The sequence below is a fragment of the Nyctereutes procyonoides genome, unplaced genomic scaffold (genome assembly GCF_905146905.1).
Source record: "Nyctereutes procyonoides isolate TBG_1078 unplaced genomic scaffold, NYPRO_anot_genome, whole genome shotgun sequence".
Lineage (NCBI taxonomy): Eukaryota > Metazoa > Chordata > Mammalia > Carnivora > Canidae > Nyctereutes > Nyctereutes procyonoides.
In genome coordinates this window covers 27,652,311-27,796,489 of record NW_026575146.1, presented here as the reverse complement: position 1 = coordinate 27,796,489, position 144,179 = coordinate 27,652,311, and the positions used below count along the sequence as shown (strand labels likewise).

Here is a 144,179-nt window from a genome sequence, read left to right as displayed (position 1 = left end):
AAAAGTGTACATTATTACTAGACAGGAAAGAGAAAGAAATGAGATAAATTGATGTTATTAGTTCCCAGGGGTTGGGTTGACCTTGTGGAAACTGAGGAACCATGGTGGACTTGTATGGTAGTAGCTGAAGTCAAAGGGGAACTGCAGCCCTTTTCAAAAGAGCTGACAAAAGCAAAGAGTGGAAAGAGAAATACTAGGGTTATTCTGTTTTTCCTGCTTACCAATATCTTGCCTCTCATTAGCTGGAAGTGAGTTGAAATTAAGCCAAGGAAATACCACCTGCAGTCAGTCTGGAGCACAAGAAGGATTTGAAGCCAACAGTGTTTTCATCTATAAGAAATAATGACATCAGGCCACATCATTGTGGCATCAGGCCATATCATTGTGGGCAGGAGTAGGGTTGGATTACTACTCTCACTATCAGCTTTTCTGAAATTGGATTAATCCTGATTTAGGAAGTGAAGAACTGGAAAGGCAAACTAGTGGAATACTACTCAGCAGTAGGGAATAAACTCCTGATACCTGCAGAAACATGGATGAAATCTCAAATATATTATGCTGAGTGAAAGATGGTAGACACAAAGAATATATACTGTTTGATTCCATTTATTTAAGATTCTAGAAAAAACAGAACAATAGTGATAGTAGATCAGGGTTTCCAATGGCTTGGATTTGGGGTAGTAAGGAAGAGGATTACTGCAAAGGGGTGCAAGGAAAATTTTTTATGGTGCTGAAAATATTCTATATCACAATTGTGATGATTATATAACTGCATATATTTTAAAAACTTAATAGCACATTTAAAATTGATGAGTTATATTTTATGTAAATTATGTAAATTATAACTCAGTAATCAAATCAAATAGTTGTACACATATATTCATATATATATATATTTTTTATAGGGGTTGATTGATTACTCAAACATGAAAACTCCAAATTTACTGTCATTTTCTGGTTTTACGAATTCAGCAGGTGGATTGCTATTATATGGGAGACTAATTCTCTAATTCATCATTTGATTATGTTAGAGAAATCAAGGCCCAATTTCTCTAAAATTACATTTAAAACTTTGATTCTAAGGGTAGATACTCACCTGAATGAGTAGATTTTCCACTTTTCATTAGCTTTTTATTACAGAAGCACAGTTAGAGTATATGGTTCATAGGGCAACATTAATGCTGTCAATACTAAAGCATTGACATTAAATACATTAATGATTAATTTTCTACAATATCTTAACAACAAGGCAAGTTAGAGGGAAAATGACTCTGTCAGGAACTCTGGATTCCGCTTGAAAGGCTCATTTTGGGAAATTATTTCCAGAATCAAGAAACTATATAACTCTATGACCTCCCACGGTGAGGAGGGGACTTGAAGTACTTTTGCCTAAAATAGCAAAGTTGGACTTCTAAATTATGGAAAATGACAAACACATTGGAAATCTGGAAGAAACTTCTTGGGAGATTAAAACAACATCACAAAGTGCAGTTCACAGAAGAGAGCTGATTAAACTCAATATCATTGTGAAAAAATGGGTGGTACAATTTGAAAACCTAATAATATCATGGACTGACTGGAATTTTTGGGAACACAACTTAATGGAATTTTGGCAAGACTGTTGGAAGAGTTGATTGCAATTTAATGTCATATGGAATTTACTTTCAAATACCAGTACTATAGATAAGATCCATAATGCTGGACAAAAACCTCTGTGACTAGACAAAATCATTGTAGGGAGAGATTTGAACTCCTGATGTGGGAGAGGCTCTCTTGTCAGAGGGGAAATTCTTATGCCTTTGGAGCTAAGCCTGGAGATGCAAGACTTAGGAGGGGGAGCTGCCTGAAATACAAAACAGGGCATAGTTATTGCTTCCTGTCTAATTGTCAGGACCACAAGATCTACTTATCTTCTTGGACATATTGAAGGCGCACAAAGACTGCTGGGGAGGAGGCCTGTTGACATCACACAGACTCTAATCTTGCCTCCGAAATAAATTCAAAGGAACTTTTCTATTTCTTAGAATTGGAGAATTGGTATGCAGATGTGTGCTAACCTTACTTTATTTATTTGGAATTGTTCTAATCTTTCAGGAATCTTCATGCTCTTCATAACTTGTCTCAGTTATAATGGGTAGAATTAGCAATTTGTATCGTAGAGTTTTAGCCGTTTAAAATACATCATTAAATGTATTAATAAATATGAAGGGTGAGCTTTATGCTTTAATAAAAATGCTCAGTAGTACATTTTTTAATTGTCCCCGAGTTTCCAGCATTATGAAAATATTTTCCAATGTCATTTTGGGTCTTAAAGCTGTACTTAATCAGGAGAGCTGGGTCTTTGCCAATGGAGTTTATAGAACTTTGTTATAACATTGGAGTGGTAATACAAATGGAGAGGTAACATGCCATTTCCCAGACTGTAATACAGAAACTTGAAAGGCATGAAATTTTATTATCTAGAAATATGTCTTTGGTTAATCAGACTGTAACTTCTCAGTGCCACGATAATAGAATTTTAAATCAGTAAGTTATTTATTACTCACAGTAGGTCTTATTGATTAGGGAAAACATTAGGAAACCTTACTCACTGGATTCTTATTTCAAAGGCTTTCTGCCATTGTATTGTGATTTTCAGTGTATTATATCTATCATATTCTATTTTCTTTGAACACAGAGATATTATAGAGGAGGCTGTTAGATTAAAAAGAGATATGAAACTTGGGAGGTATTGGGGGACTACCTATGCTGGGAAGCTGAGCAGATGTCCGGAATGCGTTTTAATCACTCAAGGCTCTTCAGATGTCAGTTGGCTTATGTTTCTGGACACTATCTGTCAGATCATGTTGAGCTATCTCAGTTTTATATTCCTGGGGATTGATTTCATTAATGAAGAACATGCCAGAACCCAGGGTTATCTGCAGTGAAAGATGACTTCTTCAGGCCTTGTGAGCTGAAAGATGGCTGGATGACTGTTTCTTCTAAAATGGAAGAAATTAAAGCTTGGGACCATGGTGTGAAGACTCTTAACAGCAAGCTGAAAAAACAACTGGACACACTTCAGAACTTGCTGGCAAGTGTTTACAATCAACTGGAACCATTTCAGGGTACATTAGGAAGAGGAGGAGGCCTGGACCGCCGCTGTGAGAACTTAGTGCACAGAGTTCTCATCTTACAACAAGTAAATGCCAAACATTCTCCTGCCTATAAGGAGAATGATATTGGGTCAAGTAAATGATTAGAGTAAAAGCTGTGTATTACAGAAATAACAAATAGGAGATGTGACTAGGAAGTAATATCATATTTTGATCTGGCTTGTGAACTTTATATTCAAACTTCTTACTGCTGTGTGTGTTTAAGGCAGTCAGACTTTAAATACTTATATTAGAATTTAATTTCTAAGTTATCACACAAAAGCAAGGCTCATGCAGATTCAAAATGGGAATTATGACTTACTTAAACAGACCTAGGGCCTGTAATATATTGCCTGGACTTCTGTTTAAATTAATTAGCGAGACTAGCTACAACATGGAATAATAATCCTCCCGCCCCAATGATGTACACACAGACACACACAGACACACACACATACACAAGGTAACTATGTGAAGTGATGGATATGTTAATTAATTTGATGGTGGTAATCCCATTTCAAGGTTCCCTGGTGTGAGAGACCAAGTCCAATTTGATTTCTTCCTAATTACTTCTCAGAGATTGTACTTGAATATTCATTGCAGAGTCTCTTACTGTTGACATACGTAAAATGGCCATCTTGGGCTTGGAATAGGCAAGCCTATGGAATTTCATGGAGGCCATTTGAATTACCTCCTTTCTGTTCCTCACAGAGATAGTTTAGACTTTCCACTGCTGCCCCCTTTCTGTTCTATCCTCTTTCTTCCCTACTCTATTTTCCTCCTGTTCAAAACAATACTGAAGATTAACAAGACTACTTCATAAGCTAAGGTCCAAGTGGTGTGGAAAACAAAGGCAAAAGGAATGTAGATAAAATTAAATTTCCTTATAATCCACAGACCTTTGACAAATACTGGAGACAGTCAGAGTAGGACATTCCTCCAGGAACTCCCAACTATTTTAAAGCTTTGCTAGAGGGAAAAACAACCTTAGCTTGACAATAGCTAGGTCTCCAGGATCCTGTTAGTTTTCTTTAACATATGAAAATCCTTTTGGACACATCCCTTGTCTTTACTTCCCCTATATCCACAGTATATAATCAATTGCTCCTCACAATCCCAGTGCAGCTCTTTCTGCCCACGGATCTGTCCCTGTGCTTTGATAAAAACACCTTTTTGCATCAAAAACATTTCAAGAATTTTTTCTTGATCATTGGCTCAAGGACACTACTTTGAACCACATCAACAAGTAAGAAGGAAATACGTTTCTCTCTTACTTCTTTCCTTCCCTCCTTCCTCCTCCCCCCTCTCTTCCTTCCCTTCTTTCCTCCCTCCTTCCTTCCCTCCTTCCTTCATTCCCCCCTCTTGCTTTTTTTTTTTTAAGAAATATTTTATTTACTTATCTGAGAGAGAGAGAAAGACACAGAGATAGCAAGAGAGAGCATGAGCAGGGAAGAGAGGGAAAAGCAGGCTCTCCACTGACCAGGGAGCCCAACATGGGACTCTATCCTGGGGCCTGGAGATCATGACCTGAGCTGAAGGCAGACACTTAACTGAGCCACCCAGTTGTCCTTTCTTTTGTCTTTTTTCAGGCACTTCTCTTTGAATAGTTGCTTGACTCCCACCCTTTCCCTAAACTGGGATGGGAGAAGGGAGGGAAAAAACAATAATCCTTCCCTACAGCTTCAACAATTTTACTCCTCTTTTTCTCTCCATCCCCACCCATGTAGGTAAAGGGAGGGACTTGGGGTGATTACAAAGGACAATAGTGGGATCAGCCACCTCTTAATAACCCCTGGAGGAAGGATCCCAATTAATTATAGTTCTCTTTAGGTTGGTTAGTATAGGGTATCTCTTTGTATCTAAGACATGGATCTTAGCCAATTCCAAGGCAACAGAAACATCCCATTTATCATGTTGCTGTACTTATAACCCAATTACTTTTATAATAAAGTTTTATATACACAAGGCATTGTAAGTATATCTGAGAGTGGTTATGCTTTTATGTTCACTTGTACTTCCATATTGTTAGTGAAAAAATGATTGTAAACTTTCAGAGATTATCCAGGGATGTGTTGTCTTTCTTTTTCTTTTTTTTTCTTTTTCTTTTTCTTTTTCATTTTCTTTTTCTTTTTTTTCTTTTTCTCTTTCTCTTTTCTTTTTCCTTCTTCCTTCCTTCCTTCCTTCCTTCCTTCCTTCCTCCTTCCTTTTCTTTTTTCTTTTCTTTTCTTTTCTTTTCTTTTCTTTTCTTTTCTTTCTTTTCTTTTCTTTCTTTTTTCTTTTTTAGAAGCTCTGACTTTTTTCTCCATCTGTCCACAGTCTCCTCCACATAGAACACTAATGGTTGTTAACCACATTCTCTGTGAAACTTTTGCTTTCATTGTTTTGAGGACCCAGATGTAATACCTTCCAAACTCTCTTTACATTTTCTCATTTACCCACCCTAATGAAAAACAGGTATCCCTTTATCCTCACTGTCATGGCTTAACCATTCTAGGCTAATTCCTGCAAACCGAAATTGCAGCAAGACCCTTGTTTGGCTCCGATACACATTGCATGTATTAACCAGACTAGTCTGGCTAATCTGATTTAAATGGAACTTCCATAAGGGTTTTTGCCTACTTTAAAACACTATCCTCTTTTAATATTTAACTCGTAGACAAACTACAACAGCACTTTCAAGGCCTCAATGGTGCTGTCTTACCCTACCTATCCAAACTTATTTTTTCAGCCATCAATGCACAAGTTTTGCTTCAGGCACACATATGTCTCAATGTCTCAGAAATATATACCTGGTCCTGCTTCTGTGGTTTAGCAGATACTTCCTTTCTCTTAATCAGAAAGCCTCCTAACTTCATTTGCCTGCCCAAATAGTGAGTTTTAAATATTATCCTTTTCCAGGAAATATTTCTGGAATGCTCTAGCTCATATAAAGTCTTTCTCCATTTCTATATATAGTAGGTAGACTTCATATTGTGTAATGTTTTGTTCAGTATGCCCCCTGCTATGTTTATTTCTCCTTGGATTCAGATATTTTGACTCACTAATACATGAATACTTATTAAAGTTGGTGACCATATCTTAGATTTCTTTGTATGCCCTAAAAGAGCTAGGATAGTGTTTGATGGATAAATGATATTTAAAATTATATGGTTAATAGGTAAATATATAGTGTAGCAGATTGAGCTCTAGGCCAGTCATCAGAATAGTGTTGTGGTCTTAGGAAATAATTGGTTAACTTCATCCTCCATCCTCTTGTCTGTAAAATAGGAAAGTAATGCCATGTCTGTGCACTTTGAAAGATTGTTAGGAGTTACAAATAGGAACAATTTGAAATCTGAAAATAATGCTTTACCTATTATTTTAGACATATTTAGGAAAGTCCATTTACTTTTACTTTAAGTTCAATGTAAAGAAAACTATAGAAATTGGATGGAAAGGAGATTTTTGGTTTTCACACTCAGAAGGACAAGTTGCTTACACATTTTCCAATGGAAAACTTTTTCAGATTTGTTTAGGGAAATAAATTAATTTCATCTGTTTAGTAGATCAGGGTGTTAAAGCACAGAAAACCTTTGTATCTGATATAAGACCAATGGCAGAACTAGAAATATAATACAAATCTTCTGATTCTTGGAGTCTGAACATCTCCGTAAGTATTCTGCATTGTTGTAGAATTAAGAAAGCAACTAAAATTGAAGAAAAATTAGTTGTGAAATGTGGGGTATTATACTTCATTAAATCCACAATATATGATTTTTTTCTGAATATAAAAATTGTCCTCTAGAGTTTTCCTTCTCATGATTTGAAGACAAAGAGAAGTTGATGAACAGTAAAAAAGGAATGTAGGATATTCAACCGTGATATTTCTCTATGGATTCTCATTTACCTGGCATTGTTCAAGAATGTCCCAAAGTCTGCATTTAGAGATCAACTTCCAATGCATCTTCTAGGTTTATGACTGTATGAAAATTAACTGAAACATTTGAAGGGAATTACGTAGTTTCTTCTCCAGTGAGTAATAATTCAACTTAAAATGTGGAGAGAAGTGCACACCCAGAACTGTGACTACATAAATTAGATCAAGTAGAATTGTTATTTGCTCAACATTCCTCCTTATTCTGTTGAGGCTTATGATGTAATTCTCTTTAGAGGAACAAACAAGTGCCGGCATCTCTATAGAGCATCATAGCAAAATGAAAAAGAATGCACTAAGTTTCACAACCTCTTCCATCATGGTAACTGTGACCTGGTTAGGCATTGTTGACTCCGTGTTTCCCCATTATGTAATTTTAAGAGCAACACCATAGTTCTTCCTACACTACCTCACCCAGAGAAAGCTGCCTTTATTTGGTATAAATAATTTAAGTACATTTTAATTCTAAATTAGTATTCTAGATTCTTCGATATGCTTACCTTTCCTTCCATGTTAAATAATATATTACTTTAGGGACTAATTCTGTGGCTTTTACTCAGGATATATAGTCACAAAAGTCGATTCTAAGCTATAAATTTGCTTTAGTCCCATCATTTTTCCAAATTTTAGTGCTATTTTCAGGTCAAGTTAATAATGAAAATTTATTAGAAGGTCACTGGAGGTGATTTTTCTTTAATGAGATTTGGAATTTAGTTTGCTAATCATAATTTCTGGATTAGTTTCCTAAATAGGTTCTTCCCAACACCTTTTTAAGAAGAATTTTTAAAATTTATTTTATTTTTTAAATAATAGCTGACATTTTTAGATTGAGGAAAGAAATTAGTAGACAGCTTTCTGAATAAATGACTTATTTATTTTTTCTATAGTTTGAGTATTTTAAAAAACAGATTATACTCATTAGAAAGTTAGTTAAAAACCACTTTCTACTTTGAAAAAAAATATAACTATGCCATATATAGGACACATTTAAATAATAATAGTTTCTAGATCTTTGGTAAATTTAATTTGATATGGATTTTCTCTTAACAGTTGACTATAATCTGATTTCATTCGGTCAACTTACATTTACTTACATTACTTACATTACTTACATTTACTGGGATGTAACAGGCACTTAAACCTCTAATGTTCACAGCAAGCCTTGAGATAAGTAGCATCTGCTGTGACAAATGGAGGGAGCAGAGTTTGGGGGTCCCTGAAAGCTGGTTGGGGAATCTTGCCTAAGACACTGACATACTGGTTGCATCACCTGGGACATGTTTTCTAATCATTCTGAATTTTAGACCCCTCATTTGTAGAGTAAGGATGATGACCTTACCAGAGACAGTTGTGAGTTTAAATCATGTTTTTAACGTGCTTGGCATAGAGGTAGATTTGTCATTACTGGTTCCCTTCAGTCTTTTGTAGCTGAGAAAACAGAGGTTCAGACTTGAACACCAGATGGGTTCTACATGTTCCCAGGTTTTGGTCTTCTAGCCTTCCTACATTCCAGGCTGATGTAAATTACCTTTTACCTTTCAGATTATAATTTCCTTTTCTTTTTTCTTTTTTCTTCAAAATCTATGAATGAGTACGACCTTGCTGTGATTGGGAGAGAGGAGTCAGCTAGGGGGCTTTCTCTGGGTCATATGGAATCCTTAGATAATAGAAGCAGCCTTCCTCATTTCTAAAGATGTGTATCCTTCATCCTATCCCTGACAACTGCTTCAGGAAAGCAGTTTCCTATGACTACAGGTAAATCAATCAATCAACCAATCAGTCTTTAAAGTGGTCTGGGAGAAAAGTTAGACTCACCCAGGAAACTGGGTGATATCCTGATACACCAGACTCTTATCTGAAGTTCCTTCTTCTGTCTTGCACATTGAAAAATTTTCATTTCCAGTTCTTTTTTTTTAAGATTTTATTTATTTATTCATGAGAGACACACACACACACAGAGGCAGAGGCACAGGCAGAAGGAGAAGCAGGCTCCATGCAGGGAGCCCGACGTGGGACTCCATCCCGGGTCTCCAGGATCATGCCCTGGGCTGAAGGCGGCACTAAACCTCTGAGCCCCCTGGGCTGCCCTATTTCCAGTTCTTTTGAATTTTGTGTCCCTGGCCTTCCTGAATTGAAGATTCAATTGTGTAGTGGCATAGTCTGCACACTCTCTTTGGAGCAGGTAGCTGTCCCTCCTGTGTACCACATTTCATATATATATATATATATATATATATATATATATATATATATATATAAAATGCTTTATCAAGACTATAGGTTACAGATATTCTTTGTATTTCATGTTTTACTTTTTCCCATCTATATCCAAGAAATGTCCATGTCCTGTAGTTTATTGCTTTAACTTAATGTTGCTTTTGTTCCCATCATTCTTTCTCTCTCTTCAACCACTGTCTGACTTAGGGTCTCATCATTTCTTTCATGGTGAAGATTAATTATTTCAGCATTTTCTATTGCAGTCTATTAATCTATGTGTATATTTTTAAGCCAGAACCATACTGTTTTAATTACTACCCCTCTATAATATAACTTAAAAATCTGGAATTATGATACCTCTAGGTTTTTTTTCTTTTCTTTTTTAAAAAGATTTTATTTATTTATTCATGATAGACACACACAGAGAGGCAGAGACATATGCAGAGGGAGAAGCAGGCTCCCCATGTTGGGAGCCCAATGCGGGACTCCATCCTGGAACCCCGGGATCATGCCCTGAGCTAAAGGCAGATGCTCAACCACTGAGCCACCTAGGCATCCCTATTTTTTCTTTTTCTTTTTCAAGATTGCTTTGACTATTCAGAATCTTTATGCTTCCATAAAATTTCAGAATTTTTTTTTCTAGTTCTATGAGAAAGTGTTGTTGGTATTTTGATAGATATTGCATTAAATCTGTAGATTGCTCTGAATAGTATATACATTTAACAATATTTTTTCTCAACTCATGGGCATGGAATGTCTTTCCATTTCTTTGGGCTGGCTTGAATTTCTTTAAGCAGTATTTTACAATTTTTGTAGTACAGGTCTTTCACGTTTTTGATTAAAATTTTTATTGTCTTTGGTGCAATTATAAATGGGCTTGTTTTCTTAATTTCCCTTTCTGTTGCTTCCTTATTAGTGTATAGGAGTGCAACCAGATTTCTATACATTGATTTTGTATCCTGCAAATTTACTGAATTTATTTATCAGTTCTAGTAGTTTGTTGGTGGAGTCTTTTGGATTTTCTGTATATAGTATCATGTCATCTGCAAAATATGACAGTTTTACTTCTTTCTTATCAACTTGGATACATTTTATTTCTTTATGCTAATTGCTGTGGCTAGGACTTCCAGGACTATGTTGAATAAAAGTGGTGAGAGTGGACATCCTTGTCTTATTCCTGATGTTACAGAGAAAACTCTCACTTTTCCCCATTGAGGATGATGTTAGTTGTGGGTTTGTCATAGATGCCCTTTATTATGTTGAAGTATATTCCTTCTAAACCTGCTTTGTTGAGGGTTTTCATCATGAATGGGTGTCGTATTTTAGCAAATGCGTTTTCTTCATCTGTTGAAATGATTGGAATGGTTTTTATCCTTTCTCTTATTGATGTGATATATCACGTTGATTGTTTTGTGAATACTGAACCATCCTTGCATCCCAGGAGTAAATTCCACTTGATTATGTTTTCTGTTTTGTTTTTTAAAATATATTGTTGGATTTGGTTTGCTAATATTTTATTGAGGATTTTTGCATCTATAGTCATGAGAAATATTGGCCTGTAGTTCTCTTTTTTTGTAATGTCTTTATCTGGTTTTGGTATCAGGGTGATATACTGGTTTCATAGAATTAATTTGAAAGGGGATGCTTGGGTGGCTCAGTTGGTTAAGCAGCTGCCTTCAGCTCAGGTCATAATCTCAGGGTCCTGGGATAGAGCCCCATATCAGGCTTCCTTGCTTAGCAGGGAGTCTGCTTCTCCTTCCCCCTCTGCCCCTACCCCTGCTCAGGCAATCTCTCTCTCTCAAATAAATAAATAATATCTTTTTTAAAAAAGGAATGAATTTGAAATTTTTCCTTCCCCATGTATTTTTTTGGAATAGTTCGAGAATAGGTATTAACTCTTCTTTAAATGTTTGGTAGTATTCACTTGTGTAGCCATCTGGTCCTGAACTTTTTTTTTTTGGGGGGGGGCAGTTTTTTTGATTAGATTCAATTTCATTGCTGGTAATTAGTCTGCTCAAATTTTCTATTTCTTCTTACTTTAGTTTGGGTAGATTGTATGTTTCTAGGAATTTATCTATTTCTTGTAAGTTGTCCAATTTGTTGGCATAGAGGTTTTCATAATATTCTGTTACAATCATTTATATTTTTGTAATGTTGGTTGTTATTTCTTCTTTTAAATTAGTGCTTTTGTTTACTTAGTTCTCCCCCTCTCTCTTTATTTTTAATGAGTCTTGCTAGAGGTTTATCAATTTTGTGATCTTTTCAAAGAAATAGCTCCTGGATTTATAGATCTGGTCTATCGCTCTTTTAGTTTCTATTTTCTTTTTTTTTAAAGATTTTATTTATTCATTCATGAGAGACACAGAAAGAGAGGTGGAGACATAGGCAGAGGGAGAAGCAGGCTCCCTGTAGGGAGTCCAATGTGGGACTTGGTTCCAGGACCCCAGGATCATGACCTGAACTGAAAGCAAACGCTCAACTACTGAGCCACTCAGGTGTCCCTATATTATTTATTTGTATTCTGATCTTTTCTTTAAATTTAAATTTTTTTTTAAAGATTTCTTAAAAAGATTTTATTTATTTATTCGTGAGACACACACACAGAGGCAGAGACACAGACAGAGGGAGAGGCAGACTCCTCTCAGGGAGCCCGATATGGGACTTGATCCCTGCATCTAGGATCATGCCCTGAGCCAAAGGCAGAGGCTCAATCGTTGAGCCACCCAGGCATCCCAAGATTTTTTTAAAAAATTCATTTGAGAGACAGAGAGAGCACAAGCAGCAGGAGAGGAGAGAGAGAAGTAGACTCTCCATTGAGCTGGGAGCCCAATGAAGGGTTCAATCCCAGGATCTGGAGATAATGACCTGAGCTGAAGGCAGACACTTAACCATCTGAGCCACGCAGGCACTGCTGCGCCCCTGCTCTGATCTGTATTATTTCCTTCCTTTTGCTGGCTTTAGGTTTTGTTTGTTCTTTCTCTAGGTCCTTTAGGTTATGTTGTTTATTTGAGATTTTCTTCCTTCTTGAGATAGGCCTGTATTGTTATAGATACAAAACTCATATAGATGCAAGACTCATTTATATACTACCTATAAGATACTCTTTTCAGACTGGATGACACCTGCAGATTGAAAATGAGGGTATGGAGAAACATTTATCATGCAAATGGGTGTCAAAAGAAAGGTGGAGCGGCAATGCTTATTTTGGACAAAATAGACTTGAAAATAAAGATTGTAACAAGAGGCAAAGAAGGGTACTATATAACAATAAAGGGGACAGTCCCACAAGAGGATATAACAACTGTAAGTATTTATGATGAACCCAACATGGAAGCAGCCAAATACATAAAATAATAACAAAGAAGAAATAATCAATGGTAATGCAATAATAGTAAGAGAATTTAGCACCCCACTTACATCAATGGATAGATCATCCAAACAGAAAATCAACAAGGAAATGGTCGCTTTGAATGACACACTAGACCAGATGGATTTAACAAACATATTTAGAACTTCTATCCTAAAAGCAGAATACAAATTATTTTCAGGTACATATTGAGCATTCTCCAGAATATATTACATATTAGGCTACAAAACAAGTCTCAACAAATTCAAAAGAATTAAAGTCATGCCATGCATGTTTTCTGACCACCACACTATGAAACTGGAAATCAACCACAAGAAAAAAATCTGGAAAGAGCACAAATAGGTTAAATAACATGCCACTAAATAATAAGTGGATCAACTAAGAAATCAAAGAAGAAATAAAATATTTTCTATTCCTTAATTTACTGTGTTTTTAAAAGTTTCTATGATTTTTTAAAAGTTTCTATAATTAACCACATATTTTTATTGCTGTTGTAAATGTCATTATTCATGTATATATGAAATTTATCTATTTTGCATATTTCTGAAATTAGTCACCATTATTGAACTGTTATTAGTTCTTAACTCTTCTAATAGTTTCTCGGTTGACTTACTATTTAGCAGCCCCAAAACATATCAAGTAATGGTTAACAACCATCTGTTAGTTCTGATTTTAACATTTCACTATAAGGATAATAGCTCTCATACTTATCATATAAGTATGATAGCTCTCATTTTTACATAAATATCATTACTTAAGCTACTTATTTGGCATGCTACTTCAGTGTCTACAAGAAATTGCTAATTATGCTGGAGAATGCTCATTCTTCCTGGTATGCTCTATCCTTATCTTTCTTTTAATAATGGCACATCTTAGTTGCAGCTGAGCACTTGGCTATCCAGCTAGAGGCCATGTTAGGGGCAAGTTTTGTCCAGTGTGATGGCAATAGAAGTGATGTCTTTACCTTCTGAATCATGTTATTACAAGGAAGCATTTTGCTTTCTATTCTCTTTCCCCTGTTGACTGAGACTGGGCAACAGGGTCTGTTGCCTCAGGTCCATAATGGAAGTCACTTCTGAGGATGAACCACTCTAAGCAGCTGACCTTTGTGTTCAAAGAGGCACACTTCACATCTTAATCTCTACTGCTCTTTCCTTTGCACCTTCTCTTCTCTGAAACTCCCCATTGTGATGATGTGGACTTGATTTATCACACATAATCCCTTCAGCAAATCTCTCCCCATATTTTCATAATACATCTCAAATCCAGCCACTTTTTAACATTTTTCTCTCTAGATTGAATTTGTCTGATATCTTTCTAAGTGTCTCTTATTTCTATTCTTATGGTTATATTATGTGCCCCACACAACAGAGTGCCTTTTTAAAAATGGAAATCAAATTATGTCACTTCTGCTTAAAACCCTCCAGTTGGCATTCTTTAACAGTTAAAATAAAATCCTGGCAAGAAAGTTCCTGAGAGATCTGGCCTCTGTCTTCTTCTCTGGCTACATAGCATATCCTTTTCTTGTACCCTAGTCCTGTTTATCAATATTGGCTTTCCTACTGTCACCAAGATACTCCATCCTCATTTTCACTCTGGGGATTTTATATTTGTTATTTGCGTGCAAAGTTCTTCTTTCAGATATTCTCTTAGCAAGCTCCTCTGCATCATCCAATTTTTTCTGAGAAGTTTTTTCTCACTTGCCTTCTAAAACAGCTGTTCCTTTATTTGACACTTTACTCTCATCCTGTCACACTTTTGATGATAGCATTTAGTATTACTTGAAACTATAGTATATTTCTTTTAATTAATATTAAGTACCATTCTCTTTCACTGTAATATGAATTAAATGATGGCATGGATGTTGTATTGCTTATCCTGTATCCCCAGAACTTAAAAAATACCTTAGTGAATGCTGCAAAAATATTTGTTTAGTAAAACATTATAAAACGCTAGTATTTCATGAAACTATCAATTTTGTATTTTATGTGTTGATACGATTAGTTTATTAACAGATTTGCTATTCATTTATTGCTAGACTAAACCCTTCTTTATCATGCTTCATTTAATTTGATGTTTGATAATTTTTCTTCTAGTATTTTTATTGATACAAATGAGACTAATCTATAGATTTTTTTTGTATTATCCCTGAAAGCTTTATGAAATGAACTGCAGCTTTTTACCTTTTCTTATGCCTCAGCATTTTCTGTGGAATAAATATTATCTCTTTCTTATAAATATGAAAGAAAACATCCCTGAAATTGTTAAAACCAAAAATAGTTACTTAAGTAATTGTTTTATGACTTTTAAAATCCTTTCATGATTAACCGAGCAGCCAGGTACTTGATTTCTTTTTTCATAACAATTCACTTTTTCCCTAAAAAAAATTAATTTCATTGGAAATTTCAAGTTTAATAGTAATGACATTTTATATAATTTTATGCTGGTTTTAATACCTATCTTCTTTAGTCTTACTCCTTTCTCATTCCCACTTATGTGTGTGTGTGTGTGTGTGTGTGTGTGTGTATGTGTGTTAGTTTAGATTAGTCAACAGTTACTCCTGTCTGGAAAAACCACAGTTTTTTCTCATATTACCTCTCTTCTTCATGTCCTTTATGACTCAGTTTAGATAGAACTTCCTTAGGGAGGTCATTTTGATTGCCTCAGTTCAGTGAGATTTCAACTGCATTCCACTATATCTTCCTGTATTGTTAATTTAACTATAAACAATTATTGAAAAAAAAGAAGCAAAATAAAACATAGTATCTATATCTATATAAATCCATATATATATGTATATATATCCATATATATGTAGATATGTGTGTATATATATATATATATATATATATAATATATAGTTTGGAAGAGACCTGTGTGGGATTTCTGGGGAGATGACAACTTTCTATTTCTTAATTTGGTGATGTTAGATGAATTGTTACTTAGTGATAATTTGTTGAAATGTACAACTATTTTCATATAGACTGAATATTGATGCTATATTTCACAATAACATTGTATTTAAAACTCAATATACCATTTTTATTTTTCTCATTTTTTCTGGTGAGAATATTACCACAGACCTAGCCACTGTCTAAAGATAGACATTTAAGCACTATTGCTGCAGTGATTTGAAGTTACAGAAATATTTTAAGTAAGAAAGTAACAATAAAATTTAAGAAGAATGAATCTAGAAGTGGAAAACCAGTTATGAAACTATTTCAATAGTTCCCTTGAGACATTGCTTCTGGAAAAGACAGAATCTTAGGGGCCAGATATAGTTTCATGTCTGATTCAGCCAAATCACAGACACAATATATCAGATAATGGTTTTTAAGGCATTTTATAACAGGTAATACAGAACAGTGATTCCTGAGAGATGGGAATCAAATGAGGTGAGGCCTGTACTTTCCCAAATTAACTCCTTGATAGTGAGTCCAAGCCCTGTGTAGGGAAGAAGAACTCAGGCAGAGCCCTGTAGACTCCTTAAGTTGACAAGATGGAGCTTGACCATTTGGGGGAGATCAAGGCAGGTAGAGTTCACAGGACAAGGGACTGGAGAGAAAGTAGCTGCACAGAGAGAGAACTCTGAAGATATGCAGAAAGTCACCCTCTGGTATTCAGCTGAGTACTAATTAGCTCGTGCATGTAAGGAAACTATCTGAACAATCCAAAAGGATTAGAGAGAACAATGCCTAATATTCATATAGGACCCAGAATAGTGCCTGTTTAACCTGCCAGAGTAGAAACTTTATCATATATGGGGCTCTGGGTAGAGCACCCAGGAGAGTTTTGATTTGTTAGTGGGATATAATTAGCCACAGACTAAAGGCAGCTTTATTCCTTCCCAACAAAGCTTAACAGCAAGACAATAGGATCTGTTTCTAAATATATGCATCACAGAAAAAATTTCAAGATGATTTATAATACCACAAAAATGTTTGGCACTCAATAAGGTAAGATTTGTAATGTCTGTCTAGCATCCAATCGAAAGCAGACATTCAAAGAAGCTGGAAAATATGACCCATATAAATAGGAAAAGAATCTATTAAAATATACCTAGAATCTAAGCAGATGTTAGAATTTGTAGACAAGTACATCAAAAGTTATAACTGTATTCTGTATGTTTAAAACGTTATGCAGACACATTAAAGCTTTAAAAAGATCCAAATCAAGCTTCCTCAAATGAAAACTACAATGTCTTAGATAAGAATACACTGGATGGGATTAATAGCAGATTAGATTTTTAAGAAAGAAAAATTAAGAGAAAATAAAATTTGAATACGTAACAACAAACTTTCTGGAAAGAGAAAAGGAAAAACATATTCAGAACATCAGGGATTAAAAGGACAACTTCAGGAGACCCACTATATGTGCAATTGGAGGCCTCAAAGGAGAAAAAAGAAAGTAGAAAAGAGAGAAAAAATATTTGAAGAAATAATGTCTGAAAATTTTCCAAGTTTTAAGAAAAACTATAAATCCACAGATCCAAGTATAGGAAACATGAATAAATGTATAGCAAGGCATACAACAATTAAAGTGCTAAACATCTGGGACACAGAGAAAGATTTTAAAAGAAACTGATGTAAAATGATACATTAGAGAGGAAAATAGGCAAATAGCAGAGGACATTTTTCTTCAAAAGAATGTAAGAAGACAATAGAACATCATTAAAGTACTAAGAGAAAGGGGGAAAAAACACCCTACAATTAGAATACTATACCAAATGAAAATATCTTTCAAAAAAGAAGGTGAAATGTTTCTTATACTTGTAAGATCTGAGAGAGTTTAACACCAGTAGACCCACACTAAGGATATGTTTTTAAAAGTTCTTCAGGTAGAAGGAAAATGATATCTCTTCTTTATTTATGTATTCTTTAATTTCTTTAATTGGTTTAATCACTTTAATTCTTTAATTTCTAGTCCATATCTTTCACATGTTTATAGCTGATTATTCATATATCTAATGCTGTTATAAATGATCCCTCTTTTAAACATTTTAGTTTCTGATTTTTCATTCCTAGTATATAGAAATATAATTGATTTATGTATATTGCTTATATCCTACAATCTTGCAGTAAACTGTGGGTATGGGGAATTACATTAACTAATTTTCAAATAGAACTAGAGTTTTTATTTTATTATTTTAAAAAGATTTATTTATTTATTGTTATTATTTTTATTTTAATCTTTTTTGTTATTATTTTTAAAGATTTTATTTATTTACCCATGAGAGAGATAGAGAGAGAGGCACAGACATAGGCAGCACGAGAAGCAGACTCCCCTGGGAGCCCGATGCGGGACACGATCCCAGGACCCCAGGATCATGACCTGAGCCAAAAGTAGATGCCCAACCACTGAGCCACCAGGTGTCCCTATTTATTTTAGAGAATGGGATGGAGGGGAGGGGCAGAGGAAGAGAGAATCTCAAGCAGGCCCCCAGGCTGAGCACAGAGCCCATCAAGGGCCTAAAATCTCAATGACCCTGAGATCATGATCTGAGCTGCAATCAAGAGCCAGCTACTTAACCAGCTGAGCCACTTAGGTGCCCTAGAACTAGAGCTTTTAAACTTTTTTGGTTGACATGGTTTTTGAAGTCATTGTCCCACAGTAATAATGGGCCAAAGAGTTAGGCTGGATCACAAAGTCTGATCTAAGGATGTCAGTGTCAGCTGAGGTTGCTTTAATTTAAGTTTTTATAAAATAAAAGATACAAACCACATGAAAGGTAGGCCAGATATCAAGGACAATGACACCCTAATGAAGTAAACTTCCTCACAAACTTACTTGTATGAGAAAGCAGTTCAGTGATCCCAGCAGCCAGTGTAGATAAAGAATCCATAACCATGAGTGATTCCTGTCTTTTATTCTGTTTTATCTTTGGGATTATCTGAGAGGGTACTATGTCAGTTCATGTCATGTCACCTGGTCCTAATGTCTACATCTGGGTTATCTTAATTGCTTCAGTACACTTATTTTCTCCTGTGGTCCACGTCTTGCTGGATCACTGAGTCTACCAGTCAAGGCCTAGCTATGACTTACTATATAATAAGCTGATGATCAGTATGTGCAAAGAGACTGGTATATCAGGCAAAGTTAAATAACATATCAGCAACATACATTTTCTTGAGGCATGAAAGAAGTATGTAAGTAATCACAAATAAAAAATGTTATATGCATGAAAATGATATAAGCGAAAGGAGAAAATGTTGGAAAAACTAGGTCATTTTTTCCTAATGATTGTTTTTAAATATTGAGAAGATGGCCACATGGGATAAAGAGTATTAATTAATTAATTTTGTTATATTCAAATGGCAAAACTAAGACTAATGGGCAATAATATTAAGAAAGGAAGCTTTAAAAAGCCAGTGTAAGGAAGAACAATTAGAGAACAATTAGAGCTATTCAAAAATAGAATAACCCATTTTTTAAGATAGTGAACTCCCTCTTATTGATAGTGTCAGACAGAGGTAGAAGAGACCTGTATCAGGGATACTTTCCGTAAGGTTTCTGAACTGGTGGCGTTGTGAAAAAGTGATTTCTACGTTTTTTGTTTTTGTTTTTTTCCCCAAAGATCCCTATTGAAATAGGTCACCAAAAATATTTTTAGAAAGGAGAAAACACTACCTTGGATACAGAAAACTTTAAATCTCTGTCAGACTAAAGAGGCATAAGGACTTTGTATCCAAACAAGCATTTTGAGATCTTAGCCCTGTCCATGAAATAAAATTTCCGTAGAACCCCATTTAATTAGAATATTAAGGATCAGGCTATTTTGTTTCTCTGAGAATAATGGAGATGTACTCCCTCTTCTTGTCCTTTCGTAGTATTCCAGAATGTTTGTCCAAAGAATAGCTGTTTACAAAAATTAGCATACTGCTTTTTTGTCCTTTGTCAATTAGCATCCCTAAGTGGCTAAAAGATTTTTCTAGGCTTCCAAAGGCCTCTCTAGCATTCATCAGAGTAACTCAAGCTGAATACATTTTTTTGCTTACACAAATTTGTTGCTAAGCAGAAAATTTGGTACATCTAATTATGTAATGCCACTTATCCTTCTCCCTAGGTAACGCCCCAATTTTCACCACGTTAGAGAGACCCAAACTCAGCCAAAGCATGCTTTGTGCTTCCTCCTGGATACTGGGCAACAGGGTTTCATCTATGGGATGAAAAAAAAAAAAAGGATTCCTTACCTCTGTCATAAGAACACTGAGCTTAAATAAAAGTTCTCTAAAAATAAGCAGTTTTTATAATGAAGCGTTTAATGGTTTAATGGAGCCAGTTTTTTTTAATAATAAATTTATTATTTATTGGTGTTCAATTTGCCAACATACAGAATAACACCCAGTGCTCATCCTGTCATGTGCCCGCCTCAGTGCCCGCCACACAGTCACCCCCACCCCCCTGCCCTCCTCCCCTTCCACCACCCCTAGTTCGTTTCCCAGAGTTAGGAGTCTTCCATGTTCTGTCTCCCTTTCTGATATTTCCCACCTATTTTTTCTCCTTTCCCCTTTATTCCCTTTCACTATTATTTATATTCCCCAAATGAATGAGACCATATATAATGGAGCCAGTTTTAAATGTCTTTATTTTAAAAAAACACGTAGTATATTTTCTGCTACTTTAGGGTGCTGATAAAACTTATATTCAAGACTTCAGAATACTTAGACATGGATCTCAAGATAACAAGATTTTTAAACTGCCACTATACCAACTTTGCTACAAATGTAGGTCCTTCATATTCTGTGACAAACTTAATAGAATAAATATTTATAATCTACTTAGGCATTCTATTTGATCTTGGGTCAGAAGAGTCACCTCCAGGTAGAGGTACTTCACCCATGAGAAGCTACTGGTCATTACTTAGCTCACCCCTGCCTTCTTACAGCATGATAATGATGGCATTACATACATTCTTCATCTCTTTCTGTTGGTGCTCTCATCTTTTTACTCAGCAGTCTGATTCTTAACCAGCCAATTGGATTAGAATGATCTTTTTACCTTCGTTACTGGTCATAACAGCAGTTTCTCATTTCTAACATGATCTTTTTTTGTGGAAGGATCTAGGTAAGTTTCTTTGAAACTTGAGCTGAGCTCAAGGTGAACTTTTCTCTTTTGAGAAAAGCTGAGATTTTCTCAGCTTCTTGAACCATATACTTAATATCTTCTTTCTAGATTAATGTTATTTTGTCTGTACTTTTCATGGCAGCATACATTTTAAGAATGCTATTAGGATTAATATCAAATTAATTTGCATGTCCATGGACTCAAGTTTGTCAACAAGTTCTTATTTGTGGTTATTGCCTTCTTAAATTTATAAATTTGAGAAAAACATTAGCGTAGTTAGCTTAGTAGGTGATACATATTTGTGTATATTAGGGGTGGTGGGGGGGTTGGTATTTTCGGCCTAATCATAGCAGTTATTACTTTGCCATCAACTCCAGTATCAGAGAAAATTAAGTAAGTATGACATCCAAGAGGAATAAATCCTTGATATTTTCAGATTTATAGTCATACAAACCAGAAAGGAATCTGTATGCTATAATAGAGACTGAAAGGAATTTGTAATCTAGTTTGAACTTACTGCCATTGAGAAAAATCCTGTAGGTATATCTGAATTCAGAGGATAAAGTTAGTGCCACCAAAAAGTTGAAGTCAGAGCTGTGTCTCCTCTCATTTGGCATGTCCAAAGACCTTTTTCCATTGGTTCCAGGATTGATGAATGTATACAAGGCAATTCCTTCACGAAACAAGTCAATTTATACTGGAGTGAATGTTGGAAAAGACTAATTTGCATGCAATGTGTCTAAATTTTGTGAAAGCAAAGTTACTCTTGTAGTTCCTGATGTCCTTTGGGTGCTTAACTTGACACTGGTCTGAGCTTGAACTTGTCAATCAAATGGTTGATCTTTGATTTGTCAAATCAAAGGATTTTGTCAAATCCTTCTCCACCAAAGTGGTCTCTTCAGGTTTAGACTTCACCTTGAAGATCCATCTTCAAAAGGGAACTTGGTGATATCAAAAAAGTGTCTTCCAACAACCAAATTATTATTTGACTCTTTACAGCAATATTCTTGTCTAAGTAATAAGAAATGGCAGGAAGAATTGGCTCTTTCCTGATTCAATCAATGTCTTATTAAATAAAGGACACTTTCTTTTCTATATGGAGAAAAAAGAAAAATTTTGGTATAACTCATAAGTAACAAGTAACATATATTGAGGCATAACTCAATATGTAAATAGAATAAATGATGCAAATTTTAAATTGTATTTAAAGAATTAGATATTCTTTTTCATGGTTCCTTTTTTAGCCTCCCAGTGTTTAATGTCATATAATTAAACAGTTTTTCAAGCTTTCTCTTCCTTATCCACATTTGGATTAATGAGGATAATTCAAGTCAATATTTACATTTGGATACTGATCTGGTTCTTTCCTATATACAGATCCAATATCTTAGTAATAAGAAATAAAGTGTTTAATGGAAACTCAGTTGAAGGTCATTTTGTCTTGTTCCGTTATAGCAGAACCACAAAATGCCACACTTGTTGAGATTTGACTTTCCGTATAATTTTCTACCCAATGATATAATTTCTTTATAATTTTCCTCCTTTCTGAGCCAGTTTCCTTATTAGCAAAATGTCTATTTGGCAGTAATATATTTGTCCTTTAAAAAATGTGGGAAAAAATCCACCCACATTTCAATTATCAGCAGATTTAGTACATAATGTATGTCAAATGGTGATGAGACTGCAGTTTTGGTCTTGTTTGACCCATCTACTATTTGTCCAACTAGGAGACCTCAGCAGGTGTGGGGAAATGTATTAGGTGTTGAAGGACATGCGGATAGAAAAAGGAAAAAATATCAAAAGCAAGGACAATGGGTGATAATCACTTAAATTCTTCATGGTGGTGATTTACTACATCCTGAAAGTTGGGCTCTTCAATTTTTTCCCTTTCTTTGTGGAAATTATGAGGAGAGAAAGACTGTAATATGCCAAAAGTATGTCAAAAAATGAGATGAAAACAGAAAGTAGTGAAACAAACTCATTTTATTTTCTATATGAAACGACAAAGGAAGAGGAGTCTTCCCATCTCCAAATGTCATCATCTGTTATTTCCCTTTGAGTGGTTTTTTTTCAAGGAAATCTAGATTTTTTTCCCCCTCTGGATTTCTTTGTAGCTATTAACATTATAGTTTAAATTTTTGATATTTACTAGGAATTATCAATGTCAACAAGATTTGAGTCAGAAATTATAGGCTGTAAACAATGAAATTATATGAGTAAAGGTATGAAAAATATAAAGCTTCACGCAAATGTGAATTATTCCATCTTCATCTAATATTAATGGTAATATTAAATATGTTTTGTCATTTACTTCAGTGTCATGATTTATTTTTTCATGTTAAGACTTTATAATTAAAGGAATTTCTAAGGTCTGATCCTCTTGCATTTACTAAATATTAAAATTACACTTTTTATTTTACTTTATTTATTTTTAAATATTTTATTTATTCATGAGAGACACACAGAGAGAGACAGAGACCTGGGCAGAGGGAGAATCAGGCTCCCTCAGGGGAGCCCGATGTGGATGGGACTCGATCCCAGGACCCCAGGATTATGTGCTGAGCCGAAGGCAGTCAATCATTGAGCCACCCAGGTGTCCCTAAAATTACACTTTTTTGGATGCAACTTTATTTACTCCTTAGCTGATGTAATGCTTAAACCTGAATTTTATTCACTGAGGTACAAGTGAGGAGAAAATGGAGATAAGGGATTTTTCTTCATGTTTAACTGGTTTTTGTACTGTTTTAAAATATACATGCTGCATTTCTGGCATTTAATAATTGCTACATAGCTTGATAACTATTTTTTACAGAAATATGGCCTATGTCTTTTCAAAGAAGATTGTGTTTTTGAAATATTATGAATATTTGAATCTTTAAAATATGATTACACATGAACAGAAATAATAATAAAATACAGAGAAGCAAAGACACAGTAATACAAAAATTACATTAAAAAAGAAAAATTACATTTAGTTTTAGATTATGTTCTATGTCTAGAGTTGAACAACATAATAAGTGATATTCTATGAACTAAAGTAATTCCAACAAAATAATGGGTGAGACAGAGTTTTGTCTCAAGATGTATTAGAAAGCAGCTTAATTTTCAATTTAGTGTCTTATTTATAATTTTTTGAGAAATGCTTAAATTAGTTGCCTTTGTCACCTTAATTGATATCAAACATTGGTTATTTGCTCTCTCATCTCATCTCATATCATACTGTGTTTCTTTGTGACTGGAAAAATGAACGAATGAGACATTATGATTTTTAAAACATGTAGTTTAGGAACTGAACAGCTGGCTAAATGTAGACAAATAAATACAGTTGAGGATAATGGCTCAATAAGAACCATTACAAAGAAAAGAAGTTATCACCTAGCAGGAAAAACTTAGATTATATAGTGAAGAGACCTGGTTTTACCCATGGATTTACTACTAATTATCTGTTTCTTTTTCAAATTAGCCTCTCTGAGTCTTAGTTTTCCTATCTACAAAATATGGCTTAGAATTTCCATTACTTCAAGTGTTTGCAAAAAGAGGTGATATATAAGCTACAATGCAACAATCATAACAAGAAGATAACCGTTTCCATAAAGAGCTGCACTGGATTGTTGAATGAATCAAGTTTAACAATATAGAGTTTTATAAGTTGTAAAGCACTAAACAAATACTACTTTTGACAACCAAAAATGTAACTGGAGAACGCAGAGAGGACACAAGGACTATAGGGTTAGAATGTAACCTCTGGTAAAGAGAATCATGACTTGTGAGCTACTATGAGAATGGTATGGTGAGAAAATGAGGGACTTGTTCAAATAAGACAGGGTTGGGTATAAATGGATACCATTTTGTAGGGTTAGTCCTTGGTTTATACTAGCATAATCATGTACCTTAAATATTGCAAATTGCTTGCATAAACTTGATTTAATTTAATTTGAGCAGTCTTTGCAAAGTGAGCACATTGTAACTTGAATGACAGGTGAAGAGATGGAGAGACCCAGTGGTTAAATGCCTTAGCCAAGGCTACAAAGCTAAGAGATGTCAGGGCTAGTATCAGATCCTGAGATTTTATCTCCAAAGGTGTGTGGTTTTACCACATTGTCAGTAATGGTTTGGATATTAGATGATAAAATAATGAATATGGAAAAAACTTGAAAATGTCTGGATGAAATATCTCTTTTTCTAATATATTATTTTCTGCCAAGAGAGCACTGAAGCCAGGAAACTCCGCCCACAGTGGGAATTAGAAAAGAAACCACTTGAATCACATCTCAAACATTCAGCCCAATGAAAGCAACCTTCAAGAACTGACAAGTAACCACAGTTTTGAGAGTCCATGCAAGTAAGCCAATAAATCATGGTATTTATTAAATGTCCCATTAAAATGACATTGAGATCTAGCTCTTTGCCTCAGTGACTCCAAAGTTGCCAAATTTAAGGATGATAAAGAGTGTAACAAATAGCAAAAAACCCAGAACACCTAGGAAGAACGGGAAAAGGGGTGGACTGTTCTTTCCCTGAAAAAACTGTTCTGTATTTACATTGTTAAATCCTATTAGGAAAACATGAAGAAAATTTTTAGATAAGGTCAGATTTCAAGTTTCCAATTTTAGGGATTATTTAATGCCATAAAATCATTTTTTAACAGAATAATTTGGATACCTTTGGAGAATGTTGTATGTGTTTTGACCTGCATATTAAAATACTTGTATTCAAGGGGCGCCTGAGTATTTCAGTCAGTTAAGCATCTGACTACTGGTTTCAGCTCAGGTCGTTGACCTCAGGGTTGTTAGACTGAGCCTTGCATTGAGCCCTGTATTCGGCTCTGCACTGAGCATGGAGCCTACTTGAGATTCTCTCTCTTCCTCTCCCTCTGCCCTCCCTTCTGCTCTCTCTCACTCTCTCAAAAATAAATTAAATTAAATTTGTATTCGAGAGGTTTAGATTTATTTCATACTTTATATATTTTCCCTTTTTCATGTTTTCTCAATCTGTAGATGTTCTTTGAATATTGATTTGCCATGTTTTAGTAACTATTAAGTACATTAATTTGTCACATTTGAAAAATTATATTTGATATTTATACAAAATAAGTCACTTATCTAGTATAGAAAATAACTAATTTCAGTTAAATAAGTTTTTGAAATAAATGATGATGACTAGAAGATGATCCAAGTCTGTAGGCTCTGCTTCTTATACTATCATTTGTCAGGGGAATCTCAATTAATGTTATTTGAATGATTAAAAAGTAGATGGGCATTATCTCTGAATCTTCGTTTTCTCTTATATAGAAGGAAGATAAGAATACCTATGATAGTGTTGTTTTTAATGAGGAAATTCATACATAATTCCTATATTAGTGCCTGGGATACAGCAGCTGCTTAAAAATGTTAGGGATTATATGAACATCAGTTTCTTCTCGCACATTGTTTTTATTTGTTTTCTTTTTGATTTATTTTAGGTGGAAATCTTTCTAGAATGCTAGTTATACTTTTCTTAAATTGAAAGTATCTAAAGTAATTTTGATGTAGAAGACTAAAGCATATGGTAATAACATTTATTGAATTTTACTATAAGACTCAGTCATTATTATTCTCTTTTTAAATATGGGGAAACAAAAGCCAGATAGAAAAAACAGCATCTGCAAAGCTATGTGGACATTAAATTGAGGAGCTGGGGTTTGAACCTAAGTATTTGGACCCCCTAATTCCTGTACTTAGATGTAATGCCATAATGCCATGATTATGAATTTCAAGTCTCATATTGCTTGTTTGTCCTACACTGAATATTCTAAATGGATGTATACTACTGTGTTTTTAGAAGTTCAGGCTATTCCTAATAATTTTTTGATCTTATGATTTTGTTGACTGGCTTCTTAAGTCATTTTTCCCTTCATAGTCCAGGAGAGTGCTTTCATTTCACTGAACTTATATTCTGTAGTTTGAAAAATCAAATAACCACATTTTTAAGGATTTTGATTAAAACAAAGGTAAATATGCCTGAGGAATTCTTCTCTCACTAAAAGGTATAATATTTAGGTCCTAAGTTTCTGAGAAAAACTAAATAATACAACAAATATTTATTAAGTGTTGGGCATTAGGTGGCATATAACAATGGGAGACCTTACTTCACATACCTTACAATTACATCATACAACATACAATATTATAAGCAGAAAAAAGCTACAAAGTGGATTGTATGTTTAAATCAAGGACTACTCCTTTTTGAGTGGAAGAGGAGACAATATAGAATTTATGAGCACATTTGGAATAGAGTCAATATCAGTAAATATATTTTTTAAAGATTTTATTTTATTCATGAGAGACACACAGAGAGAGGCAGAGACATAGGCAGAGGGAGGAGCAGGCTCCATGCAGGGGGATCGATGTGAGATTCAATCCCAGGACTCCAGGATCATGCCTTGAGCCAAAGGCAGAGGCTCAACCGCTGAGCCACCCAGGCATCCCAATATCAGTAAATATTCTTTAAGTTGAATTGAAGAGAGGAACTGGATTTTTTTTTACAATATCTTTAATGTCTTAATGAATATAAAGAGCAGAAAATAAAGGGTAGCAAATACATGGGTAAGATTTTAACATTAGGAAAGCTTATATTCTGAATAAATGTCTCTGAATAAGTATGTTTTAACTCAATTCTTGAGCTGGAAATATAGAATTAAAATGAGTTGTTTCTGTCTGTACCCCTCCCCCTTCCCCAACACCTGCCCCATTTCATGCTCTTCTGAAATTGACTAGTAGCTATTTCTGTAGTATTTATTAATGTGGCAGATTATATTTTCCAAAGATGACTGCAACACTATTTTCCATCACACATGCTCTTTAGCAGGGCAACAATGGACCATATTTCTGGGCAGCAGAAGGCAGATGGACATGAAGGGATGACTAAACGGAACAAAAGAAGCTATGGTCCAGAGCCCTCTATTGTCAGGGCTGCAAGGGAAGAAGAAGCTAATCTTCTAGTGAAAAACTTGGGGAGTGATGAATGGAGTTTAAATCAGAGCCTTTGAAGGTATTTTCCTGGAACTTTTCTTCTGGTCCTGCCCTTTCCACCTGCCCATGCCTATGTGCTAATGACTGAGTTGGGATTTACCCACATGCAAAAAATATAGCAAAGGTCTTTCTCTAGAGTAACTGAAATTTCCTCAGCAATTTTCTGAGGAACCACTGAAGTGGTCTGAGGTAGATTTTAGTGTCTAGGTTAAAACCCTGTTTATCTTAACATCTGGGAACCCTAACTTCCAGGCAGACTTCTCATCTGTACTCTAATTTGAAATGTGCTGTTGGACAGGCTCTGGCTAGTGACTGGAAAGCTCTTCCTTCCCTTTCAAAAATAGATGTATAAACTCAACAACAGAGGAAACCACCCACTTTGAATCATCAGTCCATTCATTGGTTATTAAAAATAGACATGTAGAGATAATTAGGCATGTGAGTAAAACCAGCAGCATGTAAGAGAAAGATCATAATTAACAAAACAAGACCCAGAGCAAGCAGAGATAATTTGGGGAACAAAAGAAAATATTAAAATCTATAATTACTATTTTTAGAGAAATTGCAAAGTTATATTTATATAACCAGGAGAATAATAAAAAAAGAGTGAATAGAGAAAACAGAAGGAGCTTGTGAAAATTAAAAAAGAAAGTGAAAGATTGCCAATATATGGTTTAATGAAGAGCTAGAAGACAAAATTGGTGAAGTCTTCCAATATATATAAAGAAAAAAAGTGAAAATATAAAAAAGAAAAAGATAAGAGAAATAGAGGATTACTCCAAAAAGTCCGGTGTCTGAACGTCTCACTAGATAGGAGTCCCAGAAGAGAACAAAAAATGTGAAAGGGAATAAATGATCCAAAAGTAATAAAATGAAATTTCCTGGAACTAAAGAAACAAAATGTGTTCTGACTGGAAATGCTTACCCTAGTCTGGCCAGGATATGTGAAAATTACATCATTATGAACTTTCCACACACAAAGAATAAACACAAGATTCCAAAATTTACCAGAGAGATGATGAGGAGAAAGAATGAGGAACCCTGCTTTGAATCAGTGGAGGTGTTGGAGTGATACTTGTAAAGTTCTGAGGGGAAAAGATTTTGAGTTTATGATTCTATGCTCAGCCAAAATTGTCAACTCAGTGTGAAAGCTAAATAGAAATATTTTCATACATGAAAGGATTGAGAAGGCTTACTCTCCATGCACTTTTTCTTGAGAAATTGTTTAAGATGTGACTCTAGTAAGGTGTGGGAGAAAACTATGAAAGTAGAAGATCTAAGATCCAAGAGGGAAGAACTTAGGAACCAGGGAAGGGGAAGTATTTGCATATAAGGTGGGCAGGCAATATAGATCCCAGCTAGTTCAGATTGGAGAAGGGCACTGGTGGGTTCAGGGATAGTCTGTCTCCAGAAAAAAAAAAGTGTCCATGCAATGTATTACCAGATTAAAAGAATGGAAAACTCTAGAATAGTGTAAAGACAGATTATTCTTTCACTAGGAGGGAAAAGACCTGAAACTCTGGGAGAAAAAAAAAAGTTGTATGAGTCTGTCATGGTTAAAATAAAAAGTAAACTAAAATGTGGAAGAGTATTAGAAAAGAAAATACCCTTGATTTTGATGCTAGCAACATTCCTCTCTGAGTATCACAGGGGTAAAGTACTGGACTTGTGAAGAAGTAGTATAATTCTAGTATGCTATTTGGTTTTGAAATTTAGATGATTTTACAGACATAGCAAAAAAGCAACACATATAGGTGTTCAACAATTAGAATAAGGTAATAGACAAACATACAGGCCATTTTTCACTCACCTTTACAACATCTATGTCTGGCACAATGACATGTTACGTGACAGAAGTCCAATATTTATTTATCAAACCGACTCTGAGCAACGGCATTATTTCCAAAATGGAAAAAAAATCAAATTTATCAAAAAAGGCTTTTTTGCTTAAACAAATTTTTATATAGAGAAAATCTTAAAGTGATCTTAAAACATAAGTAACATTACTTCAAATATAAGACATTTCAGTGATTTCTGGTTGCACTTAGAATAAGTTCTAAAACTTTTACACAAGACCGTGTATGACTGACCTTTTTTTCAATTCTTAGGTATAAGGTTTCATACCCCATTCTGAGCATTCCTTACCATTATTATTCATCCGCACCACTCTTCAACATTATCCTCTATTTCAGCTTGTTGTTTGTTACATTATTTATTCTACTCATCACAGGTGTCACAATTCTGCTTTTTTAAGCTGGTGTTTGGTTTTCAATTACTGTTAGAATATAAGTTCAAAAGGCAAAGATGATCTCTTGTCTTCACTGCTGTGTTCTTGCTCTTTGCTTATTCTGGCTCTCACATACTAGTTGATTCGCTAAATAAATGGTCTGGAGTCACCAGGTCCCTGTGTGACTTGGAAGGTAGGACAACATATATGGATAAAAAAACTGAATGGAATTCACCCAGTTATTGATCATTTAATCTTTCTAGAGGTTTCTAAGACAGATGATCATATTTGAGGCTGAAGGCTAAACATCGTACAAGTTTTAGTACATATGCAACTACATTCTCAGTGACACCTTGATGAGTGTCCTAACCATGTCTAAAATAACAACTTTGCTAAAGGTCATAGAATTTGAGGGGAGTCTGCTGTCTTTTGAAAAAAATTTCCAAATTAGGGCTGTCTTCTCTGTAAGACATACAAGGTGTAATACATTCAGCTTAGACAAGCTCAGGCCCATGAATATGTGGCTTGATTGTGACAGAGTATTGAGTAAGCGAGGTTTCTCACGTTTAAAAAGCCAAACAGATTATTCTGAATGATTTATAAAATTACTAAGGAAAGGTGTGTAGAGTTCTTATAGTTGAACTATGGCTGAACTTATTTTAATGAATATGAAAATCATCAGGCTGCTACTTTGACAATATATTTCTTTTTTTATTATACCAAAAATTACCAAGAAAGAGTTTTAAAGAGGTAACAACCATGATCTCACCAAGTATGATATCAAAACAAATAATTAATAAAACAATAAAATCTGTTACTGAGTATGTAAGAGATGCCAGGCACTGTGCTGAGCCATCAATATATGTGATTTCATTTAATTTTCCTAAAGAACCTTTGATCTCATCCCCATTATACAGATTATACCCATGTTCAGGTACATTAAATAACTTAACCAAAGTTACTAATTTAGTGACAGAGCCAGGCTTCAAGATTACAATGTTACAGCAATTTGGCAGTGTGGCAGGATACAAAATCAATGCCCAGAAGTCAGTGGCATTTCTATTCACTAACAATGAGACTGAAGAAAGAGAAATTAAGGAGTCAATCCCATTTACAATTGCACCCAAAAGCATAAGATACCTGGGAATAAACTTAACCAAAGAGGTAAAGGATCTATACCCTAAAAACTATAGAAATCTTCTGAAAGAAATTGAGGAAGACACCAAGAGATGGAAAAATATTCCATGCTCATGGATTGGCAGAATTAATATTGTGAAAATGTCAATGTTACCCAGGGCAATTTACACGTTTAATGCAATCCCTATCAAAATACCATGGACTTTCTTCAGAGAGTTAGAACAAATTATTTTAAGATTTGTGTGGAATCAGAAAAGACCCCGAATAGCCAGGGGAATTTTAAAAAAGAAAACCATAGCTGGGGGCATCACGATGCCAGATTTCAGGTTGTACTACAAAGCTGTGGTCATCAAGACAGTGTGGTACTGGCACAAAAACAGACACATAGATCAATGGAACAGAATAGAGAACCCAGAAGTGGACCCTCAACTTTATGGTCAACTAATATTTGATAAAGGAGGAAAGACTATCCACTGGAAGAAAGACAGTCTCTTCAATAAATGGTGCTGGGAAAATTGGACATCCACATGCAGAAGACTGAAACTAGACCACTCTCTTGCACCAGACACAAAGATAAACTCAAAATGGATGAAAGATCTAAATGTGAGACAAAATTCCATCAAAATCCTAGAGGAGAACACAGGCAACACCCTTTTTGAACTCGGCCACAGTAACTTCTTGCAAGATACATCCATGAAGGCAAAAGAAACAAAAGCAAAAATGAACTATTGGGATTCATCAAGATAAGAAACTTTTGCACAGCAAAGGATACAGTCAACAAAACTAAAAGACAACCTACAGAATGGGAGAAGATATTTGCAAATGACGTATCAGATAAAGGGCTAGTTTCCAAGATCTATAAAGAACTTATTAAAGTCAACAGCAAAGAAGAAAAAAATCCAATCATGAAATGGGCAAAAGACATGAACAGAAATCTCACAGAGGAAGACACAGACATGGCCAACAGGCTTGCCATCAGGAAAATACAAATCAAAACCACAATGAGATACCACCTCACACCAGTGAGAATGGGGAAAATTAACAAGGCAGGAAACCACAAATGTTGGAGAGGATGCGGAGAAAAGGGAACCCTCTTACACTGTTGGTGGGAATGTGAACTGGTGTAGCCACTCTGGAAAACTGTGTGGAGGTTCCTCAAAGAGTTAAAAATAGACCTGCCCTACTACCCAGCAATTGCACTGTTGGGGATTTACCCCAAAGATTCAGATGCAATGAAAAGCCAGGACACCTGCACCACGATGTTTCTATTAGCCATGTCCACAGTAGCCAAACTGTGGAAGGAGCCTCGGTGTCCATCGAAAGATGAATGGATAAAGAAGATGTGGTTTATGTATACAATGGAATATTCCTCAGCCATTAGAAATGACAAATACCCACCATGTGCTTCGACGTGGATGGAACTGGAGGGTATTATGCTGAGTGAAATAAGTTAATCGGAGAAGGACAAACATTCTATGTTCTCATTCATTTGGGGAATATAAATAATAGTGAAAGGGAATATAAGGGAAGGGAGAAGAAATGTGTGGGAAATATCAGAAAGGGAGACAGAACATGAAGACTCCTAACTCTGGGAAACGAACTAGGGGTGGTGGAAGGGGAGGAGGGCAGGGGGTGGGGGTGACTGGGTGGCGGGCACTGAGGGGAGCACCTGACAGGATGAGCACTGGGTGTTATTCCGTATGTTGGCAAATTGAGCACCAATAAAAGAAATTTATTATTAAAAAAAAAGAAGAAGAAATAAAAAAAGAAAAAAATTACAATGTTAGAAAGGTCAAAAATCACAAGACAACGGAAAGTCAAGGCAATTCAAATGAGAAAAGATATAATCTTTTCTAAAATATTTATTCTGTTTAGTCAAAATAATCTGAATCTGCAGTCAAAGATTACAGTGTTTTCGTGGTTCCAAGAGTAAATTAGCAAATCATATGCTAAAGACATTAAAAAATTCAAGTGACATACAATTCAATAGATCTGATAACGAATTTTATGAAAAGAAGATCCAAGAGTTTTAATAAATCTTTTTCCCTGAGAACAAAGATTTTTTAAAAAAAGCAAACGTAAGAAATGCTTTTGCCGAACAGGAATGTTGTTATTAGAATAGGGATTCATTACATTAAATGCCTTAGTAAAACCTGTAAAGAAGTTGCATTTGTGTATGATGTACTAAAATTCAGACTAATTAAAGCAACCAAATTATTAGTGATCAAATACAAATTCTATTGCTTACCTCATAGTAAAAACAAATGTGTTCTAAATTTCATTGTTATTTTTACAATTCAGTGTAATTTGGATCATTCTGCAACGAATAAAGTCAGCTTCCCAAGACTCCAGTTATTTCTGGCTATATAATATATACATGGAAATAACATAAAAATTTTAGCTATCTTATACCATGTTCCCCAGTTTTGCTTCTAGATATCTAAAGTGACTATGTATTGGAACTGATCTCTTAACACCTATTACAATTTTTCAATAAATTAAAGATTTACAAGTTTTTTTGTGTTATAAAATCTAGCTTCATGATACCTACAGGTAATATTTGAAGGGCACATAAATATATTTTTACCAAAAATACCCTACAAAGCATATACTTCCACTCCCCCACACACCTCTGTCTCAACCATCAGTCACACAACCTGGAAGTCAGATATTTGGGATTTGCTTCTTTATCACTTCCAAAGTCAAAACATTCTCAAGTAATATCAACTATGACTTGGAATAACATCAGTCATGCCTGCATAGGGTTCTCTGAAATAAAAAATATATATATTTCTTAAAAAATATTTGGATTGAAAAATGTAAGGAATTATTACTATTTACATGTCTGCAGTGAAATTATTTTAGCAAATTACTTTCCTCTAGGGATCCTTGGTGACTCAGTGATTGAGCATCTCCCTTTGGCTCAGGGCATGATCCCATGGTCCTAGGATCAAGTCAGGCATCAGGCTCCCCATAGGGAGCCTGCTTCTCCCTCTGCCTGTGTCTCTGATTCTCTCTGTGTGTCTCTCATGAATAAATAAATAAAATCTTTTAAAAACACACAAAAATAACTTTCCTCTATAACTACTAAGGGCACAGCATTGATGGGGTCAACTTTTTTGGTATTCAGTTAAGTGTCATATTTGAGATAGAAACTGGATGGTTTCAGATGCATTGGGATGCTTAGTATATAGAAACAAAGATGAAGAGAAGAAATGATAGTTGATTTCAAATAATAATATAGTTAATTTCAAATAATATAAGTCTGAAGGAGGAGGGGCTGATTTGCTGTATGCTCTTCAAGACTACAAAATTAGTGCTATCAGGTTAATATTAAAGAGAAAAGAAGGTTTGGGCTTATATAAGATGGTGTGTTCTAATTAATCAGAGTTGACCAGTAGACTGTCATGCATTGACAGAAGGTAAGTTTTATCTTACCTCAAGAAGAGGCTCATTGGTAATTTCTCAGAAGTGTTCTAGGAGGAGCTTAACTGTAGAGATTTGGTTGGATCAAATGACTGTTAATAATCCTACTGTTGTCCCAGAAAAGACCAGAAAATGGTGCAAGGAAGACTTAAAACAGTGTGGACACATAGTTATCTCCCAGCCAAGAGAGAGAGACCTCACTTTCCAGGGGAATTGTTCCTGATAGGGAGCAATTTGATGATCAGATTTATATAGAAAAGTGAAAACCTCTCAATGTATTCCATTTATTTATTCACTCATTCACCACTTCATCAATATAACAGTATTTTTGGAGTGCCCATTATGTGAACACCCTGTGATGACAGCAAGCTTGAAAGGAGTCCAGATGTAGCTTGAGTGCTCATGGTATCTAAAAGGAGGCTACAGTGATAAGTCAATAGAAAGGAGAATAATAATGTGTTGGAGGTACGTGGATGAGAAGTGTGGGTGATTTGGGAGAGATTTGATAAGAAAGAAATGTCACAAAAACATTAGCCAATTTATTCTTTCCTCTCTCCCTTTCTCCTTCTTTCTCTCTCTCTTTTTTCCCCCTTCCTCCCCCCACCCCTTTAGTTAGTCTGGCCTATGTCCAGTTGGGACAATAACAGTTTTCATCAGTCTTTTCTTATATACCAACTGGCATGGACTATTTTCCACGAACCCCAGCTGAGAGGAGCTTGGCCATTCATTTATAATAGCATCTCTTTTCCATTATATTAAAGACATTTATAGTAATATACTCTCAAAATAGGATTTGGGTAAAGTTTATTGTTCTATTACTCAAAGAACCCCACCACAGTAGTGGTTTACACAGAATATGTACTCCATATTTGTTGAATATATTAATTAATGAACAAAGAATACTGAATATTTACCATATTTGTTATGTAATATTTTGTACTTTAATGTATCAGTGTCTCATCTAATAACCCTGTGAGTTATTATTATTCTTTCTAATCTTTGTATAATTTTAGTATTTAAAATAGAATTTTGACCAAAATAAGGTAAATGTGTTCAGTCATGTATCGGGAATAATTCAGTTCAAGGCTTAAATCCATTCTCAAAGGACTTTGTGGCAGGCCAGGTAGTATTAAATATATGTTGTAATGTGGCAAAATGGGGCTTACGCAGAATCGTACCCCACATCAAACAGCCTTAACTGTTTGGATTTTAATTCTTTTAACCTCAAAATCACTTATTTTTCCACAATAAACTGTCTTTAATGCGTATCTTTTTGTTGAGAGTTTTGCTAATTGAGGTATCCGAGAAGGAGACATACAGGATAAGCATATTCTTTCTTTTTCCAAGAACCACACAGAGTATACCTAACTGGCTTCCGAGTATGGTACAGAACTGCAAGTCTATTTTCAACGTTTAGTAGCTCAGACATTCTGTTTCTTGACAGAAACAAAAATTTAAAAAAAATCTTAAAAAAATTGAAGGTTGTACTGATTTTTAATAAAATGCTTTTCAAAAATACATATTCCTTAGCTTTTCTGGGCTCAGTTTCCTTATTTGTAAAGAGAAGACAATTGGATTATATGGTATCTAAGTTCCTGCCAAGAGCAGGCTTATTTCACTATCATGAAGAAAGTTCTTATATTTTTTCCTCCAGCTATTAGTAGCTTGTTTTCTTCTTTCTTTTCATCACTCTGATTGCAGACAGTTTTCCAGCGTGATACATTAGTACATGAAAGCTTGTAGAGATGGCTTCCAAAATACTTATAAGGTTATACATTTTCCTATATAATGACACTCATTTTGTTAACTGTTGTTAGAAATTTGGGGAAAGAGGATTTTAAAACCAAGAGTCATTGGTTATTCCACAGTCTGCTTCATATTGATGTGTCATTTTTAGGTGTTCATACTTATCTCTTTCTGAAGTGGGCAGAAATTATATTCTCTTATTTGTATCTCTGAAACATATCACCTCATAGTGAAAGACAGGCTGGTGACATCTTGCTGACAGGAAGAATGGTCTGTGTCAGCAATAACAACCACGTTCCTCTTCCCTGACCCTACCATTTATCTTCTGGGTGCCACCTCTCATACTGTCATACTTTCTATAGGCTTGCTGGGGAAATTTTAAAATGACTATTGTGTCAATTTTCTCATGTGGTGAGGATATGCAGACTGCTACACTTGTCAAGTATAGAAAATGGCACTTGCAATAGCCCAGAAGTCACCCCTGTTCTGAGTCAATGGTGGCCCACAGCACAGACTAAAACACGTGAGAACTGTTGCTTGTCACGGGAAGATACGCATTTTCTAAAGAAAGAAAACTATCTTGGAACTTCTGGATATGACAACCTTTCCTGTTCACACTCAGTAAACACATTAGCTGGATCCATCTGATTGTCAATTAGCAGTGCTTTTGCCAGGAATGCTGGCATCGATGCTGTTTTTAGCACTGAAAAATCCTGTGGGAGAAATGAGGAATTTAGCACATTGTAGGTATTATGATTCCTGAGTGTCTGACACTGGTATTCTCAGAACCATTATAATTAACTTTTCAATCAGAAAAACTGACTTTTGCTATTGGATTTCAAGAGGAGGCCCTTTGAAAAAAACTAAAATAAAGGTTTGGATTGAATCTACTTTCTGAGGCAAATCACATCTCACATTACTGGGCGCTTGGACTGGGGAGCTCATAGGGCAAATGAGGCCAAGGTCAGCAGGCTTTAGACATCATGGGGCAAGTGCCATCTTGTAAGAAATTATTTTCTCCCTGGTTATAGCCCATGCCTCTGGCCCTGACTTGCTCTCTCATCAAGAAATAGTGTTTGTCCTGACAGAAGGGAGACCATAAAAGAGATCATGAATGACGGGGAAAATCATCATACTCCTGAAATAAAGCAGAGAGCTAGACTAAATATGGATTTGTAGTTTCTCCATTACATTGAGCCACACAAAATTGCCATTTTGTTAGTCAAAAAGGTAAAATGACAGCAATTTCATATGGATTGACATTATTATTATTATTTTTTACTATAATACAGGAAGGAGGATTTAGAGAATTCTACTCAGGCGGTCAGATTCTTTTTCATGCAAACATAACTTCCTCAAAGCTAAATAATCAGATCTATGATATTTTAAATACAGGGTAATCTAAAAGAAGATTTTAGGATAAACAGGATGAAAAATCTATTAAAATTTTTTTCTCTCTTATTTAAACCAGTTAATTATTGGGGCAATATCATGTGGGTATTACAACATTTAAAGCCAGGATGGAAGAGTTCAAATTGTAGCTTTACAGATGTTAACTTCACATTGGACAGGTTACTTACTCTGTGATTTAGTTGCCTTACCTTTAAAATAGGAATGATAATAGTACCCATCTAATAAAAATGCTGAAAAGATTAAATGAGTTAATCCTCATAATACATTTCGGATGGCACTCAACAAATGTTAGCTATTATAAATATAGTTTCTTATAATTACAATACCAAATGATACTATGAAAAAATGAATTAGAACTGCAGATCTATGTGTTTCTGAGGTAGATTTTGAGTCTAGAGCAACAGAGCCCAGTACTATATTTTAGTACAGACCAGTAGTGTTGAGTAAGCTCATGTGCTTGTTGGATGATAACATTATCAAAGATACTGAGACATTTCACATGATGAACTTTAGAAGAGCCAAGAACTCCAGCAAGCTCTAAAGATAGATCATCAGCCTGCATAGAATTGATCTCTTGCTGGCTTACAGATCAAAAGTATAATGACCTTACAGTGAGCTTTTTAGAAGATAAGTGAGATTGCACAAGGACGATGTTACTGACTGTGGGTCATGATGTTCTCACTTCTATCAAATCTTTGGTGTCTGAAATTTTGTCACATGATTCCTGTCACCAAGAAAAAGAGGCCTACTCTCTCATCTAAGAATTGTGTGAGGCTCAAGAAATACATGACAACCAAGTTTTCATTTGAGCGGGGTGAGAGATAAGTTCTCAATATCCCACTAAGGGGTGAGATACCTGAGATAATAGTGTTCATGGTTGAATGACTGATAAAAATACAGGGAGGCAAAAGCCAAAAGCTAAGCAGATGTAAAGTGATATCTCACCATGGTTTCAAATTAAATTTTCCTGATGATTAGTGATGTTGAGCATATTTTCATGTCTGTTTTTCGCCTGTATCTGCTTAGGAAAAATGTATACTCAGGTCCTCTGCTCATTTTTAAATGGATTATTTTATTGGTGTTGAGTTGTATAAGTTCTTTATATATTTTGGATATTAACTCCTTATCCATATATCATTTGGATATTAACTCCTTATCAGATATATCATTTCTTCTATTCAGTAGATTTTCTTTTTGTTTTATTGATGGTTTCCTTCATTATGCAAAAGCTTGTTATTTTGGTATAGTCCCAGTAGTTTAATTTTGGTTAAATACAAAGAACTAACTGGTGCTTACCAGAGGGGAGGTGGGTAGGGGGATGGGTGACATAGGTTTAAGGGGATTAAGAGTATACTTATTTTGATGAGCACTGAGAAGTATATGAAATTGTTGAATCCTTGTATTGTACACCTGAAGCTAATATAACACTGTTAATTATACTTGAATGAATAAAAACAAAAAAACCCAAAACACCAGACAGAATTATCAGGGCAGTGGGCCTCTACCATTTCCTTCTTCCACTGACAACCATGGAAGTCATGGGTAGAATGACCAGGACTTCCAGAAAAGGGAATTCCTTTCACACCATATTTAGTAGTAGATTTGAAGTGAAAGGTCTGTGGTAATTGTTTTACTCTGATGATGTTAGGGAGAGTGGATGGTTGTACAAACTCTCATAACCTCCCTGTTCTCTCTCATGTTCTCAAATTTGTTCGTTCTGACAATTCCACAACCCTGGTTAACTATCCAATTACTCTTCATTAAATCAAAGTAATTGAACATTACTGGAAAAGAAGTACACTAACTGGTTTCACTTAAATTCACAATATCTTTCAGATGGGCACTCAATACTGCCTTACAGTTCTATGAAATTTCCCTTTCTTTTAGGATTCGTAGAATGTGTTGTGATGAATCCCTTTCATCCTTCACTTTGGTAATTTATGCTCTTTCACCTTTTTTGTTGATCAGTCGAGCTGGGGCTTATCAATTTTGTTGACCTTTACAACGAACTATCGTTTCGCCTTGTTAAATATCCCTCCTATTTGTTTTCATTATCTATATTATAGCCTTATGTTAACCTATTTGGGGTTTACCTTGTTTTTTTTTTTTTTTCTGACTTAAGGAATCTCAGATCATTGAATTTTAGAGGTTCTCAAACCTTTTGTTCTAAAGATTAAATTGCATTTTTTAAAAACTGTGGACAACCTCAAAAAGCTTTAGTGAATTATATCTATGACTATTAATATTACATTCCACATAAAATTAAAACAAACGTTATAGTTAAAAATGGCAATAATAAACCTATTATACGTTAAAAAAGTGACATTTATGAAAAAATAACCATTTTCAAAAAAATATTAATGAGAAATGGAATTGCTTTAAATTTCTGCAAAACTATATATATATTGTCTAGCTTCATAGGAGACAGCTGGATTCTCATTCCTGTTTTTGTATTCAGTCTATTGAAATATACTGTTTTGGGGGATCCCTGGGTGGCGCAGCGGTTTGGCGCCTGCCTTTGGCCCAGGGCCCCATCCTGGAGACCCGGGATCGAGTCCCACATCGGGCTCCTGGTGCATGGAGCCTGCTTCTCCCTCTGCCTGTGTCTCTGCCTCTCTCTCTCTCTCTGTGACTATCATAAATAAATAAAAATTAAAAAAAAAGAAATATACTGTTTTGGTTGGAATTTATGAAGAAAATTCAGCCTCACACAAAATATATAGTTGGAAAGGGAAGGATTTATTTTAAAAGCTTTTTCAGATAAATGTGGATCTTCTCCTTAATACTATCCTAAAACTCAACAAATCGTAGTTTTTCAAAAGTTAGTTGTAGTGTAGAATCTGTGAAACCATGGCTATGAACTTTTCATACTCTCTCATATTAAAATCTCCTGATTTACCTTGAATTTGACTGGACCTTTAGATCTTTTGTGTGTTTGTGTGTGTGTGTGTGTGTGTGTGTGTGTGTGTATACATATATAGCATGTATATGTATATAGTAGTAACATGACGCATTGGTAATTAGAAGACTCAATTCATGGAGTTATGCAAATCTTCCAAAGATTAATACATTTCATTATACAATGTAAAAATCATTTGTTGGGATCCCTGGGTGGCGCAGCGGTTTGGCGCCTGCCTTTGGCCCAGGGCGCGATCCTGGAGACCCGGGATCGAATCCCACATCGGGCTCCCGGTGCATGGAGCCTGCTTCTCCCTCTGCCTATGTCTCTGCCTCTCTCTCTATCCCTCTCTCTGTGTGACTATCGTAAATAAATAAAAAAAAAATCATTTGTTAATATCACCACTGATTTCAGATTAGTTTTTCAACATCTGGTATTTGGAATTCATCAAATTCACTGTGGCACATAACTGGTTTCCCAACATTTTAAATTTTGTATGAAAGCTCAAATTCTTTTTACCGGTAACACATAGTGTCACTTGTTTTCCTTAAAATGACAAGCTCACTTCATTTATATTTGACAACATGCCTTCCAGAAACTCAAGTCTAATTAACCATTCCTTGTCTGTCAGTCATTATTTCAAGTAAGAACAATCCCATGAAAAATGTGGCTAGGTCATCTTACGACTCTAACAACTATACAGGTGCTTTTCCTCAAGACTGTCATTATACTTTGATATGTAGCTGAACTGCCTTATCTGTCACACAAAACAGTGAAAATCTGTGCACACCAGGGTTTAGATTTAATAAAATTAATATTTCTACTACTTTATTAATGATACTCTTACATAATAAACTGGCTTTTTTTTCCTTCACTGCTAGTCATGGTACAGAATATAATGGCCACTACTGGAGTTTGGTGCCATTGCCTTGATTTCTGCTAAGACACCAGCAATTATACCCACTATTGCTTTTGCACCATTAGTGCGAATGTAACAAGTTGAAAAAAGACAAATAATAGCATAGCATTATAATGAAAGTAGTTTTCCTAAAGTGTCTTTGATGCTCCCAGGTTTCTATGGACCATACTTTGACAATCTCTGGCCTACAGCAATAAGAATAGGTTCATATATACACATTCAATAATGCTTTTTTCTACTAAAAATTTATTCTTTAATAAGTAGCATATTATTTTATTGTTGGATTTTAATTCGGGGGATAACAATATGAGCAAGCAACAAATATCTAGAGAGAATTTAGGAACCTTTTCTTATAAGCCTTACTGGCTAATCTCTGTGTAAACTAACATTTTGTCTATGGTTATTTACATATGTACTTTTGGACAATAGATCCCCAAAGGTAAGCTTTTTATTAGCTATCTGCACTTATTATAATGACAGTAACTGCCCTACATTAAGCTATTGGTGTATGCCTGGCACTCTGCTAAGTACTTTATATTCACTAATTCATTTGACCCTCACAATTATGTTATGATGTGAGAATTATTATTTCTGTCAGACAGATGAATGCATGATAACCTCAGCAAGAATGTGCTGAGTGCATGAAGTCACTCATCTAAGGTTCCTCCCTCCTCCAATCGCCTTCTCTACCACCACTCCATGAATAGTAGAACCAAGGCTCAAACCTGGTTATCTATGAAGCCTACTCTTGCTACTTCTGGAATTCTGTTAGGTATTCTGATAGGACAAATGCTCTACATTCAATCCTTAACTTAGCTAATTAGTTCTGTAATTCAATTTTCTGTACTTTTGGAGGTGGAGAAAGGTATCTGAGTAGTTGCCATCTGAAAGATTCATTCCTCTCTAAGTGTCCCAAACTGATGTAAACCAACATTGTATCCATGACATAATCCCAAATAGAAAGAAAATTTCTTTAGTAACTGTATCTGCTCACCTTCCAGTTTACTTCTCTAATCATACCAACTGATTATGTGGTTTAGTAAACATTTAATAAAAATATTAAGGATTTTTAAAGCTGCATTTTGTTACTAGAAGTTCATTTCAAAATTTTAAATTAATCTTTCCCTTCTTTTTTTTTCTTTCATTAGTTTATCCATACTTTGCATGAGGAGTTTTGAAACTTTCTCAGATACTGGGAACACCACTGAAGGACATTTAGAACAGATATAGAAAATGTTTTTGTCAGAGGCCTAAACATACTTGGCGGTGTTGGGGGGAAATGCCATTAAAATTGTGTGTCCATTTGAACAAAATTGTTTGTCCATTGGACTTATACTTAAGGGTTCATAGGGAGAATTACTCAAAACATGCAAATAAAGATTTTATCCAAAAATACCTGAAAACATTTTAATAATATATTACATTTTTTTCTCTTCCCCTTATCCATGTGGGGAAAAAACTCCACATGCTATAATAAATACTTTGTCTTTTCTTCTTTCTTCTGATCAAAGTCTAAGACAGTTACAAAGAAATGCTCCTCCCCAAATAAAAGAGCACAATTCTCAAAGAAGAGAGCATAAATCTTGAGATCCTCATATCTCTTAGTAGGCTAAAATTTATTTGAAACATAATATGATAATGTGACTGAAAATTCAACCTACTAAAACTAGTGACACTCTAATATTCCTGAATACCTAACTGGCATTTGGCTGGTGCCTAGTTTCAATGGGGGAAAAAAATAAATAAATAACGAGTTCAATTTCCTTGATCGAGGCTTCACAAAGACTTAAGGTTTAAGTGTATTTCCTGCACATCTTTACTATGATATTTAATAAGCTAAAAATATAGTTCATTGTTGGGAAATAAACTAGGAAGAAGTCACATAAAAGCTGTTTGAAGTCTGGAAAATGTGGTACTTTTCAGCCCATCAGAGGAAAAGTGACAGTTTTTACTGCTCCATGAAAACTTCTGGTAGCTTAAGTCTGTTTCTTGTTATTTTGTCCCCATTATTTTTTTAAAGCATTTTCCTTTCCCCTTCTTTCCCTTTCTGAAACAAATTACTATAGACATTACCTGTCTTAAAACAGTTTTGCAGTCCTCATGCCATGGGGGTGTTAGGGGCTGACAAGATTCTGAAGTTTATGGCATAGCTTATTCTAAACATTCTTCATCAAGAAGGCATTTAAATCTTTAGCACTTTGAATATAAAGTATTGTGTTTCCTTCCTTGTGATTGATCACGTTCCTATTTGCCATTGAAAAGGTATATTGTTTTTTACTTGTCGGCCAAAAGAGAAAATCCCTGATTTATATGAGATTTATCTTATAGTTGTCATCGTGTTGGAAAATTTAAAGCCTATAGGTAAAATCAATGTGAACATAAATCAAACCCAAGTATTTTAAACAGGTTTGCTTTTTCAGGAGTATTAGTTTTTTAAGGGACATTGACTTAATGATGAATTAAAACAACTCTAATTTATAGATTTCCAATCTGTTTGTCAAAATCTCTCAGGCTGATCCTGCACTCCTTACTGGTCACTGTTTAATTTCTTTTAAGGTCATTAGTGGCCCTTCATGGGAGAGGCTTTATTTTTGTATAATATGTTTATATTTTCTACAGACCCTATTTTCTCAAGAGATTTGCATTTCCCTACAATTTTATAATTGTGTTAAGATTTACTCCTTAAACATTTTAATTTTTTTTTATCAAAAGGTTAAAATAAAATACCTGGCCAGAATTTAAACGCTTATAACCATTTAATTGACCCTACCCTAATCAACTTTTCTCTACTGTATAAATAAACACCCTCATTCTGCATTTCACTTTGATAATTAGGCATAAGGAGTCATTGATGGTTCTTGTAGGATGAAAGCAAGTATATTTAAAATCAATGAAAAACTTGCTTAGTTGTCCTGGAGAATATTTGGTTATCAACATTCACCAAGACATGTAATGCAACTAAACTTAAATATAACCAAAGTTATTTTAATAACATCTTTTTGTCTGAAGATAAATAACCATTGGGACACAGTCCTCTGATCAATAATTAGTCAATCAAAATCATTAAGATACAGAGCTTTCACTTACCTCAGAGAATGCATCAAAGATTTGTTTCCCTGGACAGGAAAGACTGAATTTTTACCAAAAATATAATATGCATTATTATTCTAAACATAAATTAAATTAACCCAAAATGGAAGAAAGATTTTAATTTTATGTTTTTTTTTAAAGATTTTATTTATTCATGAAAGACAGAGAGAGAGAGAAACAGAGAGAGAGAGAGACAGAGAGAGGCAAAGACACAGGCAGAGGGAGAAGCAGGCCCCATGCAGGGAGCCCGACGTGGGACTCCATCCTGGGTCTCCAGGATCATGCCCTGGGCTGAAGGCGGTGCTAAACCGCTGAGTCACCTGGGCTGCCCTTAATTTTATGTTTTAAAGTTACATGAGGATTAAGGAAATAAATAGGAAGAGACAAAAAAGTTATTACTTTATTCTGAATTCTGTATTTAACTTTCTATTGCCAATAAAACTACTCAAAAAATAGGCTTAATGGGAATCTAGGACTATATTAATGAAATTAGTTTTGTATGAGAGGTCAGACCATTCTGATATGACAGATATGCCAATAATATAGTGGCTTATAGTGGCTCAGACACAAGGAGGGTTTATTTCATCCTCATAATGGTTCAGCGGTAGATGGAAGCATCAGGGTAGGTAGATGGCTCTGCCCCAGTGGGTCCTCCAGGAACCCAAGTTTCTTTTATCTTGTTCTGTCACTTTCTAAGAGGTTGACCTTATGCATATGGGTAGAAGCTGGCTCATGGCTAAGTGCATTCTAGACAGTGTGTGTGGTCTAAGAGACCAAACACTTGGAGGTAAGAATGGGAATAATGACTGGGCCAATATGATATAGGAGTGTGTGGACATAGAGGGGTGTATGAATAGAAAGAGAAGGGGAAGTGGGAGATTATGAACCATTTTAGGAAAAAGTTTTAGAGCAGAACTCTAAACAGGATGATCTCATTAAGTAATGGACAGAGAAGACACTTTGCCACTTATCTTGAAGATTGACTCAATATAATCTTTGGGTCAAGATGTGATAGTATGGAAGATGAGATGTCTGGAGAGGAAGATAGTGACATTTGTGTGATAGTTTTGTGCATCATAAATCAGTAACTCATTATTAGTGATGTGCAATGGCATAAGGATGAGTAGCCACTTTTCAATCAGTCAGGTGCCATGTAGAATCCCACTGAGAAGGAAAGAGTGGCATGGATATATATATATAATATAATATAATATAATATAATATAATATAATATAATATAATATAATATATTTCCCATTGTTGAATTTCTGAGGGGCATGTTATTTTCTAGGGATCTAGAAGAAGAACTGAGTGAACAATGATCCTATAAAGTAGGGATTACCAAGCTTTTTTCTATGATGTGACAGATAGTGAATATTTTAGGATTTGTGTGCCACGCAGTTTCTGTCACAACCACTTGGTTCCTCCAGTGTAGAGCACATGTAGTCATAGGCAAAATATAAAGAAATGAGCACAGTTGTGTTCCAATAAAACTTTATTTACAAATAAAAAGTGGAGGGCTAGATTAGACCCCTAGGCAATACTTTACTGGCCTCTGTACTAAAGCAACAAAATGAAGAGTAACTAGGTAAATTAGGCAAAGAACTTTTGAATTGTAAGTTTGTAAAAGCTTATAAGTTGCACTCTACTAGATACAAACTATTTAGAGAGATGGGGAATGACAAAGGAATAGAATAAACAGTATTATTTACTAGGCAATGAAGAAGATACTGATGCCCTTAGAAAGTACAGATACTTTGGAATAAAAGATAATAAATGTTATTTTCACTATATATAAATATTATTTCCTCCCTAAATATTTTGACTCTAAAACAATACTGATAAACCAGCATAAGTTGTATGCAAAAATCTACAAAACATTAAAAATACATTTAAAATAATTTTAAAAAATGAACAAATGAATAGTTACTGAATACTTCATTCCAAGAGTTTCTTTCCTTCCTTCCTTTTCTTTCTTTTTCTTTTCTCCTTCCTTTCCTCCCTTCATTTCTTCTTTCTTTCTCTTTCTTTCTTTCTTTCTTCTTCTTTCTTTCTTTCTTTCTTTCTTTCTTCTTCTTTCTTCTTTCTTGTTTTCTTTTTTCCTTCCTTCCTTCCTTCCTTCCTTCCTTCCTTCCTTCCTTCCTCTTCCTTCCTTCCTTCCTTCCTTCCTTCCTTCCTTCCTTCCTTCCTTCCATCCTTCCTTCCTTCCTTCCTTCCCTCCCTCCTTCTTTCTTTCAATTAATTTAATCTGTCATCCCAAAAAGAACTCATCTGGCATAGATAAACTGATCTAAGTCTTATACCAGACTTTCAAATTATTTTCATAATATAAAAAGTTATATCAGGAAAATATATAGAATTTGCAATAGAATAACAACAGAAAATTATTATTCCTTCCAAAGGATTTTAAACACTAAATATTTTCATGTTTATACAACACTCTAGAGCTTGCAAAGAATATAAAATAAACACTATTTTTAAATACTACATTAGAAAAATGTTTCTTATATATCAATGCTTGAGGCCCAAACAATATTTTTTTGTGTAAGATGTAGCATCACCTCTTTTTCTCTCAGGTAATAAAGGTCATCAGAAATAATTGCCTTTACTACTTTGGAAATTGATGGTCAAATGAATAATAGCAGTTATCTCAATCAACATTTCACTCTAAGCTGAAAAGGGTAAAAAATTTTCCTTTTGTGAAAGAATATGCTTACCTGTAGGTCTGTAGAAACTGAAACTCCTGGGCAGTAGAGATCTTGGATCAGATTTGCCTCTTCTAACCAATGGCTTTGTGGTAAGCATCTCTCGCTGTACTAGTGTTATTATTTGTCATTAGTTAAGAACCAGTTTTGAGATCTTCAAAAAGTTGAATGGCATCCTGTGATGATGCCCTATACTTGAGGCACTTTACAGTTTATAAAATGTTTTAATCCAAATGATTGGTTTTCAGATTTCTGACCACCCATTAAGACAGGCAAGGCAAAGACTGTGGTTCTTACTTTCTAAAGGAGAAAATAAAGTCCAAGCAGTGGAGCAAATTGCAGTCCATAGCTCTTAAGAAAGAGCTGACACAAGGACAAAATCTCAAGTTTTTTGAGACTGCATATTTAGTCTACTTCTGTTTTAAGCCTGTGAACATTTGCACTTTAACATCTCCAAAGTCCATGCCTTCTTTTTACTTCCCACTGAGAACTTTGAGATGAACTTTATATAGTTAATGGGTAAAGAATATCATGACAACTAAACATATCAAAAAGCAAAACAGCAATTATACAAAGGCTACCATTACAAACACCTATTAGCCAAGAAATGAGAGTTCTTGGCCTTCTAACTGCATGTTAACTGTGTGTCCTTGGACAAATCAGACGACCCATCTGCACTCAGCTTCCTTATCTATTAGGTGAAATGATTGTGTAAGATCCCTCCTACACATACAACTCTGAAATATTAGTAAAGCAATCCACATTCTTTAAAAGAATCTTGCTATGTTGCTCTCTCTTAAGATTGTTGGAATGAACATCAGACTGCACTAGTACAGCTGCCAATTTTTTTTAACAGTTTGGACTGTGTAGCACTAACTTAAACCCACCTGTGGGAATAGAGTTGGAGGCAATACACCATCTCAGCTTGCACTGTTTGCATTTTCAAAACCACTAAGGGAAGTCGGGCCGAACCTAGTTTTGGAAAAATATAGAAACTCTATATCAAACTTGACAAGAAAGATAACTCTATGCCATATTAATGACTTTTGATCATATTAGTAATTTCCTATTGCGTTGTTTTGGGATTCAGTTATGTTGGCACAAAATAAAAAACAATATGGTTACAATTTAATTTAATCAATTAAGATTCTCCAACATGGGACACAGGTGCATGGTATTTGAATGTGTTTAACTAGTACCGTTTTAAAATTTACATAATTGACAAATTACAGGCTTGATTAGACTGACATCAATAGGCGTGTCTGGCTAATCTGCATTTTCTGAATCTCTCCTGGGAGCCATCTTCTGTGTCTTATCTTCTTTCATTTCCAGGCCTCGATTTTAGCTTGAGGAATTTACAAAGATAAAATAGTCTCACAATCAACAACATCAACTCCATGCCTCTTATTTCTTCTCTCCTCTTCTCCTATTTTTCTGAACTTTAACAAGATGATTATAAAGGACACACATTTCTCAAGAGTATCCAGCATTGCTGCCCACAAACATATCTTTGGATCCAGCAGACAGGCCTGTGGTCAGTGCCTTTTTCGCCTTCTCTTTATAAGGTAAGGTTATCCAGTTCAATTCAGAGGCTGCATGCTGAACTGCTATTTCTTTAATTCCAGAAAGTAGCTTGCCATCCAAACACATAATTAAAGAGGGTAAAAGCATGTGTTACAGAATGGTGATGCAATATTTCGGGGAAGAGTCTGTTGGTAAAATCAGTAACACACCCACCTAGCCACTACCATATTTGTCTAACAGAGGCTATTTTTCCTACTTTGTGAACATTTAAGGTCAAGACTATTAATTGTTTCTATAAATATAGTTTGTGTCCAAGATTTTTCCGTATCAAAATTAATCGCACATACCCTAATGAATACAAAACTATGTAGAATGCCAGAGGACTCATGTGTCAGTTTCCATGGTGTAAAGAACTTGCCAATGACCTTTATCAAGTTATTAAATCTCTCTTTGCTTTAGAATTCTGGACTGTAATCTGTAAAATGGAATGCGTAACTCCTACTTTGTTTTCAGGGAATCATAATTAAAAATTTTTTAAATGAATCTTAAGCCTTTTAGGAAAAAGGTTTCTACAAATGCATGGTATTTTCCCACTAATTAATTTACATTTGTCATCCTAGCAGTTAATTTCTTCTCCTATGTTTAAATTAGATTTTTAGAGATGTAAGTTTCCAAAGTACTTCATTTAAAGAAATGTCTTGACAATTTCTACTAAAAATCACTTTTCTTCTTAAAGTGTATCTGTTGAAATTTTAAAAGAACAATAAAGAGTGTTAATCAGAAACGGTCAAGAAACTTTTGCCTTCTTTGTAGTTTAATAGGGAGTACATTTTATTCCCTCAGCATCATTTTATTTATTGTTGAAACTAGAAGCAATTTTTTACCAAGGAACTTTTAAAACCAATTACTGATGTACACTTAAATTACTGTCTATCTTCCCTCTGCTCCCACATACAAAAGCTATGTATCCTTCCTGGAAAGTATAGTATAAGGAGGGGAAATTAGAAATATAGAAAAAAAACACAAATATTTCATGCACTTCTAATTGCAGGGTTACATTAGTATTACTAAAAAACTTTATTTTCAATGATGACTCCAAAGGAAAGCAAACCCAGGAGCGGATGAGTAATAATTAACATCTAATTGGAAAGTTTTGTGTATGTTACTTTTTAAGAAAATTTGGAAGACTTTTCTGTACTGATCTTTCTGGTAAAGGAGCCCTGAGAGAAGGCAGGAATGTGATGTGCTGATCCTTCACACCGTCTGTAGCTATACACACCCCCGACCCTTTGAGAATATAACTCTGGGAAGAACAGTTTGAATCATACCACCTCCTTCCATGTCTATAGTGTTTCAAGAAGTCAAAGTAGTTTTAAAACAAATCTTGGGAGAATTAAGACCATCTAAACTTATTTTTCTAGACTTTTCTACACGTTTACCAGGATGAACTCCCAGCAGACTTGTCTTTTCTGAAAAGAATAGAACTTGTCATCTGCTGACAGAAGCTGAAGGACAGGCTTACACACCCTTTCTCTGAGTCTGTATAGAGAAATTGTAGTTGAGAATTAATAACATTCACATGATTCTGTTCAAGTTCCTTTGGAAACTGTAAAAATGGATATTGGGCATTTCTGTGTGAAAATCACCTTTGACATGTCACTGATATGAAAGACATGGTTAGAAAGGAGAAAAGGACCCTGGGGGTGGGTTGGAGGGGGGAAGAAGGAATTACATGGCTGATGAACCATTTCAGAAAAACCAGTTTCCCCAAGGAGCATCTTAACTTTTTATTTTATTTTGCCTATGTAAATAGAGCCTCCACAAGCTTTTTTTCTTCTTTCTCCTCTTTCTCCCCTCTGGAATGAAATTCTCATTTTTCTGTGGCTGCATTTCTGAATGTAGCAATTTCGAAATTTATTTTATATTCAATTTACTCAACTTATTATATAGGTCTTATTTATCTGTATTTTTATTTTGGTAAATGTGAGGTCAACCATAATAAGATTCAAGGACAGGTATAATGGAGGGGCAACTTATCAACATTTAACCATCTTCAAAAAAGAGAACTTCCTAAAAGCATTCCTTTCATTGCCCTCATCTGGCATGTTTCTTTTTGTTAGGATCAAAGATTTGACAGAGATGAAAGACCTTCAACTTTACACAGAAATATATATCAACCAGGAAGAACTCCTTAAGTGGAAACATTCCTACAACAGTTTCCTTTATTTCCATCTCTTTATCTAATAAATTTTCTCAGACACCTTAAAAATGGAATGGAAGAAAGGAAATATTCTTTGTAGGCAATTTAGATTATGGCTGCATTCAACAAGCAGATTGAGAAAATATAGTCAGCATAGCTACTTTTTAAAAATTTGCAAATTTGGGTCTTGTAGACCAGAAATTCAGATGACTAGGAAATACTCCATTGTTATTAAGATATTTGGTACCATATTGAAATAAAACCGGCATAACTTATTGGTCAGACAATTAGTAGAAAGGTACAATTGAAAGTTGCTTTAGGCTTCCTTAATGTTCCCAATGATCCCTCTGTACCACTGAGGACAAGCCACGTCCAAATCATTTCTAATTCTGATCTTTTATTTTTTTCAGACATATGAGTAGTTCTGTAACCTATAGAAGAAGACGTGCATATTATTAGTATCTTATTTGCAGGGAACAGTTACAAATTCATATTTGTTTTGTCTTATTATGAAATTTTTATTTTTAGCATAAAAACCAGCACATAAAGATACAGAAGAGAAGAAATTAAATTTGCTTACAAGCCCCTTTTCTCCACCACTCAGAAATAGTCATCTCCTGCTGCCCTGGAGTGGTGGGAGATTCAAGTGAAGCTGGGATTGGAGTATATGTCCATGGGAGGACTGGAGATCAGGCCTTGAATCTTCCTAGGAGACAAGATATTCAAATAGAAACCTATTAAGGTGTAGAGTATATATGTCAAACTAAAAAACAATCTGTGCAGCAAAGGAAATAATGAACAAAATGAAAAGGCAGATCATAGAATGGAAGAAAATATTTGCAAATCACTTATCCAGTAAGGGATTAATATCCAAATATATAAAGGACTCATACAACACAGTAGTAAAAACCCAAATAACCTGATTAAAAAATGAGCGGAAGACTTGAATAGATATTTTTCCAAAGAAGACACAGTGAAAAGGTGCTCAGCATCACAAATCATGAGGCAAATGCAAATCAAAGCCACAGTGAAATATCACCTCAGGTGTGTTAGGATGGCTATTATCAAAAGGTCAAAAAACAGCAGGTGTTGGTAAAGATGTGAAGAAATGGGAACTTTTATATACTGTCAATGGAAATGTAAATTATTACGGGCATTATGGAAACAGTATGGAGCTTCCTCAAGAAAGTAAAACTGCCATATGATCTAGCAAGCCGACTTCTGGGTGTATATCCAAAGAAGATAAAATCACTATCTCAAAGTTCACTGCAACATTATTAATATTAGCCAAGATTCAGAAACAACCTAAGTGTCTGATGATGAGTTAATGGATAAAGAAAATGTGGTGTATGTGTGTATAATATGTATATATTGTATGCATATATAATGAAATACCATTCAGCCTTTAAAAAGAAGGATATTTTGCCATTTGCAAGAACATAGATGAACTTAAAGGAAATACATCAAGCAAAATAAGCTAGACAAGAAAGATATATACCATATGATCTCACTTACATGTAGAGTCTAATAAAAAGTAAGACTTCTAGAACCAGAGTAGAATTCTGGTTACAAAAAAAAAAAAAAAAAAAGAAAAGAAAAGAAAAGAAAGAAAAAAAAGAAAAAAAGAATTCTGGTTACCATGGGCTGGGGGTGGAGGAATTGGGAATTGGAGAGATGTTGGTCAAAGGGTACAAACTTTTAGTTAGGATGAGTAAGTTCTGGAGACCTAAGGTACAGCATAGTAGCTACAATGAATAGTAATATGTTGTATACTTGAAATTTGGTAAGAGGGTTCTCATTGTGGGGGTGGGGGTAGGGGGAAGAGTAACTGTGAGGAGATGGGTATATGAATATGTTAATTACACTGATTATGGTAATCATTTCACAGTTATACGCATACCAGAACTTTATGTTGTTCGCCTTAAATATACACAACTTATGTCAATCATGGCTCAGTAAAACTTGGGAGAAAAGCCTCTTCTCCAAAGGTTTTACCTTAACAGATAAAACTTAAAAATAAAACATTTTCATAGGAAACTTCTATGTGTCTGTCTGGTCTTGGGAGCCTCACCTGAGGGAAATAAAAATCCTGGGCTTTTTTCCCATGAATTTGAGGTTTAAGATCCCTCAAAAGAGAAATCAACTGAAAAAATTAATATTTGTTTGCATCATTTGGCAGAAGCAAATGTCCTACCCATTTTGGAAGGAGTCTCCCTTTATAGAGTTGTTATCAAGAATTTTTGATATTAGGAAAATGAGGTGTGAGATAATATAAAAATGTATGTTTAGAATGACTAAGTACCAGAATAAGGAATCAAAACATAAAGAGAACAATAGCAAACTATGAAAAAGAATAGACTCATTTGAGAAAGAACAAAATAGAAATTCTAGAAATGTTTCCTTTGTTTCCCAGAGACCTCTTAATATCAGAGACCTCAAGGTTTAGCTCAGTTCTCTTCTGTATTCCCTCATTGTCTTTTTTTTTAAAGAAAAATTATTACTGTAGTTGACATGCAATGTTATATTACTTTCAGGTGTACAGCATAGTGATTCAACAATTTTATACATTAAAAAGGGCTTACTTACTACAGTGTCTGTTGCCATACAATGTTATTAAAATATTATTGACTATATTCCCCATGCTGTACTTTTTATCTCCATGACTTATTTATTTTATAATTGGAATTTTGTACCTCTATCCCCTTTACCAATTTTGCTCATCCTCCATTTCCTCCCCCTCTGGTAATGACCAGTTTGGTCTCTGTATTTATGAGTCTTTCTGGCTTTGTTTGCTCATTTGAGGGTTTTTAAAAATTTATGACTCCACATATGGGTGAAATCATATGGTAATTATCTTTCTCTGACTTATTTCATTTAGTACATAACCCCCTAGGTACATCTATGTTTGTCATAAATGACAAGAACGTCTTTTTTTTATGGCTGAGTAATATTCCACTGTACATATATACCACATCTTTATTCATTCATCTATTGATGGACACTTAGGCTGCTTCTATATCTTGACTACTATAAATAATGTTGTAGTAAATATAGGCATGCACATATCTTTTCAAATTAGTGTTTTCATTTTCTGTGGATAAACAGTAGTGAAGTTACTGGATGATACGGTATTCCTATTTTTTTAATTTTTTGATCAAACTTCATACTATTTTCCACAGTGGCTATGCCAATTTACATTCCCACCAACAGTGCACAAGAGTTCCCTTTTCTCTGCATCCTCTCCAACATTTGTTATTTCTTGTCTTTTTGATACTAGCCATTCTGACAGGGGTGAGGTGATATCTCATTGTAGTTTTGATTTGCATTTTCCTGATGATGAGTGATGTTAAACACCTTTCCATGTGTCTGTTTTTTGTCTGTGTGTTTTTGGAAAAATGTCTGTTTGGATTCTCTGCCCATCTTTAATCAGATTATTTAGGCTATTTTGGTGTTGAGTTGTGTAAGATCTTTATATATTTTGGATACTGACTCCTTATTATAAATATGGTTTGCAAATATCTTCTCCCATTCAGTAGATTGTCTTTTTGTTTTGTTGATGGTTTCCTTTCCTGTGAAAGCCCTTTTTATTTTGGTGTATTCCCAATTTGTTTTTGTTTCTCTTGCCGGAGGAGACATATCAAGGAAAATGTTAATATTGATGTCTAAGAGATTACTGCCTGTGTTCTCTTTTAGGAGTTTCATGATTTCAGATCTGACACCTTGCAGTCTTAATGATCTCTGTAACCTAAACTTCAGATTCCTTCAATACCTCAATTTGAATATTTAATAGAAATCTCAAATTTAATATGTCCATAACTGAACCAGATCTTATTCCCAAATCCGTTTCACCCACAAATATCCCTATCTCAGTTAATAGTTCTATCCTTCCTCTCCTTTGGTCACATCTACATCATGGACCTGTTATTGTTAAATCCTAGTTGGCTCTACTCAGGATATATTTAAAATTGTGCCACTTCTCACCACCTTTATTGCTCTCACTATATTCTAAGCCCCTACCATCCTGCCTCTCCTAGATTACTGTTCTCCTGGATTCCATCCTTGAGTCATATAGATTGGACTCAACGTAGTGGTCAGAAGTAAACTAGATTCTGTTGTTTTTGCTCAGAATCTTCGATTGTCTGCCCATCTCACTCAGAGTAAAATCCAAAGTTCTTAAAAGTTCCCACAAAGTTTGGCTAGTTCTGCACAACTACCACCCTCCCTAACTCCCCCCTGCCCTGCCCCCCCATTAATTTCTCATCTCATCCTTGTTTCCTTACTCCCTCTGCTGAAGCCATGCTGGTCTCCTCACTGTTCCTCAGAATTCTGGGTCTTGGGTTAGCTATTTCATTTACCTGGAATCTCCTCCCCTAAGGATCCTCACAGCTCCTCTCTCACCTTTTTTCAGATCTTAGCTAAAACATCAGCCCCTCTGAGAGCCCTTTCATGACCACCCTGTTTAAAATTGCTCCCCCTTCCCTATACTCCATAGCCCTTGATCTTTATTTTTCTTTTGGAAATTAGTCCAACTACAGTTGGACTATATAGTCCATAACTATAACTATAGTCTACTATAATTTACTGATGTGTTTCTTGTCTCCCCAAACAGAATACAAGCTCCAGGTGGGTGTAGCTTTTGTATGCTTTGTTCACTGCTAATGAGATTAAAAAATAAACTTTGATGAGCTTGTCGCTATTGATCTAAATTGCATGTTGTTTTAGGATTCTTGAGAAGAGAACAGACTATTTTAAGTAGAGTTTCTTTTCTTTTTTTCTTTTAGAGCAGTTTTTTTTAAAGATTTTATTTGTTTATTCATGAGAGAGAGAGAGGCAGAGACACAGGCAGAGGGAGAAGCAGGCTCCATGCAGGGAGCCTGATGTGGGACTCGATCCCGGGACTCCAGGGTCACGCTGTGAGTCAAAGGCAGACACTCAACCGCTGAGCCACCCAGGCATCCCTTAAGTAGAGTTTCTTCCCTAACCAGAGTTGGGCTGTGAAAAAAAATAAAAAAAAAATACTATCTAAAGGGTGATGAGAAAAGGTTGAATATTTTAAAGCAGAGAACTGCAGCAGAGGGCTTTATTGGTAAAGGTGGAAATACTGGTAATAGTTGTCACTTTGAGTTAGAAGATGACAAGTTTGTTCTTTATTTTGTAAGTAGTGTCTTTTTAAATATTTAACACAAAATGTCTTTTAAGTGCGGCAACTGGGTGGCTCAGTGGTTGGGCATTTGCCTTTGGCTCAGGTTGTGATCCTGGGGTCCTGGGATCAAGTTCTGCATCAGACTCCCCACAGGGAGTCTGCTTCTTCCTCTGCCTATGCCTCTGCTTCTCTCTCTGTGTCTGTCATAAATAAATAAATAAAATGTTTTTTAAAATGTCTGTAAGCAATTTGACTTTAGATATGCAGTTTGGTTTAGATTGAAAAATTTTCTCTTTTGATTACTCTCAGATTAGTTATAAAATATTCTCAAGTTTAAAGGTAGTATTATAAAAAATTTTTAATTTATGCATTTTATAAAAACATTCAGACACTAGTGACTTTAGGAAAAATGAGTCTCTCCCAATTCCTTCAAAACTAAGCTTTAAACACTTTCAGTTTAGTTTTTCCCTTGTCTGTTGTGAAATGCTTTTTATCACAGGAAAAAGTGATAAAAATCTGATAGATTTTTGCTGAGAATATACTTATTCTTAATTGTAAAAAGGGAAAAGTTAAAGAAACAAAGAAATTTCTTTTGCGGGAGAGTTTAAGTTGGGAATTTAAAATGTAAAGGCTTTATTGTTCTTCTGTTGATCTTTTTTATTTCAAAATATAGTCTTTGATTTTGTGCCAAAATACTTCTATTTTTGCTTTACTAAGAAGTTGCCTGATGGATGATGATATTGTCCATACTCGGGCTAGTGATCCGTCTCGACATTGTCCTGGTGAATTTTATACAAATAATTTTACAAAGGTTTATTTTGTTTCTTACCACCTCCCATGGGAACTTGGGTTTGGCAGCCTTCTATTAGTGATTATAATATTTAGCTTGAGTTGAATCAGCATGCAGGCTGTGATGTATTCTATTTAAAAATCCATTTGTGAGGCATTAGCAGAAAGTTTATGAGTATTGTAATACTGTTTAATGGAAGGTAGGAGTATCTTTAGCTGTGTGAATAAATAGAATTTGATTAGATTTCAAAAAGTGGTTTAAGGTTCATGATTTTCTTATATATTTGAAAAGGCAACCAATATTTTAGTATTAAAAAAACCTCAGGTGTTAACTTTTAAAAACAAGTTAGAGATATATTCTTATGAGTTAAACTTACATAAGGCAGAAATTTATCCTGAAATGGGTCAAAGTTCTTTCTGCATTTTTTTTTCTTGGCTTGCCTCTGTGCTTCTGTCTTCTAAATATCAGTGGCTCAAGACTCAGTCCAGTGGTCTCTTCTCTTATTTAGTTATACACATTCCTTTCTTCTCTTATCCATTCTCAAGACATTAAATCATATCCATGTACTGATGACCCCCACATTTTTATCTCCCATCCAGAACTCTCTTTTGAGCCCAGAAACATATGTCCATTGACCTATATGCAATTACACCTTAAGATATCTCATAGGCCTATTAACCTCAATATATCCAGAACTTAGTTCCTAATATTCAATACTCCTCACCTGCAGTTCAGTTCCTTCTATAGTCTTCCAACTCATTGTATCCAGATATCCCACTTTTGCCTTTCTTACAATAATTAATAATAGCATGCTCTTTAACTTTCAAAATACCTTAAGTTTTGAAAGTGATGATATATATAGGCTCCCATTAGTCCATTAGTTAATCATAATGGTTTCCCAAGTTGCTTAGACACCCAAGGGATATCTATACTGCCGTTCTTTCTTCCATATTTCTCTTGCAGTTCATCAGCAAATCCTGTGGGCCTTACTGTAAAAAATATATAGAATTAAACCCACTTCTCACACGTCCATTGTTGCCACACTGACAAGCTAGCATCATCTGTTATCTGGGTGATTATAATAGCCTCCTAGCTGGCCTTGCCAGCATCTAGAGTTTCCTATTAAAATGTGTGTCAGATGATGTTACTACTCTGCTCCAGAGCCTCAGCTAAGTGACTAAGTTCTCATTACCTTTTGCTAGACTTCCTGATGTCAACATTTTACATCCTGCTTGGATTTAGGAGATGTAATCCACTGTCTCAACTAAATTCCCCATTGCTATATACCTCCTAACCTCTTCAGAACAGCTGCGACCTCTATCTTGCTCACTTGCCAAAACCAAAACCTGTTACTTCATTCCTGGTCACCAAGGCTATCAGACTGGACTTTGGTTCCTTATGTTGTATCCGTAGCGGTGTCTACCCTCTTGCTTTGCTCTTGCTTGCCCCAGCCAAGTTAAGTAGGCTGTGAATGGCCCTAATAGTTCCCAGTGTGCTCTGTCTTGCTTTAAGTAATGGGCCAGATCCATGTGGTTGCTTAATTAAGAACATCAACACATTCAAGTAAAGAAAAAAGCCAAGTCCATTAGAAAGGTGGACTAGTTTGATTACTAATACTAGTTATGTTCATGATATTTTTCTCAAATGTATCTATTGCCATATTACTTGTCCTTTGATTTGAAAAACATATGTAGATTTACGTTTAGAATTCACACTATGATTTTGTTATTTTCAAACACCAAGATTCCCTTTTAGGTAAATATTTCTTGAGATGGTTGAATTTCCACAAAGACTTGAAAGAAATTTATAAAGCTAACTTGGGAAGAAATACACAAATATTTCATCAGAATGGTCCAAGAGAAATCGAGTCCTATAAAAATGATAATAGGTAGTTTTTTAGCATCTGAATTTTTTATTCAAGCTCTTTACCCAACAGAATTTTTATGATGGTTTCTGCAAGAATTGATGTCATGTGCCTTTATTCTTAACCATGTCCAATTCTTATTCTAATATTCAAAATGAAACAAGAAGTGGAAAGATTTAGATATGCTTTTGTTTCTAGACAATTATTTACTAGAATGCAAGTGCCTCAGTCACTGGCATTTTTGTTTTGTATCTTGCTAAATATCTTAAAATTAATTACATCATAAAATCTATCTGAATAGATTATTTACACATAATGTTTCTAAATATATATTAGTAGAGCTATCTGACTAAACTTAGATTTCTTCAAAATCACAATGCCAAAACTCTTTTTATTCTCCTTTGGGAAGTACTGAAGTTTATATTTTGTACTATCCTATGAATTAACCTGCATGGAAATACAAAATTACACTAAATGACTGCATATTTAAATGAAATAATCACTCTCTTAAACGCTTTGTTAAAGTGAGAAATTTATAAAGGTTTAAAAATACACCTAGAAAATCTTACAGTAACAGGTCATAATCCTCATTCTTGCGTTAATTCTTCCTGAAATTTAAACTCCTCATGCTTCCATTTAAGTATAGAATCTGCCCTTAGAAACTTATTGAGTCACTACTAGGTATCTTTTGTTTTCATCCCAAGTAGCTTAGTGCAATTAAGCCTTTCTCTTTTACATTTATTTTCCAGTTTTAAATTCTATTGTTAGTTTACTTTTGGGTCAGATATTTCCCACATCATTTGCTGTCACAAACACTTTTTTGTGGACCAGGTTAGAAAAAAATATTATATATAATATAATAATTATACATATTATACACTTAATATATGTAATATAGTATATGTGTATGTGCACCATTATGTAATCCTCTTTAAACTATGAAATCAAGTAATTTTGGTTTTGGTTATTACCCTATGAGTTTTTAGTTTTTATTTATTTGCATATAAACTCCTAAAGTCTTTTCCACACAAAGTCTATGGACCCTGAAGAGTCTACATATTACCCCTAAAATGTTAGGTTTGTGTTTTAATATTTGAATATTTTGTATTTTCATATATACATTAGGCATATTCTGGATCATTAGGATGAGCTGATTATACCCAGGCACTGCCACAGATTTCAGCACTTACTTTATTGCTAAATGAGAACTAAGCACTAGAACCTAATCCTTAGTTTTATGTTTGTATGAACTACAATAAAATTTCATGTTTTTATGAAATACAATACAATAAGGTAATATTATAGAAACATTTTAAGTCAATGTTGAAGGTCCATGAAAAATCATAAAATCAATGCTGTTCACAATTTTAAGTGTTTTGAGAAAGACAATGTCTTCAAAGTTCTTAGTTAATTTTTGAAAATATTCAGTTGAATGAATGAGTGAAGTATTGAACAAATACAGGAATGAATGATACTTCTTTAAATGCTTTTAATAAATTAATGCAAAAATAGTTTTAAGTTGTTTCTGGTCCAATTGCTTATTGTTATTTTTCAAGGACTAATTTATACTTTATTTTATTTAATTGTTTCTCTTTGTAGTTTATTAAGTTTACTTCAGTCTTCAAATATTTTTATTTTTATTTTTTTAAAGATTTTATTTATTTATTCATGATAGTCACACACACACACACAGAGAGGCAGAGACACAGGCAGAGGGAGAAACAGGCTCCACGCAGGGAGCCTGACGTGGGACTCGATCCTGGGTTTCCAGGATCGCGCCCTGCTCCAAAGGCAGGTGCCAACCCGCTGCGCCACCCAGGGATCGCCTCAGTCTTCAAATATTTTTAATTTAACCATTTGTTTTGAGATAATTATAGATTTGTATGCAGTTGCAAGAAGAGATTCCACAGGGGCACCTGGGTGGCTCAGCTAGTTAAAACATCTGACTCTTGACTTTGGCTCAGTCATAATCTCAGAGTCCTGGGATGAAGCCCCATGTGAGGCTTCCTGCTCAGTGGAGAGTCTGCTTGTCTCCCTCTCTCACTGCCCTTCCCCCTGTTCTCTATTTCTCTCAAGTAAAGAAATCTTAAAAGAGAGAAAGAGAGAGAGAGAGAGAGAGAGAGAGAGAGGCAGAGAGAGATCCTGTGTACTTTTTACTGTGTTTTCCAATTGTAACATACTACAAAACTATAGTACTGTATTATAACCAAGATATTGACATCAATACAATCAAGATGCAAAAAATGGCAGCAAAAGGATTCCTTATGTTGCCCTTCAATAGCCACACTCACTTCTCTAGTTCCTGTACCCACCAATCTCTACAATTTTGTCATCTCACGGATGTCACTTTTTTGAAATAGTCTTTTCCTATTTATTAAATTCTCTGAATATTCATCCAGGCTCTTGTGTAAAAAGTTCTTTTTCTGCAAATCAAAACACAATGAGATATCACCTCACACCTGTTAGAATGGCTAAAATCCCAAACAAAAGAAACAAGTGTTGATGAGGGTGTGGAGATAAAGGAACCTTCATGCACTATTGGTAGGAATAGAAGCTGGTGCAGCCACTGTGGAAAAAAGTATGAAGTTTCCTCAAAGAATTAAAAATAGAACTACCATATGATCCAGTAATTCCACTACTGGGCATTTACCCAAAGAATATGAAAACACTAAAGCAAAAAAAAAATTTGCACCCCTATGGTTATTGCAGCATTATTTACAATAGCCAAATTATGCAAGGAGCCCAAGTGTCCATCAATAGATGAATGAGTAAAGAAGATGTGATATATATGTACAGTGGAATGTTACTCAGCCATTTAAAAAAAAAGAATGAAATCTTGTCATTTGCAACAACATGAATGGATTTAGAGAGTATAGTGTTGAGTATATATACTAGAGTATATATATATATATACTCTAGTATATATATATATATAATCTATAGAGTGAAAGAAATCAGACAGAAAGATAAATACCATATGATTCCACTCATATGTGGAATTTAAGAAACAAAAAATGGAAAAAACATATGAAACAAAAAACAGACTCTTTAAAAAAAACCAGACTCTTTAACTGTAGAGAATAAATGAATTATTAGCAGAGGTGAGGTAAGTGGGGGATGTGTGAGGAAGTAGGTGATGGGGATTAAGGACTACACTTATCTTGAGCACTGAGTAATGTATGGAATTGTTGAATCAGTATATTGTACACCTGAAATTACTATAACATTGTATGTTAACTCTTTGAATTAAAAAAAGTTCTTTTTATAGCTGTGTATTATTCCATGTTTCACATACCATAGCAAAATCATTAGTCTGTTGATGGGATATTTGGACAATTTCTACTTGTTGGGTATTACATATTAAGTTTCTAGGAACATTCGCATGCAGGTTTTTGTGTGAACCTATATTTTCATTTTTCTTTTTTTTTATATTTTCATTTTTCTAAGATAAATAACCAGAAGTACAATTGTTAGCTTGATTAGTAGTTCCATATTTATTTCTTAAAAACTTTTTTAAACAACCTGTCAAACTGTTTTTCTGAGTAGCCATACCGTTTTACATTTCCAACAACAACGTACAGTAATTCAGTTTCTCCACATATTTGTCAGCATTTGGTGTTATCACTATATAAAATTATAATCATTTTGCTAAGTGTATAGTGATATCTCTTTGTGGTTTTAATTTACATTTTCCTAATGAGGAATGATACTAAACATCTTTTAATGTATTTATTGACTTTGTATCTTTTTTGGTGAAATATCTGTTTAATTTTTTTGTTCATTTCCTATTTGAATTATTCTTATTTTACCTGCTGGATTTTGAGGGCTCTTTGTATATTGTAGATACTTGTTGTGTTATATATGTGGTTTTTAAATATTTTGTCCTACTCTGTAATTAAGCTTTTTATAATCTTAACAGGGTCTTTCACAGATCAAATATTTTTGAATTTGATGAAAGCCATTTATTTTTTTCTTTTTAGACTTGGTGTGACATTTGGATAGAGGTTTTGTTTCTGCTTGTCCAGCACCATTTATTGAAAAGGTCATCCTTCTTTTATTGATGGGTGAAATGGATGAAGATGATCAAAAGGTGTAAGCTTCTTTGATTTTATTTCATCATTGATTTTAGTTTTAAGCATATACATCCTACAGTTTTGTTAAATTTACACTTAAGCATTAAAATTTTTGAATGATTATAAATGGTATTGCATTCAAAATTTTAGTGTCCTCTACTTTATTACTACTATATAGAAATAAACTTGATTTTTGTGTGCTTATCTTGTATCCTAAAATCTTGCCGAACACATTTATTTGTTCTAGAAGGCATTTTGTGTGTTCTTGGGATCTTTTATGTAAATAATGATATCATCAACCTGTACAGTCTGTTTTATTTCTTGCTTTCCAAGTTGTCTGATTTTTATTTCCTTTTCTTGCATTATTGAATGGATAGAACTTCCAGTACTGTGTAGAATAAAAGCCATGAGAGTAGACATCTTTTATTGAATTTAAGTCTATTTCTCTTTTTAGTTTATTGAGTTCACTTCAAACTTCAAATTGTTTTAATCTGTAAGGGTTCTAACCAGTGATCTCCATTACACTTGTGTGTTAACATGCATAAAAGGCTGCCCATTTGTAAAATGAACAAACATTTCTTCTATTCCTTTTTTTTTTAATTTGTAACATTTTAATTCTGGTCATTTTCTTTCTGATTATACACTATTCTTTTTTTAATAATAAATTTATTTTTTTTGGTGTTCAATACAGAATAACACCCAGTGCTCATCCCCGTCAAGTGCCCCCCTCAGTGCCCATCACCCATTCACCCCCACCCCCCTCCCTCCTCCCCTTCCACCACCCCTAGTTCATTTCCCAGAGTTAGGAGTCTTTATATTCTGTCTCCCTTTCTGATATTTCCCACACATTTCTTCTCCCTTCCCTTCTATTCCCTTTCACTATTATTTATATTCCCCAAATGAATGAGAACATACAACATTTCTTCTATTCCTAACTTTGAGTTCCTAAAGATAACATTAAACGTTATTACAACAATATGACTTGAGAATCACCAATTGTAAATATTCTTGCCTTGGCATAGACAATACTAAATCTTTTCTGTTGATACAGCTGTAATAAAATAGTCAAACAAGAAAGTTCCAATGGAACCACAAGCAATTGTTTGTACCTCAACTACTTCTACAAGGTAAAGCAGGAGAAGGGTATAGGGAAAAAATGTGTAATACAAAGCAGAGAATAACCACAGAGCAAAGATCTTGCTGGTAATGAAAGGAAACTTTTTTTAGGTTCTGTGGAGCATAGAATCTGTAATATAAAATAGACGGAGGCCCAGAGATTATTCACATTTGGTTTCGTCAGTAACTAGTGTATGACCTGGACATGTATCTTGGCCTCCCAAAGTCTTTAATTTTAATTTAAGAATAAAAATATCTATGTTGAGGAGTTAAGAATTAGATCAAAGTATAATATTTATATGGTCTAACGTCTGGCATGTGGTAGTCAGTAACAGTTTTATTTTCTTTTCCTCCATTGTTCTGCTTACCCAAAGTGTTCCACAAATCTTTCCTGCTACTAAGGAACAGAGAAGGTAGCATTTTATAGAAGGTACATGGCATCATGTGAAATGAAGACGGTAATACTACATGATGCTTCCATAGTTACAATAATTTGGTAGAAAGTACAAACACAAATAGCTACTGAGGTGGATATGTTTGTTTGAGATATTGTATTGTATTTTAAAATCCATATACTGAACATCTGCAGAGGCTGGTATTTCTTACAGAGGGTGGAGATGATCTAATAAGGAGGGTGAGGAACCATGGGACAGGAGAAGGACCAACTAGTAACTACATGAGCAAAACCAGGGACAAATGGACCACAACAGAGCATATTTTATAGGTGACTTCTATCCGAAGTTAACTCTAATGAAAAAAAAATTGGTACTTTACTCCAGAACAGCATAAAATTATGCTTAATTAAATCTGTAGGTGACCATTCGTTGTGAGGATATAGCCTTATTGTTCCTAGATCTTGATAAATGGCAGTTACTGATAATGGAGAGATGTTTTATTTTATTTTTATTATGAAAGCTTTTTTAGTTGTTCTCTCTGTGAAGAGGACCTGTATCCTTTTGGGTGTGCCACTGATTATACAATTGTTTAAGAGTTGGGTTTATTAAAAACTATGCCATACAGAAAAGACTCAGCATTATTGCAAATGTCAAAGAAGATTATAGTTGAAGTTTACCCTTGAATAGTAACAGTCTGTCATAAAAAAGTATTCATATTTGATGGCTGAAGTTACTGCTCCAAAAACAAGGCTGAAAGAGTACATTTTTCTGGGAGGTTTAATAACTGATCTTTGATGTTTATCTCTTTCAAATTTAATAAAATATCTTTGAACATTCCTGTTAAAGACTACATGGCAAATCAAGATGCTCCACCTGGCTGTTGCCCTTTTAGTCAGTAGGAGCTGATGAGCTGTGTAATTAGATAAGCGTTACCACCAATACCAGTGGTACAGTAATGTTTTTCATCTTTTCCATTATCGTACACTTAACTATGAAGCATACACTCATTGGTATTCTAAGCACTTTTGATTGATTTACAGTGTCAGTAAAATTCACAGATTATGCATTCCAAAAAATAAGAGGGAATTAATGTCTTAGGAAAAGTTTTTAGTGTAGCTCCTCTTGCCAACATTAGTTTTTTTAGCATTAGTGCGTCTAAGTGTACAGAAGCAAGTAAACATGGATAAATGTAATCCAAATTAAATTGCTGAGAATATTATTTTCCATTTCGTTTGCTCTGGGTTTATAAGTAATAGTTCTTGATGTATACTTTGAAGTATGTCCTGATTTTTATTAGAGATGTTAAAATAATGTTCAAAATGCTGTGTCACATATTGTCATATATTCCTTTGGACATACTGTTTTCCCCCTAGAGACACATGTACGTTTAAACCAAATGTAAATCCATACAAACAGTAAGAGGACTTTAAAATGAATTTTGAAGATGGAATATCAAAGTACCTCTTAGTATTTCATAAATTTTACATTGTCTATTAAGAAATAATCGAAGGTTTTTCACAATCTATTTTAGCTCTACTTACAAATTTTATGTGCCTCATTATAAAGGCTATTCAAACAACTGAGAAAGTAAATTACTAAATCTAGTTGACTGAGAGATTTGACAGTTATGTAAAATTCTTCCTACTGGTACTAAAATCACAATGTGGATATACCAATAGAGAAAATAAGTATTATTTAGAATGGTTATTATATATTATTGAAAGTAAAAGTCAGTATTTTAGAGTTTGGATTTAAATAAGCTCTACAGGACTTTGTTTTACAAATAATTATGTTTAGATTTTAGACCATTCTTTCATCTATGATTTATAAAAGGAAAATCTACTATTTTAGGGGTTAGGTGACTTTTTAAAATAAATATTTAGAATCTCCAAAAGGCATTTTAGCTATCAGGAAAGGAATCAATCTTTTAACTACTGAAAAAATCTATTTGTAATCAAGTCCTGAATATTTTTTTTGTTCAGGTCACATTCTGAGTAAATGCAGAAAGAATTGCTTCATGGAAATTTAGTGTGAACTATGGGTGTGTCTGATGCAGACACACATAACTTGGCTTCTGAAGAAAATGAATATCCACATAGGATTAGAACACAAACGTTCCTAGTGATGGAGTCAGTGAGCAGAGATTATTAGGGAACATGTGATGATGCCAAACTGTAATCAAAGGTGATTTTTATCTTTGGGCATATAGCTGGCTTTTTATGTGACTCCTAAAAAGTCTGGATGAGAAGGGAATTTTGTTGGTTCTATTTGTTGTTTTGATTTTGATTCATTTTGAGTCATCACGTTGAGTGCGTTTTTCATCAGATCTTGAAAAATCTTTTTGGGCTGTCGTCATATGGCTTTTGATTTTAGAATCTAAAGATTGAGTTATTCATATTTTTCCTTTATAAAAGTCCAAAGAGAAGAGCCATTAAAACTTTGGTTAACTAAGAAGCCACAAAGACCTTCACTTACAAAGAATTATTCAGGCATATACTATGACTAGCCTCATGTTTAAGTTTTCTGATAAACCTCAGGGGATTCATAGAGCTTCTCCAGTGATTCTTGTGGTGGTATTTGGGTTGAGAGGTGGAGTCACAGTGTGCAGTCATGGTGTGAATCCTCTGCTTCGATAAGAATGATTCCACCTTTATCTCTTACCTATTTATTTTTCATGAAGGCTTTCATTTAAGAAAAAGTTCAAACAAAATTTTAATACTATTGGCTGAACTCAAATTTGCATGCTTTTTAAAGACATATTATCTAGAATTTAATTCAATGCAATTCATTAACAAATCTATTAATGTAAGTTTTCTATGTCCCTAGAACGTTTCTGTGTATTTTAAATTATTCAACGAAATAGAACCATACAGTATCTTCTATAGTTGAATTTTTATTGAAATACAATTAAAATACAACATTACATTAATTTCAGGTATACAACATAATTCAGTATTTATATATATTGTGAAATGCTCATCATAGTAAGTCTAGTTAACATTTCTCATCATACTAGTTATTTTTCTTGTGATGAGAATATTTGCGTGTCATCCTTGCACGGGGCCAGCCATGCTGATCTCAGTATCATTCCAATTTTTGTATATGTGCTGCCAAAGCAAGCACAAGAACATTTAAGATCTGCTCTCTTAGCAACTCTCAAATTTATAATATAGTATTATTAACTACAGTCATCATACTGTACATGTCATCCCCATGACATTTATTTTATCCTGGGAGTTTGTACCTTTTGATTACCTTCATGCATCTAGCTCACCCCCTACCCCCTGCTTCTGACAATCACCAGTCTATTCTCTGTATCTATGAGTTTGGTAGTTTTATTTATTTGTTTTCAGATTTTACATGCACTTTACCTGTTAGTGAAATCATACGGAATTTGTCTTTCTCTTCTGACTTACTTCATTTAGTCTAATGCCTTCAAGGTCCATCCATGTTGTCATAAATGGCAAGATTTTCTTTTTTTTATGGCTGAATAAGATTCCATTGGATTTACATACCACATTATCTTTATCCACTCATGCTTCATTAGACACTTGCTTCTATGTCTTGGCTATTGTTAAAAATGCTGCATAGAAAATGAGAGTGCATATATCTGAGTTAGTGTTTTTGTTTCCTTTGGATAAATATCTAGAAGTGAAATTGCTGAATCATATGATAGTTCTATTTTAACTTTTTAAGGAATCTCTATAATTGTTTACCATTCTGCCTGGACCAATGTACAGCCCTTACCCTTCATGGTAGGTGAGCATAAACTTTTCTTTGTCTATACTTCCTTGCTAGGAATAACACTAGTTATTTCTTGTCTTTTTTTCCTTTTTTTTTCCTTGTCTTTTGATAATAGCCATTCTGACAGATGTGAAGTGACATCTCTTTGTGGTTTTGATTTACATTTCTGTGATGATTAGTGGTGTCAAGCACCTTTTCACATATCTGTTTGCCATTTGTATATCTTCTTTGGGAAAATATCTATTCAGCTCTTCTGCCCATTTCTTAATGGAATTGTTTTGTTTTTTGATTTTTGTTTGTTTGTTTTTGCTTTATAGTTTTTGCTAAAACTAAAAACTCATGAGTTGTATGGCTTCTTTAAATATTTTGAATATTAACCCCTTACTGTTTCTATGATTTGCAAACATTTTCTCCTATTCAGAATGTTGGCTTTTCATTATGTTGACGTTTGCTATGCAGAAACCTTTTAGTCTGATTAGTCTCACTTGTTTATTTTTGCTTTTGTTGCCTTTGCTTTTGGAGTCAGATCCGAAAAATTATCACCCAAAAATGATGCCAACAAACTTACTGCCTGATTTCTGCTAGCTTTATGGTTTCAAGTCTTATGTTCAAGTTTCTAATCCATTTTTAGTTAGTATTTGTGTATGAGATGTAAGATCCACTTTCTTTCTTGTTTCTCTTTTCTTTTTTGTTTGTTGGTTTATTTTGCATGTGGCTGTCCAGTTTTCCCAGCACCATTTACTGAAGAGACTGTCCTTACCTTCATTGTATATTCTTGGCCGTCTTGTCATAAATGAATTGATCATATATGCTTGGGTTTATTTCTGGGTTCTATTCTGTTCCATTGATATATATGTTTATTTTATGCCAATACCATAATGTTTTAATTACTTTAGCTTTGTAATATAGTTTGAAATCAGGGTATATTATGCCTCCAGCCTTGTTCTTTCTCAAGATTTCTTTGGCCAAGGCATCTCCGTGGCTCAGTGGTAGAGCGAGATTGAGTCTTGCATCGGGCTTCCCATGGAGAGCCTGCTTCTCCCTCTGCCTATGTCTCTGCCTCTCTCTCTGTGTCTCTCGTGAATAAATAAATAGAATCTTTAAAAAATGATTTATTTCGCTATTTGAGATCTTTAATAATTTTGCTTTTAAAGAAATGAAGCAAAAAAAAAAAAAGGTAACTGTAGAGTTGTCCACTGAATTCTTCTCAAGTAGAGAAAAACCTTTGCTTAGAAACGAGCTCAAGGGATCCCTGGGTGGCGCAGCGGTTTGGCGCCTGCCTTTGGCCCAGGGCGCGATCCTGGAGACACGGGATCGAATCCCATGTCGGGCTCCTGGTGCATGGAGCCTGCTTCTCCCTCTGCCTGTGCCTCTCTCTCTCTCTCTCTCTCTCTCTCTCTCTCTCTCTCTGTGACTATCATAAATAAATAAAGAAAATTAAAAAAAATGAGCTCAAGTGGGCATGTATGTAAAATAATATAAGGCCTGTGCTGATTTACTTGTTTTATTTGATAAGGGAAAAATGAATAGCTAACCTACCCTAAGAAATAAACAGAGATTTAGAGTTAGGTGAGTAGTTAGATTAGAGGATAAGGAAAGTACTCAAGATTATAATCCAGCAAGAGAAAATACAAATCTAAAAGACAAAAAGATGAAAGAAATAAGGAACAGTGCTGAGCAAAAGGATCAGTGGAATGTATTAAGTTAAAATGAGTAATGGTACATAGTGAAAAAAGTTACTATGTAAATTTAAAGAGAAAATTAATATATTTGAGTCAGAGGGAGGGTGGTAGGGGACAAGTTTGGAGACATAATTCTCCTTTTGGAAAAAAATATCTTAGATTGGGTTTAAAAATATTCAATAAAGGGGGAATTTGGGTGGCTCAGTTAAACATCTGACTCTTGATTTCAGCTCAGCATTGTGAGTTCAAGCCCCATGTTGGGCTTTGTGCTGGGCATGGAGCCCCCTGAAAAAAAATCCAATAAAGACACACTAAATAATAAACAAAAAAACAAAACATATTGTATAGTACTTTTAAGAAGCTTGATGTAATATACCTAATGTATATAAATATATACAATAAAGAGTAAATACAGTTAGTTTTTCAAAGACACATGGAATAATTTTTAGAAGTATTAGACTAAAAAGATAATTTAAGAAGTTCTAAGGAGAAAAAATTTCATACAGATCACATTCTCTGACAACAATGTAATAGAAAAATAATAAATAAAAGTAGCAATGTTTTTCTAGATATGGCCCCTAAAGTAAGGAAAATCCATTTGTTTGGTGTTGGACACTTAGGAAACTGGACTACTTTCTAACACCATACACAAAAATAAACTCAAAGTGGATTAAAGACCTAAACGTGAGACCTAAAACCATAAAAATCTCCTAGAAGACAGCACAGACTGATTTTTCTGACATCGGCTATAGTAACATTTTTCTAGATATGGTTCCTAGAATAAGGGAAATGAAAGCAAAAATAAACTGTTGGGACTATATCAGGATAAAAAGCTTTTTCACATCAAAGAAAACCATCAACAAAACAAAAAGAAAACCTACTGAATAGGAGAAGATATTTGCAAATGATACATCTGATAAGGAGTTAATACCAAAATATATAAAGAACTTATATAACTCAACACTAAAAAAAACAAACAATCCAATTACAAAATGAGTAGAGGACTTGAATAGATATTTTTCCAAAGAAAACATCGAGATGGCCAACAGACACATGAAAAGATGCTCAACATCACTCACCATCAGGGAAATGCAAATCAAAACCACAATGATGTATCATCTTACACCAGTTAGAATAGCTAAAATAAAAATGACAAGAAATAACAAGTGTTGACAAGAATGTGGAGAAAAGGGAATCCTCATGCACTGTTGGAGGGAATGTAAATTGGTACAGCCACTGTGGAGAACAATATGGAGGTTCCTCAAAAAATTAAAAATAGAAATAGTATATAATTTAATACTTTCACTACTGAGTATTTTCCCAAAGAAAATGAAAATACTAATTTGAAAAGATATACACACCCCTATATTAATTGTAGCATTTCTTTACAGTAACCAAGATATAGAAGCAACCTAAATGTCCATCAATACATGAGTGGGTAAAGAAAATGTGATATGTATATGTATACACACAGTGGAATATTACACAGCCATAAAAAGGATGAGATTCTGCTATTTGAGAACAACATGGAGGGTAGATGGTATTGTGCTAAGTGAAATGAGAGACTGAGAAGACAAATACTATATGATTTCACTCACTAAGTGGAATCTAAAAAATGGATAAACAACAGAATCAGACCTGTAAATATAGAGAACAAACTGGTGGTAGCCTGAAGGGATGGGAGTAAGGTCTTGGGCAAAACAAATACAACTGAGAGGGAGATACAGGTCTTTAGTTATGGAATGAATAAGTCACAGGAATGAAAGGCACAACCTAAGGAATACAGTCAATGATATTGTAATAGTGATATTAGGTGACAGATGGTAGCTACACTTTTGGCGAACATAGCATAATGTATAAACCTGTTAAATAACTAAGTTGGTCACTGAAACTAATGTAACATTGTATGCCAACTATACTCAAATAGAAAAATAAAAAATAAAAGTTCAAAATTGCCATTGGCAATTTAAAAATTAAAAACACTATTTACAAACTATTTAAAAATAACTAATAATGAATGTGGCCAAAATGGTTCTTAACTGAAATGTTATGACCCTAAATGCTCAAAGGTAAAGGTTTAATCAACTAGAAAAATAACAATTAAATATATATAATAGTAAATTAAGAATGAAATGGTCATTAATAAATAAGTAAATATTTATTAATAAATTAGAAAATCAGAAAAATTAGATTTGCTCATTAACCAATATGTGCTTTCAAAAAGATTAATGAAATAGCAAAAAAAGGAATCATTTTTGTAAGTCTTATTTAATCAAAGAAAGGAGACAAAGGAAATTATCGTTATAAACAAGAATATAATAGTAATAGGAGGAATATTAAAAGTATCATCTGACTCCTTGCTGCCCATAATAAAAAGCTAGATGGAGAGAGAGTATAAGAAACAAAAAATTTAATATAAAGGTGCCAAGTCTTCTAAATTAAAAAAAATAAAACTAATTGCTTTTTCTCAGCATCTTCAGATAATGAATGATTCCAAAATAAATGGGCTTCTATCAAAGATCGAATTCAAAGCACCAAAGAGAAAACATGTTGTAAAGACAAAGCCCTTGTGAAGACCCCATGATTTGAGATACTGTCTCACACATCCTTTCCAATCGGCACAAGGTCCTGTAAGTGTCTTAAGGAAACACCTTACACACTCTCTCTGGTAAACATCAAGGGTTTCTTGAGAGTGTTAGAGATGTTGTTCTGCAAGCTCACAGAGATCCCTGAAAGAGATAATTTATTTCAAAGAGACTGTGAATGGATTACAATGGAGTCCATTACAAAGTGACTCAAAAAAACCTATGAAGGCTTTTAAAAAGAATTGTAAACCTTAGACTGAAAGGAACAAGGAGAGTCCAAAAGGGAAGGAGAGCTTTGGGTTCCTTAACTTCCATAGGCAGGAAATAGACCAAAAACCCTATTCTACTGAATATATGGGCTAAATTTAATGGAAAAGAAAGGGAAAATACAAAAGCCTTGATGGCAAAACCAAGAGCCACAGTAAATAACTCCAAGACAGGAGAATTGAGCTCCAGTCAAGGAACTGGCAATATGTGCAAGCTGAATTTCAGAAATGCTGTGGACCAATTGATTCCTGTGAGACTCACACTTCTAGTTGAGTAGAAGTGTGCATAATGATTATCTATCTTACCATGTCATGTCAGATATGAGGTAGGATAGATAATTTTTCTCTTTATTTCAAAAATCATTAGTTGAGTGGAAGTGTACTCAAGGCGCTGTACCTGAGGAACTGTATCTGAGCACCATTCATACTTCAGCCTGGTTTACTTGACAAGGTCCTGGATCTTGAGCTTATAATGAGATGCTGTTCCCGGGTCTTGGGAGAAAGGATGATTATTTTTTCCATATGGGAGGGATGTAAACTGTGGCTAGAGAGTATACTGTGGCAAGTTATATTTTCTCCAAATGGCCACATGTTGCATTATGTATCATATATTATATCATATTATAATGCACTATATTATGATGAGATGTGTTATTATATTATGTTGTATTATACTGTGATGTTGTGTTACATGCTATCACACAAGACCTTCTCATGGAGCAATATTGATATTTTTCTCATCAAGATTGGGGAGGAGGGGTCTACATTATTGCCCCTTGAATCTGGGTAGGTCTGTGACTATGGTTGGAGTGACACTATGTGACTTGATGGTCATGTCATAAAGTCTGATAAGGCTTCTTCATAGATTCTGTTGGAACACTTTTGTATTACCATGCTGTGAGCAAGCCTAGGCAACAGGGAAAGAAAGGAGAAAGAATGCCTACTGATAAAAATATGGGGAGAAAAATGAATTATGTATTTGCAAAGAAAGTTTAGAGAGTAGACCAAGGCATAGAATATTTAGGTAACAATGTCATAGAGAAAAGATATATAGTACATGATATTTTCAATGTATGTGAATACTTTATTATGTAAGCAGTTATAGGGTTTTAATGTCATGAATAGGAATAGTGGGTCAATAAATATACTTTAATTATTCAATGGCAATTCAAATTACAACAGCCCCAAACCAGAGACTTACAGTTGTTTTCTTCCAGAGTAGGTAACAGAATCATTTTCCTCTCCCTCTAAATTGAGGCTCTATCTTGAATCACCTCAGCATCCTTTTCTCCCAGCTTATACCATCTATTTTTTTCCTTAGTGTTAACACAACCTTCCAATAAGCACACAAATAAGTAAATGTTAATGGAAGGATGAATGAACCTCTCTAGAATATTGACAGGTGCTCTCCTACATGCTGGGATTACACACTTGAATAACCAATGATTATTATCCACGAGAAACCACATTTCAGTAGATTGCATCAAAATATCCTATTCTTTCAGTTGAATCTATTTTGGGTATTTTGTCTTTTTCTGCACTGAATTTTTATCTCTTTGAACACTTTTCTTAACATTATTTCGACAATTCATGACAACACAGTTGTCTTACAAAAAAAATCTCTTAAGAGGGACAGGCAAAGATTTCTTCTAAATCAACTTTATAAATTTATGCAAAGATTAGTCATTTCTCTCCCACAAGTATACTTAGCTACCTGTTGGTAAATACCTTATGTATTTTATATTGTCATACAAATGAAATCTCTTTTAAAGTATCTATTTCAGGGATCCCTGGGTGGCGCAGTGGTTTGGCGCCTGCCTTTGGCCCAGGGCGCGATCCTGGAGACCCGGGATCGAATCCCACGTCGGGCTCCTGGTGCATGGAGCCTGCTTCTCCCTCTGCCTATATCTCTGCCTCTCTCTCTCTCTCTCTCTCTCTCTCTCTCCCTGTGACTATCATGAATAAATAAAAAAAAATTTAAAGTATCTATTTCAAAAAATAAATATTTGAAAAAAAGGGGGGGTGGTGCCTGTGCCTGAGTGACTTAGTCGGTTAGACAGACTGGTGATTTTGGCTCAGGTCATGATCCCATGGGTTGTGGGATTAAGCCCCACCTCAGGTTTTATGCTCAGTGGTGAATCTGCTTGGTATTCTCTCTCTCCCTCTCCATGTCCTCCCGCATGCATGCATGCATTCTCTCTTTCTTTATCTAAAAGAAGTATATAAAAAACAAAGTACTTATCTCATTATAGCTAAAAATAATAAATGAATGATAGTCATTAATTCTTACTGAAGTAAGTCTTTATGACATACCATAAGAAGTGAAAATGTCACCACAAAAACCTCAGATTATAAGATTTTAGCCTTATGTTGATTAAGCTCTGTATATTAGTGAAATAATTTTAACTCATACCATATTAAAATGGTCAAGAAATGGAAAATATTTTTATGGCTTTTAAAGCATTCTCTGAAACAATTCTAGACTATAATAATTTATCTTCATATGAAGCATGATTTAGGAAGTTATAGAAGTAAAAAATCTTTCAAAAGAATAAAATAAATAGACTCTGTGGATATAATATGGACATAATCTCCTCAGAGTGGGTGGGCTTTAAGCATGTACTTTCCCCAGGGCAAAATGCCATGGTTTTGGTTTTGTTTTTGTTTTTTGTTTTTTTTTTTCAAAAAACACAAAATAAAAAATGTTCAACAAATTGTTTTAAAATGTATTTTCATGTTGTAGAATGACAAAACAGATCAATAATTTCATAAGAACAGAGTAATAGCCTATGTTATGAATTTAATCATTAAAAGAGTCAGTACAGCCTACTGGCTAAGGCCAAGGGGCTGGAGCCAGACTTCTTGGATTCTAGTTCTGGCTCAGCCAGGTCCCAGCTGAGGATTTAGGGTAAGTTATTAAACTTCTCTGTAAATGGGATAACCACATGACCTGCCCTAGAAGGTGGTCATGAAGATTAAATGAGTTAATATATGTAAAACCCTTAAAAAAGTATGTGACATATTGGAAGTGCCATTAAGAATAGATTTTTCTTTTGCTTATGCTTATTGTAATATATTAAAACAAAATACAAGTACCATTCATTTGGCACATAGAAGTCTCATTTATATACATCCTCCAGAAAGGTGTTAAGAGTTTTGTATATAAGGGTTTTTATTTTTAAATTTGTAATGCTTTTCCCAGCTATAGCTACTGCTATTTCTGTCTGCCTCTCTGTCTCTGTCTGTCTTTCTCTCTGTCTCTGTCTTTCTCTCTGTCTCTGTCTCTCTCAACAGGGGAGATGTGCTATAACATCCAGTTTGTCTTTTAATTTATTATGGCCACGTATGTCCCATAGTCTTACATCTAAATATTTGTGGAGGACCTTTAACTTGGTCTGCAATATTTGTTGGAAATCTTTTCTTAATTTGTTTTTTTTACTACTTTATCATACTCTTGACATACAGATATTTTATAACTATGATTTTCCCTAACGACCACCATCCTACTTTGTCTCCTTAATTTTGACAATTTTAGGTAACTCACATGAGTGGAATCATACAGTATTTGTCTTTTTGTAACTGGCTTATTTCCATTTCCTTTCTTTCTAAGGCTGATGTATATTCCATTGTGTGTATATATCACATTTTGCTTATCCATTCTGTCAATGGACACTTGGCATTGTTTCTATGTTTTAGTTATTGTGAATAATGCTGCTATGAACACAGATAAACAAATATCTCTTCAAGACCCTGCTTTCAGTTCTTTTGGATATAAACTCAGAAGTAGAACTGCTAGATTATATGGTAATTCTGTTTTTAATTTTTTTGAGGAACCATCATACTGTTTACCACAGTGGCTGTATCATTTTACATTTCCCACAACAGTGCACAGGGTACTTGAAAATATACTGTTCAAAGGTCATTTCTCATTGCTCCTTGAACCCTCTACTCCCATAAACCTGTTGTTTCTCCTCTACTGTATATTGTCCTTGACACACAAATAAGAAATCTAAGAACCCCATGTATATAACTTCTTAACTTTTCACCAAGACTTTGTCTCCATTTCCTCTTCTGCCTTGGTTCGGGACCTCATTATTTCTCACCTGAATTTCTTCAATGGACTCCTTACAGAACTCCTACCTTTAGTTTCTCTTTTTTCTAATCCCTACATGGTAGAGTAAGCAGCAGGACATATCACCTTAATGCCCTCCTTTTCCCATCCTCCAGTATGATTCCCAGTGATAACATCTTTCTTCCAGGGATCCCTAGGTGGCACAGCGGTTTGGCGCCTGCCCTTGGCCCAGGGCGCGATCCTGGAGACCCGGGATCGAATCCCACATCGGGGTCCTGGTGCATGGAGCCTGCTTCTCCCTCTGCCTGTGTCTCTGCCTCTCTCTCTCTCTCTCTGTGTGTGTGACTATCATAAATAAATAAATAAAAAATTAAAAAAATTCTTTAAAAAAAAACACATCTTTCTTCCATGTCTTTAGGCAGAGCATTGAAAATGGAAGCAGCAACCCCCTAATGAACTGATAGTCTCTATTACACGGCTTATGTTGTACAAGAATTCAGTACAAGATAATGTCAGTCATGAAATGGTGGACAAAAAGCATTCATACTTGTTATTTCAATCTTGAATAATTTATGATGACTACACTTTTTCAATGCAAAAGAATATGAAGAAAAACTATTTAAAATCAATTTTGTAAATACGATTGGAACACATTTCAGATAATTTGAGGGGGGAAAAGGATATTTGTAACCTGGAACGTGCGCTGTGATTCCCTTCTTCTCAACATGCCATGGGACATCCTTCTTGCTTTTAGAGTTGTCTTTGTAGCATGTAAATTTAATAATGCTATACTCATTTGCTTTGAAATCTTTCAATGGCTTCCCATTGCCCCTGAACAAAATCGCAACTGTATATGATAAGCACTTCAGGACAAGTCCCCCACATCTCACTTGTCTCATTTCTTTCATCTTACCATGTTTGGTGAGCACTAGCTCTTTTACACCTTTTTGCAAGTCTTTAAATGTGATATATATATATATATATATATATATATATATATATATACACACACTTTTTTAAACGCTGCATTGTCACTGTTCTGGTTTTCCTTGTTTACTTGTGTGTGTGTGTGTGTGTGTGTGTTTTAAGATTTTATTTATTTATTCATGAGAGACAGGGAGAGGCAAAGTCATAGGCAGGGGGAGAAGTGCAGGACTCTATCCCAGGACCCAGGATCACGCTCTGAGCGGAAGGCAGATGCTCAACCTTTGAACCACCCAGGAGCCCCTACTTGTCTTTTTATCTTACCCAGAGAGTCCCTTCTCTACATGCCTCCTGAGTGCCTCACAGGCTGGAATTGGTATAGTAGATGAACAGTCAGTTTGGGGATTGAACACCATCTCTACTTTTAATACAGAATGTTAATTTTCTGATCTCTAAAATTTGCAACTAATTGTCCAATTCAGGTCACTGGAACCCTAGGCAATGACCTGCTTTTGGCAAATATTAGGTACTTTTGCAAAGAATGTGTGAATCAAGGGGTTTATGTGTAAAGTTGGAGATTTTTGAGTAATATTTTAGCATTTAATTCATTTCTCCCCCTCAAAGTTTTTGAAAATTTGTGAAAATACCCTATAGACTCCCAAGAAAGGTATTAACATCATACTCTAGGGAACAAATCCTCTTTGCGCATATGGAAACAATCTCCTCCTGACCTCTTTATTTACTGAGACCTAATAAGGCTACATCAAATCTGAGGCTGCTTTTTGTGAACTGGCTGGTTTTAATCCATTTGGCCACAGGATATAACCTAAAGTGTTTTTATGGTTCACAGTGAGAATGTTTTTTACTGAGTTCTTATACAACACAAGCCATGTAATAGGTACTATGAGTTCATCAAGTGGTTGCTGCTACATTCATGTTGTTGTTGTTGCAAAAATCATTATTATTGCTTTTTGCTGCACACCATGGATGAGTTCTGTATATGAACTATAATTCTTTACTCCTAGACATTTTAAAAAATAATGTTTAGAGTGATGGAGTTCGGACCGCAGAGGGCCAAAATTTAGTTCTTCCACTTACTAGCTTTTGACTGTACACAAGTCACTTTTATTTTCTAAGAATCCATTTCCCCATACATAAAATAGAGATCATGACAGGGTGGTTAGGAAGATTAAATAATCTGATTTATATTAAATATTTAGTTCAATGCATGTTACAGAGTAATCAGCAATTAATATCAAACTATTGTTTTACGACTAAATCTAAATCATTTCCCACCACTTAACTTACCTTTACATACTTAGCTAATGCATAACATCAAAAGTGAGAATTCAGTGACAAGGTTATCTCCATTTTTCTTGAGATCCAGACATCACCATCTATCTACACAGAGGTTATTTTGGTTATTATTGTTAAATGGTATGTTGTTACTTGAAAAGTATTCTGTTTGACTTAGAAATACATTTAATTCCCATTTAACTTTTATTCCAGATTCAGGCATATATGTTTTATTTAAAATGAACAGCTAGGCAAGGATTACTTTTGGTAGATATTTAAAAGAATTTCTCATAAAGAAAGAACAAAATAATGTCTGAACATCTGGTAAAATTCTAAGCCTACAAACACATAATTTAAACTTTTTTTTTCCTACAGGGATCTATAAAATTACCACATACCCACAATCCTCCCATTTCTCATGCATAATGTATCAGGAACTTTCTTAAAATCTATCACATTAAAGACAGAATAAGTGAATAATAAAGCACGTAATGTTTTTTTAAAAGAAGAAGAAGAAGAAAAAAAAAAACACCAGGCTTTTCTTTTTCATTAGAACTCCTATCCCTACACCAAACAAGTTCATCCTTATATGCTTTTAGAAAATCATGAAGACAAGGGTTAAGATTTAGGGATCACATATCATAGCCCTGTTTGGATAAGAAAACATAAGGAATTATGAGTGAGGAATATAGTCTGTAAAGAAGTACCCCTAGAGGGATCCCAAGAATTGTAACCTTTGACCCTGGTTTGTGGATTGCGTTTGGTAGGAAAAGTCTAAATAAAATCAATATAAAAAGTTCTTTGAGGGGTTCCTGGGTGGCTCAGTCCTTGAGCATCTGCCTTCAGCTTGGGTAGTGATCCCAGGGTCCTGGGATAGAGCCCCACATTGGGCTCCCTGCTCAACGAAGAGCCTCCTTCCTCTTGCCTCTGCCTGCTGCTCCCCCTGCTTGTCCTCTTTCTCTCTCACTCTACTCTCTCTCTCTCTCCCAAATAAATAAATAAAATCTTAAAAAAAAGTTCTTTGAGAATTTTCTTATTTTGATTATTTTCTTGTTTTCATCATTTGTTTATGTTAATCATTAAAGTTTTACTTTCAAATTCAGAGAGCACTGTGAGTAGACTTGTAGATGCATCATCTGGCCTAAGGATGCTATAGAAGCAGGATGCTTCTTCATTGAAAGATGGCTATCAGCTCTGTGTTCATATCAGGAATCCAGTACTGATAACCAAAATTTACTTTTCACATTTCTCCGTCCTTACCTCCTTCCTATCTTCCAACTCTGGTTTAATGCCACTGTTTCCAGCCACCCCTGGGACCCACACATCATTCACCTTCCCTTTTGCTTCTGCAGTGTAGATTTTCTACACTAGTACTTCTTGCTAAATCTATGAATGTACTAACACCTCACATTTCTTTGCTCTGCCTTCTGCTCAACCACCTTATCATTCTCTCCTATTTTATTTTAAATACCTTGATAAAGTAATACCTAAACTCTGTCTCCACTTTTGTACTTCTCATTTATACCTCACACCATTAGAATTTAGTATCTTTTCTCATCTTCCTACTGAAATTGTTCTCTCAGAAGTCAGTAAAATAGGCTAAATATAGTAATTAGTTAGGTATATTCATTTCTGTGGCCAAATTGTGAGCTACTTGAGTCTAGGAACTGTGTCTTTTCTTAGTTTTGTAGCTCAAACACCTAGAACAGTATTGCTAAGTAATAAACACTTACTAAATATTTATTCAATTATATATTCAAACTTCTTGATAAAAAAATTTCTGACACTCTAGAAAGAAGAAAAAACTGGAAATGATCTTCTTAAAATCCTCAACAGATCCTGTGCAATAAATGCTATTATCTCTACTAGTTAGGGAGTGAAGAAACTTATTAAGAATAAATTAATATTTCCTGAGTGCATTTTTGCAGGCACCAAATTATGGGATTAACATGCACTGTCTCATTTACCCTCTCAACAATCCCAGGTGTTCAGAATTATAATTTTCATTTTTACCATTAGAAACTTAAGACTCACAATTTAATGTGCTTAAGGTTGCAAAGTTGTGAGCAGCCACAGTAGGATTCAAGCTGATGTGTGACTGATTCTAAACTTGGTGCTCATTCTACTCTTTTTTTTCAAACATGTTTAATATCATATGTCAGCAGCTTCCCGATGTGGGCATGAGTATTCCTGGGGTCTCCAAAGACTTTCCTGGGGATTTACTGGCATAGAGAATTTTAGGTACTCAGTTTCTAGTCAGGGTATCATATAGGTTCTACTTTCCACCTTTCACATCTACCATTCTTCCACTTTTAAAAGAAAGACACCCTAATATCTAATGTTGCCATGGAAGATTGTCCCAGAGAGTTAAAAAAAAAAAAAAGCAACTTTATGGTGACCAAAAGACAGTTCAAAAATATCAGTGTCTGTTAAGTGTTCTTTACCAGGGTACCATCCTGTTTCCATTATATATTTTTCATGGAAGAGGAGTTAAATGGTTTCAACTTTAATTTTGATGAATTGGTGTTAAATCTATAAGTAAAAGCAAAACCAGTTAAATTAATTATTTATAAAAGTTAACATTTGTAACATAAAATAATATTCTGTATTTTCTTCAATACTTTTCCCTGCTTATGGGTGAAACTACTTCTTTATCATTTTTCTTAACATGGGCAAAATTCCTCTGTCTGCTGTCACTCCTCACCACTTTTTTGGTTTATTCATATTACATTTTGATTAATTTAATACAATGTGTGCCATGTAAGACTCAGTAACAATGACTAACACTTTGATAAGCCCACCCTTAAGTGGCTGAATACTTTCTCTTCTTTGCTAGTATCACGGAGTCCTACTCTTTTTAGCACCAAGAAATATTATTTATTCATGAGTGCATGCCTCAACCAGTTGGAAAAATGCTCCGTGTACATTACCAAACAATGTGTTCCTCAAAATACACTTTTATTATAAAAACTATCAATATTTGGATTCTATTGATATGGTTTTGGTCAATTATATACAAATAATATTTGAAGAAAGCTTTTAATGCTTAGACCCTGAAGCAGCAGAAAGTTAAATAAAAAGCATTCAACGTGGATGGAACTGGAGGGTATTATGCTGAGTGAAGTAAGTCAATCGGAGAAGGACAAACAGTATATGTTCTCATTCATTTGGGGAATATAAATAATAGTGAAAGGGAATATGAGGGAAGGGAGAAGAAATGTGTGGGAAATATCAGAAAGGGAGACAGAACATAAAGACTCCTAACTCTGGGAAACGAACTAGGGGTGGTGGAAGGGGAGGAGGGCGGAGGGCGGGGGTGAATGGGTGACGGGCACTGGGGGGGGCACTTGACGGGATAAGCACTGGGTTTTCTTCTGTATGTTGGTAAATTGAACACCAATAAAAATTATTAAAAAAAGGCATTCAAATATATTTAAATATCTTTGTTATAGCAAAGTACATTAGGGTGATTTTAAGGATAATAAGATATCAAAATGGGACATAATTATGTAGGGGTAATACAAAGGAAATACAAGTTCATGGAGAAAAGAGAAGAAGTCAAACAGTAACTTAAATCAATTTGCTCATGTATTTTGTTTATTTATTTACTTATTTACTTATTTATTTACTTATTTATTTCAGAGAGAGAGAGAGAGAAAGTGTGCATGTGTGCAGGAGCCGGGGGAAGGAAGGGCAGAGGGAGAGGGAGAGGCAGAGAATCTCAACCTGACACCACGCTGAGTGGAGCCTAACACAGGCTTGATTCCATGACCCTCAGATCACAAGCAGATCCAAAATCAAGAGTCAGCTTAACTGACTGAGCCACCCAGATGCCCCGTTCATGTATTTTTAAAATGAATAATAATTGGTATTAAAACACTACCATATATGTTATACTGGATAAATAAAAGTGATGAAGGAGTTTTATTTTAAAATGTCTAATTTAAATTGCATCAGAAATCACCGCATTTATAACTACTTAAACTTTGAAATTTTGTTGGCTTATAAATGTTCCAGGGGTAGAATGTGTTTTCAGAAGACAGTGTGGTACTGGCACAAAAACAGACAACATAGACCAATGGAACAGAATAGAGAATCCAGAAATGGACCCTGAACTTTATGGTCAACTAATAATCGACAAAGAGGAAAGACATCCACTGGAAGAAAGACAGTCCTCTTCAATAAATGGTGCTGGGAAAATTGGAACATCCACATGCAGAAGAATGAAACTAGACCACTCTCTTGCCCATACACAAAGATAAACTCAAATGGATGAAAGAATTTAAATGTGAGACAAGACTCCATCAAAATCTAGAGAGAACACAGGCAACACCCTTTTTGAACTTGGCCACAGTAAACTCTTGCAAAGATTACCATCCACGAAAACAAAAGAAACCAAAAGCAAAAATGAACTATTGGGACTTCATCAAGATAAGAAGCTTTTGCACAGCAATGGATTACAGTCAACAAAACTCAAAGACAACCCTACAGAATGGAGAATATATTGCAAATAACATATCAGATAAAGGCTAGTTTCCCAAAATCAAATAAAGAACTTATTAAACTCAACACCAAGAAACAAACATCCAATCATGAAATGGGCAAAAGACATGAAGAGAAATCTAACAGAGGGAAGACATAGACATGGCCAACATGCACATGAGAAAATGCTCTGCATCACTTGCCATCAGGAAATACAAATACAAAAACCACAATGAGATACACCTCACACCAGTGAAATGGGGAATAATTAATAGGCAGGAAAACAACAAATGTGGAGAGGATGGAGAAAAGGGAACCCTCTTACACTGTTGGTGGGAATGTGAACTGGTGCAGCCACTCGGAAAACTGTGTGGAGGTTCCTCAAAGAATTAAAAATAGACCTGCCCTACGACCAGCAATTGCACTGTTAAGGAAATTTACCCCGAAGATACAGATGCAATTAAACGCCGGGGCACCTGACCCCGATGTTTCTAGCAGCCAGTCCCCAATAGCCAAACTGTGGAAGTAGCCTCGTGTCCATCGAAAATGAAATGGATAAAGAAGATGTGGTATTTATGTAAACAATGGAATATACACTCAAGCCATTAAAACACAAATACCCCACCATTTGCTTCAACGTGGATGGAACAGAGGGGTATTATGCTGAGGTGAAGTAAGTCAATCGAGAAGGACAAACAGTGTATGTTCTCACTCGGATAGGGGAATATATAATAGTGAAGGGAATATAAGGGAAAGGGAAAGAAAAGGTGGGAGATAGCAGAATGCGACACAGAACATAAAGACCTCCTAACTCTGGGAAACAACTAGGGGTGGTGGAAGGGAGGAGGCGGGGGGTGGGGGTGAAGTGGGTGACGGCACGGAGGGGACACTTGACGGGAATAGCACTGGGTGTTATTAGTATGTTTGGTAAATTGAACACCATAAAAATAATTTATAAAAAAAAAATAAACCTAAAAAAATAAAATAAAATAAAATTATACAAAGCAAAAAAAAAAAAAAAAAAAAAAAATTCCTTTAGGAGATGATGAGCCAAAATTTTGGAGACAACTTTGTAAAAAGTATAGAATGTGGTAGGGAGTGCCCTAAACATACACAGAAAACTCCAAAACCCCTGGCAGCTTCTACCTTCCCGGAGGCTTCACTAATTCTGTGAATTTGGGCAAATTACTTAACTTTTCTGGGTCTCCTTTTCCTCACCTACAAGTAGGTATAACCATACCCACCATTCAGGGGGTTGGAAAGAGAAGGAAGTTTATATAGTGCAGTTAGTACAGTCTTGGCACACAGAAACCTTTCAATAAAAAAAAAAACATTGCTAGTATTTTTTTATTGATATTATTGTTATTGTTACATTTTAATGACCAGGCATTAATGGCCCTGATATCAATTTGCAGTGGATTTGCCAGCACTTGGGAAGGGTGGATCTGTGTCAACTCTCATATCCAAATTTCTTTCATTTAGTGAGGGCACAAATGCTCACATTTTGCTTCATTGTGAATCTGTTTCTTGTTTAAAATTTTTCTGGCCTTTCCTGTAACTGCCTCTCCAGTGCTCTTCCTTTCCCTCCCCCAAATACTGGCCTGAGGCCCACTCAAAGGTTTTTCTCTTCACTTTTGTCCAAACTGCTGGTCTCAGCATGAACTCTACCTTGTTGACTTCCTTTACCCGTGCCCCCCCATGCCCTGTCCTGCTGTCCACCAACACAAGTTGGCTGTCTTCTGACTCTCCCCCAGGGGCCAGGAGAGCCCCCATTCCATCTTAAGCAAACTCCTAATTCTTCTGAAGAAACTCTATGCAAAATTATTTTGAGATTAGATGTTATGCATCATATCATTTTAATTAGTTAACATGTTAAAATTGTCAAAAGGAAATGCTGATAGACAGGCCAGGTTGTAAGTCATTCCTCAACAAAAATGCATTATGTCAGTGAAAGAGCAGGAAACCAGAACAGGCTATTGTGCACTGAATGAACTTTCTGAAACTTTAATTGTGAGCTACGTATTACACTCAATCATGTGGTAAAGCAGTACTGTCCAGAAATATGCTAAGGAATTGGTTAAGGAACAATCTTGAATTTCCAAGATGAAGGAAATTGTAAAAAATATAGCAATACCCCTTCTTTTTCAGCTTTATTAATAACCTACTTGAAAATAAATGTTTGCCACTTTCGAAGTCCACAAGGACAGTTGAAAAATCTTATCAGAGAAATAGAGGAGATAGCAATCTCAGAAACATGAAAAAAAGAATTCTTTCCATTAAACATAAATTTAAGCATCTTCCACTTGGCAGTTTGACATGCCAATCCTTCCTCTCCTGCCCCTGACCACTTATTAATATTTAATATATACAAATTGGAGCCCTTGGGTGGCTCAGTGGATTTAGCGTCCAGCTCTTGGTTTTGGCTCAGATCATGATCTGAGGGTTGTGAGATCAAGCTGCATGTCAGGCTCTGAGCTCAGCACAGTCTGCTTGAGACTCTCTCTCTCCTTCTCCCTTTGCCCCCTCCCCTACATGCATGTGCTTTCTCCCTCTCAAATAAATAAATAAATTTGTAAAAAAAATATTTAATATATATAAATATATACACATACCATATATGTAAGTTATAAAGCATAATCATAATGATAATAATACATTTATGAATCCACCACCTAACTTTAAATTATAGAGTATTATTAGTTCTGTGTTAGATCCTTATGCTCCACGGAACCTTTCCTACATTTTCCATTATATCTCTTGCCACTTTTCATTTGCTTGAGGCACAAATGATTTGTGTAGACTCATCCAAATGCTTCTACTCACCCAAGTTTTAAAAATCTCTTCCCTTTCTTGTTCTTTATCTGTTTAAAGGGATCCCATTCCTCAAGGGCCACATCAAATCCTAGCTCTATAGTAACATCCCATACCACACTTGCTCAGAGAAGAGTACTCCTTCCCTTTAGCAAATGTAATACTTAATGTCTGTACATTTTCGTGCTACTTTCCTTCCTAAAATAGTAGGTTATCTTAGCTAATTGTTGGGTACTTTCCATTCATTTGTTCAATAACTCATGGAAACCCACCAGGTCTGGCATTAGTCTAGGCAGTGGGGCAAGAGCTGAGCTGCACTCCTCGCAGGCATCATCTCCCACGCTCCTCCCAGTCATCTATGTGCTAACACTGGTGTTATCCACAGCTTACAAATGAGGACATTGTGGCTTGGGGAAGCTAAGCAACTTGCTTAAGGTCACACGGTAAGTAAATGAGTGGAGATGCTGAGATTGGCTTCAGAGCTCAAGCACTGTTGATTTGCTGTCCCACTGCCAGACTCTTCACTGCCATGGTGACCCACTGGCTGAATAGAGAGTCACATGCTTAGTACACATAGTTATTCCTGCAGATAATTCCTAAGCCTCCTAGGTACAATCTGTTCTTGGTCAGAGTTCTCTTGAATCTTTTTTTTTTTTTCCTCTCCTGACAGGCAGTACTTTTCTTCCCATTTTGCTAGTTCCAATCTTTTGTTGAATGACTGCTTTAAAACTCACATTTTCTTTGATCCCTGTGGTCTAAATGGCTGCATTTTATAGACTCAGAGGCATTTAATGTCTGTTAAGGAAAATGGGAATAATCTCCAAATCCCTATTGCCTTTCCCAAATTATTTACAGATTTCAGTTAACTGAACAGAAGGACTTCATTCAGATATGAATAAAGGGAGCAATATGGCATTTTCTCAACATTTCATTTTTTCTTCTTGGTTCTTTTTACTTCCCAGCTGTTCACAGTGTCCTTTCTCTTACATCCAGACAATGCCAGCCTTACCAATCTTGGCAGAGAAGGGATATATGTCTCAAGAGGAAAACTCAGCTCTCTTCTGTCATTTGTTTTAAATTTACCTACCAAGCTCTGTTTCCTAGGATACTGGTCTCTCCATACGAAAATGATGATGGATACTAGAGGGTTCAGGCATTTTTCTCTTTGAGATACTTTTGTACATTAAAAACATGTTACATTTATAACATTCTGATTATAAGAATAATCTATGGTAACTAAAGAAAGTTTTGAAAATTGGGGAAGTATAATTTCTTTCCATCTTCTCTTTCTGCTTATTTTATTTTTACAAAATTATGATCCATATTGCTTATATAGTGTTAAATTTGAATATTTTCTACTTAACATTTTATTAAATATCTTAAGAGAATAAAAAAGAATCCTATAGGAAAATATTAATAAGTCTGGCCATGTAAAATTAAAATTCTTCAAGTAGAAAAAATGTTATATAAAAACAAGTAAACATCAGAAAACATCTGAAATCTATGATAGTTAAGAGAGCTGTAAACCAAATAGATAAAGAGCTCTCACAAGTAAAGATGAATGGCCGAATTAAAAACAATCACAGAACATAAGGAAATTTAATTTATAATGGAACAACACTCTAACAACATTCCTTTCTTCATTGAGTATCAGACTTAAAAAAAGATGCATTATTATTTCATTTGTAATTCTCTAATAATTGGTATTAATCCACTAATATAACCTTTATAAAAGGGATTGTAATAATGATTGGAACTTCAGACTAAATTCAGAGAAACTGTATTTTGGTGATAATTCTCTATTATCGCTTGTGAGTAGCTTATGCTTCTTCCTAATATGCAAGTTTCTTGATGTCAGGAACCATTTCTTTTTGTTTTCAGCATCTGTTCAGAACATGGGGATAATATATGTCCAATGCATATATTTGAAAGAAAGCTTGATATCATCAAAACTTTTAGAATCTCTCTTTTTATTAGTATTATATCAATTAAAGTGTGCATTTTCTAAATTATTATGAAATGGTGTCACCATGGAAACAGTTGCTGTTTCACTCTTTGCTCAAGGGAATTTAATATCTCATCTTCAGACTATGAGGCATGGGGGTGTGATTAGCAATATATGGGACTAAGGCACAATCAACGTGATGCTGCTTGTGTATCAGATTAAATTTTTTTGCTGAGTCATTATATGTGACCTGTAAGAGGAGATTTGGCAAGAGGACAATTATGAAATAGGCGGAGTAAGAAAAGAATGCTGGAAAGAGGGAGAGTGACCAAAAATTAATTTAAAAGTGGGGGAAATTTAGCAAACTCAGCAAAATGAAAGAACTAAAGCTGAGAAAGTATTACTAATGAGTTGTAAGATTTTGGCATCTATTCTGTTTTATGGACTCATTCAATGCATTCATGTCTCTTTGGGCCCAGATCCTGAGGTCACAGCTGTTCTTAGAAGCCATGTGGGTGGGAGCTGGGAAATTACCCAAATATGACAGCACTGGCTGACGTGTTGTTACCTCTGTGTCAAAGGTGATGGCTAGTACTGAGATGCTACCATAATGCTGCTGCAGCCTCCTAGGAAATTTGTGATGAGATTTTAGGATGATTTGGACAACAAAACATAACTTCTCACTTCTTTAAGTGTGGGCTGCACATAGTGACTTCTTTTCAAAACAATATGAAGAGGGAGAAAAAATTAACTTGACAGTGGAAAAACTTGACAGACTATCTCAGCTATATAACTAAGGTTCACATCAAAGGTGGTAAGTCACGTTGATAGTATCTACCCTTGATATGATATGGTAAGAACTGTACTTTACCTGTGTTCTTTATCCTAATCTTGGTCTAACCATGGACAAAAATCTCAATTGAGAGACTCTAAAGAATACCTGACCAGTACCTCCCCACAATGGTCAAAGTCAAAAAACAAGGAAACAGTGGGATCTCCCACCGGTGGGGATTGGCAGTCTTGCTGCTGAAACAGAGGGCTAATTAGACACCGGTAAATATCAAATTTTGAAAAACTAGAAAAAATGAAATAAAAAAAATCAAACTTGAAGTCACTCCTATATATAGGAGATTACTGCAATTTCAGAGTTGTGTTTGCCTTTTGCCTTTTTTAAAAAATAACTAATTGTTCTGATCTTAATTTTTATTTGTCCATAGAAGATGTCTTTAAATGTCACAAGAGTTGTTAGTAACACTTTTTATTTTCGAGCAAAATTGTATTTTCTGGTACTATATGATGCTAGAAAACAATACAAGTTTTACTTAAACTGGATAATTTTTTAATAAATAAATCGTAAGTAGAAGTCTAATTTTTTAGAGTATGTTTTCTGTTAATAAATATTAAATACAGTGTAGCCAATAATTTTTTTTAAAGAAAAAAACTTCTCATACATGTTCTTCCTCCCACTGTGCCTCTGGGTGTACTAAAGGCACTCCCTAATGAAAACTTCCAAAGTTTTCTTTTCATTCTGCAATGTTACGTGGAGGAGCCATTAATCAGGCTATGTTGATTTAGTTACATGCACTGGCCACAGTGTAATTTATCACTATAAGCCTGTGCTGTGGTCCCCTTTCCTGTTGTTTCCTGGATGTTTCCTTGCCTGTGTCAGCATGGTGATTGATTTTTTTTTACTTTCTCTAGTGTAAAAGTAGTAGACACATGTTTTTGCTGCCTATGCTTTGGTATTTTATGAACCATATTGAGAATGCACGTAAAACTAACAATTGAAGGAAAAATGGTTTTGTTAAAAATGTTAAGAAATCAGAATAATAATTTGTGATATAACCTATTAATATATGTCATCATTGGGACGCCTGGGTGGCTCAGTAGTTGAGTGTCTGCCTTTGGCTCAGGGGATGATTCCCAGGTCCTTGGATTGAGTCCCACATCAGGGTCCCCACAGGGAGTCTGCTTCTCCCACTGCCTCTGCCTATGTCTCTGCTTCTGTGTCTCTCATGAATAAATAAATACATTCTTAAAAAAAATATATATATGTATCTGTATCATCATTGTCCTTGAAATTAAAGTCCTCAATAGAAAGCCAAATCACCATTTCTATACTTCTACTGCTATGTGTATATTTAACATACAAGGAATATTAGATACAGATTAATCCCATTGGTTGTATTAATTGACCCAAAGCACTTATGCTTGTAGTTAATAATTTTTATCTTCTGAGATTTATGTTTTAAGATGAAGATTCTGGAGCTCATTTTAAATTTGGTAAGATATGTTATTGCAACTAAAAATAAAATCAATGTGATCTGACCAAAACATATATGAATAATGAATTTAAATAAAACAATGTGACAAAAGCAGTTAGAAAAATTCCTCCATATCATCTTGTCACAGAAAAATAATAACAAGATTTAAAAAGTTCATAGTGCTATTTTTTGGACAATAGAACGGATATGAAGCTAACAAAATACAGAAACGATTTTGCCCATCATGTTAAGTAATCAGCATATTGATATGCCATGAAAGCATGGGCCTCCAAGATCTCTAGGACTGGAAAGAAATTCCAAGGTCAATTCCTGCATCAACTCATGCAGGGCCTAAGACATCGCCATCCAATTTTTGCTTGAACTCTTCCAGTGAAAAGGTTGGTTACTTACTGAGAGCAGTTCTTTCATCTTGAACAACATGATGGATAGAAGTTTATAATGTTAAATAAAAATCTGTCTTCTTGCAATTTCCATCAGTTTTACCTGATTCTGCCTCAAGTGGGTAAATCTCATAGCCACAACAAAGTGAGGATCACATGGACTAATGTGTAGATTGCTGGGTGTTTGTTTCTCTTTTCTTTATTTCTTGAAACACAGCTTTGATTACATCATTCCCCAATACAAACATTTCCAATGGCTGCCCCGCTGCCAACAGAATGAAGTCCAATTTCTTTGATTTCTACAAGGGATAGTGACCAATATCTATCCCAAAATTCTGCATTATTTTTTATTGCTATCTTCACTGAGGCATTTATCTCTTTCTCCCTTGTATGTTAGTTATTTATATATATGTCAGCTTCCTCCCACTCCACAGTGACATCCTTAAGAGTAGTATCTCTGTTTGATATAATTTTGTATTCCTACAATCTCAATCTTACATGACACATTGTAGCTCTTCAGTAATAAAAGAATAAATCATGTCCTCAAAAAATGGACATGCTCCAGATGGCTTTGATAGAACAGAACACAATAGAACTATCCCTTCTCTTGTCCTTGACACTCAACTTCTATTAATGCAGCCTAAAGTTGCCTCTACTATTTTAACAGCTAAGTCATGCTGCAAGTTCATTCTGACCTTGCAGTCAACTCCAACTGCCAAATCCTTTCACATGAATTGCTGCTAATCCTGTAAGTATGAAGTGAAATTTTTTTTTTCAGAAATGTAGAACTTCATGTTTTTAGCTCTTAAATTTCTCCTTGTTTTTTCTGGCTCATGCTGTCAGCCTGTTGAGGATATTTTGACTCCTGATTCCAACATCTCTCCTATTAACTCTCTTGTCTTGTATCATCTAAAACATTGATAGTCATGTTTTCTCTTTCTTCATCCAAATATTAACCAAATATTGAAAACTTACTTGGCCAAGGGTGGAAACATGGGCATGCTAGCAGTCAGAGATCTCCTTCCAGATGGCAGCAGTCCAGTCATCAATACTTGTTTGGTACTGTCAATCAATCAGATAATACTATGTATAATAACTATCACCAGGTTTAGGAGTTTTTCACTCTTTCACCAAATCTCAGAAGAGATTTTGCTGAATGTCTTGTAGAAGTCACAATAAACTCCCTAATAAATTTTAGTGTTTGGAATAACCATTTATTAAAGTCCTTGAAAGTAATATATTTATTAAACACCTATTGAGTTTGAGGCTCTCTCCTACACATGGAACAAAACTTAACCTTTTTGAATACTATCAGTTCCAGATGTTATTATCCTGATTTTAAAGATAAGAAACAAAGTTTCAGAATGGTATATACTTATCAGAGACCTCACAGCTGGCAAGTGTCAGGACCAGGCTTCCAACCTAGGATCCAGCGAATACTATTCTAAGTCTGTCCTTAAGCCTTTTCTTTGCTTTAGTTCTTACATCCAGTCCATCAAGAGCAAGTCCTGCCAACCCCATCTCCAATATGTTTCCAAAATTCAATCTTTCCTTTTATCTCTGCAATATTCTGTTGACCATCATCTCTTCCATGGATCCTCTAATAGTATCCTATCTGATCTCTCTGTTTGTACTATTGCCCTTTATAGTCAATTCTTTACAAAACAACCAGAAAGTTCTTTTCATCCTAAATCAGATTATGCTATTCCTCCCCTTCAATACCCTCCAATGGCCTCCCATTGCACTAGCAAAAAATTTAAATGCATGTTATGGACCATATGCCCTCAAAAAATTAGGTATCTGATTATCCCTCAACTACTTGCTACATTACCTTCCATTTATCATATTGTGGTCACACTGGGTTTTCCTGACAACCCTTACATATCACCAAGTTTACTTCTTCCTAAAAAGTTCTTCTAACATATTCTTGTACATCTGGTTCTATCTTAGATCAAGGGCTCAGTTTAAATATTCTCTCTTCAGAGAAGAGTTCTTTCCCTCTCACCTATCTTATTTGTGTCTTCCTAATTCTATTATTTTGGTGTGTTATTCACTTCTCATATATTTAGTTAAAATTATTTTGATTTATTGATACCTTTTCTATAAAAAAAAATTTCCCCTCTTAAATAGGAATTCCATGGGGGCAGAGACTTCTATTGTATTTTTCAGTACTACTTCCTCCAAACCTAGCTGATAGGAGACTGGGGAAATATGGGTTAAATCAATGAAATAATTTTTTGATTTCATAATTAGCTGAAGTAAGAAGTCTTCTGAAAAAGCAAGAATTTTCCTAGCCATGTATATAGTAACTTAGAAATAAAGGTAAAAAATAAATAGTGTGGAATTAAAAAAAAGAAAGAAGCACATTTCATACTAATAACTTAGGAATACAAATGAAAGTAAAACCACATTGGGAAGGAATGTACTTTCACACATCCTGACAGTATTTTTCAATTTAAGATGTATCATTTCTGGCACATGAATTAGAGGAAATACCTGTGAGTGACAGTGATGGGTATGAATAGAAATATAGACAAAGGTGTGAGGGTGCTTTATTTCTTGTAAGAGAATATTTAAAATCTTTCTTCAATAATTTATGCAAATTTATCTATAAAGCTAATGTTGTATAACTTAACAGGCATTAATATCAGTGGTAATATCTCTCAAGTGATTTTTTATTTAAGCTAACTAAAAAAAAATCTCTACACTTAACAAAATCATGTTCCATAATTCCAGGAGTTAAAGAGAAAATTAGTTTTATTATACATAAAAAGGCTTAAGTTTATGTAAATATGCAAAAATCTTAAACATAACTTTATAGCGAATTATTTGGTAAGCTTCTACACATTACTCAGTATATTATTTTAGTATATGAGCTGCCAAAGTGAGCACTGCTCAGTATATTATTACATTTAAGAATTTATGTTCATAAAATAATTTTACTTTCATTGGAAGGATTTTAGGGGAAAATTTGAACACGTTTTCACAAATAGATATTTCATTATTCAAAATCAAGCATAAATATGTTTTAAAATAAATAAATAAATAAAATAGGTTAAAGGAGGGAAAAATGTCTGGAACATTAAAAAAATTGTCTGGAGCAGAGATTCCCATTTTTAGAGTCTGGGAAGGTGACCTTTGAGCTTAAACTTCAGTGGTGAGAAGAAACCAATTCTATCCACTTCCTGGAGAAGAGTCTTAGAGCCAGAGGGCCAATGAGCAAAAAATGCTAATGGGAGAATAAATTTGATTTGTTTTAGGGATAAAAGGAAAACTGAAGGGATTCTTTTTTTTTTTTTTAAGTAAACTCCACAACCAGTGTGGGGCTTGAACTCATGACCCTGAGATAGAATATTTAAGTCATACAAACAGAGGATTCTCTAACCACCACTGAATTAAATTAGAAATCAATAACAAATATATGTGGCAAATCCCTAAATATTTGTAAATTAAACACATTTGTAAATAACCCATAAGCCAAGGAAGATATTACAAAAGTAATTAGAAAACGTTCTGAATTAAATGAAAAATTTAAAAAATATTGTGAGATGTAGCTAAATTAGTATTTGGGAGGAAACTTTATAGCTTTAAACTTAGTATTAGATATGAAGGATGATTAAAATCAATGACTTTAGCTTCTTCCTGGAGAAACTAGAAAAATGAGAAAATTCAATGCAAATTAACATAAAGGAGGAAATAAAAAGATAATAGAGATCAATAAAGTAAAATTTAAGGAACAGTAAAATAATCGATAAAAATTAATGAGACAAAATGTGATTCTTAGAGATGATCAGTAAAGCTGATACATCTCAGTCCAAACTAATCAGGAGAAAAGAGAAAGAAGATAACAACGTACTAACATCAGGAATCAGAGAATGCACATCATTTCAGATCTTACAAACATTAAAAGGTTAGTAAGGTAATATTATTGCCAAATTATGACCATAGATTTGACAAATTATATGAAATGGGAAATTTCTCCAAAAGATAAAAGCTACCAAGCTGACTCAGATGTATTCTTTTTGGGGTTTATTTTGTCCTATTACAGAGGGGCTTCCATCACAGGGTATGATGCTGAGTATTTGTGCTTCTCTTTTCTCTCTTTCCGAAAGTAAAACATAGCTTTTTTTACATGTCAGTACCAAAAAAGAAAAGAAAGAAATCTTAGAGGAGAGTATGTAACCTTTGGCAATTACAGTGGCCATGGCTGGGCCACTCTTTTGGCCAACAGGCTAGACACAGTGATTGGCAGACTCTCAGAGCCACAAGGAGTGGGGGAAGGCATCCCTAAAAAGGGCCTGGTGTTATCGAAGGAAAGAGGAGAGACATGTTTGGTTGGCAAAACCGACATATGTTCCAAGATCTGTAATTAAGGAACTTTGTGGGAAAGTGCAGAAGACTACAAAGATCAAGTTTGAGCAATATCAGTTGAAATTGAGTGGTTTGTTCGTGAGTCAGACAATAAAGCATCTTGTTTCTCTAGTGACTGGAACTGAAAAATCCATTACGGTGATCCATAATAAAATCAATCTCTTTTTTATTTATCATAGTAAATAATTGGGGATACAAACACACAAGCAAACAAGCAAACTTACATGGCCACTAACATAGATAAATGGTTATAAAAACATAATGATTATACTGTACATAAGTGGAATAATGATTATCATATCACTGCCCCTTGTCATTTCTGACATCTACTAATGCCTGGATCAGCTGTATCACTGATTTTTTTTCCTGATTCATTGCTACTTTCCCTAAATACTATTACTACCTTAATTCTTGTTCATTTTAATAAATATGACAATAATACCTTCAGTACCTCACCTCATGTATATCTGAGCCAAGATTTGATGGATGCCAACTGCAACAACCACTGATTGTGTTTCCTTAATGTTCCTTTAAAAAACTGTCCTGCATCCAGGTAGGGGGTAAGCTGTTCTACTACAGTCCATTCTGAAAGCGACATTGCAATATCCATAGGATGGCTTTCTGTGTTTCTGATGTCTCAAAAGTCATGCTTCTTTAAAGATGTTGAGGAATTTCCAATGTAATCTATAGTTCATAACTCTTAACATAGAGAAAGAAATATACATGCATTTACGTAGTGTGAATAGCTTACAAGAAATTTTCATAACAATTTCTTTTTCACAAGTGATGAAATGGAAACAGGTGACTCTTGTGTAGAAGACCCCTTCTCAGTCTCAGCACTATTCACATTTGAGGCCAGATGATTTTTTGTTTTAGAGAGCTTTCCAGTGCACTGTGAGATGCTTAGCCGATTCCCTGGCCAATACCCACTAGTGCTCTCCCACCACTGCTCTCCCATTTGTGATAAGCAAAAATGCGTTGGTCAATCGACAGATATCTTCCGGGGGGCTAAATTGCCCCCAGTTGAGAACCACTGGTCTAGAGGCTGATATAGCTATAACTATAATCATCTTTAACTGTTTATTAGTGGGAACTGAAATGTGTCTTATAAAAATTGTTACCTGAACCTGAAAGAAATTTGACGCACTGAACCAGATGGATACAGAGACTGGGTATTTCTTAGCATCGCTCCAGTGATGTAGGTCTCTGAAAATAATGACATTGTTCTATAACCCAAAGGCCGATGCTCAATAACTTTGCTGAAGTTCCGGATTGAAATATGTGTGTGTGTTGACTAAACAAGAGAATGGCATCTCTAAACAATTTATTTTTAAAGCTTTGTACACTCAGTCCAATGATAAGTTAGATTCTCTCCAAGAATTAAAAAATGTATTTCTTGTCTGACGTGAAGTACAAAATGAAGAATCACCAGAGAAAATGCAATGACCGGACCATTCAGCCCAGCCCAGCCCAAATAAACACTTTTATTTCCTCTCTTTTTCTAAAACAAACAGCACTCAACCAAAAGTTTATCTTTTCTTTATTTGGAATTCTGTTGTGGTGCTCCCATCACACAGCAAAAGTGCAATGTTAGTGAACAAGCATGCCTCAGTAGAGGCACATAAGGCATTGATTACAAATGAATTCCAAATAATTAGTGGAGGAGATCATGAAATGTTCAGAGGGGGAAAAAAGGGGGCTGAATTTCAAACAGGAGGGGATCTGAGCCATTAATGGGTAATCTGCACGACTTTTGTTAATCCCCCGGGGCTCCTGTTACAGGTGGTTCATATTTCTAAGCAGTGAAGTATGTGAGATGAATGGAAAATTTCTCCTTAACATTTTCCACTACCCAACCTTAGCATGAAAAGCCCTATACCAGATCAGGCGGCTGGTTTATTATAACTTCTAATTCAGAAACATCTCACCACTCGGTATTCCCACCCTTTGCTACTCACCAGAGATTTTCCTTTTTTCATTTTCCTCATATAGAATTTCTTTTGGAGAAATTTTGCAGTTAACTTTTAATATAGACGAGAAGTATTATATAGTTTTGAAAAGACTGGAGCACTTGAATCAATGTTCATATTTATTAGGTCTGAGCAGGGGAATTCATGTTTTAAAAAAAAGTTTCATATATTATACAAATGAAATGGCTCTAGCTTCTACCAATAGTTGCAGGGGAGATGAATTAGAAAAATGTGGATTACTTTTCCTATATATATATATCATCCGCGTTTAAGAAGTACTAAAAAAGTATGTGAAGTGAGTCTTTAATTTTATTCAAAAAAATGTAAAAAAAAAACTACTTAGATGGACAAATGTGCAAATACAGAGAACCAAAGACTAACAACAAACCAAAACAAGTGGTGCTTTGCCTGCCCCTGAACAAAAGGAAAGAAAATATTACACTGACAGTTTTATCTTTCATATTTAAATTATTCTTTTTTTTCATATTTAAATTATTTTTATATTTAGTCCCGTGAGCTCCTGCCAGAGTCTCTAATTCTAGTGAAGTTGGTCTTATTTCATTAAAGTGCTAACTTTCTTTCTCTCCCTGTGCCTTCCTGCTTTTCCTTTGCAGAGGCATTCCACTCACCCTTTGCAACTTGTGTTGTACAACTCCCCTGATATTAATTACGAAAGCTATTTCTGTTAATTTCTAAATATATTTAGATCTACAGCTTTGCACAGTTCTCTGGAGTTTTTAATGAGGTACAGCCCTGGCTGTAGGTCTGGAGTCATCAGAGGAGACCTCAAGGAGGTGACATGCAAATAGGACTCTAAAGATATGTGGGATATTTCATAGGGAAGCAAAAATATAAAAGGCATTGATGTGTGTTTCTTATGTTGTTTGTCCCCTCCACCTCCTTGTATTCATAACAGCCATTTTGAATCATTTAAACCTTTTATTAAAAATTGGAAAATGCAGGGGCAGCTGGGTGGCACAGTCCATTAGGTGTTCAACTCTTTGATTTCAGCCCAGGTCATGATCTCAGTTATGAGATCGAACCCTCAGTTGGGCTCTGTGCTCAGCAGAGTCTGCTTGTCCCTCTCCCTCTGCTCTTTCCCCTAAGCTCTCTCTCTCTCTCTCTCTCTCTCTCAAATAAATAAATGGATAAAATCTTAAAAAAAAAAAGACTTGGAAAATACAATCAGGACTTTCTTAGTGCTGTTAATGTATGTTGTTGTAAGCAATTTGTTTGTGAACTACTATCCCCACCTCCAATCTCTTTCCTTCTAATGATTCATTCTCCATTGCTACTAAAATTCTTTTGCTGATATGCAGATTGTATTACATTAATCCTCTAAAGATTTTATCTGCTCTTCTTTGCCTATAGCACAAAGTCCAAACTCCTTATCATGGCATGTAATTAAGATCGTTCATGGTTCGATCCCAACTCCCTCTACAGCCACATTTTCTGCATCTCCCCTGCTCTTTCTCTGCAGTTAAGGACCCAAATACTTGCAGGTCCTCAAGTATATCCTGTTCAGCATCCCTCAAATACATTACAGGTTCGGTTCCAGACCTCTACAATAAAGCGAATACCACAATAAAGCTAGTCAAATGAATTTTTTGGTTTCCTCAGTGTACATAAAAGTTCATATATATTGTAGTCTATCAAGTTTGCAATAGCATTATGTCTAAAAACATAATGTACCTATCTTAATAAAAAATAGTTTATTGCTAAAAAATTCTACCATCTGAGCTTCCCGTGAGTTGTAATCTCTTGATTACAGATCACGCTAGCAAATGTCATTACAGTGAAAATGTTTGAACTATTGCAAAAATGACAAAATATGGCTTAGAGACACAAAGTGAGTAATGGTATTGGAAAAATGGTGCCAGTGGATTTGCTCGATGCAGTGTTGCCACAAACCTTGAATTCGTAAAAAAAAAAAAAAAAAAAAAAAAAAAAAAAAACAATATCTGCAAAGTGCAGTAAAATGAAGCACAACAAAATGAGGCATCTCTGTATTTTCCTGTATCTTTAAAATAATAGCTAATGCTGCTCTAAGTCCTGTAGGCAGATTAAGCCATTTAATCCCCAAGCAACTCTTTGAAGTAAATACTGTTATTTCTGTTTTGTAGAAATGAGAGGACTGAGGGACAGAGGATTGTGCTCAATAGTAGTAGTTGGTCACTCAGTATGTGTCAAGCTAGAGTCAGGATTTGAGCCCAGGCATTCTAATCCCAGAGTTAGTTTTTCCTCTTTTTTCCACCCATGTTTGCCTGACACAGTTCAATTCATTCTTCAAGGTCTAGCTTTGATTTCATTGTTTTCTAAAATTTTACTTTGATCCTCCTACCCCTGACTAAGTTAATGATTATCTTCTGAGCCACTGCTCTTCCTTAAATATTCTTCAAAAATACAGTTATAAGACTATAAGACATATATTGCAATTAATTATTTATATGACTCCTCTTAATTCTGATCAGGTTCCAAATCTTATGTTGTTTTTTTTTTAACTCAGTGTGAAGCACTGAGTTTTACTTGTCAATAAATAAATGAATAAATAGTTAAACGAACACCTTCTTTAAAAAATGTATTTATTTAAGCAATCTCTACACCCAAGATGGGGCTTGAACTCATGACCCTGAGATTTAGAGTAGCATGCTCTACCAACTGAGACATCCAAACACCCCAAACATCTTTTAATTTAGTTAATGGTAGGTATGTAGCCTTTTACTGAATTCATTGTTGTTATAGACCTGCTAGGATAGCTGAGTGGTGGAATGGATGGGTGATTTTAATTCTTTTCCTTCCTTTTCTTTTTTTTGCTTATCTGCATGCAATCATACTTTTTCCAAGTAAAAAGAAAATATGGATTATTTAGAGTAATTTTAAAACTTGGGGGATCTAGACAATGATAATAAAACTCGTGCATATTAAAACAATATCCTGAATTAAGAAAGATGTTCTGTGTCCTCTTAAAAAAAATGACATACCTTCATCGAGATATATATTAAAATGCACAGTAAAAGTACCAGAGTATCTCAGTTTATTTTAGAATACATGAAATGTGGAAGACTTATACTTTTATTTTCTACAGTAAGCCACCTAATCTAGAATGGACAAAGTTCAGCTGAATTTCCCAGGTAATGGCAACGTGGTGGACTTGACCGGGAAAGGTGCTAGCTTTGAGTTATGATGCAGCTTCCACAGTGGTTCCCTGTTTCATCTTGCTCACTATGGGTGATTTTAGGATAAATAGTTTCTGGCTTAAAATGTATACAGCCTCTTAGATCAAAGGCAACCCCTTTGAACTGCATCCAGAAACACCCTGGTTGCCGGTGCGAGCCGCGGTGCACAGACGTTAATACGATCCATCTGGCTGAGACTCTTAAGCAACCAAGCTGCTGCATTTTGTAGTAGCAGAAATGATCCAGTGGCTTTCACGATAGCCCCTGCTCTTTCACGCTCTTGTAATAGGCTGGCAAACACAAAAATAATGGGTGAGACATTCTGCATAAAAAGGGCAGTTGTAACGTCTGTGTAAATCAGCAAAAAAGGGATAGTCTGGGTTTTTGCTATTGTAGTGATTTGCAGGTATCACAGGATTTAACATCAAGCAGTGTGATGCATGCTAGATATGTGTTAATGCACCAAAGAATGATTCACCATCAAAGAAATTGCATTTTTTTCTTGAGTTTCATTTTTGACATTTGGTATTAAAGGGAAACAATATGTTCCAAAGGTAGTTGATATTCACCAGAGAAATTTAGTTGCACAGTTTAAATATTATGGCATTTCTAAGCTAATACAAAATAAATTGTTACTTTTTTAGTAGATACCGCCAGCACACTGTGTGGGTGTTCAGAAATCAATTAAAAATAAAATGCAACCTATTTTAGGATTCCAGTTCTGCACTGGATGTATATATATAATATATAATTTATAATATATATAATATTATGTATAATGCAATATACATGTATTGCAAATATATATTTGGGATTGCATAATATATTGTTTTCATCAAAACAGAAGTGTCAAGTTTTTTGAAGATAAAGCAGGATATTTTTAAATGAGAAAGGCAATATGTAAGTAAATACTTTAAAAATACATTCTTTAATTTTGTAGAATTTTCTCAAGTGAAATTTTCCCAACTTCTTCCCCCTTCTCTCTACCACCCTGCTAGAGAATTAGTGAATCTGTCTGGTGGAGAAGAATTTTGTTTTATTATTATTATTATTATTATTTTTAAAGATTTTATTTATTTATTCATGAGAAACACAGAGAGAGAAGCAGGCTCCCTGCGGGGAGTCCAATGAGGAATTGGATCCTGGGACCCAGTGATCATGCCCTGAAGGCAGACGCTCAACCACTGAGCCATCCAGGTGCCCCAAGAATTTTATACTGTACTAAGTCAATGCTCAATATAAAAAACAAGAAAAACAAAAAAACCAACATATCTTTACTAGTTTGCAAAAGACAGAAAATAATGTCTTTAAAAGTGTTATGGTTTTTTTTCCAAGTTATATTTGAAAATAACTGTTAAAGAAGAATGGGGAACCCTAACACAGTGGCGGTTCTCAGTTGAGGACTGGGTTGAACCCATCAGAACTGTCAAACCCCACCCAAATTTTCTCCAACTCTCCATGCTTTCACTTTGCTCACCACCCATCCCTTATCACCTGAAATGATGTGGACAATGGACATGTCCTGGGAAACCAGACAAAGGGAAAAGGCCTTCATCTTCCAAGAGCAAGGAGAGGAGAGTTGAAGAATTTTTCCCATTGGGTGTCCTCTGGGAGAAACTCTGGCTTTCATTCCCGTGCTTCTGTAGGTTGAATCTTTTTTTAAAAATATTTTTATTTATTTATTCATGAGACACACACACAGAGAGGCAGAGACACAGCCAGAGGGAGAAGCAGGCTCCCTGTGGGGAGCCTGATGTTGGGACTTGATCCTCGGACCCCGGGATTGTGACCTGAGCCAAAGGCAGATGCTCAGCCACGCAGGCCTGTCCCTGAATCTTTCTCTTTACCCCAACTCAAATTCAAATTCCAGGCCTAGGGTAGAATGAAAGAAACTCTAAGATCTTAAAACTGTAGGCAGATAAAGTTCCCAGAAGGGTGTATGTTTCTTCTTCAGGGGGATCATGTTTACCGGACAGGAGCTTTGCTCTCTTTCTCTCACCTCTGTCTAGAATGTTATTCCCTTTCTCTTTCTCCTAGTAAATTTCTGTTTATTTGTTAAAGCCTCATGTAAATGTACCCCCTTTCTGAAACCTTCCCTGATTTTCCAAGGCCTATTTAACCATATCCTCCATTGAGTTTGTATTCACAATGTGGAAACTCCAACATTGTGACACAGATGGATGGATACCTGTTCTCCTAAAGTGTGAGCAACTTAAAAGCAGTGGAAGCTCACTTGATAACTTGTTCATTGTATTTACCTATATGGAATAAACATGCCAATATGCCCTGTACTTGTATACAAATTCCCAAGAATTTTTCACAGTTGAATAATCTGGAGGAAGAATGAGCATTTCTATCGTTAGCAGTATGGTTCCACTATGGTGTTCACTTGATAAACTTGACCTTAACACTATTTGCGCCGTGTTTTTAATCACATACATTTCATGCACACAATATAGGGTTCATATGTAGTGAACATAGCAATGCTATAAATATTAAGAACATTTGCGATAAGAAGGTCCCTTAACGGTATAGCACAAGTATGATCAAGTGACATTCATCCCATTAAAACTCAGAAACGGTTTAATGGAATCTTGCTTTTTCAACCGGTCCTTCATCTAAGAACTCTAGCAACTCTGACCAAAGTATCAGATACCTCTTCAACCCCACCTAAGGTTCTCTTGGTTTCACAGTCTTCAGGGTCCTTGCTACCTGTTTCTCCCCAGGCAACATTATGGTGGCTAGTACTGTGTGGGCACCAATTAACTTCCTATTTACCTGTGGCTGTCAGGTATGAGGTGCTGCAGACATAGTCAGAGCCTGGGCACATGCAGCTTAGAAGTGCCGGGAATTAATGGTCTATGGGGTCATTCACCTTTGACCAATGAGAGATAGGAAATATTGAAAAAGTCCTGTGAAGTGGTCCATTACATGCAGAAAAGTCTCTCTGAAGACAGTTCTGTTAGATCAGTTAGTGCTCTTGGACATCAAGCAGTGGCCAGCTAGATTGTGCACACTTAATATTTGCTCTTTCCTTCCTACCCCACTCCTCTTTTCCTGCATTATCCCTCTTTGGGAATGCACTTCTTCCCCCCTAAAGTATTAACACATAATATTTTGTAACTGGCTATTTTTGTTTCCTAGGAAAACAGCGCAAGAAGATAGTGAATGAATATTTATTAGACACTAGGAACTGGGCACTATTCTAAGTGCTTTAAAAAGCATAACATGAATAAGGTACAATGTCTCCTCTTAAGAACAAGAGAGTCATGTGGGAAAGTAGCACAGCTTGACCTAGGTACATAGAAAAATTATAAGAAAGTTGTAATAGCCTATAGGGTTCCAAGGAAGAAGAATATTTATCAAGAGAAATCCAACCAGCTACTCCGTGGCCTCTGGGTCCTAGTATGGGAGCCCAACCTTTTCATTTCTTTTCTGCCTCTCCTTAGAGCTGTATGTTATAGTCTAGTTACCTGAAGATAGAAAGACCTTTTTCTTTTCCAAACAACAAGCAAGGAAGTTTCCAGAGAGAATTGGGAACTGTATTGTCAGCTGGAGAAAACAACAACAACAAAACCAATAAAGTAACAAACACAAATATTGCATATTCTTCATAGATAAGGAGCTAATCGGCACAGGAGATTAAAAGAAAGTAAGAGTTGGTCCTAACCTCAGATGACGTTTAGTTTACTTTCCAGACACAAGCTGACAACCTTACAGAGAAATTCATTCCTGTGGTGGCAGACTGCTTTCCTACCAGGAGCCTAAACTGTTCTTTTCAAGGAGCCTTTTATGACAGGCTCTCTCTTCCTTTTGTCATGCAAAAAGCACAGAAGTTTCTAGCTCAGAGTCATGCAGTGTTGGTGCAGGTAGATTTTATTTTTTCCCCAGAAAATCTCTGCAGGAGTTTCTCATATCACTTTCCCTAAACAGGAAAATTATTATATAGGCTTAGAGTTTGAGGGGGTTAGACTGTAGGGAAGGGGCTATACTGTGATTTTACTCATCCTAGCCTGGGTTTCACGTGAGTGAAACTTAAACAGTGAAATCAGAACGACTCTAAATCTAAGGGTTTTATTTATCAAATGTGAAAGAGATAAAATGTTCCGTTTAAAGAGAAGTGGCTCTGGCTGATAGGTAATCCAATATCCAATCTAAAGTATGAAAAATATCACCCTTCTGGTTCACTGCAGCTGTCTTGACGTAGTAGTTATCTCGCCCCTCTGTTCTCTACCTTGCTGCCAGTGCACTCCATTGACTGTGGCACCGCTAGGATCCGAGAGGGTCATGGATACAGGTGAAAGAGGGAGCTCATCTTTCTGGGCCATCATATGTTTAGTTATAGGAAATGTTGCTGTGACAGCCCATAGCACATCTATTTTAGGGGTTGGACTTGTTCTTAAATATTTGAACATTTTTATTTAGAGCACAAAGAGTTTTATGAATGGAAATGATTGATGACAACTTGTAGGTCCCCACATCTGTAGAGGAACCAGAACCAGTTCTTTGTCACCGAGAAAACACTCTCTCTGTGTCTCTTCAGTGGGAACTTGCAAACATTCTGTCCCAGGTCAGATGCATGCCTCAGGAAGAGTTCCCAGACCTGGTCCTGCCTGAAGGAGGAATTGACTTGACAATGGGCTGGGTGAATGAGAAGATCCATCACTCACTGTGGCACTGGGCCGGGAGGAATTTGTCCCCCCCCCCTTTTTTTAGGGTTCAGTGAGTCTTTCTTTCTTTCTTTCTTTCTTCTTTCTAAAAGATTTTATTTATTTATGAGAGAGAGAGAGAGAGAGAGACAGAGACAGAGACAGAGACAGAGACACAAGCAGACTCCATGCAGGGAGCCCAACTTGGGACTCGATCCCAGGTCTCCAGGATCAGGCCCTGGGCTCAAGCCGGCGCTAAACCGCTGAGCCACCCGGGCTCCCTGGAATTTGTTCTCAACTAGCAGCTAAGCTGTTCAATTTAGATTTGGTCTAGAAAAAGAAGGAGGAGGAGGATGATAGAGGATTCTAGAAATTGGTGCTATGCAACAGGGCCAGCAGCTCAATGCTCCTCCAGGTAACTTCCCATCCTCTACCTCCTGGAGACTGTCCAGGTAAGAATCTGAGAGTTATGCTCTGTTAGAAGGCAAGCAAAGGCCCAACCTTAGAGCGTGGAGTGCCTCCAAAATCCTCTGTCATTACCCCCTCATTAGCTGATTAAGGCAAGTCCATTCATCTTCCCGAACCTCAATGTTTTTTTAACCCACAAAGTGGGATAACTACGGAATTGTTGAGATAATCAAGTGATATGTTACTTATAAAAAAGGTTCACAATCCAAAAAACACTGGCTACATATAATTATAATAATAACATATTGGGAAGGGTTCACATTGATGGCTTGAATACAGTTGGTAAAAGTACCCTGAGGATATGTCTCAAGTGCTCAGAAAAATACAATGATGGGACATTGCCTTTCTGTGACGTATGACTTGGAGGCATTGCTCCAAAAAAAAAAATAATAATTCTACTTGGCATGAGATTGGGCCTCCAGGATAGAAATATAAAGGTACTTCTCCTAAATAGCAGCTGATAGGTATTGGAAAGAGAAATTAATCTCATGTTAGATTTATAGCCCCATAATAACAGTATTATGACTGAAGTACCAAAAGTTTTGAAGGTAAAATGTTTATGCTCTTGAAATGCTTAATAACCTTTCCTGCATAAAATGGAAAGGAGATCAGTTCAGAGAAAAATAGCAAAATGTCGAAAAAGGAATAAGTGAAATATTTCTTGCAGGTGCCCAAGCAGAGGGGAGGGGCAGAGGGAGAGGGAGAAGCAGACTCCCTGCTGAGCAGGGAGCTCCATCCCATGTGCCACTCCATCCAAGGACCCTGGGATTATGACCTGTGATCATGACCTGAGCCGAAGGCAGATGCTTAACTGACTGAGCCACCTGGGCGCCCCCTTGTAGGACTTCTTGAACAAGCCCAAGACTCCGTGATATTCATGCAGTCCCAAAGTGTTTGTTTTTATGCAAATGGTTTTAAAGTGTTATCAATCCTCTAATTTCCTATTGACTACACTTTTCCAAAGATGTCTTAAGAGCATCTGCTAAACTTTTTCATTGAGAGTTTTCTCTTGCCCTGAAAAAATTGGTCTGAGCCACTGAAAGCCACAGTGGTCACCCCCTCTATGGTCAGGAGGTGAGGGTGCAGCAAGAACATAGAACCTCTCTTTTGCAAAATGAGGCAAGCTAGTCTCACCTCTCTTTGTACCTTTCCTCAGTCTTTTCAGAAACGGCTTTGGCTAATAATCAATCCAAATATCCAAACTAAAATATGAAAAAAATCACCCATCTGGCTTACTGCAGCTGTCTTGCTTTAGTTAGCATCCCTGCCCCTCTGCTCCCTACCTGTTGCCAACACCCTTCATTGACTAGTGCAGCCTGGGTCTTAGCAGGTTAAGGATGCAGGGGGAAGAGAGCTCATCTTTCGGGTCATCTTCCCCCACACCTCCCAGCAGGAATAGTATTGCTCTGGCTGCCCACTCCCTCCTGCTCCTCCTGTCTTTATCTATCCTGGGCTCTGGACTTGCCTTGTCCTCCCCATCGAATGTTACCCAGACCACCTTCCACCCCTGGATGCTCCCCTGCTCAGTAAACAGAAAGCTCAATCATTGCTTTTCATCAACTACTGGAAAAAAAAATAGTGGATCATTTTTTACAGTTGGACAAAGGAAATGTGAGGAAAAATACTCCTTGATACGTAGGAATAAATCTTGCTTAGAAGAATTTCAGGCAGAGTTAAAAGAGATTTTGAGTCCTTGAAATGACACTTTTGGGTGACTATGAAGGCAGGAATTGGAGGGAGGCAGGGCATGTTGGCTGTTGGATTGTGCATCTTCTAGCCTGTGCTGCTTCGGCCATTTTTAAAGGGAGCTCTCCCCAGTGTGGGAAAGACTAAAATTGAGGAAGGAAAAAGAAATCAAATTTTACTTCCTATTTGTAGTCCTGGCTCACAAATGATGTGAGAAGTAGTGGCTGATACAAAGACGTTGCACACAGAGGTCTCCTGCTCAGAAGCCAGACCTCCAGAGGACAGGCTATAGTGGCTATTCTCAAACGTGGTCCCAGACCAGCAGTGGCAGCATCACCTGGGAAGGTGAGAAATGCAAATTCTTGGGCCTTGCCTCAGACCTCTTGTAGCAGAAACTCTGGCTTGAGGCCTGTCAATCTGTGTTTTGATAAGACTTCCAGGTTAGTCTGGTACAGGCCAACGTTTGAGGACCGGTGATGGAGAGGTAAAGACCTGTACTCTGCAGAGGAACATATGATGCACATCACACCTGCACCACAATTTGTACCCCAAGTTGTTTTAGAAAGATTTTACATTGGCTATCCTCATTTTGAATTACTTTAGCTCACAATCTGAATGTCTTCATTTAGTTATACAATCAACTCATGATACCAGATGCAGAGTTGTGAGGGAATGTCAGGTAACATACATGAAAAGACTATTTGACACTGAAAAGCAATATGAAAATACCAGATAAATCATTTCTTTCCTAGCCTCTCTCTTTTCCCTCCCTTCCTTTCCCCTCTCTTTCCCTCCATTTCTCTCTCTCTCTCCCCCTTCCTTTCTTTATTCTTTCATTCCATATTCCAATTTTCTCTTTCTTCCTTACTTCTGTATTTTTATTATATATGTATGTTATCTATATTTCCTTGGTTTTAAATTAACCTTAAATGCTCCAAATATTGAATTAATCTTTACTGCATTAATTATTGTATTTACAAAAAAATAAAAAAATATTTGTTCAGTCCTCAAAATATGTTTATTCACCATAACCCTTCCTTATCAAAGAATTGTTTTATGAGTCTGAGTATCAGTAAGTCAGAAATATTTGGATTAAATTGCCCAGTTATCTTTTAAACAAAACATGGTTTTTAAATTATTGGAAAAATTCCTTGGAAAAATAAATTTCAGATTTGTGAAAAAATGTTGGATGTTTCGATTCTGAACACCGTTAAGGTCATATCACTGTTGATACAAAATAGTTGGTGCTTTATCTATTTCAGGATACAAATAATAATGAGGGAATATCCATGGACACTCTTTTTGATTTATGAAATAGGTAATGCCTGTTTCATATCATATCTTAAAATCTTAAAATGAGAATCAATCTAAAATCCCAGAAATAATTTATACACATATATGTATATACGTGTAAGCATATATATGTATTACATATATACATATATACATATATATAAAACACTACAATTTGACAATTGTGTCTCACTTCACAAGTCTTTTCTTTCAGAAAGACACTATAGTATAGTGGAAAGAATATGTGGTTTGGAATTTAATAGGCTGGCATTTGAAAAACAGCCATGTTTGTGTGTGACTAACCTTATGGGCAAATTATTTTACCTTAATGATCATCAGTTTTCTCATAAGTAATAAGATTAGTAATATGACTCTATAAAACTATAGTAAAAATCAAATTAAAAATCTGTGAATTATTGCAGCGGCCCCATATTTATTTATGGTTTCCTTTAATTAGTGATGAAAGTCACCCTCCTCCATGAGTAAATGGAATAGACATAGGTTCAGATACAATTCTGATATATTTAAGAGCAGTGGAGTCGCACATATTAAATACTATTTTATGAGGTATTAATAAATGTTTACAGATTAGTTTTGATGCCTAGTTAATAACAAAAATGCTGCTAGAAAAATGAAAGTGCTGATGAGAAAATTGGGATTTTTGGTCTATAGAATGCCAAGAAATTTACCTCTCTGAATAAACAAATCATTTAGCCAAGTACAGATGTAATTTATATGCATTTCATGAATTGAAGCAGTAATGACCCATTGGAATATTGCTTGCTCAGTTAGGTTACATTTTAAATTATTGCATATATAGAAAAGAAAGTATTCAGTTTCAAAAATATACAAAGCGATAAAATCAATTCTAAGTAAAGCCATTAAGTTATATTGATGTTGAATGCTTCATTGAACTTGGTTAAGGAGCTATATCCAGTCATGTGAAAGAGATTTTCATTTTTAATTGTTAATGAGCAGTTCTAACCATGGCTGCTCCTCTTTAATTGGCTGAAGTCTTGCTTAAGAAATGAAAGTACAATAAGTCTCTAATCCTATTCCTTATCCCTAGCCTACCATTAAATTCTCAGCGCTTAACACTTCTTCCTGAGTTTCCTGACTCTACTTCTCCTGTGCTATCTCCACCACTTGAAATCCTTTATATTCCTGAGAGATTCCTCCAAGAAACCCTTTTTCTATTATCTTGTCACCCCCTTAAGTTGGGGAGAATGTCTCTAACCTTTGATTCTCCATGGATTTCATAAATGATGCTTTACTTTGGTTTGTTTGGTAACTACTCATGCCTATGGCCCTGTGAGCCCTCTGGGGAGTCTTTCTTTGACATCACCTGCAATGTCTAGAACACTGCCTAGCACAGTACCTGCCAAATGTAAGTGTGCAGAGTTAAATTGTTCTAGCAAAGTTGGGAAGTGTTGTGGGCAATATGACATGGCTTGGGATAATTTCTAGAGCAAGAGCCAGATTCAGCTCACATGTTTGACTGAGTAAGCCATTTTGGCTATAAAGATAAAGCCACACATGCAAACAATTTGCTTCATCACAGATCTCTTTCATTTGTTCCATGTATATTTATGCAAAACCTACGCACTTCCTCCCCTATTTTATTTTTTAAAATTAGGGCCAAATATACACTGGCCTGGGAAATATGTCTTTCATGTGATTTTTTTTTTCTGGAATGGACACACTGACACTGCTACACTACACAAAAGGCAATTGATAAGATACAAACCATGAAACATAGCATTTCTAAGGTGCTGGAATAGAACAATACCACCTTTAATGTGCACCCTTAACATCATTTTAGTTTTTTTTATTTCTCTACTCATGAGACATTCCTAGAGTGAAATGCTTACTACCATAATCTAATATTTTTCACAGTGTAGATGTTACTTCATTATAACACAAAGTTGAAAGTTTGATGAATAATGGTGTTCTTCATGTTGATTTGAATTGATTCCAATTTATTATCTGAATAATTAACTTTTCATTGCTTTTAACCATGAAAGTCTAAATAAAATTCTTACCTAATGCCTATAAATTCTTCAAAAACATCATAAGAGAAATTCTAAAATATGATGCAAATATGTAACTGAGCAAGTAAACAGACACATTACTTAATTAGTCATTAATGAAACCAAAGAGTAGAGAAAAAAATCTTTTGAGTTAGTGTTTTCTTTTTCCCTGGAAAAATAGAAGAATAGGATTATCCAAGAATAGGATTATTGGATCATATGTCATTTCTATTTTTACTTAAGTAATTTTTAATTTTTTGAGGAAACTTCAAGCTGTTTTCCACAATAGCTGTGTCAATTCACATTCCCATGGAGAGTGCACAAGGGTTCCTTTCTCTCTTCATCCTCACCAACACTTGTTGTTTCTTGTCATTTTTATTTTAGCCATTCTTATTGGTGTAAGATATCACTGTGGTTTTGACTTGCATTTCCCTGATGATGAGTGATGTTGAGCATCTTTTCATGTGTCTCTTGGCCATCTGGATGTCTTCTTTGGAAAAATATCTGTTTGAGTCCTCTGCCCATTTTTAAATTATTTTGGTGTTGAGTTATGTAAATTCTTTGTCTATTTTGGTACTAACCCCTTATCGGATCTATCGTTTGCAAGTATCTTCTCTCATTCAGTAGGTTTTCTTTTTGTTTTGCTAATGATCTCCTTTGATGTGAAAAAGCTTTTTGTTTTGAGGTAGTCCTGATAGTTTATTTTTGTTTTCATTTCCCTTGCCCGAGGAGCCATATTTAGAACAATGTTGCTATGGCTGATGTCAGAGAAATTATTGCCTGTGTTGTCTTCTAGAATTTTTATGGTTTCAGGTCTCATGTTTAGGTCTTTAATCCATTTTGAGTTTATTTTTGTGTGTGGTGTTACAAAGTAGTCCAGCTTCCTAAGTGTCTATCAGCAGACAAATGGAGAAGGAAAATGTGGTGTATGTGTGTGTATATATGTGTATATATCATGGAATATTACACAGCCATAACAAAGAACAAGATCATGCCATTTGAGAAAACATAGATGGATTTAGAGGGTATTATGCTGAGTAAAATAAGTGAGACAGAGAAAGATAAATACCATATTATTCCTTTCATAAATGGAGTATTAAAAATGAATAAACAAAAAGCAGAATTAGAATTATAAATACAGAGAAAAAACTGATGGTTGCAGTGGGAAGAGGTTGGGCAAAATGGGTGAAGAGGAATGAGATATACTGGACTCCAGTTATAGAATGAGTAAGTCATGGGAATAAAAGGCACAGCATAAGATAAAGTCAATGATATTGTAATAACAATGTAATGGGGCAGATACTAGCTATACTAGTGAACACAGCATATAAACTTGTTAGAAAATTTGATTTCCTACATCTATAACTCAAAAGTGATGAGGCAAATTAGAGTGGACACATATTAAACATGAGTCTTGCACTGTGGTCCTTCTTCTCTCAATGTATTTCATTTGCTCTACCAACCCTAGACAGCTGTGGTGCACCAGGGAATTCTATCATGAGTCTCTCAGAGAAGGATAAATGGACAGATTTGCCCAAAGGACAAAAGGGCAAGAGGAAGAAAGTAATACAAATCACGTTGTTTTTGTTTTGCTTTTCTCCAAAATTATTAGGAAATATTGTGATGGTCTTTAATTGGATTTCACTGGTTCTGCAAAGGAAAACCTAGATTCATGGCAGAGAAAGATGTGACAAAAAATTAGCTGATCCTTTGTATAATCTCAAAAAAAATTACAATAGATGAATAAAAAATATTCTTACATATGAATTGAATTTAATAAGTATAAAGTTATAAAAACAGTCTCTTAAATATCATTTTTCTTTTTTTAGTTTTTCTTTTAATTTTCCATTCTTGCTTATCCTGACTCTTAAATCATTATCATAATTAACTCCAGGAAGATATTGTAGGGTTTTAGATGAGATGCTCTTTTAAAAAGGTCTAACAGAGTAAATTTTCTGAGCAGTAAAGGGGAGGGTGGTGACCTGATTTTTTGTTTTACTAAAACATGGTTTGTTGCTGAGAGATTTATGAGAGTGAACAAGAGATCAAAGATTCTTTCTGAATGTTTGAGGTTCAGTAAACACCAAATTATTACTTTCCAAACAAATTTCTATTTTTGAAAAAAGCCCTTAAGATTAGAAGGTGAAATTTAATCTATGTTTGAATTATTGTCATTTGTGTCAGCAAAACATTTTACAAAGCTAGTTCATATTCTTGAAGCAATTTGGGTTACAGTATGGAGAAAGGAAAAAGGATGAAAGGAGAGACAACATTGAAATTTTTAAAATAATATTTAACCTCAGTTTAACAAGTGAAAACAAAAAATTGATACTATTCTTAATGTAATTTCTTTAAGTAAATGCAAATATGTTAACAACATTTCACACTACCTTATTTCACAAAGTATAAATTTATTAACTAGGTGAAAACTTTGAAAATATATTCTCCCTTTCTGTAAATTGCTGATAAAATGCTAAATATTTAGAATAATATGAAGGAATTAGGTTTTATGTGTTTCCTGAATGATTTGAAACAGTGATAAAGACATATTGACTTGGGATAATAAACTTTAATTTTTGATTACACTGATGATTATTTTTTTCATTCCTCATTTTCATTTACCAGGTGAACAGCAACATCTGCACATCTGACAACTGCAGAGTTGTGATATTGGCATACATAACAACATATATAGTTATGTTTCTATAGTGCTTGCAAAATCAAGAACATTTTTACAATCTAATTTTTTTAAAAACGTTCCTGCAGCTAAACAGGACACCACAATTAAAAACACTCAAATTACTCAATGAAGCAGTACTTCAGTTAAAGTAAGACTATTGGATATCTTGATGTGTCATGCTCTAGTTTATAACTATTCTTGACCTATAATGTCAGCCACATATATATTATACCTTTCTATTTTAATATACATTTGGAGGAGAATTTTCTCTTGATAAGCAAAGATTTCTTTTCTTTATTGACAAGAAAACTAGACAGTTCTTTCGAAATGGCTGTTTTTCCAAGTTGCCATTGCCATTTTGGATTTATGGTGCCCAAAGTAAACATATGATCATTCATATGTGATCTTCATATTTTTACATTTCATTTCTCAAAATGTTCCTAGTACTGCTAATATGATTCACTCTGTAGGCACAAATGCTAGAATTATTAATTTTCAAGAACTACAGTGATAGTCAACTGTAGAGCTGGGATTAGAACTATGGCATATCTTGGCTCCAGATCTGACCCTCACTGCATTATCTTCCATGTAAAATAAGAAATATGAAAGGGTTTCATGAAAGGTCAGATAGAAACCAGTAAAAACAAGGAAATGCCAATTACATCAGTGGGTAATGTAATACATGTGTCATAGAACACATACTGTTTCCAGAAGACACTTTGCACATGATGAGCTATAGCTTTCATCTCAGCCTCTGTTTAAAACCATGTTCTGAATATAATGCTTTTCATTTAACACTTAGGTATTTGGAATTTAGAGAGGTATTTCAAGATCCCAGGTTAGGGTAAGTGGCATGTGAATTATAATAATATTATATTTTACTAATGAAATATGTATGTACAGAATCAATGGGAAGCCTTTAAACAAAAGTGGTGCTTTGGGCCCATCCATTTATCAATTGAATGAGAATCTCTTGTTAAAAAGCTTCCGAGGTGATTCTAGGGGTTTGAAAGGATTGGGAACACCTGACCTGCCTCACAAGCTTGTTAAGACTAGTAAGTAATAATTATTATTTATATTCAAATCATTTATTGTAGTGTCCAGCATATAATAGTTGCTCAGGAAAAGTTCTGTATTGATTTGTATGGTATGTTTGTTGAGAATAAATACCTGCTTTATCTCAATGAGAACTATAACCAAGTTTTTGGCATACAAACACAATTATTATACAATAGGTAGAACTCAAATGAGCATTGATCCTTAGAGTACTGACTGAGCCTTAATCATGGCAGTATAATACTCAATACTAGAGAGGTCAAACAGCAGAATTACAGACTTGACCTTTGACCTTTAAAAACATTATCAATTGGGAAGACAGAACACTGCATTTTGATTTGAGTGAGCTTGAATTAACTGAGGATTTGTAGTAATGAAGATAATTATTCATGTTGTTTTCACCAGTTTTTTTTTTTAGACTTAGTTATTTACATGAGAGGGAGAGACAAAGAGTGAGCGGGGGGAGGGGTAGAGGGAAAGGGAGAGAGACTCCTAAGCAGACTCCCAAGTGAGCATGGAGCCGACATGGGGCTTGATCTGAATCCTAAAGCATGACCTGAACCAAAATCAAGAGCTCAACTCACTGAACCATCCAAGAGCCCCTATTTTCATTAGTTTTTTTTTTTTTTTCATTTTTTTCATTAGTTTTTTTTAAAAAGCTCTTTAGGTAATGATTCTTTGAAGATTTTTAAATTTATTTTTAAGTGTGCAAGTAATATATTCCCATTACAAGTCAAATAATACCAAAAAGCAATTGTATACTTTTCCCCATATCCAATCCAGTTCCCTTCCCAGATGCATATCCTTCTAGGCTCTTCTGGACCCTCTTCAATGCGTATATATATATATATATATATATATATATATATATATATGTAATTTTGCTTTTGTTTAATTTTTATATGTTATAAAATGTAGGGTATGTTTTATAACTTGCTTTTTTCACCATGCCATTGACAGTGCAGATGGAGCTACCCTGTTCTTTTTAACTTCCACATAGTACTCCATATATGCATAAGCTATAGTTTATTTAATCAGTGTCTTATTGATGAACATTTGTGTTGTTACTATGAACTGCAATTCTTAGGAAAAGATAACAATAAGGCAAGTCAAGGTGTTAACATATTTTGCATGTAAAAATAGGAACGATGGAAAAAAGTTAAATGAAAACATCAAATTAGGTTTAACAATTTTTCTTAAAATAATATAAAGTAACTCTTCTAATAAAGTTGTATGAGTCCATTATTTTAACTGGCACAAAGCTAATAAAAACAACTTTTAAAAATTCTGGGTCAGGGTGGAGTGACTGATGGCACTTGAGTTCACTACTGGCTTTCAATGAGGAGCTTGCAAATGTATCCCATGTGTTATTTGACTTTGAGGAGAACGGAAGATGGGCCCTTTCAATTAACTCTGATGTGATGAAGAAAAATCTTCACTAAATGACCTCGTCTTTATTTTTGCCATTAACCCACTTTAAATATTAAGTTTGGATTGTAAAACACGTAAGAGGGGAAAAATAGATACAGACTAATGAAAGAGACTTACCAAAATAAGTTTCAAGAGAATTTTCCATTTCACAAAGTCATGCTTAATGTTTTCTTTCAAAGAACAATAGTAATATTATTTATTTTCTTTGTTTCAAATAGTTGTGTGCCAGGAATTTGCAGTAGTGCCTTCAGCTACAAACCAAGCATCTTTTGAAATTCCTGACATTTCAAATTACTCATTTTCTCTCTCTCTTCTTTCCTCCCTTTGCTTCACAACCTCCCTTTTTCTGCTGCACTTCTTTTGTTATCATGATAGAAAACATGAGCAGTGTCAGCTCCCAAATTATAATGTGTTCATCTGGTTTTGATCTTCTTGGTATCCCTTCTTTGGGTGTATGCCTGACCCTCTCCCATTCCACATGATTTTGCTGGGATGGCAGTCATAGGACCCCCTCCCCCTTCCTTCCCATCCCTCATCCCATCCAGTAATGGTTGATGTGTTATTCAGGCTAGGCCAATCATACTTTCAACATGGCAATTTCTATCCTTAGGAGAGATAAATGAAGAAGGAAAATGATTGGAACAGAATCTTCCCATTGCAACAGTCTTTAGAGATGGTTCCTGGTATCTTGAAATTACATCCAAAGAATCAGATTTGTAGGTTTCCCAAAGTTTGTTTATCTGTCCCTATGCATACGTTTTATCATCAGTATCTTTCTAATGAATTTTTATCTTTACTTAATAGAACCATTTCATTTGTTTGCAAAGAACTCTTGACAATGTATGAGTTATATATTTTATAGATCAGGGACTGAAAGAATATTCTCCACGCCCATTCAAAACTTTTATCATAAGAACTCAGCTCATCTCAGAGCAGGAGATGACTGGACTTAGCAGTTGAGACTAAGGAGGGGAGTTAAATAGCAACTATGCTGAAAAGAGAAAAATATATAAAATAGTTGTCATCCACATTAAAGTTTCTTCTTCTGCCCTAGACCACCTAAACCTCTCCCTTTCATCATATTTCCAACCACCACCACATACACACTGCTTCCCAGCAAAGACAATTTAGTGTGTACTGCATGCTCTTATTTTTTCTTCTGATTGTCATATCTACTTTCTTTCCATCTACCAAATTTACATCATCTTTGGGTCCTACATTCTAATAAAGTTCTTCTTAACTCAGCAGGCCATATCATTGTCTCATTTATTTGTACTAACTTGTTGGTATCTTGGCTAGCATAAAAGACCAGAGGCAAGTAAAGATTTAGGAGTAAGATGAGAATGCAAAATCAAATAAGAAGAGAACACACGGAAAGCTAGAGAAATAGAAATTTAGGATTTCTGAGAACCCGTTATATTGTTTGTCTTGGTTACATGCTCTGAACTTTAAATTCCATTCGAGCGCCTATCATAGCTCTTTTGACCCTGGTCATTCATTTCTTGGCTGTGGATAGATGGAGTGTCATCTTAAGCTCTATATTCTTCTTCCCCAAAGGAGAACAAAAATAAGATGTCAAATGTCAGCAGCTAGTAGACTACTTGCAGGGCAGCTGCTGAAGACTCTACTGTCTTTACATGAACCCCAACTATTCTCCGGATTATATCATGGCACTTGAGAGTATATCAAAGAATGCTTACTCTGTCCTCAAAGGAAGATAGGTTTTCTGTTCTTCCCTTAATGAAAGAGAGATGGGGAGATAACAGTGTTCCAGTGCACACTTTCCCAACTTTCAAGGAGAAGAATATATTGGTTGGTCAGAAATTATTTTCCAGTTTTTAATTCAGTTCTACCTCATGCAATATTTCCCCTCATTTTCTTTTGCTTTACTTATCTCTGGTTAAATGAGAGTGATTCTAAGCTTCCATTGGCATTGGGGTAAGCTCTGAAGGCAAAGCCTGAGAAGGAGTCACCATCCTTCTGGAGGCTATCAAGAGAATTGAATACTCAGTTGTGAACTTAGATGCTGAAGAAGCTGTTCCAAATGAGATTGGCTCAGGTTTGTTCTTATTGTGCTTCTATAACTATTGGGGCTAGGTGTTTGACTCTGCAGTTTGGTGGGTTAGCATCCTCTGGGCCCTGAGGCTACCCGGCCCCACACTGACTTCTGTCCTTGCTTCGTACAAATGTGATCTTGTTTGCCTCTTTGCTGATGCATGATGAATTACATATGTTAAAGTAGAATATTTATGAATATAAAGCCACTTAGTTTCTCTAAGGATACTGGGAGGAATGCCTCATGTTCCCCCCTGATGAAAGTGCATAGCATAGCCTTTTTTGTTTTGGTTTTGTTTAGCCATAGTTCTGCTCTTGTTACAAAGTCTATGGTGAATTGTGTATCAGGTTAGATCACCTACCTCAAATAACCAATATCATGAATATAAAGAAAAAGTAATTAAAAATAAAACCTCTTAAGAGAAAAGAAATCCTCCAAGGAAGGGAAAACAAGATGTAAAATATTAATTCAGCAAACAGATGCATCTAAAACCTCTCTCTGAGGAAAGTGGAAAACAGCAAACATCTGGGAGACTTCAGCTGTTGAAGTAAAATTACAATCATTGGTTACAGAGGCTTTTCTTGCCCCTTGCTTGTAAACAGCCAAATAAGTCCATGGAACAACATATAAATAGGAGAGTTTGTCAAATCCCAAACTAAATATGCTTTGTCAGGATAAAAGACTAACTTTTGGGCAGAGAGTCAGGAAAGTACTGAAGAAAACTCTAAGTTTCCAAAATTTGAACCTTAGAATACAATTCATAAATCAGCCACCCCACCTCAACTGGTCTCATACCCTACAACCCTCCCAACATGGGCCCCTCTTGGTGCTGCATGAATACATCAGCGCTTCCCATTTGATGCTCCTTCTCCTGGTATGCGTTGTCCAAATACAAATAGGACTTTCTCCCCAACTTCCTTCAGATGTCAGCTAAAAAATATCTTCCTCACCTTAACCTGAAGTATTTTTCTTTATAACACTTACAATTTCCTAAGTTATATATATTTATCTTCCTTTTCTAGAATGTTGACCCCCTTGAGGTTAAGGGCTCTGTTTTGCTCATTGTTAAATTCCCAGAACTCGAGACTCTGCCTGGCACATGGAAAACACACAGTAAAGTTTTTGAGTGATAGAGCAAAAGGTCTAAAAGGAAGAATGAGAAATACAGAATGAGCAGTGGAAGTAAAGATGCACCATCCAGATTTCCCTTTCAGCCTTGATCCTGCCCGGATCCCCTCAGCTGCAGGCACCCCCCTTGCCAAGGTCACGCCCTTTTGTGGGTTAGCCACAGACAATGGCTGATGGAGACGGATGTGTAAAGTCATGGCTGTTTCAACACAACACAGGAAAACTGATGAGACATTGCAGTTCCAAAGCTAACCTGGGAGCTTGGTTGGGGCTGCCAGCCTACTTCACAGCTACATTTCTTCCTGGTCAATTCTATGTCTCCCCTCCACCGCCACAGGTATTGATTCCAGAGACGCTCCCTGAAAAACATCCCAAACGCAAAGTCTACCTTGCGGAAAATCCAAAGTACAACAAGTTGGAAAGACAGGAAATACCTCCTCTTTACAAGTTACTGCCTTATGTCCTAAAACTTCACTTCTACCCAACAATAAATTCCTTCATTTGGCAGGTATTTGTGGAGAAACTAGCATGTTTCTAGCACTGTTCTGTGATGATATTGCAAATAAAATAGGTACTAGCTTCATGAGTTCCGTGAATTTTGTATTCTAGTGGGAAGAATAAAAAATAGTAAGTAAGTAAACAAAGGAAAAGATAATTTGCAGTGTGGATAATAGATGTGAAGATAGTAAAGTAGATACTGAGCTGAGAGTAGTAAGTAACTGGAGCTGCTTTTAACTTGGTGGTACCAGGAGGGGTCTCCAGGGTGAGGGCTTCAAGCTGAAATTGGATGGTGAGAGGAACCAGGCAAGCCTGAGGTTTGGGCAGGATCATTCCCCACGTGTTCATCATGTGTGGACTACATGCCAGGCACCAGTAGAGATAACAGGGTTACAAGGATTGATATGGCGTAGCCCCTGCCCTTGAGAAGGTCAGTTTCTAATTCATAGCTGTAAATAGTTGTAATGTTTTCAAGTAAGAGAATCTGCATATTTATTGCCCTCTTGATTTGACTACTTATTAAGTAATTATTAACTGATAACAGCCTTATTGAGCTCTTATACTCCAAGTCTTCTTTTAAACAGTTTTCACTTGCAGAAGCCCTAGTAGGCTGGCGAATTATTATTATTATTTTTATTATACCATTAAAACCAAGGCACAGAGTAAATAATGTCCCCAAATCAGTTAGCAGGCAGGAGAAGCAGAAATAAAACCCCAATAATCTAATGTCAAATCTGGCACTCTTGATATTTTACATTATATTGAAATTGTCCCATATTGTGTTAGTAGATATTCATTACTATATGGAATTCAGAACATGTATATGTCAAAAAAGGAAGAAAAAAGTAGCTATTTTCATTTTTTAGCAACAAATGTTTTTCTATGCCAACATTCAGTTTAACTGCTTTGCAAGATGGAAAGTAGTATAATTATTATTAAAATAATTTAGAATTCAATGATACCATGTGGTTTTTGCACATTATTTCTGTTAATAATCTCAGAAATTTGAAAGCATCATAATCAGTTATTCCTGAAGAGACAAAGGAGATTTTCCTAGATTTTCTTCCAACACTAAAACTTGAGGATGAAAGATCAAAACCAAAGTACAAGAAAACACAAAATGAGCTGTTTTAAAATTTAAAGGTAGATTGGAGTACACAACAAATAGGGAATATATGTACAAATGTTCACTTAATCCACAGAGAAGTGAAATGTTTTCATGGTCTTCGTTCACGGTTCTCCGATGTCAGAATGACTGGTATAATTTTCCATTGGATGAGATACTGTATCATTTGCAATTTAAAGAGTGTTTTTTTAGATTTTCATCCTCATTCATCACTGATTGGACACTAAAGTTTCAGACTCATTAGCAGACATTTGCTTGCTTCCCTATGTCTGCCTGAAATCTATTGCCAGAGGAAAGATGCATCAAGCTATGACAGCCTGCATCTGATGTTTTTAGAAGTAGGGGTAATAAAAACAGCAAATCTGGGCGCTTGTTGTATATGCCAAGAGCATTTCTGTTTATTTTACGACAACTTATAAAGTATATGTTATTTTAGAGATGATGACACTGGGGCTTGGAGAGGTGAAGTACATTGCCTTGGGTTACACAGCTATCAAATTACATAGAGGATTCAAACCCAAGCTGCTTTATTTCCCCTCTCTTGCACTTATAAATACTAACTTAAATTGAGGAAAAGTTAAGTGCATGTGTGAATACTCATTAGCAGCTATTAAATTTTTCAACCATTATTTCTACCTTTGGGCTTTAATGGACAGATCTTCTGTCGAGAAGAAATCTACTAGGGTTTGCCCAGTTATGGTATATCTATACATCAGAGTTTGGGCAATTTATCTTTATATCACTACTCAAGTCGGATCTTAAATTCCAAAACCTGGGCCATTCTTTCTCTATGTGAGTTTTTTTTTTTTTTTTTTTTTTGGAAATCACACCTTACTGAGTTGGGTGCTTCATGATTTAATTTGTAATTTGGCTTAATTGTTTATGCACTCCTATTTTAAATTTATGTCATTTTGGTACACATCTCTTAATTGTGAATGTGTCCTTGACATATTATTCTGCAAGACAAAATATTTTAGCTACCTTATTTTAAAACAACTTTATTGAGATATAATTCACATATGCAAACCACTGGCTTTTAGTACATAATTTACTGGCTTTTAAAGTATATAATTCACTGGGTCTTAGTATATTCACAGAGTCATGCATCTATCACCACCATCAATTTTAGAGCATTTTCTTACCCCAAAAAGTAATCGTAACAGTTAGTCCCTAACCTTCCCACAAGGCAACCGTGAGTCTGCTTTTTGTTTGTAGATATTGGCTTATCCTGGAGATTTCCTACAAATGGCATTGTGTTTTTTGGTGACAGACTTCTTTCACCTATGCCAGTGCTTTCAAGGTTCATCAGGATTGTAGCATATATCAGTATTTTATTTCTTTTATTGCCAAATAATATTCTGCTCTATGAATATGCCACATTTTATTTATCCATTCATTAGGCAATGGACATTCGAGTTGTGCATTTTTACTTTTTGGGTCTTAGAAATAATGCTGCTATGAACATTTGTGTATAAGTTTTTGTGTGTTCACATGGTTTCATTTGTCTTAGCTATATACCTAGGAGTGGAATTGCTAGATCAAATGATAACACTGTGTTTAACTTTTTGAGTAACTAGTAGACTGTTTTCCAAAGTGGATGCACCATTTTACTTTCCCACCATCAGTGTATGAGGGTTTTAATTTCTTCACATTCTTGTCAATACTTGTTACTATATGTTGTTTTTATTATAGCCATCTTAATGGATGTGAAGTAGTATCTCATTGTGGTTTTGTTCTTCATTTCTTTTTTTATTTTTTATTTTTTAAAAGATTTTATTTATTTATTCATGAGAGGAAGAGACATAGGCAGAGAGAGGAGCAGGCCCCTTGCAGGGAAACCCGATGTGGGACTCGATCCCGGGACCCTGTGATCACACCCTGAGCCGAAGGCAGACACTCAACCACTGAACCACCCAGATGTCCCTCATTTCTTTTTTTAAAACATAACCTCCTAAAATGGTAAAAGTACTTATTAAAAGAAGTTCAGAATATCTCAAAGGATATGTGGCAACTAAACATTATAAACTAAAGAAAATATTGTACAGTGGAAAATGCAGCCATATTTTCAAACCTACCTTGTAAAAATTAAAATGGAAAATATTAGAGTAGAAAATGTATGTTTGAAATACACTCAAGCCCAAAGAAACAAATCTTGCATGGTAGACTGGGGTGATAATGGTGATGATTCTCTGAATGAACAATATGCTAATCATTCATTAGTTTGTATGAGACACTTGTCCCAAAATATTACAAGGGACTCTGTCAAATAGATTGTGATAATAATTCTGAGCAAACTTTAGATAATCTCTTTCCGAAGCCCTTGGTCAATGTTTTGAATTTATATTACTCTAGCAAATCAGCAATATCACTTGATTATTTATTTATTCCTACTATGCATTCCTACTCTGTATAAGATAGTTGTACATATGTTGTATGTGTGGTGAATGTAAGGTGGATCAGTTGTAAAGCTGAGAACTGGATAGAGCAGGTGATCTCTTCGCCAGGGAGCATTTGAAGTGACAGACAAGGAACAATCATAAAGGAATGAACTCTGAATAATGATAAGGCATCTGCTAAGCAGCACCCAACCCAACCATAGACTTTTCATTTCTTTTCTAAAACCCTAGAGGCTTATAATAGGATGCTCATATATCTTGACTTGCTCATGCAGCCCTCTGTGCCTGTTATCCTGGTGTTATCATTAGTAATCTTTCCTTTTCATTTTTAAGAGGCTCAAAAGAAGGATACTAAATTATATTTTCACCCTGCTTATAAAGGACCTCCTAGAGTATGGGAGGTATATCTGTATATCTATCTATATCTATATCTATATCTATATCTATATCTATATCTATATCTATATCTATATCTATATAATATATATGAAGGAGATACAGTCCCTGGACAGAGAAAATGTCAAGAATTAGGCAGGTCTTCAAGCCAGGGCTCTATTTTAGATGGGAAAACTAAAGAACTAAGGAAAAAAAAAAACTTCAGCTGATGCCCTGTTCTGAATAGTGTTACATTCTACCTGAATGGGCTTCCCTTGGGTATCTCTGACTCTATTCCAGGTGTGTTGGAAACACAGGTGTATCCACCTGGGAGGCAGTATGGAGATGGTACATGGGAACATAACTCTCCTGACTGGGTCACTGAATTTTGTATATTGAAACTTATTTCCAAGCTCTATTTGCCAGAGTTGGAAGAGATTGTTAATATTTACCTATCTTTATCAATATCTGCTCAGAAATGTGGCTGGATCTAAATATATGGGTAGTTCAGTGAATTGGGTTCCAAAGAACCAGAATGGCTGAAGTAGCAGCTGACCTTGTTCTTTCCTCCTCAGGACACTTTAGAAAAGTACTTAATAAAAGGGGGTGTGAGGGCCACCTGGGTGGCTCAGTGGTTGAGCATCTGCCTTTGGCTCAGGTTGTAATCTCGGGGTCCTGGAATTGAGTCCCACATCGCGCTCCCTTCACGGAGCCTGCTTTTACCTCTGCCTCTGTCTCTGTGTCTCTCACGAATAAATGGATAAGATCTTTTTAAAAAGAGGGGTGAGGGATCCCTGGGTGGCGCAGCGGTTTGGTGCCTGCCTTTGGCCCAGAGCGCGATCCTGGAGACTCGAGATCAAATCCCACATCGGGCTCCCGGTGCATGGAGCCTGCTTCTCCCTCTGCCTGTGTCTCTGCCTCTCTCTTTCTCTCTGTGACTATCATAAAAAAAAAAAAATGCTTAAAGATTTTAAAAAAATAAAAAAATAAATAAAAAGAGGGGTGAGTGGGCAGTACATTGATATTCCTTTTCCCAAATCAGCGGAGATTAGAACTAATGAAACCACAGGACAGTTTTTTGATTATGTTTAGTGGCAAGTTCTTGGTTGTAATTTTTAACAACTTTCAATATTTCTTCTGAAAAGTGGTAGCTGAAGGACATTAATCAAGCGGAGAATTTACTTTTTAGAAATTTTCTGTCTGCTGCTTAGATAATTGGCTAGATCCTATTATATGTCCCAGATTTAGTCACCTGATATAGAGGAAGTAATTGTTGTACTTATTTAAACTTCACTTTGAATCACGTTCATGAATCATATTTGCTAATTTAAGGCATGGCCTTGACAATTAGAGAGAATTTGTCTAGTAAAGTAGTTATTCCATAAGGCAAAAAAAGCATATTAAGAATTCCATCTCTCTCTCAGAATTTTCGCCTACATAAAATTAAACAGAGTCCTCCACATATTTGACTTTGGATTTAGTAAAGATCACTTTATATGAGTAATATGAAATAGAAAAAAACAACGTCTCTCTCTCTCAGTCAGTATGACTTTAAAACCATGAGTGATTATGACCTGCATGTAATGGACAGTTGGTATTATTACTCTCTCTGGAAAGACATAAGCACACTCTTTAATGAGATTTTTCACTAAGGGGGCAAGATTTTTCCAAATATATACTTAGTTTTCACCTGTTATTTAAAAAAAAAGTCAAGGGCACCTGGGTGGCTCAGTCGGTTAAGCACCTGCCTTCTGCTCAGGTCATGATCTTAGAGTCCTGGGATGGCCCCCTGTCTGGCTCCCTGCTCAGCAGGAAGCCTGCTTCTCCCTCTCCATCTGCTGCTCCCTCTACTTGTGCTCTCTCTCTCTCTCAAATAAATAAATAAAACTTAAAAAAAAAAGCCAGAGCATTAATGATGGAAAAACTTCTGTCTGTATATTAAGGAGCTGTTATCAGAAGGTGAAAGCTTCTACCGCCCTGGTGTCATGTCCTAGAAAATGGCAAGTACTCTGCTGTTAGGGAAAATCGTATATTGCATTCTAAATTTGAAAATTCCTTGACAACCCATTTGTGCTTAAAAGTAAAATAACAAGCTAAGAGGTGGAATGTCTTACCTTCTCAGAGTGAGTATTTTGCACTGGTTGTTGCTGTTGTCTCTGTAAATATATGCATGATTCAATCTCTCTTTTTCTCTACTCTCCCTTTCTCTCTCTCTTTCCTTTAAATTTAAACTTGATCAAATCCAAAGTCAATTTGTTAACTACCAAACTTACATGAAGCAGCTTATAAGGAGCCCACAGATGTTGGTTAATCACGTAGTGAACGCCTCAGTTTGGGATGCCTGAGGATTGGAGAGCTTCACCACAATAAAGAGAAAGCAGGAAGAAGCAGGAGCATGTTCATACAGGATTATTCTGATTCCATCTGTCACCTGCAAATGAATGTTATCTAAGTGGGTCAAAAACTTCTGCCAATATGTGGTAAAAAAAAAAAAAAAGCCACAGCAACATAAATGCAACCACATAGATGGCAAATAGAGTATTAAACTTAATTCTGAGGTGAATAGAAAAATGAAGCAGAGTCATGCTTTCCAAATCTTCTGATCAAATAATGGAAAGAGAAAAGGGTCATCAAATAAGATCTTGGAAACAGAAGATGCTGAGTGTGAAATATTTTGAAATCCTATCCAAACCCCAATATACATGTAGAGAGAACAAGTATCTGTGTGTTCTGTTGAATGGTCATGTGGTTTCAGGATTTGCTCCAGTTGCTGCAGTCAGCTTCTCTGGGATGTATCCTGACTCTGTGCCAAGAGGACATCTTTGTGAAGACTAGCACAATGCCCTCAGCAAGGATCTCTCTCTTTAGTCCCCAGATCACTTTCAGTGCCATGTCCGTCTGTCAGCGCAGCCCAGCACCTATGAAAGCACTTATCTCTGGTGTTTTTCTTATGTTATTACCATTGACATCTTAGTTCTGGTGAATTCCGGTTCCTTAGAAAACTCAGTTTGACTCACGGAAAAGAGCTGGAGGTATGAGTAACAGAGAGAAAAAGACATGTTTTTCAACCCTCTATGCTCGCATGGTCTCAAAGTCAAAATTGGGTTTTCAGTACTTTTAGTTTTTTTCTGAATTTAAAAGGTAGGAGATATTGGGACAAAGTTTGAGTATGATGATTGGAAATATTTTCTAAAATGATTAATTCTGCTCCTGGTTAACACTAAGGTTCTTAATTCAGTGTATATTTTCTAATATTCTCATACATTTTGTATAAATTTGTATGAGCTTAAACACAATAATACCTGAGTCTATTGTAATGGTCAACTTACTACCTTAAATAAGAAGGTAGAGTACTCCTCCATCGGTATTCCATTCCATAAATACTTAAATCCCTCACTTGAGTAAGACACACTGCGCTAAAATGCTACAAAGAATACAACTCTGAGCCCATTTGAAAATAATATTTAGATGTGCTCTAATAGTTGCAGATGTAACTTATGTCTTGGGCACAAATACAAACCAAGCCTTAATTCCTTAATTCTTAATAATGACAAAATGGGAGCATTTCATTGAGATGGCCCTATTTCATCTTTTCATAAATCCAAAGATTACATGTAAGATGGCTATACTTATTTTAGTTTTGTAGTTCAACCTAAAGCACAATAGGTTGATTTTATACCACACATCTGTGAGGACAAATCAAGCTTCTGTAACAATTAACAATTAGTTCCAACCTTCTGTTGTTAAAGAGAGGAACAGAATAACCATAACTTAGTATTTCCTCATTCATTTTTTTAAACTTAAACCTGCATATGAGCATTTCCATCTCCTAAAACTTTATATCAGCGGTTTCTCAACTTGCCTTGCTGTACGGATTTCATACTTTTTGTCATTAATCATATTTGTCAGATTTTCCCCCAATGGAAGGACACCTTTGTGGATTGATTTCCGTCTCCAAAGTGTTAAATTTCCTTCTATTCCCGGGTTCAGTTCACAGTGGTGCTCACTGAAAAATACTGTCAAAATTTTGGGCAAATCGATCTTTCTGTATCTCAATCTTCTCAACTGTAAAACAAAAATAAGATCAAAATAGACCATCTATACATTCCTTGTAGTTTCAAATAAGTATAATAGAGCATGCAACTCATGTATATGTAGATAATAACAAATGAGTATTTACGCAAGAGAGGTAGTCATTTATAGGATTTAGTCAGTAGATGGCACTGTTTATTGTGGTATCATCATTAAGAAAGCAATCACAGAATGCCAATTACCTCACCTGATCAGCTTGGGGGTAAGAGAGAAGGAGGCTCTGTTCTTTTCAGAAGAGAATGCGTAGATTCCTTAGAGGTTAGAGTGACCTTGAGAAGGAATCCAGCCCATCTTCCTTGCTCCTGAGACTTTTAAAAGGAAAATTCTATTTCAGATATTTTTCAGAGTGGTGGATATTTTTAACACACTTCATCTAACCCTTTCAAATTTGAAACATTCAAGAAATCTTCTATCCAAATAGCATCTTTTCTTTCATGTCCTGAGCGGGATTAGGAACATGTCTTCCCATTCTCCTTTGTGAAATCCCCCCAGGTCTATAGAGAATACTACTTTGTGCTATTTTTCTTTCTTGGGGTCTTCAGTCTGAGAAACACATCAAGTTCATGGGAAATGACTATTCACATTCTAATACATGGGTTCTAATATTAGAATACTATTTCACATTGTAATATGTGACTGTTAACTCACATGTATAATCTAGAATTACACAATATTTAGTTATTAAATAATTGAAATATGTAAGTATTTACAGCACACAACAGATATATACAGCATTTCCATTAGCCAGAATTAAATCAAATCTTTTGGAGAAATTAATAGAGCAAAAATAAACAATATAATTCATAACTGTTAGGTACAGAATGTTGCTATTAACTATTATCTCTTTTCATCTTTCTCTCATTTTGATGTATATTTTTCATGAATTTAAAATTTCTAAATGAAAATAAATTAGAAATTAAAGTGCCATATAAGTAAAGTCTATCAAATAAATATTCGATATAGATTTATTGTAAGCTCAAAGAGTTAACTATCTTAGACCATAAGATCTCATTCCTTTTTTTTTTAATATTTCAAGGAAATACTAGTTGCACTTAAGCTTTTTACAATTCTGTTTCTCTCTACTGTATTTTAAGTCCCTTAAAATCAAGGAATATTTCATTTGTCCATTAATTCCAAGAGCCTTATACAGTACTTGCTTAAAAGATATACAGTGGATGTTTAATAAATATTGGTTGAATGAATATTTTCACTCAAGTAAATTCAATTATTCAGGAGAATTATCAACTGCATTCAAAATATAGCTTCAATAACTATCATGTCAACATTTGGTTCCCCTGTGATAAGTCTACTTGTCATACTATCCCAAGACTTTTCAAAAGTTTTCCTTGTGTTGTTAATAAAAAGTAATAACAAGTATAAAGAAAGCTGCTTGAAAATAATCCAATTTAGAAATATTAGATTAAATAATTATCTTTTCTCACCTTCTATTTGTTATATATTTATTATATCATATCATTCTGTACAGATACTTTTTCAAATAAATCATTATAAGCCTTTGTCTTCTTACAATTACAAGCTTATATACTGTTTTTAAATTATTTGGAAAAGATCGAAGGTTTGATTTTTTCCTTGATTCATTTTGTTTGGGTCTTTTATATTATTTATACTTTTTTGCTGGTTTGAAAATATTTCTTAAACTTTAATTAATGGCTATTAATTATATGATGGTATATACACTGTAATTTTATTCTACGCAGTCCCTGGGGTTATGTCACAAAGGGGCTTCCTTCAGAAAATTAACATATTTTATTAATAAATACACCTACTAAAAAAAATAAATAAATACACCTACTACTTGAAGAAATCACTTGGTATCCTGTGATATCATTTGAGATTCTATGAATATATTAAAATAAATAGGCAACCTTTTTTTTAAAAAGATTTTATTTATTTATTTATGAGAGACACACACACACACAGAGAGAGAGAGAGAGAGAGAGAGAGAGAGGCAGAGACACAGGCAGAGGGAGAAGCAGGCTCCATGCAGGGAGCCCGACGTGGGACTCGATCCCGGGTCTCCAGGATCACGCCCTGCGCTGAAGGTGGTGGTAAACCACTGAGCCACCCGGGCAATAGGCAGCATTTTTGAGGAAATATAAAGATGGCAATAAATGCATGAAGAGGTGCTAAAAATCATTAGCATTAGGAAAGTGCAATTTAAGATTTTGTTTTTTTTTTATAGTTTTTTTTTTATAAATTAATTTTTATTGGTGTTCAATTTACCAACATACAGAATAACACCCAGTGCTCATCCCGTCAAGTGTACCCCTCAGTGCCCGTCACCCATTCACCCCCACCCCCCGCCCTCCTCCCCCTCCACCACCCCTAGTTCATTTCCCAGAGTTAGAAGTCTTTATGTTCTGTCTCCCTTTCTGATATTTCTCACACATTTCTTCTCCCTTCCCTTATATTCCCTTTCACTATTATTCATATTCCCCAAATGAATGAGAACATACACTGTCCTTCTCCGGTTACTGTGGCCAAGTTCAAAAAGGGTGTTGCCTGAGTTCTCCTCTGGGATTTTGATGGAATCTTGTCTCACATTTAGATCTTTCATCTATTTTGAGTTTATCTTTGTGTATGGTGCAAGAGAGTGGTCCAGTTTCATTCTTCTGCATGTGGATGTCCAATTTTCCCAGCACCATTTATTGAAGAGACTGTCTTTCTTCCAGTGGATTGTCTTTCCTCCTTTATCGTATATTAGTTGAGCATAAAGTTCAGGGTCCACTTCTGGGTTCTCTGTTCTGTTCCATTGATCTATATGTCTGTTTTTGTGCCAGTACCACACTGTCTTGATGAACACAGCTTTGTAGTACAACCTGAAATCTGGCATTGTGATGCCCCCAGATATGGTTTTCTTTTTTAAAATTCCCCTGGCTGTTTGGGGTCTTTTCTGATTCCACACAAATCTTAAAATAATTTGTTCTAAGTCTCTGAAGAAAGTCCATGGTATTTTGATAGGGATTGCATTATACGTGTAAATTGCCCTGGGTAACATTGACATTTTCCCAATATTAATTCTGCCAATCCATGAGCATGGAATATTTTTCCATCTCTTTGTGTCTTCCTCAATTTCTTTCAGAAGTGTTCTATAGTTTTTAGGGTATATTTTGAGAACCATTTGAATGGTAAATGGTTCTCCAACCTTTTATTTTCAGGTTGTAGGTGTCCTTCTGTCTAAAATGAGTCTCTTGTAGACAGCAAATAGATGGGTCCTGCTTTTTTATCCAGTCTGAAACCTTGCGCCTTTTGATGGGGTAATTAAGCCCATTCACATTCAGAGTTACTATTGACAGATATGAGTTTAGTGTCATCATGATATCTATTTAGTCCTTGTTTTTGTGGATTGTTCCACTGAACTTCTTCTTAAAGGGGAGTTTTAAGAGTCCCCCTTAAAATTTCTTGCAGAGCTGGTTTGGAGGTCACATATTCTTTCAGTTCCTGCCTATCTTGGAAGCTCTTTATCTCTCCTTCCATTTTGAATGAGAGCCTTGCTGGATAAAGTATTCTTGTTGCATGTTCTTCTCATTTAGGACCCTGAATATATCCTGCCAGCCCTTTCTGGCCTGCCACGTCTCTGTGGAGAGGTCTGCTGTTACCCTAATATTCCTCCCCATGAAAGTCAGGGACTTCTTGTCTCTTGCTGCTTTAAGGATCTTCTCTTTATCTTTGGAATTTGCAAGCTTCACTATTAGATGTCGAGGTGTTCAACGGTTTTTATTGATTTTAGGGGGGGATCTCTCTATTTCCTGGATCTGAATGCCTGTTTCCCTTCCCAGATTGGGAAAGTTTTCAGCTAGGATTTGTTCAAATACATATTCTGGCCCTCTGGCCTTTTCGGCGCCCTCGGGAACCCCTATTAAACGTAGGTTTTTCTTCCTTAGACTGTCATTTATTTGCCTTAATCTGTCTTCATGGTCCCTTAATTGATTGTCTCTTTTTTCCTCAGTTTCCCTCTTTGCCATTAACTTGTCTTCTATGTCACTCACTCGTTCTTCCACCTCGTTAACCCTCGTCGTTAGGACTTCTAGTTTGGATTGCATCTCATTCAATTGATTTTTAATTTCTGCCTGATTGGATCTAAATTCTGCAGTCATGAAGTCTCGTGAGTCCTTAATGCTTTTTTCTAGAGCCACCAGTAGCTGTAGAATAGTGCTTCTGAATTGGCTTTCTGACATTGAAGTGTAATCCAGATTTTGTAACTCTGTGGGAGAGAGGGCTGTTTCTGATTCTTTCTTTTGAGGTGAGGTTTTCCTTCTAGTCATTTTGCTCAGTGCAGAGTGGCCAGAAACAAGTTGTATTGGAACACGGGGGAGTATCACTGGTCCGTCCAGCTGGTCTTCTGGGGGAGGGGCCTGCTGTGCTGATTCTCAGGTGTTAGCACTTGGGGGAGCTGCTCTGCCCCTGCCTGCTGCAGGGCTCAGCGGGGGTTGTTTACCCCGTCAGGCCCCAGGAGGAACAACCGCAGTTGCTATGGCAACTCTGGAAGCCTGGATTCAGCCTCCGCAGGAACTACGGGGCTCGGGGCTCTGGGTTCTCCGTCCGCAGGGCCTGGAGGCTCCGGGGCGGGGCCGCTGATCTGCTCAGCTCGGGGCAGGAGCGTCCTTGCTGTCCTGGGCCCTCCCGGCCTCTGCCTGTCCCGGGGGAGGCCGGATCCTGGGCTGTGTCCCGGCGCCCTGTGCTCCGGGGCCTGCGCTGTTGGATTCGCGCTCCCGCCCTGCAGCCCCCTCCCTGGAGCCTCCCCCGAGCCCCTCCGAGCTGCTCCGGCCCCGCCGTGCGCGCTGCAGCCCTTAGGGAGCTCGGCGCACTCTCCCGGGGGCGCAGGTGTCTGTTAGTGTCCCCGGGAGCCCGAGGGCATCCCCGCCCTCCTGGGTCCTGCTCCAACTCCCTGCGAGCCCCTTTCCGCCCGCCCGGGAAGGTTGGTGCAGCTCCTGCTCCTCCGGGACGGGGCTCTCCTGTCCTGGGGACACTCGCCCCGGCCTCAGCCCGGCTCCTCGCGGGGCCCCTCCCCCTCGGAGGCCTTTTGTTTCTTTATTTCTTTTTCCCCGTCTTCCTACCTTGATAGAAGCGCGGACTCTTCTCACTGTAGCATTCCAGCTGGTCTCTCTTTACATCTCAGGCCGAATTCGTAAATTTTCAGGATGGTTTGAAGGTTATCTAGGTAATTTGGTGGGGACAGGCGATTTGGGGACCCTGCTCTTCCGCCATCTTGCCCCTCCCCCTCCAATTTAAGATTTTGATGAGATATAACCACACATCCATTAATACAGTTAAAGTAAAAAATAGTGACAATACCAACTGCAGGCTGGGATACAGAAAAACTGGATCTCTCACACATTACTTGTGAGAATGTACAGCCAATCTGGAAAACAGCTTAGTTTTCTTAAAAAACGAAACATGCACTCATCATATAACCCAGCACTGGCAGTCTTGAACATTTATTTTAATAATAAGGAATAAATTATTTGTAATGCAATAATTTGGATGAATCTCAAAGGCATCATGCTAAGTGGAAAAAAAAAAGAAGAAAAAGAAAGAAAGAAAAGAAAGAAAGAAAGAAAGAAAGAAAGAAGAAAGAAAGAAACCCAATCTCTAAGCATCCAATATTCTATGATTCCATTTATATAACATTCTTGAGATGACAAAATTATAGAGGTGGAGAACAAATTAGTAGTTGTCAGAGATTATGGATGGTGGCAGGAGGGTGCTATAAAAGGGTAGCAAGAAGAAAGAGATCTTTGTGGTGAGGGCATAGTTCTGTATCATGATTATGGTGGGCATTACACAAATCTACACATGTGATTAAATGTCATAGAACTACACACACATTGTACTTGTCAATTTTTCTGGGTTTCATATTATACCATAGTTATGTAAGTTATATCAGGGAAACGGAGTGAAGGGCACATGGTTCTTCTCTCTACTATCTTTGCAACTTCCTATGACCATAATTTTTCAAAAAAAAAAAAGCTTTATAAACTCATTTGCCATTTTGTCTTGAATTTCAAAACAAAGTATTTTCCTTTATTCAATATAGTTTTTAATTATCTTATACTTTATAGTTGTTCTCTTCTAATGGATTTGTTTCAAACTTGCTAGATTAAGCTGTCTCCACAATGTCTTCCGCTTTTTAAGTAGTGGTAAAGATTAAGAATATGTAGGAGAAATATTGTAATATTTCTACTCAACAGCAAGGATGGTCAATATACAGAGTGAGCCAAAGTTCACAGGGGAAGAAACATGGTCATGTAGGAGCGTTTATTTTTAAGATAAAATTTGTAAATGTTTTATCCACTATTAGCTGAAGGAGTGACGACTATCTTTTTTTTTTTAATATACATCATTGCTTTTGGTGATTGAATGAAGACACTACCAAACTAGAACTTCCTTTCCATTTTATCTTATATATTTAAATGCAAACAGTAAAAGGAACTATTAAGAATAAATCTTCCATTTATTCCCCAATCAAATGATGTACTATGCAATGAAATGCTTTGCATTTTCATTTGGTGCACAGATGTGTCTGAAAAGAACCTGACTTGAAATTCAGGATGTCTAGCCATAAATTATTTTCTGTCTTTTAGTGTGACACAGAGGGTATGAATTTTAACTACCGAGTCTACTGGTATTGGATCCTTGAAAGCACTACTATGTAGGACTTTTGAAATAAAAAAGTGACATACTTATCTATCACTTACAGATACATAGCTTAGATTATAAGTTTGGAAAATACTACCAATTATATGTCATAAAATCTGTAATAATTTATGATTATTCCTTACTATCATCCCTTATCTTGTCAAAGTGGTCCTTGAAATCACCCACAAAAACTAAAATAACATCAATATCTCCAGCCCAAATTCTAATACCCGATTTACTAAACATTTTTGTTCATAAGCATTTGGCCTAAAAGTATTTTTATTTTTCTCTGTAAATGTGTATAAAATAACTTCATGAGCTAAGATGTATAAAACTATATCTTGCAAACCTTTAACAAAACCTGTTGACACCCTTTTCTATACGTTGAAGTAACTTTATATTTTCACTTTTATCTTCTAACTGCTGATACATAATTCCAGAAGTATGTATATATTTCAACAAATAGTTCTTCTTCCAGCTTCAGGTATATTATGTGTTTTGCATCAGACCAATTGTTGTATTACAATTGTACATGTCTAGACCTTAGTCTTTATTTCCATCGTATTCTGTGTTTTTTAATAAGCTCCATGAGGACAAAGCTCAGGAGCACTGGCCATGCCCTGAGTATGAAGTGGCCTGCATGGTAGGTACTCAATATGAATTTGATAGTTTGATAATTCTGCACTTAGGATTTTAATTTATTTCAGTACTTGTAAAGGAATTGAATTTATTCTTATGAAATTCTTTTCAGGGCACCTGGCTGGCCCAGTTGGTAGAGCACAGGACTCTTAATCTAAGGGTTGTGAGTTTGAAACCCATGTTGGGAGTAGAATATACTTAAAAAAAATCTTTTAGAAGTGTTAGTCCCAACATGGAAGGAGAAGCAGTGTGACAGTGTCCAACAATACTCTGCTGGTGACCAAGAGGACATAAGAAGCAGAACCAAGAGACCAGTGTGGCTCAGCCTTCCTCACTGTAACTCCCAGGTACTAGCTCTGTATACTGCAACAATCTGAGCTCCACCTCCACTCATCATTGTAGGCCAAGAAATAACTGCAGTTGGCACTATGGCTATACAAAATAGGAGATGTGTTCCTCAACTTTCAGTTCATGTCCTCTTTCAATAGATATGAAAAATCTCATCCTCTTTTCTGAAATTAATCGAATTATTGAATAAATTAAGTACGATCACACACACACACACACACACAAAGTCATCAAACTACTGAACATGATATTTCAGACTTGTCCTTCCCCACTACTCTTAGATTCTCATATATATGCATTGATATAAAGACTCTTAGCTCACATCTCCATAAAACCAACCCTCATTGGCATCAGAGACTGGGAGTACATTTTGGGTTGGAGTGTTGGTTTGAAGTCCTACTGCTTTGGTATTTTCCAGAATTTCTTAAAATGTCAATGGTAAATCTATATTATATATATTCAAATATTATTATTTGGCAAATAGTCCAGAGCTCCAAAAAAGAGACAGAATGAGTCAAGAAACTGATTTGTGAATGTGAGAGTGAAACCTGGTTAGTTCTTGAGTCCTATCAGTCAAAAAGAGATCCAACTAGTTTTGCAAGTAGTCAGTTTTCTCATTGCCCTTTCCTAGGCTATATCCTAAAGCCCACAGCATTTGTCAACACCCATGGGCAAAAGAATTTAATAAAATATTCCTTTAGCTTGTTGGGAGAAACTTCTCCAGGGTGCTTCTCTCTTCCTCCCACAGCATACCTTCCTACCACTGGCACTCCAGGATCCCACACTCTCTTTACTTTGATTTTTCTGGCTTGTCTTACTCTGTATGCAATGTAGAGCTTAGTTTTAGTCTGTGGAATGATTTGGAAGTTCCCAACATGACCTCTAGTGAAGTAAGTCAGAAGCCATCTCATCCCTGAATCCCATCTAGGTCCCTAGGATAGCAACAGCTAAATCCCTTTCTCTTGCTCAACCAGGGAAAAGAAAACATAGTCATTTCCAAAGAGTTACTTAACTGAATTCTCTGCAGAGTTACACTAGTTATTTTAGCTTATTAGACTACATAAATAAAAATATAAATTCTCAGTATCTAAAAGAAACCATAGTATTCTAGGCTGAAAATGTAGTTGGTCAGTATGTCAAGAAATTGACTAAAATGTTCATTTTAATACTCATACTATAGCAAAATATTAGCACATTTGAGATTGGATTGTAGTAGTATCAACACAGGATGTTACTGGAATTCTTTACAAATCTGAATGTACACACACAATCTTGTGTACACACACAAACATATATAAATAGACGCACACACCCTTCATTAGGGCAATCATACATGATGCATTAGTTTGTGTTTAAAACTCTAGTGAAATTCATTATGAAATTGAGTCACTGGGGTCTGGAGATAATGACTGCATGGTAAATTTCAATTCCTTAGGTTAAAAGAAAACAGGAGATGATTTACAAGATTTTTAAAAAGAAATACATATATTCAGAAGAAGAAATCTTGAGTAAGGAAAGGTAAATTACAGTATGTAGGCATAAACTTATCTGAAGATTCAATTACTTTGCAATCATGAAAATCACTTATTTTAGGATGACCTCTGAAGTGGGAGGAAAGAAAAAAATGTTGAGTAACTTTCTAGAAGGGCAGGGATCACCCACATAGCACCACTCCTGTTTCATAGAATCTGTTTAACTATTGATGTGTTTGGTCAGTTTGATGGATTTTGGTCTCAATGTCGTAAACAAAAGTTTTCAGGTAGAGAATAGCAAAGTTTCAGTATTCTGCTTGCTTTTGTTCAGTCTAGTATTTCTTCCTCTAAACATACCATCTTCGTTTTCCCCCTCAAATTTGAGGAGGAAAGGTCATTATATAGGTTATTATTATAAAAGTTCATATAGGCACAAAAGAGAGGTTCTACTTCCACTATCATTTGATGGCCTCTCCATTTCCATAAATTAATAAATATTTGTGATAAATTGTCTTGAATGATATTTCAATTATGTAGACTTCCAATGTCAGAGCAAACAAAACATGATAGATATTACCAGCATATGTCAAATAAAGATTTAGTATAAAAAGACTAAAAAACTCAAGACCTATAAAACTTCAAAGAAGAAAGTTTATTATTATTTTTTTAAAGAAAGTTTAAAAGTCAAAGAAACTGAAAGTAGAATATTTCTTTAGAAGCTGTTTTGTTTGCAATATACCATTTGTATAAAAATTATGGAAGTGTGAAATCTTCTGTGACCATTTTGACCTTTTTTTACATTAAACCTCTTAACATCTATATGTAATTTTCTGAGCATTTGTATAACATGTTATTCATGCAATAATGCAATGACGTATTTAACATATTCCACGATAGTTCATATGTTAAGCCATAAAACAACACTTAGCAAATTTAAGAAGATTGAAATCATCTCAAGAATCTTTTCTAGGGATCCCTGGGTGGCGCAGCGGTTTGGCGCCTGCCTTTGGCCCAGGGCACGATCCTGGAGACCCGGGATCAAATCCCACATCGGGCTCCCGGTGCATGGAGCCTGGTTCTCCCTCTGCCTGTGTCTCTGCCTCTCTCTCTCTCTCTGTGTGTGACTATCATAAAAAAAAAAAAGAATCTTTTCTAACCACAATGGTATGTAACTGGAAATTAATTACATGAAGAAAACTGGAAAATTCACAAATATGTGGAGATTAAACACATTCTACTGAATAATCCATGGGTCAAAGAAGAAATAAAAGTAAAAATAAGAAATACCTTGAGACAAATGAAAATGGAAATATAACACACTAGAATTTAGGGATGCAGAAAGAGCAATTCTAAGAGGGAAGTGCATAATGATAAATGCCTGCCTCAAAAAAACAACAAGAACAACAACAAGAGTTTTAAACAATCTAACTTTATATATCAGGAGACTAGAAGAAGAAAAAATGAAGCTCAAAGTTAGTAAAAGGAAGGAAATAACAAAGATCATAGCTGAAATAAATGAAACAGACACTAAAAATACAATAGAAAAGATCAATGAAACTTAGAGCTGGTTGTTTGAAAAGGTAAACAAAATTGATAAACCTTTAGCTACATTCACCAAGTAAAAAAAAGAGAGAGGATTCACATAAATAAAATCAGAAACATGATATACTTGATAATACATAAATACAATGAATTATAAAAGACTAACTATAAATAATTATATGCCAACAAGTTGGACAGTCTAGAAGAAATGGATGAATTGCTAGAAACATAAAACCTACCAAGACTGAATCATGATGAAATTAAAAATCTGAACAAATTACTAGCAAGGAGATTGAATCAGTAATCAAAAACCTTCAAAAAACAAAAGTCCAGGATCAGATAGCATTATTAGTGAACTTTACTAAACATTCAAACAAAAATTATACCAATCCTTCTCATACTCTTCTGAAAATAGAAGAGAGGGGAACTCTTCCAAACACATTTTATTGAGCCAGCAATACCTTGATACCAAAACCAGACAAAGATGCTACACACACACACACACACACACACACACACACACACAATTACATTCCAATACCCTGATAAACATAGATGCAAAAATCCTCAACAAAATAGTAAACCAAATTTAACACTATATTAAAAGGATCATACATCATAATTAAGTGGGGTTTATTTCAGGGATGCAAGACTAATTCAATGTCCACAAGTCAGCAAATGTAATATACTATATTAACAAAATGAAGGATCAAAATCATGTGATCATCTCAACAGATGCAGAAAAAAGTATTTGATAAAATTCAATATCCATTTAAGTAAAAATACAACTAAATGGGTATGATGTACCTCAACATAGTAAAGGCCATATACAACAAGTCCAGAGCTAACATTATACTTAATGATGAAAAGCTGAAAGCTTTTTCTTTAAGATCAGGAATAAGATAAATATGTCCACTTCTCCCAGTTTTTCTTAAAAAAGTAGTATTGGAAATCCTAGCCAGAGCAGTTAGGCAAGAAAAAGTAGTAAAAGGAATCCAGATTGAAAAGGAAGAAATAGTACTATCACTATTTGTGGATGGCATGATATTGTATATACAAAATCTTAAAGATTCCATCAAAAAACTGTTAGAACTAATAAATTCAGCAAAGCTGCAGGATATAAAATCAATACACAAAAATCTATTGCATTTCTTTAAACTAATAATAAACCCTCAGAAAAAGAATTTTTTTAGAGATCTTATTTATTTATTCATGAGAGACACACAGAGAGAGGCAGAGACAAAGGCAGAGGGAGAAGCAGACTCCCTGCAGGGAGCCTGATGCAGGTCTTGATCCCAGGACCCCGGGATCACACCCTGAGCCAAAGGCAGATGCTCAACCACTGAGCCACCCAGGTGCCCCCAGGAAAAGAAGAGAACAATTTCACATATAATTGCTTTAACAAGAATAAAATACCTAGGAATAAGCTTAGCTAATAAGGTGAAAAACCTGTATATTGAAAGTTATAAGACATTAATGAAAGACAATGAAGAATACACAAATAAAAGGAAAGATGCTCCATGGTTATGGATTAGAAGAATCAATATTGCTGAAATGCCCTTACCACCCCAAGCAATCTACAGATTTAATGCAATTCCTATCAAAATTCCAATATTATTTTTCACAGAATTAGAACAAATAATCTATAATACAAAATATCTATATAATACACACAAAAAAATTGTATGAGACTGCAAAAGACTCTTAATAGCCTAAGCAATCTTAAGAGAAAAGAACAAAGCAGGAGGCATCATGGTCCCTGATTTCAAGCTATATTACAACCTGTAATAATTTTAAAAAGCCCAATATTGGCATAAAAACAGGCACATAGATCAATGGAAGAATAGAAAGCCCAGCCATAAATTAATGTATATATGGTCAATTAATTTATGACAATGGAGGCAAGAATATACAATGGTAAAAGGACAATCTCCTCAATAAATGGTGTTGGGGAAATTGGAGAGCCACATGCAAAAGAATGAAATTGGACTACTACCCCTTTCAAAAATTAACTCAAAATGTATTAAGAATGTGAATGTAAGACCTGAAACCATAAAAGCCCTACAAGAATATATAGGTGGTAAGTTCCTTTGACATAGGTCTTGGCAATGATATTTTTGGATTGACTGCCAAAAACAAAATCAGTAAAAGTAAAAATAAACAAGTGGGCTTCCATCAAAGAAAAGACTCTGAGCAGCAAAAGGAACCATCAGAAAATAAAAGGGCAACCTAGTGAATAAGAGAAGATAATTGCAAGTCATATATCTGATAAGGAGCTAATATCCAAAAGAACTCATACAACTCAAAACCCTAAATAAAAAAACCTTAATAATCTGACTTAAAAATGGATAGAAAATCTAAATAGTGTTCCTAAGACGTTACAGATGGCCAATGGGCACATGAAAGGACGCTCAACATTAGTAATCATCAGGATAGTACAAATCAAAACCACAATGAGATAATACAGATAATAAGTCTGGCAAAGACAAATACTGTATGGTATCTCCTATATATGGAATCTAAAAACAACAACACAAACCAAAAAGAAAAAAAAAAACCCAACCAAACTTATAGATACAGAAAACAGATTTGTGGTTGCAAAAGGTGGGCTGCAGGTGGTAGAAGTAGGTGAATTATTTTTTTTTGTTTAAATAAATTGCATAAAAATTTAAAATATTTTAGAAAATCTATATAATTTTCTAAGTGTTTGTATAGCATGTTCTTTCAAGAATTCAATGAGGTTGCTTTTTTTTTTGAGAAGTTCCAAATTGTAAGAAGAGTACTTCTCAGCATTGAAACCCAAGGGCCACCTAGATACAGTGTGATGAGTAGACATATGATAACCTCTTATGTCAAATCTGAAATATGCTTTCCCAGCCATATTAAGTCTGTTGAAAAAAAAATTTCAAGTGATCTGGCAACTTAAAGCGAAACATATGCTTTGATATTATGCTTTTTCTTAGGAGTAAGTCATGCCATGTTGCAGGAAGGTAGGTTTTCATACTGCATTCTAATTATATTCCTGAAAAAGTTATGCCATACATACTATGCAAGAATCTAACCTCAAAAGAAAAAATATTCCAATTTAAGAAAGCTGGATAACATTTACATATTTATGCGTTTCACCACACCCCACACCTTCTTACTTCCTCCTTCCTCTAATTTAGAGCATGTGCTTTCTTTATCCATTTTTGGCTTAAAATTTTATGACTTAATAATAATTTGATAAGTTTACTTAGAAGAAGAAATGTATCTAATGACTCATGTCTAAGGGGTGCTTACAAAATAAGTGTGTATTTTGTACCTTCTAAGTGTTTCCAGAGTTACTTAGTTTTGTCCCAACTGATGCTGTAAGCTCTGAAATAAAGCAGAAATCAGAAGTTCTATGGTTTGAGAACCTTTCCAAAATATGTCAGTTTATAGTTATTGCATGTGAATAACTAACTACATATTATTATAATTTTTGTAATAAAATTCTGAATGAGCCAAACACAGAATTGTGAGTCTATTTCTCTATAATACAAGAAAAATAAGAATTTTTAGAGAATTAAATTTTATATAATTTTTTCCTTCCTTCCTCCTTCCTTTCCCTCTTTTCCCCCTCCCTTTCCCTCTAGTCATCTCCTCCCTTTTTCTCTTTCTTTCTTTCTTTCTTTCTTTCTTTCTTCTTTCTTTCTTTTTCTTTCTTTCTTTCTTCTTCTTCTTCTTCTTCTTCTTCTTCTTCTTCTTCTTTCTTCTTCTTCTTCTTCTTCCTTCTTCTTTCTTCTTCTTCTTCTTCTTCTTCTTCTTCTTCTTCTTCTTCTTCTTCTTCTTCTTCTTCTTTTCTCTCTCTCTCTCTCTCTTTCCTAATTCAGCTATGGCAGAACCAAGTTCCTGAGAGGGGGCTGGCCATGTGTATAATTTCTGATTGTGTATCTTAGTGTTTCAAAGATTCTTGACTTTTAAAAGTAGGTTAGAAATGCCACTCCTTATTGTAGGAATTTGGGGTTACAGCTTTGCTTTTAGAGTTCCTCAGTTCTAAAACCCCTGTATATTTTTAATACTAACATCTGAAATTAAGATTTTACAATGATGCTAATTAGCATTTTGTCATAGTTTAATTGGTAGGGTTTTTTTTTTTTCCATGCCTTACAACTGACAGCATCCTAATTTTGGTGAAATAATGTAGTTAAGATGCATAAGTTAATCTGACTCATTAATCCACTTACATTTATGTTTCTAATAATCTCCTTTCATATTCTTCCGTGTATCTTCCCCTGGTCTCAGCCCATTGGACCTCACCTCCAGAGCGCAGTTTTCCCGCCTATGAATTAAGGGAGATGCATCAGATGGATTTCAAGGCCCCACCCATCTTGAATGTGTTCTGATTTACTTCTTACTGCTTAGCTGTTATCTTTGTCTTTCCTGAAGAGGAAATAACTCAAGGATACAGTGGATCTCCCATTTCCTTAACTGAATAAAAACAAAAGATAGCAATATAAATTGTAATGAGGACTAGTGGGACTCATTAAAGAATAAGCTCTCACTTAAGTTTAGGTTTGGAGGCACAATATAATTGCCTAAAGTTAGGTCAGATGGTTTTAAAGTCTTTACATGATCCAGAATTCTGGGAAGCTCTTTGGGACTTTGTGAAGGAAGTGAAAGCTACTCCATTCTTTTTTTGATCAGTGGAGAAAATGTCAAAAAGCTGATAGTCTTTTTTTTTTTTTTTTATTCACGAACAATACACAGAGAGAGAGGTAGAGACATATGCAGGCTCCATTGAGGAAGCCCGATGTGGGACTCCAGCCCTGGACTCTGGGGTCACACCCTGAGCCAAAGGCAGACACTCAACCGCTGAGCCACCCAGGCATCCCTTTTTATGTTCTTTAGACTCTGAGAACAAGACCTGAGGGCCACCATCAGTCACGAAGGATGACGAGGGTAAGGACTAATGTGAATGTAGTTCTACACCATATTCAGGTAACACAGTGCTCTTTATAGGGACTGTTCCCAATTTGTATTATTCAAGCCAGAAACCTTGATTCCCTCCTCCTCCTTCATGACTCCTCACATCAAATCAATAAAAAATTCTATTGATTCTAATTAATAAATATAAACCAAAGCTTCTGGTTTTTCTCTATTACCATGGTCACTATCCTTATTCAGGCTACATCCCTCACCTGATTATTGCAAGAATCTTCCCATAGTCTCCATCTATCTAGTCTTGCTTTTTCTTGTTCATTGCAATGAGGCAATTATATCTGAAAGCTTTTGAAGTCTGAAGCTTATCTAAAGTACTTCCTGCTATGAGATGCAAAGCCGTCTAGGTACAATGTGGTGAGCAAATTATATGCAAATCTCTAATGTCCTTTTGGTTCTATAAAGTTCAATGATTCTCTATTGCCATTAGAAAAATAGTCCAGTTTTTCTTTCTTTACAGCAGTGCTTCCAACCTTTTTCATATTATGACACATCACAAATTATAATATTTATGTGGCATAGAGAGATAAATTGAGGTAGAAATTTAGAGATTCTACATTAATCCTGTTTTTAATTGCATTTTATTTAAGTCATATAATTACAATAAATGATAAAAATAAAATACAAAATGTCAGGAAATAAACTAAATAGCTTTGTGTAAAACTTTCAAATAAAACATTTTCAACATTTTTCTACTAAGAAAGTTGAATTTGCAAATGTGGCTATAATTTTTAATTTAGACTTTATGTTTGAAGTAGCTTCATCAAATTTCTAATCAAGATTTTTTAATGATCACCTCTCTGAAATCTTGAGAGTCACTAATGTAAAAACTTTGGTCTCATAAAAAGTAGCAAATGGCAGAAAAAGAAAAAAGCAAATGGCAGAGGGGTATTAATCACTCTCTTATATTTTGATGGAAACTCCTTTCTCACCATTAACCAGAATTTGGCTAACTTGAACTACTTAAATGGTCTTTAAAAAATGCAATTCTTCTTAAATCTAACTGTTCACTTGTTCTTTCTTTCTTTCTTTCTTCTTTCTTTTCTTTCTTTCTTTCTTTCTTCTTTCTTTCTTCTTTCTTTCTTTTTCTTTATTTCTTTCTTTTCCTTCTTTCTTCTTTCTCTTCTTCTCTTCTTTCATTGACTAATATCATCTAACATTTTGATGGTAATGGAAAGAGATTTCAAAATTTCAAAATAGTGATGAAACTTTTCCTCAACTATAAATGACT

The 144,179-nt window shown here is 35.3% G+C and overlaps 1 long non-coding RNA gene and 1 other non-coding gene across 3 annotated transcripts; both read right to left on the bottom strand.

Moving 5' to 3' along the window:
- Positions 1-51,582: 51,582 nt before the first annotated feature.
- Positions 51,583-125,480, bottom strand: LOC129500850 (uncharacterized). 2 transcript variants are annotated; one of them, XR_008662608.1, is made up of 4 exons: positions 125,348-125,469; positions 119,092-119,197; positions 91,820-91,906; positions 51,583-51,697 (listed from the first exon to the last, which is right to left on the bottom strand). It is a non-coding gene; the product is annotated as an uncharacterized LOC129500850 (long non-coding RNA). The 2 variants fall into 2 exon arrangements; XR_008662609.1 differs by lacking the exon at positions 119,092-119,197 and having other exon boundaries at positions 125,348-125,480.
- LOC129501089 (U6 spliceosomal RNA) lies at positions 67,389-67,495 on the bottom strand. The gene has a single exon (XR_008662654.1). It is a non-coding gene; the product is annotated as a U6 spliceosomal RNA (small nuclear RNA).
- Positions 125,481-144,179: the final 18,699 nt, after the last annotated feature.